This window comes from Amaranthus tricolor, chromosome 6 (genome assembly GCF_026212465.1).
Source record: "Amaranthus tricolor cultivar Red isolate AtriRed21 chromosome 6, ASM2621246v1, whole genome shotgun sequence".
NCBI lineage: Eukaryota > Viridiplantae > Streptophyta > Magnoliopsida > Caryophyllales > Amaranthaceae > Amaranthus > Amaranthus tricolor.
In genome coordinates this window covers 19,980,805-20,124,983 of record NC_080052.1, presented here as the reverse complement: position 1 = coordinate 20,124,983, position 144,179 = coordinate 19,980,805, and the positions used below count along the sequence as shown (strand labels likewise).

General features: G+C 33.6%; 9 protein-coding genes and 1 long non-coding RNA gene across 21 annotated transcripts in view; 5 read left to right on the top strand and 5 right to left on the bottom strand.

Annotated features, from left to right (window-relative positions):
- Positions 1–16,386, bottom strand: part of LOC130814842 (putative glucose-6-phosphate 1-epimerase) — a 17,057-nt gene extending 671 nt beyond the window's left edge. The window contains exons 1-8 of one of the 2 annotated variants that reach the window (XM_057681073.1): positions 15,966–16,386; positions 7,719–7,793; positions 5,074–5,130; positions 4,840–4,994; positions 4,540–4,674; positions 2,560–2,662; positions 2,392–2,491; positions 1–470 (exon numbers count right to left, since the gene is read on the bottom strand). The exon at positions 1–470 is cut by the window's left edge and continues 671 nt beyond it. In XM_057681073.1, the coding sequence (XP_057537056.1) occupies positions 256–470; positions 2,392–2,491; positions 2,560–2,662; positions 4,540–4,674; positions 4,840–4,994; positions 5,074–5,130; positions 7,719–7,793; positions 15,966–16,079 (954 nt within the window). In that variant the 5' untranslated portion in view covers positions 16,080–16,386 and the 3' untranslated portion in view covers positions 1–255. The remainder of the gene's footprint in view (positions 471–2,391; positions 2,492–2,559; positions 2,663–4,539; positions 4,675–4,839; positions 4,995–5,073; positions 5,131–7,718; positions 7,794–15,965) is intronic. The other variant, XM_057681071.1, reaches the window with a different exon arrangement.
- An 8,108-nt stretch (positions 16,387–24,494) lies between these two features.
- Positions 24,495–38,292, top strand: LOC130815323 (probable plastidic glucose transporter 1). 4 transcript variants are annotated; one of them, XM_057681749.1, is made up of 12 exons: positions 24,496–24,882; positions 25,152–25,281; positions 26,652–26,852; positions 26,962–27,061; positions 27,575–27,687; positions 32,646–32,739; positions 32,911–33,067; positions 33,329–33,475; positions 33,757–33,830; positions 34,027–34,112; positions 36,808–36,922; positions 37,549–38,292. In XM_057681749.1, exons 1-12 carry the CDS (start codon positions 24,699–24,701, stop codon positions 37,744–37,746), a joined length of 1,599 nt encoding a protein of 532 aa, XP_057537732.1. In that variant the 5' UTR covers positions 24,496–24,698; the 3' UTR covers positions 37,747–38,292. The 4 variants fall into 4 exon arrangements, with proteins under 4 accessions (XP_057537733.1, XP_057537732.1, XP_057537734.1 ...); XM_057681751.1 differs by having other exon boundaries at positions 37,497–38,292; XM_057681750.1 differs by lacking the exon at positions 33,329–33,475 and having other exon boundaries at positions 24,495–24,882.
- Positions 38,293–43,844: 5,552 nt separating this feature from the next.
- Positions 43,845–56,909, bottom strand: LOC130815324 (uncharacterized). Of its 2 annotated transcripts, XM_057681753.1 has the most exons (13): positions 56,708–56,908; positions 56,534–56,621; positions 53,435–53,534; positions 53,270–53,343; positions 53,078–53,149; positions 52,848–52,925; positions 50,401–50,525; positions 49,766–49,838; positions 49,209–49,270; positions 48,740–49,117; positions 47,701–47,803; positions 46,303–46,568; positions 43,845–44,074 (listed from the first exon to the last, which is right to left on the bottom strand). In XM_057681753.1, the coding sequence occupies exons 1-12, from the start codon at positions 56,791–56,793 to the stop codon at positions 46,371–46,373; spliced, it is 1,437 nt and encodes a 478-aa protein (XP_057537736.1). In that variant the 5' UTR covers positions 56,794–56,908; the 3' UTR covers positions 43,845–44,074; positions 46,303–46,370. The 2 variants fall into 2 exon arrangements, with proteins under 2 accessions (XP_057537736.1, XP_057537737.1); XM_057681754.1 differs by lacking the exon at positions 52,848–52,925 and having other exon boundaries at positions 56,708–56,909.
- Positions 56,910–58,133: 1,224 nt separating this feature from the next.
- Positions 58,134–69,154, top strand: LOC130814439 (uncharacterized). Of its 3 annotated transcripts, none has more exons than XM_057680494.1 (5): positions 58,134–58,335; positions 59,482–59,699; positions 61,649–61,903; positions 62,404–62,552; positions 68,609–69,154. In XM_057680494.1, the coding sequence occupies exons 1-5, from the start codon at positions 58,255–58,257 to the stop codon at positions 68,800–68,802; spliced, it is 897 nt and encodes a 298-aa protein (XP_057536477.1). In that variant the 5' UTR covers positions 58,134–58,254; the 3' UTR covers positions 68,803–69,154. The 3 variants fall into 3 exon arrangements, with proteins under 3 accessions (XP_057536477.1, XP_057536476.1, XP_057536478.1); XM_057680493.1 differs by having other exon boundaries at positions 61,643–61,903; XM_057680495.1 differs by lacking the exon at positions 68,609–69,154 and adding an exon at positions 62,819–64,573 and having other exon boundaries at positions 61,643–61,903.
- Positions 69,155–70,183: 1,029 nt separating this feature from the next.
- LOC130814438 (60S ribosomal protein L5) lies at positions 70,184–73,509 on the bottom strand. The gene is made up of 9 exons (XM_057680492.1): positions 73,375–73,509; positions 72,245–72,314; positions 72,040–72,131; positions 71,658–71,784; positions 71,477–71,556; positions 71,289–71,405; positions 70,895–71,029; positions 70,634–70,803; positions 70,184–70,516 (listed from the first exon to the last, which is right to left on the bottom strand). Exons 1-9 carry the CDS (start codon positions 73,375–73,377, stop codon positions 70,399–70,401), a joined length of 912 nt encoding a protein of 303 aa, XP_057536475.1. The 5' UTR covers positions 73,378–73,509; the 3' UTR covers positions 70,184–70,398.
- Positions 73,510–74,842: 1,333 nt separating this feature from the next.
- LOC130815420 (uncharacterized) lies at positions 74,843–78,384 on the bottom strand. The gene is made up of 3 exons (XR_009042596.1): positions 78,153–78,384; positions 77,077–77,167; positions 74,843–75,602 (listed from the first exon to the last, which is right to left on the bottom strand). It is a non-coding gene; the product is annotated as an uncharacterized LOC130815420 (long non-coding RNA).
- Positions 78,385–79,989: 1,605 nt separating this feature from the next.
- Positions 79,990–81,108, bottom strand: LOC130815659 (uncharacterized). Its single transcript, XM_057682149.1, has one exon. It carries the CDS (start codon positions 81,106–81,108, stop codon positions 79,990–79,992), a length of 1,119 nt encoding a protein of 372 aa, XP_057538132.1.
- Positions 81,109–86,004: 4,896 nt separating this feature from the next.
- Positions 86,005–105,428, top strand: LOC130814433 (subtilisin-like protease SBT2.5). 3 transcript variants are annotated; one of them, XR_009042417.1, is made up of 12 exons: positions 86,210–86,563; positions 86,739–86,952; positions 87,702–87,846; positions 87,958–88,352; positions 89,370–89,465; positions 89,550–89,622; positions 90,254–90,539; positions 90,620–90,945; positions 91,712–91,979; positions 92,686–92,970; positions 101,576–101,834; positions 104,642–104,778. XR_009042417.1 is itself a non-coding variant. In XM_057680486.1 (11 exons), the coding sequence occupies exons 2-11, from the start codon at positions 86,762–86,764 to the stop codon at positions 105,046–105,048; spliced, it is 2,472 nt and encodes an 823-aa protein (XP_057536469.1). In that variant the 5' UTR covers positions 86,005–86,145; positions 86,739–86,761; the 3' UTR covers positions 105,049–105,428. The 3 variants fall into 3 exon arrangements, 2 of the variants coding, with proteins under 2 accessions (XP_057536469.1, XP_057536468.1); XM_057680486.1 differs by lacking the exons at positions 86,210–86,563; positions 101,576–101,834 and adding an exon at positions 86,005–86,145 and having other exon boundaries at positions 104,642–105,428; XM_057680485.1 differs by lacking the exon at positions 101,576–101,834 and having other exon boundaries at positions 86,214–86,563; positions 104,642–105,428.
- A 2,166-nt stretch (positions 105,429–107,594) lies between these two features.
- Positions 107,595–127,113, top strand: LOC130814827 (oxysterol-binding protein-related protein 4C-like). Of its 2 annotated transcripts, XM_057681051.1 has the most exons (7): positions 107,599–107,953; positions 117,472–117,633; positions 121,685–121,930; positions 122,011–122,107; positions 123,742–124,036; positions 125,686–125,788; positions 126,724–127,113. In XM_057681051.1, exons 1-7 carry the CDS (start codon positions 107,951–107,953, stop codon positions 126,976–126,978), a joined length of 1,161 nt encoding a protein of 386 aa, XP_057537034.1. In that variant the 5' UTR covers positions 107,599–107,950; the 3' UTR covers positions 126,979–127,113. The 2 variants fall into 2 exon arrangements, with proteins under 2 accessions (XP_057537035.1, XP_057537034.1); XM_057681052.1 differs by lacking the exon at positions 117,472–117,633 and having other exon boundaries at positions 107,595–107,953.
- Positions 127,114–136,487: 9,374 nt separating this feature from the next.
- The window catches only part of LOC130814806 (oxysterol-binding protein-related protein 4B-like), a 988,965-nt gene continuing 981,273 nt past the window's right edge, over positions 136,488–144,179 (top strand). Inside the window, exons 1-9 of one of the 2 annotated variants that reach the window (XM_057681023.1) lie at positions 136,488–136,607; positions 136,697–136,762; positions 138,008–138,121; positions 139,174–139,335; positions 139,764–140,009; positions 140,351–140,447; positions 141,985–142,279; positions 143,132–143,234; positions 143,663–144,179. The exon at positions 143,663–144,179 is cut by the window's right edge and continues 340 nt beyond it. In XM_057681023.1, coding sequence (XP_057537006.1) covers positions 138,119–138,121; positions 139,174–139,335; positions 139,764–140,009; positions 140,351–140,447; positions 141,985–142,279; positions 143,132–143,234; positions 143,663–143,917 — 1,161 coding nt within the window. In that variant the 5' untranslated portion in view covers positions 136,488–136,607; positions 136,697–136,762; positions 138,008–138,118 and the 3' untranslated portion in view covers positions 143,918–144,179. Of the gene's footprint in view, positions 136,763–138,007; positions 138,122–139,173; positions 139,336–139,763; positions 140,010–140,350; positions 140,448–141,984; positions 142,280–143,131; positions 143,235–143,662 lie in introns of both variants that reach the window. The other variant, XM_057681024.1, reaches the window with a different exon arrangement.

The window sequence follows — 144,179 nt, the reverse complement described above, 5'->3', positions numbered from 1 at the left end:
TGTATTAAGATCTAAGTTTTAATATTCATTCCAAAAACTGAAATAACTAAGCAAAACAGTCAACAGAAAGCAAACACCACATAACGTTTCAACAAGAGCAAACTAAAGAGAATTACCTCGTAATAATGGCCAAGTACAGTAATGATTTATGGCCTCTCTTGTAAGAAAAGTAAAGTGGTCAACCAATCTGCAAAATCAAAGAGAATAGATTTTGGAAGGTACCTGTACATGGTATTGACGACAGCAGTGAAAACTTTAGCTGCTCATCAGAACCTTCTTTGGATCAAGCTGCCCACTACAATAGCTAGATGGAACAGCAAATAGTTCCATCCTGCCTTTCCACTCCTCATTTGGCTTGAGTGTGATAGGCTTTTCAATTGCAGCAGGTTCAACACACACCATATGCTTATACTCATCGTCTCCCAAATCAACCATTGCCTTAGCCTTTTTGTCCCAGGGATTCCAAACCACTGCAATACATAATCAATATTACTCAACTCGAGGTTGACAGGATTGAGAATTGAGATCTTAAATGATGTAGGATCAAAGAGAGGCTAGAATTGAATCTGTGGAATCTAATAATATAATCATAAGAGCAAGCTTAATAGCAAATTTTTTATTCTTCACCAACCCATGATAAATTGTTTCTTGCTCTTAATAGCAACTAGAATTGTTGACGGCGAGGGAAATAGCTGAAATGAGCCTAACATACAACTTATTATGAAGAAATAGAGTATAAACCAACCCCATTGAAAATGCCCCAATACAGCTAATTATTTTCAAGAACACTCACATTCAAAACACGCTAAAAACTAATGAAATAAACTAAGATAAAAAAGATGAAATCCCTCAAACCTTGCTGCAGAAGAGTAAAAATTCCTTTTACATGTATTTGCCAAATCGTAAATAAATTTAAATACAATGTTTTTAAAAAATTACACCAAATTTCAAGAATTTTTTCTCTCTATAAATAGGCACCAATTTTTCTATATTTTACAACAAAAAAATCATCTTTTTTGAGCAATTTTCATGTTCTTAGCAAAAAAAATTCAAGATTTATCTTAAACATCTAAAACTTATTTCGAACCATTTCTTTTATCAAAAAGACATAAAAGATATTGTAGTAATAAAGTGGTTGAAACTCAGAATAAAGAAAAAATGAGGTGGGGTGGGGAAAATGTAGGAGACAGAAGATGGTGAGATTTATTTGTTTGTTTGGTATTAAGAAGGGTTTTTAAATTTGTTTGTTTGAATGATCTGGAGCAAAGAGTAAGAAGGGGAGAGAACGGTGAGATTTTTTGATTAATGATAATCTTGCTCTAAGATCCTGGAAATAAGCTTAAATATACATAAACGTTTGATAAAAGTTCATAATTGTTCATTTTAAAAGTTCAAAATTGTAAAAAAAATAAAAAAAATAAAAAAAAAAAGAAAAGAAAGAAAAAAAAAAAAGAAAATATCTTTTAAGTTTCATCTTTCAAATTATAAAAAGAAAATACTTGCAATTATCAATTTAGATTTTGAATCAAAAGCTACTTGAAGGTTTTAGTTGTACGGATGGAATATTTTCAACCATACATGAGTATGTGAAAGAAATCAGTGAACGAGAAAGTATAAGAAAAATCTATTGTGATCAAAACTAGTTTTATAAACCTGAATCGTAGAAACGTAAATTTGTGTCTTTATCTCACTATTCAAAAATTTGATTCAAATAGAGTTGTAAAATCCTATCAACATTGAGATCCTTCTTATGATCCAAATCGATCAAGTGTTTTTTTTATTGTAGAATCATAGAATTTTATGGTTTTGATCAAGACTTTAATAAAAATGACTCAAATGAAGTCTGCAAGAACAGAAACCACAGTCAAAGATTTGATGAAATTCCTCACAAGTGAAAAGGTTTACATCTTAAAAGGAACTTTAATCAGGCAATCAAAACTAAAGAGGCATTGAAATAACTCTCTCAGTTTAGAAAATCTTCTAATACCATAGCTCGCACACAAGGGAACTTCACCATCCAGCCAACCTCAATAAATCAATCTCTTGAGACATAAAACCACAATAGAGTAGATGTGTTCACAAGCACCATAACTTAAAATTAAGAGCAAAAAAGGTTTTTTTTTTCATAGATGGGAATGCAAGTATCCTGTCCATAAAAGAATGACAATATGTTCACCTCACCATCATACAAATGTTATGAATACTCTCTGAAGCAATGAAATGACATGGTATACGAATATTGAATTTGTCAGACGTAAGAGAAGTGATGGAGTCCTATAAACTAAGTGTTATTGCTAGTTTGCTAACTGTCCATTCAAAATAACTTTACCACAGCTACATACTAGGAATAATATAACAAAAATGATTTGTGCTAATGGAAAAGAACCTTACCAGCATCTGGCAAACCTTCTTTATTAATCACAAATGTCCTTTTCCTTTCATGATCCAGAATACAAACCTTATTGGGCGTGGTGAGATATATCTTGTCAACCTATAAAATACAAACATGTTAGATATCTTTCAACTTGTATAAGAAGCACAGAGAAGAAGATGTCTCACTTCTCCTTCAAATACGATGGCATCTCCTTGTTCGGTGAAACGCTCCCTGTTCTTCGTGTTGTCAAAGAAATCCAAAGTCTCCAATCCTTCTACCCTTACTTCACTGAAAAAACAAACTCATATGGTAACCTCTCAATCCGAAAGATTGTGAAAAAAGAACATCCATATATGACCTACAACTACTGCCTGTGCATGCAAAATAATTATGTTTCAGATTGCCACTTATAAAAATATTCAGAGTGTGAACCATTCTACACAACCACATATACTAATTACATAGATCACGTTCTATAATTGATTATGACCTAAAACCTCACTCCTCCCTACTCAAGGAACACATAGAACGCAAATACAATAACTCTACTAAACCTAGTAAATGGGCTGGGCAGATGTGGGGCAAGGCGGATGCAGGCCAACAAAAAGTGTTTGCGGGTGCGAGGTGGGTCGCAGCCTCGCAGGTCATGCAGGTTGTAGGTCGGGTTGCGGGTCAAATATTTCAAAGTGGATCATTAGAGATTCTTTTATGATACTGGAGTTTGACAGTCAACCAAACCCAAATTTACAGTTTCCATTATTTGTATCTTTCATTGCTTCTTAGGAAAAAGGAAAAGAAGAAAGATTCAACCTACTAATGATGAGACCATTTGAAAACCTCTAAACTGACCGATGGGAGAATCAAATAGTCTACTCATACATCAAGGTCTTTTACTACAAATTAATACTTGTACAAAACACACATCTACATCATCATCATCATAGCCAATGCATCCCGCTCATATTAACATACATCTATATACAAATAAAAAAACCAAATAGCTAATTAGGAGTATTGATTTTGTGTAGCATGACTCAAGCTAAGATTTTCTTGCTTATCATTGTCATCATGAATGTGGCAAAAAATGGTGTATGGCACAGTTCCCAGATAGCCCCCACTTTCAAGCATCATGGCCAACGAAGGTCGACATTGTGAAGCATCTTTTGGGATTTCAAATTGTTTATATCTTTTGTTTCCGAAAGAAAAAAGCGAAAGCCAGGTTTGATGGGAAAAGTGAAGAGTGGTAGGAGAATGGTGAGCTTATGGGAACAATATTTTGCCCCGCAAGTGACCCGATAGTGACTTATTTTAAATAAAATCTATTATCGACCAGTCTCATTAATGCCTCACCCTGCAATTGACCTGCTACACATAACCATGCATGTAAATCAATAGGCTGACCCGTCCTATCAACCGGCTCTAACCGCAACTATATCAAGCCAATTTTTATTCTTTTTCAAACTATGTGCCAAAGTTAAATCTTTGCTTAAAAGTGTTCTGAATTGAGTATCACACTATCAATTAGTATTTCTTAACAATTTTTGTCTCAAGTTTCATGTCAGATGCTTCCTTAATTAATGATCTAGGTACAACAACCTCTATATACCAAAAAAAAAAAAAAAAAAAAAAAAAACACAACAAAGAAGATAGAATAGAAAAATAAAAAATGAAGGTACTAGTGGTGGTGGAATGAAGGAGAAGTAAATTAGAAATGTAAGCAAATTCTTTTTTTTTTTTTTTGTTTTTCTCTTGTGTTCATTTTTCATCTTTCTTTTTCTTCAAAGAAAACAAGTTTTTCTTCCAATTTTTCAATAACTTACAAAAAATGCTTTTCCAAGAACAAATTAAAAGCGTATAAAGCGCAAAAGGCACGAGGTGCAAAAAGCACACAAAAGCACACGCCTTCTAGTCATAAACTCAACCATAACTTCATCCAAGCAATTTTCGTTGTTGAGAGAACACAAAATCCCAAACTACATGCGCACTAGATTACTTTCTAGTCATGCTGCTCCTCACCAGTTACCATATCAAATTTTTAACATGGACAATATAATAAGCCATAGGATTCCTAACTAATTTATTAGGATTGGGAGGAGAATGCATTAGATGTAAAAACTATTATGACAAATTGCAGTGAAAAAAAAATATGCACAGTTTTGCAATACCTGATGTCTGAAACAGAGAAATAGGTGTGATAAGCAAATGTAAAGGTGAAAGGCTTTGCATCGATATTTCTAACACGTGATGTTAGAACCAAATTTCCATCAAGACCCAATGCCACTCTGAGACGAAACTCAAAACTACAAAAGAAAAGATTTGTTTCATCTCAATGAGTACAAAGCCATAATAAATCAACAAAAAAATGAAATGCCATACAATTCACATTGTGTCTAGAACATGCAAATATTAAGCAAACATCAATAGTTGCATCAATCAGATTGACATTAACTAAAGCGAATATGTACCTGTAAGACCAAAGCTTCATGTCTTCTTCGGAGGGTGTCAAAACCAAATCAACATAAGCATTGCTAGATGTTGGAGCAAGAGATGGGTTAGTATCAACCTTCCAAAATCTATTCCTGGCAAAACCATGAGCCTCTAACGTCCCAAGATTGCTAAACTGTATCACATGGCATCGATCATAGTGTAAGGAATGTGAAAAATGGATACAAAAAGAAAAGGGATAAAAGAACGCAAACCTGAGGGAAGCATATTGGTATTCCTCCACGAATTGGCTTAGGGGGTTTAAAGATAGCCTGAACAACATAACGAAAATCATTAAGGCCATATGGGTGCTAGCAATCCAAAAATATTTTCTACAAGATAGCTTAAAAGGCTAGCACACAAAGATATGAAAATTGAAGAGTAAAAAAAAGTAACAATACCAAAATTTAAGTGTTTATCTCATATGTGCAATAACAAGGCCGCATCGCATCAGTTGCGACGTAAAAGGTTTTTAAAAAATAAACCGACCTTTCCGGCATTGTAAAGGTGCAAAAACCTGAATTTTTAGCTATAGCAAGGGTTATCTCATGCTTTCGATCGAGTTAGGCATTACGATAATCGCATCATTACCGCTATTGTATCATTGTTCCATGATTACGATCGCAGCCGCTACTACAATTTTTCACTATGCCTACCAGCTCTGGGCAGAAGCAAACTTCATAAAATTTAAATAAGAGGAACGCATTACCTCATTGATAGGAGAAATTGGCTAACAAAATACCAACATTGGAAAGGAACATTATCACAAGGTCAAATCATTGCGATTATTTAGGAGTATTATCAAAAGAACAAGTTATATACTAGCTTTGTTTCATAATACTTCTATACCTTCCTTTTTCATTTCACAATACTTGCTACATTACTATATATGTCATAAAATAACTTATAAATTGTCTTATTTATCCCTACATTATTTTTAATTTATACCTCATTAGCTCTTACACTTTTGTCATTAGTTAAACAATGGTATTTTGATATCAACCAATCATTTTCTTAATGCTAGTGCCAAGTCGAAATGGTGCAAGTATTATGGAAAGGAGGTAGTAGTTCCATTAATATTGATGTTCTACACTTTGTTTGGATTAAAGGAATTGAAAGGAAGGGGAGGAAACAGATTTGAAGGGATATAACTTCCTTTATTTGGATAACAAATATGGAGGGAGTAGAAATGAAAGGAAAGGATTTGAATAGATTAGTTCCCACAATACAATTGATGATCAAATATCACTAAAAGTGGAAAGAATCAAATACAAAATGATTTTTCTAGTAGTTTCCCTTTCTCTCTTAAACAAATAAGAAATTTCTTATCATTCTCTCCCTTCCCCTTCCCTTTCTTTCCTTTCCCTCCTTAAATCTTATCCAAACATAGTGTTAGCGAAAAATATCAACCCACAGCCTAAAGGGATGAAATAGAATGCTAGTAAACTAGTGTTACCAGAATCGATGATCGAAATGGTTGAGGAACAAGGACACCGCGCATCTACTTATTATTACTACTCTACTCTATCAAATCAAGTCATTTCTAATTCTTTCTCTTTCCCTCATCTTCATCTTCAAGAATGATGGAGATTCAATGGCACTATCATCTTCTTCCCTCCTCATCTTGATTTCAAAAAATAAACTAGTTTAGTTTTAATGGTGCTTCCCCTTCTCTCCTTGTCGTCTTTATCTTTAACAATAATGACAAACTAGTAGTATTTTACGATCGACTAGTTTCCAAATCCTAACTCAGGTTGACCAAGGTTGCCATTGACTCGTAATTGAGGTCGCACGACTCAAATCGGGGTCGTAAGGCTATCCATCAATTTAAGTGTAAAGCAACCCTTAGGAAAATCGAAAGAGAAAGGAAACCCTAAGACTCTCATAAGTATAAGACAAAGGTAAAGCATTAAAGAAAAACAAAAGTCTAAATTTTTGACCTTTCTCCAACATAGAAGCTACTTAAATATATTTTCAAGTAAAGTTTTATCACTACAAGATGTAGAAGGTGGGCCCATTATAAGCCTTGGGCCTTTAGCAGTGTGAGCCTTAAGCATGTTGAGAATTCAATATATAGGATTTGGATCATGTGAAAATCAATTAAAGTGATGAAAACTAAAAACAAGTGTATATAAAAGCTTGAATGGTGTACATATTCAGATGGCAATTTTGTAAATAATTGAACATTTGCTAAAAGGTGAACATAATACATGCTTAAAAGACATAAATGTTCGGGTGACATTGCAAATAACTTGAACTTTTTCCTTAATAAAGATATGTACACCTATTAAGACAGTATGTAATCTTACACCTTTTGCCACAACATGTATACCTAAGTCTGGTCTTTAGTATCACCATTTTAGTTGTTTTAATATATATATATATATAGAGGAGGGATCTATTGAGAAGGGGCTGAAAATGAGAAGGGTAAGAAGGATTCTACACCCTTGATTTCACTAAAATAAAAAAAAAATGTATGGTCACGATTGAGCCAAAAACTCATAATTGTAAAAGTAATTATGTTACACAGAAAGGTAACTATGAAATAATTTTTAAAATGTTCTTAATTTATAGCATAGTATCCTTTTTTGTATATATAGTAACCAAACAAAATCAAACAAAAATCCTTCTCACCCTTCTCATTTTAAAACCATTTAAAGTGGTGAAAGCTGAAAATATGTGTACATAAAAGCTCAATTGGTATACATATTTTGGTGGCAATTTTGGTAAATAATTGAACATTTGCTAAAAGGTATACATACCTACTTTTAAAGGTATATATACATGCTTTAAAGGTGTACATATATATACCATCAAGATGTCAAATTTCTTTAGCAGTACCAAATAAAAAAAATCTCACCTTGTTGCTTAGAAATAGTAACTCATCTCCATGATCATTCTTCCATGAAGTTACATGACCCCCGAATAGGTAAATCTTCAAGAAAGGAAGGGAACATTAGAAACTATTTAAATTACTAACACTACAAATAGGGAAGAAAACATCGCAAATGTTATAAACAAAATCTAGCTCAACAACGAATCTTGTAGATAATCAATTGGAAGAAACTTATGGACCCATCAAATGGAAGTTTAGTAACATATATGGTGCAACAAACTGAAAGAGTGAAAGTGATAATTTACATGGAATGTAATAGACTGACAAGGAGAAAACAAGGAATTGTTAGTTTTGCATGATACTATCATAAGAAAACAGCGTAACATTGAAATAACACAATGCATTCCATAAGCAAAATATTCTCCATTACTTTGATTTCATATTTTCAAAAGACATCATAAAACTCATAAGATGTAATGTTACAAACAAAAACAAAGAATAATGCATCTTCCTTAAAACATGTACTCTTAGAAATTTCTTTATACAAGTCAAATGCGTCAAGAAGAAAGATAAAATCAATACATCAATGCCAAAGAACCAGTAGTTGCGGTACTACTAACTATTCTACACAAATGCATTCATTTAAAAACATCAAAAATGGGAAAAGGCAATAAACCTCTTTGCTAAAATAGTCCTCAATTATGCCCACCACATAAAACACTAGATTTTAGTAACATAATAACTATCAATGCACATATAAAACCTTTAAAAGGAGGCAAAACACTTGAACCATAATGAGTTATTATTTCAGATATATCATTTCATATACAATTAAATTTTTCATGCTAGGAGGGAACGGGTTTCTAGTAGTTCCATGTCAATTGTCAAACTAGAAGTGATTGTATTACTCTATCTGGCTAAAGAGATAAATCAAGATAAATCCTCATGTAGGCTCCTTCAACTTATGTACAATTAACGAATATCATTATTCTGAGTCATTACGTAGAAAAAATTAGTGCATGGAAAAAATTTATACAATGTACATTCACAATTCCACCATTAACCCCACAACCTATGCCAAAAAGACAAAACATGCAATTATCAACATCATAAATTATTAATGCATTTACACACCTTAAAGAAATCCACATAAGCCGAAAGATGATTAATTCTTCACAAACAGCACGCATTTAGTGTGGAATGATCCATATATGAGGAATTAAACTCATGAGCTATACTATGAAATTATAAGAAAGACTGATAGAACTACATGACTTGAGATGTACCAATGAACCAATCCGAGACTATGCTTGAAAGATCTACAATGGAAGCAATTCATCTCTCAAGACAAATGATGAAAACTATAAAGCTAGAAAAATAAACTTGTACTTGGAAAAGGCACAAGAAAAGGTACCAAGATAAGTACTTTGGTAGACGATGACAAAGAATGGTACTCCCAGAAAATACATTAATATAGTACAAGATATGTATCGAGAAGTGAAGACAAACGTTAGAACATGTGGAAGGGCAATACAGGATTTTCCAATGACAATTGTCCTTCACCAAGTTTCTTCCCTAAGCCATTTTCTTTTTGTAGCAGTCCTCAATGAGATAGCTCGATCATTTCAAGGAGGTATGCCTTGGTGTATTTTGTTTGTTAAAAGACAATATTTTGGTAAATAAGAGGGCGGTAAATACTAAGTTTTAAACGATGTAGAAAAGATTGGAGTCATGAGGGATCAAATTAAGTCAAATTAAGACAAATTAAAGACTACCTTAGCACAAATGAGAAAAGTAAAGACACTATAAAGTTGGAACATAAAGAAATTGTTCCAAGTGGATGCTTCAAGTACCTTGGGTCTAAATTTCAGAATTATGGGGATATCTAACAGGTGTGGGTGGCAAAAAAAAAAAGCATAGATGTTATGTGATCGAGGTGTGCCAAAAGTTAAAGAGAAAGTTTTATTGAACAACCACTACTATTTAGATTAAATTGTTGGGCTTTTAAAAAGGATCATAGTAAGAAGATAAGAGTAGTGTAGAAACAAATGCTTCACCTGAGGGGTAGAATTTAAAATGAATATATAAGAAAGTGTTTAAGAGTTGCAAATATTGGGGAAAAGATGAAAGAGAATCATTTGAGATGAACCGGGCATATACAAAGACATGATATTAGCAAACTAGTGAGAAATATAAAAAGTTAAATCTCGGGATACTTAAAATGAGCCTAGAGAGCAGGAGTTGAAAGGGATATGAAGAATTTAGACTTACAGAATGAGATGGTTGAAATCAAAATGAATAGAGAAGAATCTGAGTGGATGGCCACTAGATATGATCTATTGGTTCTTGTAGCCAATCCAATCCTTTGAAACTAAGACTTTGGCATTGTTGTTGTAACAACAAGCACTCACTTTAACAACGTGGTAGAGACAAAAACGTATGATGGGTAGGTGACAATCATTGTGGGTTAATGTGCTAGCTAGTTTTCAAGTAGATAATCATTGTGGGTGAGTGACAAACAATCCTTTAAATATCTCTTTTTGCCTGTTCAAGTTTCAAGTAATCTTATTTCTACAATTCAAGGAAGTAATCTAGAAACTTTATCTTTAATTAAAGCCTTTGTTTTAGTTTCAAATTCTTAAAAGTTCATGCATCTTAATGCATCTTATTTTGCTTTATAGACCTTCAATTTTAATCAACTTTTTGTGTTCAAGTTCATCTTTCAGTTTGTTTTTATAACCAATTCATGGCTAGTGAGTAGTTCCATAGCTAGGGGGTGAGTGAAACCTCATCCAAGTATGCTTGTGTTGAGATATGGTTGATATTATGGACTTGATACAGTTTATGCCATAGAGTAAAACCAGGCCACATCGCATCGACCACATTGTAAAGGTTTTCAAAATAAACGAACCGATATTTCCCGCGTTGTAAAGGTGTAAAACGAAAGCGTTTTGTGTCGTATCAAGGGATATCTTATGATTTCAACCGATATTTAGGTTCTATGATAACCATATTACTCTCGTTACCGCATCAGTGTTACGTTACCACGATCGCGACAGTTACCGCATTTTTACACTATGGTTTATGCGTCTTACTCGCTACTTCAAGTGTGTTTGCTTATTGATTTCAAGTTAACAATTAAAAGATTAAGATAGATAAACATTATTTATGTTTAAAACTCACTGTTACCAATTAAAATGATTATCAAATTTGACGCTCTATGCTTACATCGGTCAAAGAAATTTAGAGTGCCGGAATTTTAGGTTTTTAATACTTTAAAAGAGAATACCAAAGTAGAATTCTAGTTCACTCATCTACATTAAATTTGCATTTGTTGATGATATGTTTTTGGGAGCAAATTTAGCTTGGTTGTTTCATGAGTGTTCAAAAACAAGTTAGATTGCCACTTAAATGAACCTCATTAATCATCTAGATTTATTTCATATTTAATGTATGTATCTAGGGGTGTTCAACGAGCCACGCCCCTATTTCGAGCCCTTATTCGATCCGTTTTTGAAGGAAAAGTCGGGTTGAAAATGGGTCACGCCGAAAACAGGCTCTACTACAATTAAAATAAAGCGGACTATAAAAAGAATTAATAAGGGCCGAAAAAGAATCTTTATAAATATAGTTTTAGTACTAAGAATACATAATTAATGTTTCATGTCTTTTTTATTAGCAAATAATATCTCTTATTTGTCCATTTTCAAAATTCAGGGACATAGTTTCAAAGTTGCATTTAAGAGAAAACGGACTAAACAAGTCCATATTGTCCATCTATATTCAAAATGAAGAGGTCAACCTGAATAATGATCATATTACAGATCATACATGATGGTATATGAAAACAGGACGGTCCATATTTGCTTAAGCCTGAGTGCCTGATACATGTAAAGTACATAATAAGTTTAAAGAGTCGTAATCCAGTTGGTCCATATTTGCTTAAGCCGACCCAACCTATATCCGACCCATTGAACACCCCTAAATGTTGCTAACAAAACCAAATAAAGTCAACCTAAATTGTGAACAAGATAATTTGTCTCCCTAGTCTCGTAAATACCAACTATAATAAGAATAAGGATTAGAGTCTTAGACCCTTTTGCTTACCACTACTACTAGTTTTTAGATGTTGGTTGGATAAAGAAAAGTGTTTGGTTTAGGGAGTAGTGAACACACAACTTGCTATAGCCCAATACAATCAAATATAAAAGCACACCCTCCATCCACAATTTATTGTCATATTGTAACATTTCCTATATTAAAGAATCATATTTTTTTTCAATAGCTTTTGTTCTTACTAATAAATAGGTGATATTAGTTTGAGCTTAAATTAGATATTACACTTGTTGAGACTATAAATAAGAAAAAGTACATGCATCACAAATAAGTGAAATAATAGGGCATAGCAAGAGAAGTCAACAATGCAGCATTCCTATTTTCCTATTATTGTTCTTTTCTAAGCAAACTGATGGTTTAGAACTAAATTTTAAAATACTATGGCTATAAAAGTTTCCCTTTTATTATTAAAATATTTGTATGCAGTATTCATTATTGTTTTTCTTTTTTCTTTTCAAATATCTTTCACGTGCCTTTTAGATCTTAGATAACACTTTTTAACATATATGTGTCGTTTTACAGAACCATTTTGCTATAAACTAAATATAATTGTTTGTATTTTTCTCAGTCTTAAACTCCTTAAACTTTTGGTGCACATGTGAAACTCAAGACAAGCTTCATTACTTCACTAGCTAAGGTTGGGCCCACACCATTGTTACCCAAAATGCAATTTGTTCAATATGTAAGACGAGAAGGGGGAACATGAAACGCAACCTAGAATGACTTGGGAACAACTAGGTTCATGAAACATTATCTATAAAATGTAAAGCTAATATCCAAAGAAAATGAAAATAATTATTGTACTTTAAAATATTGTTTTTAAACACTTTTCCAGCTTTAAGGATTTGCCTTTTGATTTTCTTCCCTTTTTCTACTTGAATCTATAAATAGAGGCCAAAAATCTTGCACAATATTGGTTGCAAGTCTAGGATGACACCTTGAGTAAATAGGGACGTGTGTCGCTGTAATCTGGGATCGGCATTTCGAGTCGCAGATCAGAGTAACGTTCTTCGTTTTAGGTTTATATGGCTTACACTATTACACACCTTGTTAGCACACTCTAAGAGCTAGGAAAACTGTGTTTCAGAAAAGAACAAATCTGCTTAGCCCTAAAGTTTACATCGTGCACCACGCTTCAAGACTCACAGTTGCTAGATTTCTCACGTTCATGCTAGCCTAAGAATGTGAGTGAGAAAGTTTGAGTAAACAAGAGAATTTAAAGGTTTTCAAAATTCCCTCTTGCATTACCTCAATTTATTGGCGTGGATTTATTAATAACCAAACTAAGTGCCCTAAGATTCTAATCAATTATATTCTCTCAAAATGTTATCCTTATGGTGCCATTTGTCCGTAGTCCAAAATATTCTATACACAATGCACACCCTACACTTGGGTACAAACTTATAGACTAATTAAAGAGACACCTTCCCTAGAATATTCTAATTCTTCCACCTTTACAAGCTATTACAAGAATGTTCTCAGCCCAACTAGAACCACCTAACCCCTTACATGATTAACAAGATAAATCTAGAGTATTCTAACCCCTGTTGTTGAACATTCTAGGCCAAAACCTTCTAAAAAAGTCCATATTCACATATGGATGCTCGGTGAGCTTAGAGATGACTCGCACACAAGCCTAAAAAATTCATCAATGAATCAAAAAATTTAGCTATTTTGGCAAAGCATAAGTTCAAAGTTCAAATCAAAATTTCAATAGCCATTGTACTTTTACCAAAATTTCTTTACCACTATAAAACAGAGACCAAGTGAATAAACACAAATGACAAAACAACAGTAAGCTTTGATTAAGATGAAATAATCAAAAAGGAATATAGAACGAGACACGTGTATATTCAACACTAAAGACATTACATCTTCGTACGCCAAGAATTCAAGAGAAATTCATTTTTACAAGTACGATTAACACAAACTATCGCTAAGCCGAGAAAAATGTTGTATTCCTAAGCTAGGACTAATGACAGCAACAAATTTTAACGAATGTGAAGTTAGAAAAAAAAACTAGAAGAAAGAAGAATAATGTTGATCACAAGAAGGATAAAGAAGAGAGATAGAGAAAATAACGGAATATAGGAAGAAGAAGAATTTTTAGTACTTCTATTATTTATTATATGAATTGAACCTTCACATAAATGAGAATTTATAGAATTCTTATAGTACAATTTAAGAGATTCTTACTAAGTGAATGCCAAGTTAGTACCTTCTAACAAAAAGCTAATCAACTTGACAACTCAGCATGTCTAAGTAACTATTTTCTTAATAAACTAATCTTTACTTTGGAATATCATTGTACACCCCCTCTAAAGAGTTGTCCTGAAGTCTAGACTATTCGATCAAGAAACTAAGGTATTTATTTTCAAAGGTCACAACATCGTTCCATAGACCAATGTACTATCTATTTATTTTGAATGTCTTTCAGCTGACGATAAAAAATCTTAAAATGCTTAGGCTTGAGGTTGATGTGAGTTGCATCAATATATTTGTACACTATCAATCATTTTCTTTAATTTTACGTTTAAGATTGTTTTGAAGAAATCTTGAACCAAGGGCTTAATCGAGCAATTATAAAACTCTTCAACATACTCAGATGAGCAAATGCTATGGGCTTGCCAAATTTGATACAGGTAGCACTCAAAACAAAGATTTCATAAGCTCCCAGATCTAAGCGCCCACAAAACACAACAGAGGTAGTTCAAACTTAAGAACTTGCATACTGTACACAAGCCAACCCATTTAGTAAACAAACAATAGGTACCTAATTCTAAAGTTCTTTATAATCTAGATATGCACTCATTGATCCTTCAACTACATTTACATAAGAAATTTAGCAAGTCCAAAAACATTTTTTGTGGTATTCAAGGTTTCTAATAATATTTCAATATCAAAACGAAAATTTTTTGTGTAATCAACTTTACCATCAGACTCTCAATGATATTGCTCTAGGGAATCAAGCCTACAATGAGTTTATCAAGAACTTCACTACTAAACAGAAAATCTCAATGGTGGTATTCCCAAAAAAAAACTTCAGTAACGTCATCAAGAATCTCAATTTTTTGAAATAGTTTAGCTAAATTCTTTGAAGGTATTTGATTCATACATTTTATTGAACATCTCCAATGCAACCACATAACTATTTTCTTCATCACATACCACAATAAAGCCTCAATTGTCATCACTTCACTTGTATTCTTGTTCAAAAATAACTCATTACACCAAATGATTTGATTACCACTTTCTGTTATAAATTAACAAATCATTGTTTCAAATTGGAGGTTGTAGTAAAAATCAGCAATCTTTATTGCGCAACACGCTAAAAGCTAGGTAGCACGAACCATAACTATGACAGTCTGACACAATGTTGCATTCCCTAGCTCAGGCTAATGAGTAATGACAATGGAAAATTTACAAATTTTACAAAATATAGAAGGAACTAAGAAGAAATCATGAGTGCGCATGTGGGATGAGCTAAATCTTCATTGAGTTGATCTCTACATAGCAAAAGTTGCACAATTTACATGCTTTATCTTGTTGAGCGCTAGAATGAGAATTTATAGAATTGGTAGGGATGACAATCTAACACTTTCTTACTAAATGAGTGTCAATTGTTAATCAACTTGACAACTCAGCATATATAATCAAGTAATTTTCATAACAAATCAATTTTTACATTGGACTAAGAAAAAGATAAGTTTTCCAAGAAATCAAACGAAAACTAACATATAGTAACTTAACAGAACCAAAAATTCCAGCACAAAACAGATTTAAGCCATCTCTCATAAATTTAGTTTTACAACAGACAGTACAACTCAAGAAGCCAAAGCTAGACCAAACAATCAACGATGCAAAAAACAGGCAAGAGCATCAACCAACAGAAAGCCTAAACTCCGATCATACATACGCAAAGTAGATCTGACTATTATTCAAATGTCGCTAAAAAATTAACGCAGCATCAAGAAACCTTAAGAACTAAGCAGATCAATCGCAATTACCAAATTTTTAAAAAATGTAAGAGTAACACAATCACGGGAAAAAAAAAAAGAAAACAGATCAGAAGAATGATAAGAACCTCAAGAACGCTAAAATCAATATCAATGCAGCAAACTCGTGTGAAGAAGTGCAAAAAAGAGAGAAATAAACCTCAGCAGAGAATCCACGAGGAACGCGAAGAGTGACTTTTTCGAGGCCATTGACGCCTTTAGTGTGCTCGACAGAAAGCGGAGGAGTCCGTAATTCGCTTGACGAAGACGCCATGCTTACCTTGCTGTAAAAACCTCACTGAACCCTCTCACTCTCTTTTTTGTCTCCTCTTTGTCAGTTGCTAACAAAATCTGTGAAGTTTTCGTACAGGATACCCTTTTTGCCATTTTGTACACCTTATTATATAGGCGTATGACGGTATGACTAATTTTGCGTCTGTCTTCCATTACGCACTATACGTCCATAATTTCTCGCCTCACAAATTCCAATGCTGTGTTAGGATAGAACAAAATTGATTGCTGAGGAATACTTTAATTCTTCCCCTAAAATTTGTCTCATTTGATCAAAATAATTTTGGGCTGCAAACTATGTAGTGGCCTTTTCTTTTTGGTAAAATTAACCGCATTTTTCAATTCTTTTTGTTGCAGAAGGACGGGTATTAGGTTGATGATGATGATAAAGAATTTCGGGCTGCAAACTCTTAGAAACAAGTAATGTCATCACTTGTATGTGTATAGATAGGTTTTAGAAAGGAAATGAAAGAAAAATGAAATAATAAAGACGGAGATTATTGAATTTTGTTTTCAAATCTTTTAAATATAATAGAGTAAGTCAGAAGAATTGATATAGTACAAAATAAAAGAAACTTTCTTTAATTTTCTCGCTTTTATATTTTTTTCCCTTCCTTTTGGTATCCAAATGAGAAAAATGTGATCTTTTATTTCTCTTTCCTTTCTTAGTGACTTCCTTACGTCCAACATAATGTTAGTTTATTTGGATGGTATAAGGAAATAATAAAATAAAGAAATGGTATTTTATTAGTAATTTTATAAAAAAATATCTTTCTATTATTTATTAACTTGAAATGAAAACACCATTCTTCCGTTTTTTCTATTCCCTTTTCTATAATTCTTTTCCTTTCTTTCACTTTCTTAATCAAAAAGTGTGATGATCTAATTAATTTAATTAAATAATATATTTATTTTTATAGTTATGTCAATCTTGAAAAAACTAAAACTTTGAACAAAAAAAAACTAGCTCTTTCCTAAAGGTAGTAGTTATTCTCGTTCTCGATTTCATTCCCTAGAATTAGTAATTGGAATGTGATTATCATTATTAAATTAAATGTCAAATTAGATAAATTGTCTTGTATGATATTACCTTATGTGCACAAATTGATTTTCAACTCGACTCTATACTATCTTCGGTAATTGATTTCAATTTAATTATTTTACAGGATGGTGTTGAAATCACTCAATTTTCTTAATTTGAGAGTTTTCTCTCTAGTTTTCTTGCATTCTTACTGTTTTGCAAGTTTATGACTGTTTGGGATCGCGAAATGAAGAAAACAATTATTATATTGGATTAGATCTAATCTAAATTATTTCTGTGTAGTTGTTTAGATATTTTAAGGATTAAATTAGAGTTTGAGATTCACTAAGTTATTCTTCTAATAGATATTTGTTTACTTTTGTTTAATTTTAAAGTTTGTTTAGCATTTTATTTATTAAAAATATATGTGGCGATAACAATTTTAGAAATAGGGCTTCGTTTAAGTTTTCTCTTTAAAGTGCTTTGGAAAATTAAACTAATCATGGGGTGTCACACCACTAGTAAACTTTGCTCATAAGGTTTGTTGATAGATAAGAAAAAAAAAATTCTGCATGTAAAATTGTTTGCTAGATTAGCACACTCTAATTCCAGCTTTGAGAAGGTAGATCGGTTTGTAACAGATGGCATAAGCAAAAAGGTGACACTAATTTTGTCTAAGTTCAAGCTCATTACATTATCCTCTTGAGCCTTATTAACCACTTGAGCCCACTTAGCTTGCTCCTGAACATCCCAAGTTGCATCTGCTAATGCTTTAGGCTCAAACTATAAGAAGTTGACCAAGTTATACATTGTTTCGACTTTTTTTCCTTAACTAACTTCGTAAGCTTCTCAAAGTTAACTCCTAGTTTCGTGCAAGCCAAAGAAAAAGCCTCAGCCTCAATCACGGACCCACTAGTGATCATCTCACTAGAGAGTTGGCTCTTGAAGTCTACGGCCTCTTTAGAATTTATCCAGTCTTGAACAAAATACGATTTCTTCGCTCAAACCATGGCTTATAGATCTTGGCAACATCTATGATCCACTTTATTGTTATGGCTCATTAACTTTTCATCCTCATTTCAAATACCTGAAAAAATCATGGGGATTATTGATTGCTTGGCCATGAGCATGATTATGTTTTGCTCAGCCTTATCCAAAGTTTTTTTCATCTGAGCCCTCTATTTTTTGGTCAATCGCTTAAATAGTTTCTTGCTTTTGGCACATGTGTTTTCAGCTTGTCTACCTCTTTTGTCTGTTGCTAGGAGCCTTGGACTCATTATAACAAGTCCTTGTTTTACTTATCTATCCTAACAGTCAATTTCCTCACTATTTCAACAGTGGTCGTCTTTTGATCCATCAAGGATATCTCGAAAGTCATCTACAACAAAGCCTACGACAAACAAGGTGTTAATCAAAACAAAATATAAGTTAATTATATGCCAAAGAAAGAGTATGTGGAGAGACAAAACTCAACAACACTAGGACGTGCTTATTGTCACCTCTTCTCCGGGTCTTTCCTCTTATGAACATCCATGTTCACCTCACATAGTATATTTCTAGTAGATCGCTTGTACTAGGCCAACATGTCCATCTTTGCCTTGCCCTTCTCACAGACCAACAATTAGGGTGGAGATTGATGATATTATTGTGATAATCGTTGCTAAGAAGCAACTTGTGCCTCCCAAATCACCACGCATGCCCTATGCTCGACCAAAGGTATATAAGTGTAGACTGTCTTGGTGGACTCAACCTTCACCCTACCTTGACTAGCTGACTTTTTTCAGTCGTAAATTCAACTAACTCTTTTTTAGCCCGAGACTTCTGTGTCTTTTTCATTTTGGGCTCATCCAACACCAACTCCTCAAGTAGATCAATCTTTTTCCTCTTCTCAAGCAGCTCTTTATCTTTCTCATTGGTTGGATCCTCGGCCAATCCAAATTCTGCAAAAACAAAAAAAAGTAAAAACACAAGTATAAACAACCCAGATAAATTTGTATAAATCTAAAAAACTACCTAATCAATTAGCAGGCAAAGCGGGCAACAGGCTTCTTTAAATCCACCTTCTTCATTATCTCCTTCTATCACTTGTTCAATTCTTTTAGAAAATTCCTAAAATACAACAGTAAATAAGATTTATTTAGGAGCAAAAACTTAGAAGAATTTAGGAAGAAAATTTACTATTATTGATCTTCAAGCTCTAGCTGAAAAAATTCTTCGAAGAACTCATTCTTGAGATGCTACTTCTTTAAAATCCAAGTGAATAAAACGTGAACTGGTTCTCAAACCAGTTGAATGTCCATCCTAGCATGCTCAACTAAGATGGCTTTATCATAGTCATATTGTGGAACCGAGTTATTAAATATCTTCTACCGAGGTTGTATATCATATGTAGTCATGAAGTTCCAACCCCTACTACAATAATGGTAGGCAAAACTAGTCTTATATCCTTTTTGACAATCAAGGAGGCCCGCTACTATCTTAAATCTGTGCCTATGAGCGAATGTTATCTATCCTACGCCATGATTCTGCAAGTTACAAAACATTGCTCTAAATATGTAACAAAAAGTCGTTCAAGTTGGTTTTATTCCTAACACTCCACATATCTTGATGAAGCCTGTCATACAACCCTAAGCTTAGGGGTAAATCTCAATAAATATGACGTTAAAAAAATCCAACACTTTTCTCATAAAAAGGATGAAACAGAAGTCTCAGCCTTACAACAAAGGTCGCGTATTAAATTATAGTGCAATTATTAGGGGGGGAACTTCACTACGTCATATATCTCGGGCTTTATTAGTTCATACTCATCTATCAAGCCCCACCTTTGGTTAATGAAGCTTTATCTTTTCCTAGAATATGCATCATCACATTGTTAATGAAATAATTGAGTGTAGTTCTGGTTCTACAATGTGTCTGCGTGATGAACTTGCTTATCCTTCCATCTTCTTGGTATCTACATTAAGTATTTCTAAGAGCTTATGATTTACTCTCAAATAATCAAGTTCAAAAGCCATGGTTGGTTCTTAAGGAAACATATAATGTTTCTCCGAAGGGTATATGGGAGAAGACAAAGATTCATCCCCACTAATTATTGGTTCGTAATGTAGAATTACTTGATATTAAAGACCATCATCATCTGATTCATGAGAGGCTTATAGATTGTCACTCTTAGTGGCTCCCACATCCTCATCACCTATTCATCGATTTATTTTGACAAACAGTTGCAACACTTCTAACCCTAAGTCATCTATGATGCGATCCTTATAGTCCATTTTGTCTATGTCACATCTTTCGAATGTAATATAATCAATTATTAAAGAAAATACAAAAGAATAAATATAAATATAAATAATATATAAAAATAACCAAATTCAACTTTAACCAATCAAAAATGCCCACATCATCATCACCCATCTCCATTATTTTTTTTGGGATCCCTATATAATTATCCACCTTGAAGTGAGATTTCACCAACCTAATATTACCCAATTCTACTCTCTTTACTCTCTACTCCTCACTCTTTCTAAATGTCCTTTGCCAAATATCAAGATCCAAACCTTGAATTATAGTCTTCTCATCTGAAAATCATCTCATCTTTCTTCATTCCATATTTCAGACTCTCTGACTAACTTAAACATTAGAAGAGTTTTCCGAGGGACCATCCCCAATCAGTTTTTCCTTATGGTTGCAGGCCCAATGTAATCTTCGAACATCTGAATCTTAGATATCGAGACTCGAAAATGTAGATTATTCATTTCTTTTAATTTGAACTTTATTAATATCTTAACACTTATATTTAGAGATGATAACGGGTCAGATTTGGACCGGGTCAAAGTTAACTCAAATTTAGATCCATATTATGAAGATCCAGATTCGAGGCTGGATCCCCGGATCCAATTTGTCAGGACCCATATCCAAATCCGCGAGTATCACGGATACAGTATCGGGTTTGGGTCTAAAACGATTCAAGCTCACTTTTGCGTTTTTAATTGAATTTTACTTCGTACTGCGATAGCAATTGAGTTATAAACTTTAATTAATAATTATACATAAAACTATTAATTAAAATATAAAATACATCCAATATTATTATACATACTATAAATCTCTTCAAAACATCAACCTAGTTATAGAGATTAATCAATCATTTTTTTCTAGGTTGATTCTAAGATTTTTATTAAGTGGTGATTTTGTGATTACAACTTTAATTTGGTGTTAATTGAAAAATTATCTTAGTGGGATTTTTTGTATGTGAAATTGTACTAATTGAGGAATTTAGTATAGTAATGCATTCTGAAGCTTTGAACCTGGTGCTTTAATTTGCTTTTGCATACAAATCTTGCAGTTTAATTATTGGTTAGTTCTACATAATTTTACACATGGTTTAAATTCATTTCTACGTTAAGCTTTGAATTTGAAAATGGAGTTGGAAAAAGAAAATGGATCCATTGAATCCACATATCCGGATCCAGATAGTTATTCAAGATCTGAATTTGGATCTGTCAATTTTATATGGATTCGGATCCGACTGGTCCAAAAAATAAGACTTAGATCCGTCAAAACGATTCTGGATCCACGAATCAGAGTCGGATCCAAGATTCATTGCCATCTCTACTTATAGTCAAGTATACTTTTGTGCATTTTACTTTTGTTTTGAGTTTCAATACCTAAACACTAAGGATCCAAGGTCCTTCAAATATTTTCACATTTATTGAGATTATAACCGTAAGGGAAATTCGATGTGGTAACCCTGGGGTATTGGGTTTTACATGTGGTAACCAAAGCTTTTTAATAATCCACGCGGTAACCCTAAGGTTTACCAAATTCTTTCTACTTGACCTTTACACAGAAAACGTTGGAAAACGTTAATTACAAATCTTAAACCTTGATGTACGTCTATTTATTCGTTTCACCGGATCAAATTACATGAGTTTCATAAGCTTCCCACAAAATATGAATCCTAAATCTACCATCTTTCCTCCAAATCGCATTTTTCCCCCATATCAAACCCTAGTTTTTTTCACTTCTCTCCTACTATCAAATTATGAAACTGGTGCAATTTGATCAGGTGAAACAAATAAATAGGCGTACAGCAAGTTTTAAGTTTTATAATTAATGTTTCCAAACGTTTTCTGTGTAAAAAAGTCACGAAGAAAGAATTTGATAAAACTCAGGATTACCGCATAGATTTTTAGAAAGTTTTTGCTATCACGTGAAAAACCCAATACCACGTGAAATTTCCCTAATCGTAATAAAATTATCCATGTTTTCTCCAATTCCTTCTTCCCTAAATCTTTTCCCTCTCTTTTTGTCATCTAAATAAGACATTCTTGATCCCTTCAAATTTCTCTCATTTGTTTCCCTTCATTTCCATTTAGTAAAACATACCCTTAATTTATATATATTTTTTTCTTAATTTATAAGTTAAAACATTATGAAAAAAAAAAATAATGTCAATGTGAGCACCATCGTAGTTTAAACGTACAAGACCACCCCTTTCCCTACCACCCTCACTTATGCACTTGAAACCACCACACGACCCTTATCCACATTCAAAACACTGACTCACTATTCAATCGACCCTCTAAACTCCTATCTTCACGTCTAGCTGACCACCTTTCTCAAAACCCACTACATGTAGTCAACCACATTTGAATTCACCCTTATTTTACAATTCATTCTCTTAACCCCTCCCTCTATCTCCAACCCACACGTACCATTGAAATCCTTCCACTGTTTAATTTCTGTCACAGCACAACCTCTATTCCTCGCATAGTCGCATTTGTCTTTACTTCCGTCTCCTTCACCAATTATAAAAACCATTTTCTATTTTCATCTAAAATACTCCTTCATCAACTATGATTATGAAAACATGGGGGTGAAGAATGAATTATGACAGTTAGAGGTGTTCCTTGGGCTAGTTGAAATACAAGTTTGAGGGTTTGAAATTAATAAAACTGAGCCTTTTTCCTTTAACTTTTTTTTATTAATAAAATAACTTGTAATTGTAACAAAATGTCATCAAAATAATTAAGTCAAATAATTGTTGATTGTTGATTTTTTTAGTTAGCTTATTTAGTCAGTTGAAAGTGTTGTTTGTTTTTGCGAGCTTTCTAAGCTAGTCAACTAAGTCAATTGTTAGTAAGATATTTGTTAAAATTAATTCCTTACTATTGGTTGTTTCTTAAGAATTGTAGAACTACAAGCCAAAAGCTTTAAAAAAGCCAATAAAGTTAGTTTTTCATTTTGGGTTAATAATGAGACTTATCCGAGTCTATTCCCATTATATTGCTCAAAAAAAAAATAATTCCCACTTTGCTTGATATGGGAAAATATTTCCCACATTACCGTCCACGTCAGAATTTTTTTTTTTTTTTTTAATAAAACCGCTACCTGAAATGGCGGTTTTGTTAAGAGATCTGAACTAAACCGCTACTTGAAATGGCGTTTTATGGATTTTAATTTAAAAAAAAAAAAAAAAAAAAAATAGTAAACCGCCACTTTAAGTGGCGGTTTTGTAGCAGTAAAAAACATTATTAATTTTTTTTTTAAAAAAAAAAGTAAGATAACCGCCACTTCAAGTGGCGGTTTTGTAGTAGTACAAAACATTATTAAATTTTTTTTTTTTAAAAAAAAAAAGTAAGCAAACCGCCACTTCAAGTGGCGGTTTTATAGCAGTACAAAACAGCATGTCATTTTAATTTTTTTTTTTAAAAAGAAAAAAATTAATAAGCAAACCGCTACTTCATGTGGCGGTTTTGTCTGAAAAAAAAAAAAAAAAATCTCTGACGTGGACGGTAATGTGGGAAATATTTTCCCATTTCAAGCAAAGTGGGAATTTTTTTTTTTTGAGCAATATAATGGGAATAGACTCGACTTATCCTCCCCTTTTTTTTTTTTTGTCTTTTCACCAACTAATAAACATAAAATAGGAAAGTTTATCCTTTATTATCATCATACCTTATATATCCCGCTTATGAAAACTATGGTTAGAGTCAACAAAAAATAGGAAAAGTTTATTCTTCATCATCATCATATCCAATATACCCCGCTCATGAAAACTATTGTTAGGGCTCGAGGAGGGATGAAAGACGAAAAATCATACCTATAAAAAAAGATGCAACTAAAGAATCTCTCGACTTGTGAATGACTTACAGAGGAAAATAAAATTTGACATGATAAGACAAAAAATATAACAAGACAACGCATGATAAAATTTAAAAATAATAAAATGACCAAAAACATATAATAGCAATTATAAAAACCTAAATAACTACAAATTATCAAATAAGATGGTCTAGCACAATTTTGATTATTCATTTATTTCACACATGTTCAATGATTTAAAAATTTTGTTGTCAACTAAGAAATCACAAAATTCTTATAATAAATGATTCACTATGCGACTGTCCGATACTCTGATACAAGTTAAAGAATCTTAGTACACGTTAACAAACTTCGTCTCCCTCAAAAAATGGAGCGATGATCTAGATTCTTGCACGATCAACTATCAATTACTGGAAAGTATTCATATATTTCCTGAATATTCATAGCTCTCAAGTCTCTATAGTCTGCACTAAAATGGAGGCAGTACATACTGCTACAGCTTTTTATCGCCCCTTCGTTTCATTACCCTCATTTCCCACTTCTGTCTCCACCAAACTCATGTATGTTTCTTTCCATCATTCTAAGCATTTCCCTCATTTCAAACCCCACAAACAGTTTTCTGTTCAAGCCTCTAAAAACAAGCATCACGAATACTCAGGTTGGAGATTATTGACTATAATATTTTTATTTTTATTTTTGCAAATTTTTGCCATTTTTGTGTGTTTCAATTAACTACAGTAATCATCAATTATGCTTGATGGGTATTGTTTATTCTTGCTGTGGTTTCTAAAGTTCGCTGATTTTTTAAATGAAAGATGGATTTATGTAAAGGGTTTAAGCCCCAGTAGTTGCCAGAGAAAATGAAAAGAAGATAAATGGAGGGTTTAAACTTTCATTTGCTAATTTTTGATTGTGAAATGCATGTAGATAATAAAACAGAAGAGTTGTTGAAAGATAGAGATGATAATCCAGAAGGGATTGATTTAGGATGGTTGCCTGTTTTTCCTCATGTATTGACAGCATCCATGGCTAATTTTCTTTTTGGTTATCACATTGGGTAAGTTTTCGAATATGTGTTTCTTATTGATGCTAAGTGATTAAGTGTTGTTTGACTGTGGGCCCTCTCCCCCTAAATGGACTGAGACATTCTTTGTATCTACTACAATTTGATTTCATTAGATCTTTATTTGATAATAATTTTTTTTGAAAGAATTATTTGATAATATCAATCAGTAGTATAGAAATTTGGGGTTTTTTGGTTCCTTGACATTTTGCTAAAAGGTATAATCAGATTTGCCCATCGCAAGTTTGAAATTAGCGGGGGTTGTCCAATGTTATGTACATTGCACGATGAATGCTAATTATTGCATTTGTTGGTTGCGGATTAGAAATAAAACGCTTGAGGTATGGTTGATACTTGATTTGTTGCATGGAAGCACTACTCTTGGCATATTGTCACATAATTTTTCAGGAAAGGTTAAAGTTGTGGCATGATATTGAACCTTGGAGTCCCTAGAGAATGATTTGGTCCCATTCTCTAGCTGTAGGAAGCCGCTGTAAATGTTTGGGGGCTGAATGTTGAGGGGGGCATGGAATTTTTACTCCTGATTCTTCTACTAGTCATAATACTAATTCGAGCCAAAGGTGGTTTTCCCTACATACTAAAGTATCATCGTGTTTCACATGTCACGTGCTTGACAAACTCAACAATGCCTATTTGTTCATGACTAACAGTAGTTAAACATATGATTGAACTATCTTCAACAACAAAAACAATGCCAAAGTATTAATTCCAAAAGATTGTAAGTTATATTAATCAATAGATCAGTTCCGGTGATCGTCTACATGAATTCTTGTCCAATCATTTCGGTTTTCTACCATTTCAACCCGTAAGTACAAATCATATCCTTTTCACTCCTTGTAGTTCATCTTCGGTCTTCCTCTCCCTTTTTTTATGTTTTAATAACTATCTTATATACTTTTTTTTCTTCTTATTTGATTTTTGACAAGAAGCTTAGTACATGGAGCTTTTTAATACTCGATTTGACTCCAAAACTATTTTTACATCAAATCTTACCTGATTGATATGTTGATTAATCACACACATAACCTAAAAACTACTTGACTTGATACATCATGACCGAAAACGAAACGACATGTCTACTTATACATGCTTACCAACAAGCAAAAACGAGTAACATGTATCTATAGAAATTTAAGAAGTAGAAGTAAAGAGAGAAGCTTATTTCCTTGCTTTTGGCAGACCATTGGCTTTCAATATATGCTTTTCTTAATAATAACATTTTCCTTCAGTTGTAGCAAATATTTCTTTTGTCAATGGAGTTTCACATATATGTTCACTTTCTTTATGCCACAATTTTGATTGTCATAATGAGTGGGGAGTGATTATATTATGCCTTTTTGCAGAGTCATGAATGGTCCTATTGTGTCAGTGGCACGAGAACTTGGTTTTGAGGGAAACTCTATTATAGAAGGTCTAGTAGTGAGTATATTTATTGCTGGTGCCTTCATTGGAAGTCTTGCTTCTGGCTTTTTGGTTGACAAATTTGGCTGTCGACGCACACTTCAGATTGACACAGTGCCATTGATTATTGGTGCAATTTTGAGGTAATTTCTTGATGAACAGATGTTGAAGATATAGGAAATTTGAAGTAGATTTCTGGTGCTTCTTTGGATAATTGTTTACTTCTAAGCTGTCTCTTTTCTTACTGGACAGCGCAGAAGCACACTCTGTTGATCAAGTACTTTGGGGAAGATTCCTCGTTGGTCTTGGTATTGGGGTGAACACAGTTCTTGTTCCAATTTACATATCAGAGGTACAAAATAATTCCTTAATCCATCAGTTTTAAGGCCAAATAATCATCACTGCCTCTTTTTTCATGTGAACTTTGCTCTTTTCCTTTATTGTAAGTTTTCGATTTTTCATTCCTTACGTTTACAGTGTAATCTCTCTGTTTTCTAACGATTTTAAATGTTACAGCAGCTTTTGAATCCGTTGGTAGTATCACTAAAACTAGAATCTTTGTAATTTGTTGTTGTTTCTAAATTATTTTATCTAGTGTTGGTTCCAATGCTCGAGCAGTAATAGGTACTTACTAAATTTTCTTGATTTTATAGCTATTTATTTCATGACATAAGTTTTCTGAAATATGTTTGAGTGATCATATGCAATTACTTTTTTTTTGCACAAAAGTTTCAAATATAAAACAATTTGAGTTTGAACATTAGTTGAATTTCAAATAGCGGAAATTTCTGACATCAAACTTTTTTGACACAACCAAGTCTAGTCAACCTATTAAATTACTACTTATTAGTTTTCTGGTTTCTAGGTTGCTCCGACGAAATATAGGGGATCTCTGGGATCTTTGTGTCAAATTGGAACTTGTCTTGGGATTATAGCTTCTTTATTTATAGCGATTCCAGCAGAAAATGATCCACATTGGTAAGGTTTCTCGAAAAGTAACAGTTTTAGCGTATGAATCTCACTGAAGAATGTTTGGTTTTAAGTTGATTTTCTCACCTTTGCTTGTCATTTCATTTTTATATTACTCCATTATGGATTTTTTGCTTTACAATCCTACCAGATGTAGAATCTTGCTCGAGTCTCATGCAATGTCATGCATGATGGAATTGTGTGGAATTGTAAATTAGAGATTGTTCCTCTTGCTTTCTATTTAGTTCTTTTATTTCTCTTTCTGAGATGTAACACTATCATTTTGATTCCGTTATCATGTAAATTACTAGAATATTTTGATAAAATTGTTTTTGATATACTCCTCTAAAGTAAGTTTCAAATTGATGTATCCTTTTTCCTTTTTCCTTTTTCCATATATAGACCCGTAATATCTTCAAATCTCTCTTCCCTTGTCCTCACATGTTCTTTGTATCTTGTCTCTTCATTTCCCCATTATCTTCTTGCTATAGTGAAGCTGCAAATGAATTTGGAATGCAAGGAGTAGGATATTTAATGTTATGGTAATAGTGAGAAAGATAATGTTGACTTGATTGAGAAACCCATCTTCTTTTTGCTCTCTTATTAGGGTATGTAGATTGTAATAGAGGGGAGATAACTGGGTGCATAGTTTGCAAAACCACACTAAAGATTTCTTCATTTTCTTTTTCCTACGATCCTGTCCATTTTCGTCAGGAGCCAAAAAATTATAATTTTTGGCTTGTATTATAATGGATTATAGTAAAATAGTTTTATATCATTTGTAGTTCTTATTTATGTGAAGTTGCAAATGACTTCCGCAATATTTGGTCAATCGAAAATAATCTCTTTGTTATACAAGGGTAAGCTTGCATACATCCAACATCTCTAAATTTCGCCTATGCAACAACTGCTTGGCATCGGGATTTATGGAATGATGTTGTTGATTCATTTTCTTAAAATGACTTGACCTATTCACCTAGAAAAGTTATTTTGAAAAGGGTTTAAAGTTTCCACTAATGTGAGCTGAAGATGTTGCTTTTAAAAGAACATATAGTGATGAAAAGTACTGACTGTGGTGGGAGAGTCAAAGACATTGAAAGTGTTCATGAAATTATGGGAGTTGAGTTAATTAGATTAACCTTAATATAATTTAGCTATCGAATGATCTCATTGATTGAGTGAGGATAATGTTCGTTTATTTTTTATAAACTGCAAAAAAGCTACAAAATGAAGGTTGTTAATCATTTGTCACACTTACGTGGGAGCCATTTCAAGGTGTTGGGGTGATGGAATGTTGTTGTATAGTTTCCTTTGGTTTTAATATCATTGTGTCTTCTTTATTCCTTTTTTGTACTCTTTTTTTGTTATAATTGTTTACTTTTGTTAGAATTAAACACCTTTGTCTTAGTATAATCCATGGTCCATTGTGAAAAGTGAGAAAAAACAATCTATTTTTTGGGGACAAGTATACACATATGATGCTCATACGAATATATTTACAAAGACATTTGTATATATGTTTATATGAATGTCTGCATGTATGCACATGATGTTTAAAAGAGTTGTATATCTAAAGAACTAAATCAAAAGTTCTTTTAAGTTATAATTTTGAAGAGCATATAATTTTTGGTTAAGATGCTTTGTTTGTTGAGTTTCACTTTTCCATTTTGAGAATATATAGATGATACTATTTTCTTTTTAATGATCAATTGTGGATTGGATTGGTGTTCAAAGGGTAGTAAATAGGTTTAACTTTATGAGGAGATTGAATATTGCAAAAAATAAGTTAGAGTAGTCAATTTGGTTATTTTCAAGGCTTGTAGGTCAAGATGGAGAATGGAGCGCAAATAAGAAGATAAAAAGAGTTTTCACTTTTTATGGAAGGAGATATGTGTCCCTTTCAGTTTCAAATAAAGGATGGTTCTAAAGGCTTGATTTGAAGATTTGGATTTGAAAAAGAGTAAATTCTTAGATGACCATGAGAGGGTATGTTTTGGAGATATTTCTTTGACTAATTTAATGTGTTATTTAAGATGGGCATGTGAGACTGTGAGAGTAAGAGATGGATAACATGTAGGCTATGTGGTTTTAACACTCTACTATTCAATTTTGAGAACCTATGGATAACATGTAGGCTACGTAGGATATGAATATTTGTGACTTAAGATCCTTTTCATGTCTTCATCTTGAAACCTATCCTTTAATATATGTCCACTCATCCATCTCAACATACGCATATGACCTTCATTTTTCTACGATGATTTCTTCATAATGTTTTACATTCAGACCGATATAGTAATGCCGATATAGTTTAAAAGAATTTTTCTTTAACCTTAATGGCAAACGCTAACGAATGAGTATTTTTTGTGGTGGTCATAGGGTTATGTCATAGTGTTTAAGGGGGTTGGGGTAGGTTTTTCATATGAATTATACAATAAGAATATTGATGTAAAGTAGTACAAATGTTGTATTACGTTAGATAGTTAGATAGTATATCGAGCGTATGCCTAGAACTCATAGAATTATCTTCAAAGCTTAGTACACCTATTCCTTTCCCCATCCTCTACTTATATATACTACTTAGCATAACCATAAAGATTTGTTCCTATTAACTATTGGAATAAGAACTGAAGCATTAAATTACAAATAAGATATTATCAGTCATTCTTTTCTAGAAGTTGTTGCATAATGTCAATCCCCCCTTTGCTTCTCCCCACTATACGTGAGAAAACCATGCATAGCACACACCTTCTTCGCATAATATTTTGACTATAACTCTCCATTTGAGCCAACCACACAATGAAGTCATATGCTTAACATCTTGATCAATATCTTCTTTCTTTTGGGAAATTGAGCCAATGTATTTGTGGAAACTCTTTTAAAACTAACTCTATAATACCTCTACTATGATCCTTCGTGCCAAAACAACATTTCATGTGCTCTAGCTTACGTGGACTGAGTTTAAACCCTTTTGATTCTAATATCAGCCTCTACATCTGTAGTTAGCATTGACCCTATCCCTAGTTTCATCCACTAATATGACATCATTGGTGAACAATTCACACCATAAAGCTTCTTGGCTCTTGGTCTTGTCATATGTGACACCGATGAAAACAGTGAAATGCAATTCAGGATACATGGTAACCCTCAACTTTTGAATTTTCGACATGGTAAACAATTTTTTTTAATTCACATAGTAAACTTAAGCTATAGTAATAGATGAAGTGACCTTATTTGACCATATATATTAGTTGATTGTTAAAACTATTTAATTTGAGCATTGTTAATCCCCAGTTGACAGAACTTAACATTGCTTAGCGTAAAAGATGACTTGAAGTGATGCTTCAATCCCCAATATCTATCAAAGTAAAGAGGTTATTTTTCATAGTTTCACCATTTTCAACAACCCAAAGTTTTTTGGCATAAAAGGTCTCATGGATTTAAAATTGTAGAAAAGTCGAGAGTTGAGGGTAACCGTATAGAATTTTTCATGTGTTTTTATGTTAGAGAAGTGATGGAAGGTGGTTCTAAACTTCGAAGGTATGTATTCGGGCTTATACCATAGAATAAAATAATGTTATTTCAATTTTCTATGAGGCCAGTGACACGAAACCATGGAAAAAAAAAACATTGTTGCGTAATATATCAGGCACTTTAAAACGAATTTTTAACTAATCGAACCGCAAAACCCTGTTACGTACCTGTGTTTTAAAATCACAGAGCAACAACCATTATATGGTGTTATTCCAACACATTATCCAAAACTATCTTTTTAAAAAGTGTAATAAGTTTTAAAAGGCCTTTTAATTTAAATATAAGTTCAAGAAAACTTGAATTACTATGATAAAATGATTTTCTTAGTCAAAAATTCACATAGTGATGTTCGCAAAACGTGTCGTAATTAGCGTAAGGTTTCGCGTTCGTGATATCACAACCGTTAACGCCATCACAATGACAAACATAATCAATTACTTTAGCCAACATGACTGTGAGGGGATAGACTGTCGAAGGTGTATGAATATGCCACTACGGACCTATAGCACTGTTTCTTATATCAAGCTAGCTGATGATCAATTTTGAGGCATTTTTACTATAAATCATTCAGTTGCAGTGTTAGATTTGCATATTTTGCTAAGTTGATGGAGTAGACATTCTGACTGTGAAGGGATAGATTGTCGAAGGTGTATGGATATGCCCACTACGGACCTAGAGCACTATTTCTTACATCAAGCTAGCTGATGATCAATTTTTGGGCATTTACACTATAAGTCATTCAGTTGCAGTCTTAGTGTGTTACCTCATTCCCTGTTTCAAAATAGGTCAGGTTTGCAATTCACTTCTAAGTGTACCACTTGCTCTTGTCAATTCACGTGCTTCGGTTGGAGTTCTTAGGCTGACAGCTGACTATCCAATTCAGGTGTACCATATGCACTTCTTATTTATGGGAAGCAGCAAATGGGTGCTTGGAATCAGGCGTCAATTAAATGCAGCCTCTTTGCTGTCTCAAGAGTAAGGTTGCATACATCTCAACTCTCCCTTACCTTCTAAGTATGAGCCACTATAGTGTCATTGGGGCAGTGTAGTATTGTGGTAGTTTTCGATTGTACATGTTTTTTGAGTGATGATCCTATGTTGATGTTACCAAGTGATTTGTAGCTACAATGAGATGTCTTGACTCTGTAGTTTATATCTAGTGATGGAGCCAATAATAATAAATCTCACACCTTTCTGGAATTTCGATGTTTGTATCATTACCCTTTCTTGATATGATGAACTGTAGATAGATTACCAATGACTTGATCAACTTTTTCAAGCTTTACCTTATATCTTTTTTTATATTTGTGTATCCGGGTATGAAGGAAAATACCTTTGCCTCTGTGAACTTCGATATGGAATCAAAAACTTAGTCTATAAGCCCTCTGATTGCTAAAGCTCTTATTTCATTAACCCTGCAAATGTCTTTTTAGGTGGAGGACAATGCTATATGTTGCGAGTGTCCCTGGGTTTATTCTTACAATTGGAATGCAGTTTGCAGCAGAGAGCCCTCGTTGGTTATGTAAAGTATGTCGTTCATTTGAAAATACTTCTCTTGTTGCTTGATTGTTGGTAAAAAGAGAATTTTACTCAGTAGAAAGGTTATATATGATCAGAGACACAACAACAATGCCAAAGCCTTAATCAGAGACACTACATGTTTTAGATTATATATGATCCTGTGACTGTTGAATGCAGATGGGGAGACTTGATGATGCTAAATCCATCATTCGTAGCCTTTGGGGCCCCACAGAAGTTGATAGTGCTATAGAAGAGTTCCTGTCAGTATTCAATAAAGATGAGGGAAATATCAACACGACTTGGTCGGAACTTTTTGAGGAGTCTAACTATAAAGGTCGTATTAGTGTTTATTTAAAAGTTGGTATAATTGTTAGCATTACCGTTCTTGTATTTTTGGTGTATTATAAGATGTACTTTGGTAACCCTTGTTAGAAAGTTTCGTCGGGGCTATTTCTTGGGTTCTAGCATGTGGTTTTGCTAATGTGAAACAAATATCTCCGCAACTATGAAATGATTTTGCTGTAGCTGTACTACATTCATGTTTTTCAAAGTTAAAGAAAGGAGTTTACTGATGCACCATTGTTAATTGCTGCAGTTGCACTTATAGGAGGGGCACTTTTCCTACTGCAACAATTTGCAGGGATTAATGGGGTTCTTTACTTTTCATCTTTGACCTTCCAAGATTTTGGGCTTTCAAGTGCTGCTTTAGCAAGCCTATATGTTGGGCTCACCAACTTTGCAGGTTCAGAAGCGTATATTATCTGCTCTTTTGCTTCAATGTATTTGCAGCTGAGTGGACGCATTCTGTAATGATGCAAAATTGTTTTATTTTCTTAAAATAAATTACCATTCATACGCAAACTGATCCTCGACGCTAATCTAATCTCTTTTTAGCTGAAAAAGAAATTCGTTGTCCTTTGTTTTAACAAAAGTACACAACTAAATAATCTCCTATGATTTGCTTCCAATCAACTTTTTCCTTTTTTTCTTGTCGCTGAATGGCATTATTTATGTGAACTGCAGGTGCTCTTTCTGCATTGTACTTGATTGATAAGCAAGGAAGGAGAAAACTTCTCATTGGAAGTTATATTGGAATGGTAAGGACTAAGGACTACCGAAACAAATGATTTTAATAAGAAGTTGATAAGCTTTCCCAAGGATAAAAGGATGCTTGAATAGGGAGAATACTGAAAATCATCCTGTCTCCAATTCTTATATCCTTGAAGGTTTTGATATCGTCTTGTCATCCATGGGTTTCAAAAATAATGCATTTGAGTCTTGAATGCTTCACAGGCTGTTTCAATGTTTCTTATTGTGTCTGCTATCAGCTTCCCAGATGAGGATGTCAGTCACAACTTGTCTATACTGGGTACATTGGGGTATGCTTCTGGTTCCCTCGAATTTGAAACCTTATTATGTTTAGAGTTTTTTTGTCAAACAATACTTTACAAGTAGCTGAGTACTACTACCTTGAAAAAGGCGGTCAAAAACTACCTTAGAAGAGCAAAAGACCATTTGGGTTGTTGACAACCACCCTAAAAAGTAACAACTATCTTAAAAGAAAAAATAGTTGGCAAAAACTACCATAACAGCAAAAATGAGTTAAAAAAAACCAATTCCGCCTTTCTTTTTCTTTTAAGGAGGTTAAGGACAACATAAGTAGTGTATAAACTTCAAAAAGGTTAAAATGAACTTATTCAGATAATTTTTGAAAACCTTTTTTTTTCAAGATAGTTAGACAACTTTTTTTTTTTTTTTTTTTTTTTTCAAGGCACATTTTGACTACTTTTTCTTTTAGGAGCTCATTGAATACATAAGGGCTCTTTTTAGGTAGTTTTTGGCTTCTTTTTTTTTTTTCTTTTAAGGTAGTTGTTGACAACCCAAGCTAATTTTACGGTAGCTTAGTACTAAAACTCTTATATTTAAGATGGCTTTTGTTAAGCTGTTATTCTTTATTCTTTAACTATTAGCTTGACTTTGGATAACCTCTAATTACCTGTTTGGTACAAGGTAATAAATTTAATCGATGGTAATTCGAGTGTATATGTATTATACTGTTATATCTCATCTGAATATTGCTGGCAACATCACCCCGAGCAAGTGTATTTCTTTATTTATTTCATCATCTTATCTCAAAGTAGCGGCGGCGGTTGGCCAAGTCAGTTGAGTCACAGTGGATATGGCATGGTTTGGTGCCTTGAATAGAGTCCAGAACAGGCCAGCACCTGGGCTGAGCTAGAAACCTATAACTGGATTGGTTTTGAGCCTGTGTAACCCGACATAAATTGCACATTGGGTTAGACGTTGGCTGAGCGGGTTAGGATGGTTGCCGTTGAGTCGATCCACTGTACCGACTACTAAATATGTACCTACTCCAGTCTTAATTACCGTTAATAGATGTTCTCGTTTATTTGCAACACCTTGTGAAAATGGTTAAGTTTATATTAGTAAATGATCACATTAACCTTATTAATGACACCTTGAATATATAGAATAATAAAGACATGATACCACGTTACAAGGATAAGTTTGGTAATGTTTATCGAAAATTTACCCTCTTTGGCTTTTGTGCTACTCCCCATGTTGCATTTAATTATGACCCGAGGAAGAATATTGAAAATATCAGTGGAAAAAGAACCTACTTGAAGGTGGAGATACATTAGCATTCACTTATAAGTTACAAATTGATTTCCCCGTATGACCTGGGACCTCTATTTTGATTCCATCTGTTATTGGTCCGGAACAAGAGCAAAAATAAGTGGTTATTAGCCAAAAATTCTGAATAGTAACTTGAAAATGACCGACCTAAAAAACCTCAAAAAATTGGGTCAAGCACAACTGTAACCCGAATTCGTTCATTTTGACACATTTTTCCCATTTTTCCAATTTTCAGTTCCATTACATCCTTTTTTGTTTGGTACTTGGGTACCCACTATATTTCTCGTCAATTTTCGTATTTTGAGTTTATATTTTTTTGTTAAAGTAGTATATTGGTCATTTTTATGAGAATTTTTTATAAAACAAAAAAGTGATTAGAATTTTTTTAAACCCTTGAGCTGTTGAGTCGACCCAAATTGATCAAAGTAATAAACGAACCAACCTGAAAATGACTTGACCTAAAGTTGATCTGACCATTTTGACTGGCCTACCTAATGCCAACAAGATTAGTAAGTATCGTGGGATACATATGAATGTCTACTTGTAATCTTGTATAGCTTTATCTATGCACTTTGGCTGGTATTTTCTCATATTATGAGAGATTATCTGCCTGCTCCTAACATGATATGCATCCTCTTACATTAAACAAGAGGATGCAAAAAGAACATTGCTAAATATATTGAAGATAGGCTGAGGTATGTAATTTGCATAGGGACTCTTGAGTTTGAGGTGCTGGATTTATTTTCAAGTATATTTCTCTTAAACGGTTATTTTTGTTGCTCACCTTGTCCCGCTAGCCTACTAATAATGCAAGATTTTTCAATTAAACCCTATTGGTTATTTTTTTGATTTGGGGGTAAGGCTAGAGAATTGCTACAGTTAGGTAATTATCCTTCCTGTAAGTGGTAAAAGTCGAACCACTATCAATAAGGATGGGAGGGAAAGCGTATCACCAATATATTATGTCAATGTGCTAGCCAGTCTTGTGGATTTTGAATAACACAATTTTCCCTCTTGCAAGCGTTCAACCAATATTATCCTGTTCTCCAGTACAAGTGTAGAACATCAATGACCTATCCTGTTATCTTGATCATGACCGGACCATAGATGACCTGTCTGTGACGAGCATTGTCCGCAAGTTCTCAAATTTTCATGCAAATGTTCTAAGGTATCATTTTAATCATGAAAGGACCATGCATGACCTTGCTGATCCCTGTCATGAGCTTTAGCTAATATTCATTGCCTCATATTTTGGACTAATGAATTTTGTCAGGTGCTATATTGAATTAATGTGGAAATCAATACCATTTTGTGCATAACCTGATTTGATTGTATTTATCGTATATTTCTCCTTCAATTTGATATACGTATGTTTCAGAAAGAAATCCACTGAATTCACTCTTCTCCATGTTTTAGGTACATATACTCGTTTGCAGTTGGAGCTGGCCCAGTAACTGGCATTATTATTCCAGAACTCAGCAGCAGTAGGATGCGAGGAAAAATTATGAGTTTCAGTTTCTCTGTGCATTGGGTATGTCGGACAATTTAAGTAAAAAAAAATTGTTAGAGCAATAAAAAGTAGTGCATTTTATGTGACCCCAATCTTCTTAATCAAGATTGATTTCTCTGAATAATTCTAAGACCGATATTAGAGACTTAAAACGTAATATTTTTAATCGCGATTGAATTCGCTTTTAAAATCAGAACAAGATGCCTTTGTTTAGCATCAAAGAATCAAATACTGATAAATTATTGATTTCCGTTTTCTGTTTGTTTTTGCAAAGATCTTGTTATCGTCGCCTATTCATCAATCCGGACATGGTCACAACTTACATCCCCTCATAACGGAAAAAATACTGTTGTATCGAAAGCCCGTTTTGGATTAATTGGTGGAAATATGAATTCAAGCGTAATTTGATAACTTCTGTCTGTGTATTAACTGTACTTGTTTTAGGAAGTCTTAGTAAATAACGGTGATTTGTGAACTTGACAAATCACCCTTAGATGGTAGGATTTGATAGGGTGAGAGTTTTGTGTTTTAATTTATCTTTTTTGGTTTGTTTATTTTAATATTATTTTTTTTGTCTTTTTACGGTTATTTACAGATCACGGTGATTGTCTAGAAATTATTGAACTTGCTTATGTGATGCTTCTCAGGTCTGCAACTTCCTTGTGGGTCTGTTTTTCCTCGAGTTAGTAAGAAACTTCGGTGTTGGTCCAATCTATATGGGTTTTGGTGGAGTGTCGTTGCTATCAGCAATATTTTGCTATTCCTTCATAATCGAAACTAAGGGACGGTCACTTGAGGAGATTGAATTGTCATTACGGTCTGAGCTCCCTGGACGCGGCAACTGATATTACTGAATACTGATTATGCGTGAAAAGCTTGGTTACAACTCGTAAAGTCGTTATCAGATGGAAAAAATGCACGATCATTATTTTCTTCTCCAAAACGGGTTATATGATTGTATATTTGTACATTCCTCCGCTGCACAGTTATATGATTGTATATCTACGGAATGTGTCTCTTGTTTAATATTCTCCGACCGGGAACAAACTCCTTGCTAATTGGAGCTGGAAGCTGGATTATGGTGCCTAGTTGTGCTCTTTTCCGACCTACTTGAAGACGATCACAGTAAGTCCAAATCTGCTGAAGTTTATCAACAGCATAGCAATGGAAATTATTTTATGTACCGTGGAACAGTGATCCAGCAAGGTATATGGGGTGTTTTTAAAGCACACAAGTGTAATATACTCAAATATATTCAAATTATTTTATGTAATATATTCAAAGTATGTTTTGTGATTACGTAGTACGCAGATGGAAATGTAAGGCCAAGTAATAATTGAATTTAAAATATTACAAAAAGTGGTATTTAATCCAACTGAGTTAAAACTCAATTTTGTTTATAACCATGCATATTATACTTAAAATAACAAAATTTATGCGTACTTAATTTAACTAAACGACGTATATATTAGAACATAAAGCTAAAACTCACTAAGTTATATATTGATCATCCTCTCTCTTATTCGCAAATGTAAGATCACATGAAAATTAATTTTTCTTTAACATGTCTTAACAAAAAAAAATGACAATTTTACATAAATTTATAAAATGTGGTCGAGTGAATTTTGTTAGATTGAAATTTTAATCATTCTTTACCTCAATTAGGTACTTTGACAATTGACGTAAATTTATAAAATTGGTCAAGTAATTTGTGTGAAAATTTGAATCAATTAAGCAAAATAATATAAATTCTTAAATTAGTTATGGAATAAATTTATTTCTCAAAATAAGCACGAAAATTCCTAAGCTGAGATTTAAAATTGTTTGCTGTTAGTATTAACGAACAAAAAAAATTGATAAAAAAAGGTCAAACTCTTTGTTCTCTATTGGATTTTACCTGGTTAAACAGGAACAAACTTTTATCCGTTATTATTAACCACGAACAAAGAATCAAAATATTAAATATCACTTGTATTGGCTGTTATAAATAGCAGAACAAAATTTTTTGCCATTTTGTCTTTCTTTCATTTTCACATTCCACATCAATGGGGAGCAAGAGAGAAGCACGATGACAGTTATTGACAGCCAATTCAAATAAAAGTTCATTGCAAACAAATTTACAATTTAGACAAATTTACAATTACTTTCCCATAACAAAAAGAATGAAAGCCCTAAAATTCTACAATTATTTTCTGGTAACAATATGAAGATACAAACTAATCTCCGATTCATCACCAGGCCTTTGGCTTGGAAAAGTTTATTCAAGGTGCTTGAATATGGCCATATCCGAATCAACAAGCTTCCTAATGTTGGGGAAGTTGTATTTCTAGGCAACAAAAACACAAAAAATCGTTCCCACCATGAATGAGAAGCTCGATTTGATTATACCCACCACATTGATGATGAAATTTGAGTTGACTTTTGAGTCAGGGTTAAAAGATAAAATTTGGGAACAAAGATTGAATGTTGTAAATAAAATTAGATTTTTGGTTTTATATGAAGAAAAGATAAATGAATTTTCCATCTCCCAAGAAAGAAGAAAATGAATTGAAGAAAATAAATTGCTTACCACTAAACAAGAATACAGAAGTTTTCATGAATTGATTGAAACTTGGGAGGCTTCTTTTGAGTCTTTCATTTCCAAAGAAGAGAGAGAAAATGGTATGTAGGAAATGAAAGAAGACAAAGCGGTCAAAAATTTGAAGGATATCACTTGTTTGTTCGCTGTTATTGCTTCCTCGTTTCCTTTTATTATTTTTTTATATTTTATTTCGTAGTTGGTTCTACTTATTTTTTTATTTATAGGCATTTAATTTATCTTTTTCAGGGAACTACTTTGGTCGCGCTCTCCTTTATGATATGAGTTGCTGTCGTTCTTTACTCTCTAGACCCTGTCCATAATTTTTCTATGAGCGGAATACACTGGATAGGATAATGATGATATAAACAACGAACAAGTGATATTTAATATTTTGACTTTGTCTCTTTTGTTCGTTGTTAGAGTAACAACGAACAACTCCAAATCTCAGCCCAGGGATTTTCGTGCTTATTTTGGAAAATAAGTTTATTCATGTCTAGTTTAAGAATTTTTTATATTATTTTGCTTATTTGATTCAAATTTTCCAATTCACTAATGTCTTTTTATCTCTGGACTTTAAAATATTATATTCTCTGTGATCACAGTAACTTTCAATTTCAGAATGGTACATAACCCAAATTGCAAATCTATAATTTTTGCTAAAAAACAATAATTTAAAAAAGAATTCTAATAACAAATTTCTTAATTGTAACTTTGTCAAACAATGGATCATTCTAACGAAGTATGAATTTACTCAATAATTGCATATTGTGATTAGTGAGTACTCGAAATACACCTACCTGACAGAATAAAGCTTTCAATTATAAGCATGTATTTGTGATATAGCTTCCAATGATAAAAAAAAATACGGATATTTTATGATATACCACTGAGTTTCTTCAAAATTCACCATATACCACACGAAATTGTCTAATTCACCATATACCATTGAGTTTACGTCCGTTAGCACAGGATACCATTAATGACAACTGCCGTCAGTGTGTCGTTTGTGGTAAATTACCAGTATGCCCTTATGCATTCACCTGGCGCCATTGTTAGGCTTGACTTCCCCAAACACAGCGTATTTGTTCAAAAAACTGATCCTCCATCTTTCTTCTTCTCCATTCAAGAAACTTTGTATTCGTCTACATTGATCTAAAACCCTTAAAATCCATCAAAAATCCTTAAATTCCTTAAAATCGATTTGTGTAAAGTGAATTGCAAGTTTGTGAAGTGATTTAGAACCCAAACACAGGTGGTCGTGACTGAATTTCGCACAAAGTTCGCTAATTCAGTGGATTAAGCATACGCAAGGTACCTATCCTTATCCATTTGCATTTCGAGTTCTGATTTTGTATTTTTTTTGCAAAATTGAGTTAGGGTTAGGGTTAAGTGTGATAAGTTGCATGCGAATTTGAATTATGCTAAAGTGATGTGTTTTTGTTTTTGATGCAATTTATAATTTGGATTGTAATGTAATGTTTTGCTGGTAAATGTTGTTGTTAGGATGAGTTCATTGTGGTTGTTAGTTCGTGCTCCAGGGGTACTTTTGATGTGAGGGTGGATGATACTGATAAGACGAATTTGATGGAGTTAATTGAGTATATGTTTGAGGATTCAGTGAAACAGAATGTATATCTCCCTAAATACTTCACCTTGTTTGTCACTAAACCTAGAACAAATCGTAAGTTAGAGTTAGTTGATGATGGGGCAATGTTAAAAATGTGGGAGTGGAATGAAGGGAATAGTGAAATTGAAGTGTTTATAGAAGAGACAGAAACACCATCCCTTGTGTTTCAGTCTGCAGAAGCTAGTTGGGCAAAAACCTTGAAGCAGGACTGAAAATATTAGGCTAATGGAGGAAGAGAACAGAAGGATGGCAGAGGAAGCAGAAGCTGAGGAGCAACTTTTGACCCAGCAGGCATATACTGTGGCTGTAGAGGTCCCTGTTCTGAATGTTGATGATGATGGGATTGAATATGTAAGAGTGTTTGCTATCCCAGCAGCAGATGAGGTTTTCCCAGGAGATTCACAACCTCAATCCTCACAACCTCAATCCCCACAGCCTCAACCCTCACAACCTCAACCCTCACAACCTCAATCCCCACAGCCTCAACCCTCACAACCTCAATCCTCACAACGTCAACCATCTCAACCAAGTAACCCTCCAAGAAGGAAAAAGCTTAATCCAAAGAAGAAGAAAATACCCCCTGCACAGTCAACCCAACAGCAGCCTAGCCAAGCAACCCAGCCCAAAGAACAAACCAGGCTTAAACCCAAAGAGTGGAGGGTGCCTAGAAGCACTGCTGTTAAGTTTAGCCTTGATGTTGGCAAGAAAACTGCAGCAGGGAGACATATCAACACTAGGGGAAAGAAAACCCAAAGAGAGGTTGAAGAAATTGATGTTGAGTCTGATGCATGGCCTTCTGATGATAGTGAAGATGGTGATTATGAAGCTTCTGATGTTGAGGCTGATTCTGATATGGAGTTGGACAGTGAGGATGAGTACATTGTGAGAGAAGAAGATGATCGTGATAATATACATGAGAAGACCTTTGAGGATTACTTAGATGGGTCTCATGTGTTAGACAAAATGTACAAAAATGGTAAAATCTGGTCTCCATTACCATTTGGATCCATTGTGCTTGAGGAGTGGTTGATATTTGAAACCAAAGCCCAGTTTCTAGATGTATTCAGAGATTACTGCATACAAGAGGGCTTCTCTGTTACAGTTGACCATGTTGACAGTAAGAGGTACATAGCAAGGTGTTTGATGAGGGATTGCACTTGGAGGATTCATGCTTCATTTTTAAGGGACAAAGTCAGTTGGGCCATAAAGAAGCTAGATGGAGAGCACGCAACTTCTGGGAGGCTGGAAGAGAATCCTATGGTCTCTTCAGCATGGCTTTGCAGACATTTGATACAAGACTTAAAGGCAAACCTAGATGTCCCAGTTGATTCATTGCAGAGGCTGTGCATGGAAAGGTACAAGATCCATGTGAAGTTGAGATTGTTATACAAAGTGAAGAGTTTAGCGAGGGAGCAATTACATGGTGGGTTTGCTGAGTCCTATCTAGCTCTTCCAAAGTATGCTGAAATGATAAAGTCCACAAATCCTAGGTCTTATGCTCTGGTTACATGGACTGACAGTTTGCAATTTAAGGCATGTTTCATATCTTTTGCAGCTCAAGTGAAAGGATTCTTAGGTGGTTGTAGACCTATCATAGGAATAGATGGTGCACATTTAAGTGGGTATTACAAAGGGGTTATGCTCATTGCAGTTGCAATAGATGGGAATAATGAGATCTTTGTGTTAGCCTATGGGATTGTTGACACAGAGAGCATAGATTCCTGGACTTATTTTTTCAGAAACTTGAGGTGCTTGTTTGCTCAGTATGAATCTCAGAAGGATGACTGGACTTTTATCAGTGACAGGATGAGGGTAAATTTTTTATTTGTCTTTCATTTGAGATTATGTTGCTGTTTATTAACTTAGTCTTGTTTTTTAGGGGGTTGAATCAGCATTGTTTGAGGTGTTCCCAAGAGCTACAAGGAGAATATGCTGCCAGCATTTGTACTCAAATTGCAAGGCTGCAGGATGGAGTGGGGCAGCATTTCATAAGATGTTTTGGATTGCGGCAAATGCCTACAATGAGTACGTTTTTGAAAAAGCTATGTCCAAGATAAAAGATTTTGATGCAGCAGCATATGACTATCTCAAAAATGTAGAAGAGCAGTAGAGTGTGCACATGTTTGACAGGACAGTTTGTTGTGATCATAACACAACAAACTTCGTGGAGTCATTCAATGCAATAACAAAGGCCAACAGGGATATGCCTGTGTTGACATTGCTGGAAGGAAAAGAAATGCTGGCAGACCACCTAAGCAAAAGAGAAGAGCTGCTCATGAGGCAAAAAAAGGAAAGAGGCATAAGAATAACAAATGCAGCCTATGCAAAGAACTAGGCCACAATGCAGTGACATGCAAGGCACAAAAGACATCATCAAAGAAGACAACACATGCAGCTTCCTCTTCACAGCAAGGCAACACTAGGGGGAAGAGAAAGGCTGCTACTTAGCATTGTTTAGTGTCATTTTTTTGGTGAACATTGTTTATTGTCAAGTTGTATTTGAACAACATGTTAACTACTTGGTTTGTATGACACTTCTTTTGTTTATCATAATTCCTACGGGTATATTTTTAAAAAATATGGTATTTGATGAAAATAAAAAAAGTAAATGGTATATGGTGAATTATTAATTTACCACAAACGGCACACTAACGGCAGTTGTCATTAATGGTATTCTGTGCTAACGGACGTAAACTCAATGGTATATGGTGAATTAGAAAATTTCGTGTGGTATATGGTGAATTTCGAAGAAACTCAGTGGTATATCATGAAATATCCGAAAAAAATATGAATAAACAAAAATAAATAATTTGGATAGTCTAAAGTAAACCGGAAAATGCATATTTACAGTAAATATATTTCAGCATTTACATGGGCTAGATGAACCGGAAATGCATATTTACCGTCAATAACGGGGTGAAATCAAATCCATTCAAATGCCACTACTTGAACCCATCATATTTACCTGCAGGTCAAACACAACATCTGCCAAATTTAGTTCTGTAACTTCTATAGAGAACTTGTTTGTGAGAAAAAAAATATATAAATAAGAACTAAATATCGTCCAAAAAGAACCAACAGATATTCATGAAAATTGGAACCTCAAAAGTTAGTCCAAAAGGTTAAAGTGATCCTGCGTCGATCAGTAAAAACGCTGCTGATAGATATCTGAAATATTGTCTTGCTCCACACCAGCATGCGGCATAGGCATTGTTTAGAGACTACGCTCTTTTACATTCGTAGCCTATTTTGTGTTGGAATAAGAGGATTCATAGGAAAGCAATGAGAGGATAATCACTGAATGGTGGAATGAAAGGAAAGCGAAGGAAGAAATGCTAATGGAGTATCTTAACGGTATCATCCCACATTAGGATGCCTACATTCCAAAATTCTGAGGTACTCGAGCTATCGGATTGTTCATATACTAAAACAAAAAAGAAAAAATTCTCAAACTAGTGAGCAAATCATGGTCTTATACCCAAAAGCACAAGGGACAATTATCCCCGTAGTGAAGTGTTTGCCTCTATATCACCTTCACAAGCCACCAGTTGCTGCAAATATCACCTTCCTACACTCTCATAACAGGTAAACCTCAACATAAGAAACTATTTCATCCTTAAAATCAATGTTCGGAAGGTTTTCTTCCAGTGAAATTCCAAAAACATAAGGAGATTTTCGGCCTAGCCCAGCACTGTCCAACTGATATCTCAAATATAGAAGTCTAAAGGCCTCTATCCAAACATTAATTCAAGAAAAACTTCCTTCTGATTCGTATTTCATTTTTAAAAATGAAAGTAACCAGGAAAACACAAGATAAAGCGTAGATGTGCTACTATAAAACAGAGAGCCAAATTATTGAGTGCTTCAATTGTAGTTGAAGCACTGAGAAACATGCGGTTGTAATTTACACACCACAACCACATATGATAGATTGAAAACACAAAAGATCTCTAACCTTTATAGTAAAGTAGAGTTTCACAATTTTGTATGACAATTATCCAAGGTAATTAGCATAATCATTTGATTATAACAATTGAAGTTACAATATGCAACTTAAATACCTAATTTGTCATGGCGAAGACTGTAGGATATACAGTGTTAACGGAGAAGGACTTCCCAAGTTTACAAACAAGGAGAATTTGGCATGAGTGGTACAGAAGGGAAAGCTAGAATCTAAGCTGTGCTAGAAGATTACAGAAAAGAAAGGTGATAAAAAGGAGCTACCCAACTATTATTCACTTCATGTAAAAACAAAAAATTTGTCACATAACCACTAACCACCCAACGGTTGTGACGATGTCCAGATGAAATGAAGGTCAGGTTGCATAGAAATAAACAAGCAGTATTGGCATGAATAGTACACAAAAGGGATAATTAGAATGTAAGTTGTGGTAGAAGATTCGAGAAAATAAAGGTGAGAAAAAAGGAGCTACCCCAATCATTATTCACTTCATGTAAAAACAAAAATTTAGTCAGGTAAACACTAACCACCCAATGGTTGTAACGATGTCCAGATAAAATGAAGGTCAGGTTGCATAGAAAAGTTTACAGACAAGCAGTATTTGGCATGAATGGGTAGTATGGTACAAAAGGGAAAACAAGAATGTAAGTTGTGCTAGAAGATTACAGAAAAGAAAGGTGAGAAAAAAGGATCCACCCCAACTATTATTCACTTAATGTAAAAACAAAAATTTTGTCAGGTAACCACTAACCACCCAATGGTTGTGACGATGTCCAGATGACATGAAGGTCAGGTTGTATCGAGATAAAAATTTATGCATCATGTTTTTATTTGAATGGAACCTAAGCTTTAGATAACCAGCCACAGGAACTAAAACTCTTCAGGAAATTAGAAGAGTAATTTTGTATGGTAGGCATGGAAGCAGATCAAATCAGAAATGCTGGAAATGTATTATCAGAAAATTTCATTACCAGAACGGAACAAAATCCATAAACTGGCATAAGATTCTAATGAAATGTGTAATGGTCATAAATGAAAAGTCAATACCAAAACTTCTTTCATATAGAGGCTTGCTTACTCAGTATTCTGGAGTCAAAATGGGATTCAGAACAAAGTAACAATAAGACACTTTAAGATAAAATGGATATTAGAAACTATCTCAAGGAATACTCGGGAGATAATACAACTTAATTTTGATTTTTTTGAAAAAAAGGAGCAAGACAACAGCTTACCATTTACAAACTTGAGCATCATCTGAGATCCTGTTGTTATAGAGAAACTTGCTGGAAGATAGCATCAATTACTTTTTTGTGGCATCCGTAAACATGGCTCGAGTCCAGTGTTCAATATCTTCAGTTTCAGATGGTGGCGGCAATTTTGGATGCTCAACCAAGTCCCATCCATCAAAGAGGTTCTCATTCTTCCTAGCATCAGCTTTGCTAGTGGTATATAAAAAACTGGGAGCAGAACTTGGGAGATTTCTATCATACATACTTAGCTACATGAAGGAAAAGTAGCACAAGTAAAAACATAAATATCTAATACCATAGTATACTATCACTTGAATTTACAAAGAACAAGCCAATATCTAATGTAAATCAAATATTCAGAACTTCAACAATGAGCAATACTGCAAATGTCAGCATGAGTAAGACAGACATGCTAGGGCTTAAGGGGCCAGTTTGACCATTTCCAACCATTTTCTACCAGGAAACCAAGTGTTCTACTTTTTACCGCATCCTCACCACCATACTAAATATATATGCTTATTAAGGGAGTATTTGGCAAATGGTTGTTGGCTTGTTTAACCAGCTGCAAGTGTTGGTTTTTGTTGGTTTTTAAGCTAACTGTCTTTAAGGGGATATTTGATAAAATCATGTGTTGATTGTTTGTAGTATATATTAGAGAAAAAGTAAGCCAACAAACCAAAAGCGAATGAAAAAAAGTCAATACAGTTAGCTTTTTCATTTTGGCAGAAAAGCTAGTTGGCTAAAAAGCCATTTAACAAACAAGTTTTTTGGCTTTTTAATCAACCTTATAGCCAAAATCCAACAGAATAGCCAGCCTAAAAGCCATTTACCAAATACCCCCTAGGAGAAAAAAAGTTCACCCAATCCACCCGAAAGGGAAAAAAATTGAGCCCATATCCTCATCATGTAACATGGAACTATGAGGGAGCCACTCTGAATGTACTTTGCATGTAGCACTTCAAGATCTCATAAAAAGATTAAAAAAAAAAAATTAATGGCAAGTTTATGTGTCTGATTAAAAATGGCGTTAACAGTAGGATTTCGTACCTAACTTTGAAGGAAAGCTTCATGCCAATGACCAAGGTAATCAACAATTCCAAACATGCGTTTTACTTCACAAATTTTTGTTACCTCTTAAGCATGAAATAATGCAAGAGAAATCTCATTTCAACGACCATGATAATCGTCAAATCAAATGTTTTCTTCAAAAAATTAAATACCCACCCACTCGTAACCTTCTATTGTAATGAAAATAAGAGAAAAAAAAAAGAAAAGAAAAAGATTGCATTCAGTGTTAATAACCATCACCATTAATATTGCCATGCTTACTAGTCAAAAAATGAAATACAACAAAACACAAATTTTAGCTGGAACATGTACCATTAAAGGTTGAGCATGTGCACTTTCCAACATTGTGCTTGAATCAATCATTGAATTCACATTCCAAACAGATTTGTTGAGTTGCTGAACTTGTTTACAGGATCTACAGAAACAAGGGTATCAAATAATATAGTAAGAAAAATACTCTAAACAAGCTTAAATTTATTTTAATTTTCATATGATGTCAAAGCAAAAACTTAAATAGAAAAAGGCGAAAAAGAAAATCAGGAAAGCTGAGCTATATCATTTACTGCAGAATCCCCTCATATATGGCATCTGTCATCGCCCCCTGGTGTGAACCAGAATGATTTTTAATCTAGATTACAAAAGTCTCACAGTACACAAATAGCAAGGAAAAAGTAGAATTAAAATATTTATTACTTGGTTTTGCTGCAGAGAAGGGAGGTAGCAGGAAGACGTACTTATTTCCAATTGTCTATATTTTACTTTAGAACAACAAGAACATTTCATTACTCAACGCAATAAGTGGTTCCCACTTAAGCGGGATTTGGGGACCGTGAGCACAAACATAAAAATCATTGTTGTAACAAAGAGGTTGTTTGACTGACCCTTGACTAGCAACTCTACGTAAATAAGTACATAATATTTCCTCTAGAACGAGGAACATATAAATCACGAGCAATGGCATTTATAGTTTTGATTTTTAGCAGCGCATATCAAGTGTTACTATGCATGTACCATATTTAGAAATCAAAAAACCATTAGAAAAAGACATCAAGGACTCCGTAGAACTAGCCTAACCAATTTTTCCACTAATATTTCTAACGAGCACAAAGCAGATTACAAGAACAAGTTCTGTGGTGCAGGATCAATGGAAAAGGGAATTTCAGAAGCAATGGTCACTGCTTCTCAACACACAGAAACTACATCAAGATCGACTAACTCCCTTTAAGGGACATCACCAAATTAGTCTCTGACAACAATCATTAAATAACCGAAGGTTGTATTCCGAAAAGAAAATAATTTATATCATGATTCGTAATCAAATGTAAATAGAAGACAAGCACTTTGAGACAACCTAGAACAAGCCATTTTCAAGGACAGAACAGATCGAACTTCCTTGGACGAAGAAAGAGTAGCAAGCAATTTTGCAAATGCTTCAAAAGTAGAAGAATCTGAGGGCACATCCAGGCACAGAGAGTTGTAACAATACGCCGTTGCACAAGCCACACTTTTCTTAAGAAGAGCAATCCCTTTCTGCAAGTCATTGTGGGTTTCCATTGAATGCGGTAATGCACAAGAATAATTAAAACTAATACTTCCGGAAGACTGCAGTTTTGGTTTCCTATCAGATTCTACTGATGCAACTCCAAAATGGCCAGATTTCTCAGACCATGAGTTTTCTCCGCCAACAGAGCAACAGTTCTGTCTGGGAATGAAAAGGGGATACTCATTGCTGCAAATAACATAAATAAGCACTAGTAAGTCGGCGTGATAACCAGCTTTGAAGAGTTTATAAAAAAAAATCTCGATTTGAACAAAAATACCTTCGAGAGGATGGACGAGCATTCCAATAAGAATCCCGTTGCCATATTCGAGAACAAGAGCCCTGAAGGAAAAAATCAGATGATGAAAAGAAGAAAAAGCAATAGAAAAGGAGCAGCTAAAATATAAAGGACTTAAATATAGCCTAAAAAGCTAAAATATAAAGCACTTAAATATAGCCTAAAAAAGAAGGGCGAAGGAAGGTTGGCTTTCTGAGTAGTGGAAAGATTGTGCCATCAGTATTTAGCTGTTTGATGCTGATCTTAAAAAGAATGAAATAAATGGATTTTGGGATTTCAGTCTCTCTTCCCGACATTACAAGTTCAATATTTGTGTAGCCTTGGTACAGTTGGAGCCGTTTTTTGTCTTTGTTCAATGACATTCCTCGCTTTTGAAGATGATTACATCATGATAGCGCAAGGGCTTCAGTTTTTTTGTTCTTGACACTTTTTCAGACTGTCAACACTCAACAGGTGTCTTTCTAGTATAATTTTTATTACATTTCTAAAAAAGGTTTAATCTTAGAATTCAAATATTTTAAAATTGCAAGAAAACTTACAGCAAAACCAGAGTTATGAAGAACTGGAAGACATAGGCTCTGAACCACCAGATTCAGCAGTTGAACCATATACCTGTTGGATCAATAGATTTACAATAAAAGCTTCAAAGAAATTTTGATGAAATCACATATTTGTAGTAAGTTGAAGAATTGTGGAAGTTCCTCCAGCTAAACTACTAACTGACAAGACAAAACAGGAACATCAATATTTCAGGAAAAGAAATGAAGAATTACATCATTTGAGCTTCTAATTTAAATATTAGTTAATTATCTACAAATATAACTCTATTGTTCACACATTCAGAAGATGCTTACAGAAGATAGAAAATAAAGTATTTGTCTCAAGCACAAAATAAAAAAGGATACTAATTGTTGAACTGCATTTGCAAAAAAGAAATCTAGTAATCATACCATGAGATAAAGAATATCTAGTATGTGACACCTGAAACATTAGCGTCATCACTTTCAGCATGAAAGTATAACGGAGTCATCTTATTTTACAGTAAAATTTTCATATTCAGCAAAAAAATTAAGTGGTAACAAGAAAAATCAACAAAGTTCATCAAAGGAACAAAAGGTGTAAAAATCTCCTGAAAAAATACACAAAGTAAAAAATAGAAAACAAGAAGTGATACCCCAAAGACGCTGCCAGCTCCTCTGCTGGAACAGAATGAGGATTTAAACCTCGTGGTAACCGAGCGTTACAGATTACATCATATTGACCATTGAATCCATCCTTCTTTTCATTATCCATCTTCACCTGAGTGAAGAAGGAAATTCAGCAAAAGTGACAATGCAAAATAGCAACTCAAGTATCAAAAAAATGTTCTGTAACAATATCTACAAGAAATTCAAATTTCTAATTTACAACTGAAACAAGATTGTTCAGAAACATAGCAGATAATCAGAAAATAACAGCTTGAAAGATGATAGATAGTATGATAGATTGTTCAGAAACATAGCAGATAATCAGAAAATAACAGCTTGAAAGATGATAGATAGTATGATCATAATACTGGATGGTCACGACCATTAATGTGATAGTAGAGTCTGTTTGAAATCTTGTGACCTATAACTTGGTTCCTTCTAAATCAATAAAGTATGTTTAACGCAGAGTTTAGCCAGTGCCAGCAAGGAAGCAAGTCTCAAGTAATTTTTAAGGCTTGAAATCAATGGTTGATTTAATAAGTCAATTAAAATACACAGAATTTAAGTTCTTTATTCTGCAAAGTGATGACATGACAGTTTTTACATGTTATTAGTACAAAAATTAAAAGACTTCCAAAATGACAACTTCTCCCCTTTAATTTCATTATATACAATTGCACAAACCCTTGAACTAAAAAGGGAAACTTTTTGCTTCTTCCCCTGTTGCCCAAACCTCTCCCCTTTTACCTTAACCTTGTTAAGTTAACACACCATAAAACCCAACCCCTCTCCAATCTAAGAGTAATTGTTTTGTGGGAGAGTTTAGTATTACACAATGCACAGTCATAATCAATCTTTTGGCTGTTTTCCCTCGTCATCTCATGAATACCACCCTAATACAAACTAATGAACAAAATCACAGATTCTATCAGCAATCCCAACCTATGTATCCTGGACTTGAATACAGGTAACGAGTAGGGTGTGGATCCTAATTTCCGGCAAGATATTTTTGAATTATACAGGGACATCATCCTAGTAATGGACACAGGTACGAGAATACGGTAGATTATAAAAAAAAAAATAGTTCTAATTTTGTATACCAAAACAAGAATATGGCAAATATTTTTAAAATAAATGTGCCCCAATTTAAAAAGGACAGGAATTTAAGAAATAGAAAAAAAAATTTGCATTGCTTTCCCAAAAAAAAAAAAAAAAAAAGAAGAAAAGTTGCATCAAAGAGTTAAACTGTGAGAAACTGATTTTGCCCAATTAGAACTCTATGGGTAACACCGTAAAAATTTATACTTGATAAAGAAAAAGAAAAAACAAACAACATAGGCATGGCTGATGGCCCACTATAAAGCAAAGGTTGACAATTCAACCAAAAAAGTTAAAATTGTTAAGAAGAAGGAAACGAAAGCTGGTAAAAGTTGGCACTTGGCAGGGAAATTATTAACACCCCAAGCGTCTTTTCATGTCTCCAATGCAAACCCATATTACAAAACACAAAGGAATAAACAAAATACTTTCAACATCATTCCAATATCTGGAATTCCAATACTCAAAAAGTCAAAAATGAAAGATCACAAAAAACATGTCAATACACTCTATTTTCCTTCCATTCAAAAGCCCTAAACTTTCAAAAGAAAATTTCAATAGTTTGACCTTCAAATTGCAGATCTAGGGTATCTTTGACTTTTCTCCTCCATTGTTGTCGTATCCATGTTAATCTCGGTGTACCGAACACGTATTCAGCACCGGTACCCATACCGGACACCGGTGTGCCGGCGAAAATTAATGAGTCAGAGAAACACACATCCCAACCAATCTCCACAATAAGGCTTCCTAGTTAAAGCACTATAAATTTGAAACCTGATAAAAACGACTAAAGGAGTTTCCCTTCTCAATCATTCTTCTGGTTTCATTGGCGGATGTGCTAGAAAAGCTATTAAAGTTCAATAAAATACCTATATACATTGGAGAGAGAAAAAAGAAACAAAAGAATTGGAAAATGGAGAAAATGATAAAATTTCCACTTAAATAAATTATCATATCCTCCCTTATACAATGAAGTCTTATGTTTAATTCAAAGGGGTAAACATTTCATCAACGTTTCTACAATTTCTCTTCCTTTGATATTTTAGCTCCAAAAAAACCACCTTCTTACTCTACAAACTATCGATGACGAAATTTGAAAAAAAGAATGATAAGAAAACTAGAGAAAATAAGTTTTATAGCAAGCAATAATTAAGCCAAACCTCTTTTTGAATTAACATCTAGTATTTACCCATGGATGGCTCAGTAAACTTTATTGTACCCATAGTAGCACCAAGTTACATGAACAAAAGAGCACAAAAACTTTGGACTCGAAAAGTAGTATTTCAATACAATCGAACAGTAGAAAGAAGGCCAATAATATTTAAGTAGAATCTACCAGACGCTGAGGAAACAATTTGCAGATTTGTTTTATAACAACTGATTGTTTATGTAAACGCTCTGAGGTTATCGCCATCTGCAGTCATAGTCAAGATAAAGCATGAGGGACACGTTGAAATTTCTAATTTTCATTGAGCCATATCAAGTCAAGATAAAAAAAAATGAACTAAAATTTCTGCTAAATGACACAGGCAATGCAAACCTGCATAGAAATAACAAATGACTTACATAACCTAAACTCTGAGTGCAGATCCAATTAGGATAAGATTTCTCCAGCTGCTCAACCCGATGTTTCTCTAACTGAACACAAATACAGTCAAATAGAAATGAATATATGTCGCCAAACTGTCTAAAAGATATCAAAATGCAGTGAGACAATCAAAACATAATACTCAGAACATTATAGAAGGAAAAGATTACCATGTTTTGAGAAAACTCGAGCAATCCATATGTCACTTTGAGATCGCTAGAAGCTTTTTCCAATTTTGACTTCCCTGCCATTCGTATGCAACAACTATTATTTGACGCCATCATAAAAAATCAATAACCTCAAAACCACATGAAATAGAAATAAAAACTTCAAACCATGCAGAAGTTGTTCTCTTGCTTTGAGAAGTTTCTCATTCAGCCTTCCAATCTTCTCCATTTGAACGATCTTCCAATTAAGTTGTTCATCAGCCTTTCCCTATCATACAACGACCAATAAACTTAAGTTAAAGTACCTCTTTCTCTCTTTTTTGCCACCTCCCTCCCCCACACACACACACATAGAGACAAATTTTTTTTTTTTTGTTGTTTTCCACCTTCCTTTTGGTAAAACATCACAATATATATATGATTCAACCCAAGCAATTTATTTCCATATAGATCATGAATACACCATAACTCATGATTGATAAATCATAATGCAGCTATATCTTGAAAGGCATAGTACAGATAATCATAGAACAAGACTGAAAATGTAGTAATATACATCAATTCAGAATATTCATACAAACAACCAATAAACCAATAACAATTTGGTGATTTCACTATTCATATTAAATTGTGTAAATATAATACAGTAATATATAGTTGAGTTGTTATTGCACACCCAAATTGACTACTTTTTGACAAGGATGATAGAAAGAGGTAATTGCCTAAATAGTACAGTTATCTCAGGAGAGTGCGTAGACACCTAGCACAAACTCCTTATTCTAAATGTTTGGCTTCAAGCAAAACCAAAGGTAAAGAAAGCCAAAGAAGAACTTAGGATTAAATGGTGGATATTAAATAAGGATAATGCTAAAGTGTTCGCCGAAAAAGTTGTTAAAGAAGTTCGATGGGAGATGACTTCGGAAGCAGAGGATACTTGGACAAAGATGAAAACTTGTATCTTTCGAATAGATATGGATATTTTTGGAGAATTAAGAGGTAGTTTGGTGGTAAAAAAGAATACAACGTGGTGGAATGAGTAGGTCAAGACAAAAGTGACATTTTGCAAGGAGAAATTAAAAGCTTTTAAAGAGGTGTTATATATATATATATATGTATATATATAAATATATATGTATATATGTATATATATATGTATATATGTATATATATATATGTATATATATGTATATATATGTATATATAAATATATATATATATGTATATATATATATATATATATATATATATATATATATATATATGTATATATATATATATATATATATATATATATATATAGTGAGAGAGAGAGAGACAGAATAGCAAAGAAGAGGTTGGCAAAAACTAATGATATAGGTGTAGTAAAGTGTTTTAAGGATAAGGATAAGAATAAGAATATTCTAATTCAAAATGAGAACATTAAGGATCGAATGGATAGTGTTTCTGATGAGCTAATTGAGAGAGAAAAGAAAATATTTTAGGGGACACAACAATCACCCCCTTTGATGAAGATAGAGAATTTATGCGACGAATACAAAAATTAGAGGTAGAGGGGTCTTTGAAGAAACTAAAGCTAAAGAAAGCGATTAGGCCAATGACTGGAGAAGAAGATGACCAATCACAAAAGCAAAAGTATTCTAGTGTCCATTTACAAGAGCAGAGAAGATATCCAAAATTGCTCCAACTATCGAAGAATAAACACATGAGGCATAATATGAAGTTATGAGAAATAGTGAGAGATAAGTATGAGAAGATGTACCTCCGTATCAGAGAACCAAATTGAATTTATGCCAGAGAGATCTATAATGGAATCAATCCATCTTATGACACAAAATAATGGAGTACTATAGAGATAAAAATAGGCTTACACATGACTTTTATTTACTTAGAAAATGCATATAACAAGGTACCAAGAGATGTATTTAGGTAGACAATGACAAAGAAGGGTATTCCTAAGAAATACATTAATATGGTGCAAGATATGCATCGAATAGTAAAGACAAATATTAGAATATGCGGAGGATCAACAGGCCTTCATTGAGGCTCGTCTCTTAGCAGCAGTTGTAGATGATACAACTTGATTAATAGAAGGAGACATGCCTTGGTGCTTGTTGTTTACTGATGACATTATTTTAGAGGAATTAAATGGTAACTTACAACGATGTTGCGAGAGTTGAAGTCACAAGTAACGAGAGGCAATATGAAGCTTGAAAAGAAAGTGATCACTCTAAATGGATGTTTCATATACCTAAGGTCCATATTTCAGAGTAGTAGAGACATTCAACAAAATGTGACCCATAAAAATAATCGTGGGTGAAAAAAAATAGAGAACGGGTGCTGGAATTTATGTGATTGAAGTATAAAGTATGACCTTTAAGCTATAGTTCATCAAACGACCATGACAAGCATTATTGTATGAATCAGAATGTTGGACTTTTAGAAAAGATCATAGTAGAAAGATAGGTAGCATGAATGCAAATGTTTTTGATCGATGAATGGGCATACCTTAGGAGATAGAATTCTAGATGAAGAAAAAAAAAGGATTTGAGAGTTGCAAATATTGAAAAAAGGATGAAAAGAATCATTTAAGGTGGTTTGGAACTTTAGACATGTGCAAAGACGAGTTAGCGAATTGCTAAGTAGAAAGTTGAAGCTCAGAAGACTTAAAAAGAGGACAAGAAAGATCGAAGATGACTTGGAGACATGAGTGGAAGGATATGAAAGATCTAGACTTATAAATTGAGGTGCTAGAAAATTGAACATGAGTTGAGAAGAAGAATCCATGTGGGCGACCATTAGAACTGATATATTGGTTCATGTAGCCGACCTCAATGGGCTTAAAGTTCCGGCATTGTTGTTGTTATAGCACACATGTAGAGGCGAGTCTTACTAAGGTCTTGATCAACTAAAAAATTCAACATTTTTATGGCTACTCTTATGAGAGACCGTCTCAGGGATCTCTCCGCTTATATTCAAGTGCATATCATAATTCTGCCTCATAGAATGATTCATACTATTTTCATTGTTATTTTCCATTTTTTTGGGCCTAGCTTATACTATTATCTTGAATCACTATTTGTTATCCACTTCAAATTTTCCCTTTTTTAGTCCATAAATGTAACTGCAGCTACTGCAAATGCAACGAAGTCTCACATACTATTATCTTGAATCACTATTTGTTATCCACTTCAAATTCGTTTGCCTTTTGAAACAATTAATTAATTTACAACCAAAACCAAAAAGTTGGAAGTGTAGTAAAGATCAAACCTTGGCAACCAATTTGTGGGTTAGCCTCGAGTAAAGATGATCACGCCGACATCGTAAAGATTTCAGCAAGGTATAATACTCAGTCAATCTGAACCCAATTCAACCAATTTATAGTAAATAAAGACGTAATTTTGCAACTTAAAACCCTAATAGAAAATTCAACATCAATTATACCTGTAATTAACACAAACAGTGCAAATTGAAGCGAGATTTGACGTCTCGCAAATCCCGCAGCAACTGGATTTACGATTAGTCATCATAAACCGTTTATCCTACAAAGAGGAAGGTAAAAGAGGTGATCACAATTGTAAAGGGGTTTTGAAGTTCGAATTAATGGAGGATCATTATGAGAGCCCTCGTTAGACTCTCCAGCCTTCTTTTATTTTGATTTTCAGCCGGTCCAGGGACGCGGCCCGACTCATTAAAATTTAATTTAAAAAACAAAAGCAGCTATCGTCTCACGGAGAAACGACCTCAAAACAAGAAGCGAATAAACTAAAAAAATTTATTATGGAAAAATTATTGTGAATAATACAACTTTTTGTTAATTTTTCTACAATAATACTAACTATTAATTAATCATGAATAAATACCAATTTAGAGTATTTTCCTAAAATAATACCAATTTTAATTATTACTAAATTACCAATTTTTTGTCTTATAATTACCTATAGTTTGATTTTTAACATGTTAAAGAATTTTATGGGAAACACTCCATTAAGTTGGTATTATTCATGGCTAATCAATAGTTGGTATTATTATAAGGAAATTAACAAAAAGTTACTTTCTCCGTTCTTTTTTGATCTTCCACATTACTATAACGGGTAGTTTCAAAAGTTCTTCCACTTTAAAATACTTTCTATTTTTAGAAAGTTTTTATTCCACTTTTAACCCTTAAAACCCCGCTTTTCTTTTTAATGTATCTCTTTTCTTTTATTTATAATTATTTTCTCTCTCATATTTTCAATACAATCATTACTTCACACTACTATTTAATTAAAATAATACCCACTATAACCTCATACTTCCAATACAATCATTACTTCACACTACTATTTAATTAAAACAATATCCACTACAACCCAAAGATTCTATCTTCCTTAATATATGTGAAAACCCAAAGTGAAAGTTCAAAAAAGAACAGAGGGAGTATATTATTCACGGTAATTTTTCTTTTATTATTGGGCTATTCAACACAAGTATGAGACATGTCTCACGCTGATAAGACACTAATTCTTAAATGAGGCGGTCTCATGGTGAGACAATGGCTGATCCGATATACACATTATGTCTTAGAGTGTTTGCTTAAAATTAAAACGTTACGATTTAAAGTAATCAATTAAAGAAATGCGCTAATTTTATGGTCCGTCTTATGGCGAGACAGTCTCATACAAGACGAGCTGGATGATAGAAATTTTCAGAGTTTAAGTTTATGGGTGTGAGACGGTCTCATACAAAAACGGATTGTTTAACTTTTTGGAAAAAAAAGAATGACGGTTGTCAATAACTCATTGGAGATCACTATGAATTCCACGTACAGTTTTTGTTATTACTCCCCATTTTATTTTATTTTATTTTCCCTATTTAAGAATCAGATTATTTTATTTTTGACCCTCCCCGCCCCGCCTCCCGTCATTCTACTACCAACTCCCCATTTTTTAGCTTCGCGAGCAGAAAATTCATAAGTTAAGTAAGTTGGCGATTGCAGAATAAATTCAACAATGGCGGAAAATTCCGATACTCAATCCACTTCTGATTCTAAAAAATCAATACCATCTGACGATGACCTCAAATTTCCTCAGGTATTGATTTCCGCTTTCTTCTATTTCATTATTTTCGTTTGTTTAATCTCCAAGATTGTTTTAGTATGAGATATCGTAAAAACTGGAAACTATTAAATTTTACATATCATGGAATTGGTAGAATGTTGAAATTAGGGTGTGTTTTAGGGATTTTATTCTTGTTTTATTGGCTAAATGTTTAATTGGGTGTTAATTAGTTTCACTAGAGACCATTGCCTTTTGAGTGTTAGAGTTTGGAAAACTTTTAATTTTCATCGATTAGTGACAAAATATTGTTTCAGTTCTAACGGTTTTAGAAAATCTGAGCTAAACAAGATATCATTTATGAAAAGAATATATTTTATCTATGATTGAGATTGATAAAGAAAAAATATTCGTTTTGCATTGATCTTGAAGATTCAGAACCTTGGTCCTTAACAAATATTTATCCAGAAGTGAGAAAGAAAACAAGATATATTTTCTTTGATTGGAGATTTTTTGCTTTACCTCTCTTTGATTTCTAAGTTTATCACTGTGCTTGGATAGCAAATTAGAAGAGAAGAGAAGAGAAGAGAAGAGAAGAGAAAGGAAGGGAAACTCTTTGATTTCTAAGTTTATCACTGTGCTTGGGTAGCAAATTAGAAGAGAAGAGAAGAGAAGAGAAAGGAAGGGAAAAGGAAGGGAAGGGAAGGAAGGAAGGAAATGGAAAGGGAGGGTAACGTGGGAAAGTGCACCTTGTTTGTTTAGTAGGGTATTTTCCCAACAAATTATTCCATTTTAGGAGACATTGTATGCTTAACAAATTTTGTTCATGTTTTTCCTCCAAAACCTCCCCTCCAAGTCCTTTCCCTTTTTTTTGTTATCCGGTGATCTTTTGTCCTTTCAAATTCCTTTCCTTCATTTCCCTCCATTTTCTCTATCCAAACACACTGTAAAAGTTGTGTGCATTTGACCCCGTACACAACTTAGGTTTGGAGAATTTGTATTCTAACTCGTGTTTCTATCTATTGAGGATGAGCTGGTTAATTTGGATGTTGTATATCCACTGAATAGTGCAAGTTGTTTTAAGAATTTCTTTGTGTGAAGTAAATTTCTATTGGAGCTCGCGATTTGGTATTTTTCTTTGTTGTTTCTCTAGCTTACCTTGTTGTCGATATAATGTTTCAGATACCAAAAATTCCTTATTTTCCAACTTTTCAACATGGAGATGTCAATATGTTACCAATCATGTACCCTGCACTGCTCCCCGGTCTTGGTACGACACAGAATTCAGAGCAGCCTAACCGTGGACCTGGAATTTATGCTGTCCCCATGCTTCCATTCATGGGAACTCTCTCAGGGATTCCTGCCAATACTTTCATTCCTCTTACGTACAACACACCAACGTTAGTATTATATTGGAGATGCTTCAAGCTTTTTACTGTTTGATTAACTAGTATAACTGCTTTATCTTATGGTATTACATTTTTGAGATTCGTATATCAATAGTGACTAGTTGTAATTACTTTATAGACTGTGTATAATTGGAACTTAGTCAAACAGCCCTAGAGAAGCCAGGTAAGAGGCAAGGGAACTTTGTTAATGTTATCAATGGAAATTTTCGGGATAGCAGTATACCAAACAATTCGATGTGAAAATTCTAGTTTCGCATCAAAACCTTTAGAACATATGACAAACAGTTTTTGCTCCTCTTTATGTTTTTCCAGGTATGCGTTTGTGCTATGTACATTTAATCCTTGTGATCTTTTGGGTTTTGATTATTATAATTGCCGGGAGCAATTCTACATTTAGATAGGAGGAGTTTCAAATAAAGATGGATTATACTTGTTCAGTCCAGTATTTTACTTTGGGTTTACACCAGGGAAGTTGGATGTGATCGTCTAAGAGCGAATATCGTTTTGGAGTGATTAATTTAAATGTTGAGCCACCTTTCTCGACACAGGAATTGAGAGTGAGTTGGCTAGTTCAAGCTGGCAATTAAATTTCCCCCAAGAAACATATGTTGATATTACATTAGAGCTAGAGGTATACACAAGCATCCATGAAAGGTTCATCAAATATAATATCAACATTACATTACCCCAATGCTAGTGATAGATAACAAAGAGGTTGTTTCTGATTGACTCGAAACATCCTCTATAGCTTCACATAAACACAAAACTTTGGCCTCATTGAAAATGGACATAATATCTTGAATTTCTTGTATAAATGATGCACCCATATGACTAGGGAGTTGCTCTTGCATGGACTTAGTCCATACTAAAATAATGTGCACCAACCTTAAATTTAAGGAGTGTGAGTTAGAGTGTAATTAAGTGGAGTAGGGAGTGAGGAATGTGGACTTGTGAATAGAAGATTAAGAATTGGTGGACACTAAAATATTGTAGACTTAATCCATTTTAGACTTACACATGACTAGACCTAACAACTTAGTCAATTAGTAATTAGACCCGGTGTATTCCATGAAGTTAATTTATGCTTGTTCCTGAAGTTTTTGTGTACGTGAGATTCAGGAGTCTGCCTTTTCCACGTCACCTCCCTAAGATAGTTGGAGTTTTCTCGAGTAATATTAAAATATTAAATGTGTATCACTGGTTTACCAAATTTATAGAATCAATTCTGGATAATGCAACTCAAATATGAGATACTTTTCATGCGTGTGTATTTGGCTACTAGATAAATGGTTGACTTATGACTAGCGATACATGGGGGGTTGAGATCATGGAAAAAAAACGTGGTCTCGAATGCACTAGCAAAAACGGTCGCGGTGTCGCGGAAAACAGCTATAATGGAATAATAACAAGAATCACGGCTGATGCATTGTGATTTTTGAAAACAAATCACATAAGGGGAGTTTGAACTTATAATTGCATTTTTGTTGTTGAAAACTATTATTATGCAATAATATGCTTATAACTATTATAATTGCAATATATATGTTCTTATAGTGTATTATTAATTAACTTATTAGTTATTAGTTAATGCTTTTGTTTATCAACTAATATTATGAGTAACTATAATTTAAATGATCGTAAATTAAAGTTAACGGGTATTAATAAAATTTTAAGTGGGAGACAAATCACGTTGTAATGGTCAAATATCGTTATAACGGTAAAATAACGAGCGTTACACGTTACTTAACGGTAAACACGGCGTTTTGATCGTGAAATTCATGCATCGTTATATAACGGGATGTAATGTCATGGCAAATCTCAAACAGGTAACATAACAGGCGTTATGTAATGTAACGGGGGAGTTTTTATTCCATGGTTGGGATTGTAAATAACCAAGATAGATAATTTGACATGATCTATTCATTTCTTACTAGTAACAGGAGATCAATATCTTCAGAGGCTACAAGTGCCAGTGGGGAACAAAGCCAAAGCCAGATGGGCGCACAGCAGCAACAGCAACAGCAAGCTCTGCAGCATGGACCTCAAAGACAGATTGTTGGACGGAGATTTCCGTTCCCATTCCAGCTTGACTTCCCTCTCTTGTTAAAGTTGGCGGCTATGATTTTTATATTTAGTCAAGATGGTTCGAGACACAGGCTTGCTGTGCTTGTGTTCTTTGCATCTATCATCTATTTGTAAGTATAATAGATGCTTCTAGAAATAAAATATCTGCTTGAAGATGTATGAAATGGTACAAACATATCTGCCAAGGAAGGAAAAACATTGATACAAACTTTGTCCTGCATTTATCATCTATATGGGTCCTTACATAATGTGTCTTCTGTTTCTTGTGTGCATGTATAGTCTTTAAAACCTAGTATGGCCCTCCTCTCGAATCTCTACTTGGTATCACTTGACTGAATTTTTCTGTACTAGTGTGCAACTAAACAAGTTTATGGGTCTTCATCGAAAAACTTTGTCCTGCAATTTCATTTTCATGGTAATGTGCCAAGAGAATGAAAAGCTTTGTTGTACTGTATTTTGCATGTGTTAGTTTGTTTGTCCATATGTGCTTGTTATCCTTAGGCATATTTGGTCCACCACCTCTGACTCTTCACCTGTTTCTTTTATCATGAATCCTTTACACGATCTTAAAACTTTGCAAGTACTCAACTTCTATGATGACGTGATGCAGATACCAGACTGGAGCTTTAACTCCCCTTGTGCGTTGGATTTCACAAGCAATGCACAGGGCTGCAGCTCCTCCTCGTCCACCCAGGCCTGCTGCTATGGTTGAGCCAATTGTAAGACAAGGAGATGATAATGGTGCTGCAGCAGCTGCCGGTAATTTACTTAGATATCGTTTAGATGCTATAAATTTGGGGTGATAATTGATGAAGTTTAATGTTATCCTTGATAAATTACTTTACTATCTGATGAGAGTGATGATGTCTAAAAACCAACAGTGTCGAAACTTGAGTGAAATAGTGAGGGGGCAAGGACATAAACATGGCTTAAAAATTGAAGGGTATAAAGGTCTGAACTCTTAATCTTTTATTTATATAAATATTAACTTTACCATTACAACAACCATTTTGTGATTTTTGAAGGTGTCATATATAAATATTATATTAGGGAAAAAAGTTGGGGGAGCGACACTCCTGCCGTAATGATGGGCCGCTTCTGAAAACCAATGCTCTGGACTGGCAACCATTTGACAAGTAATGAAATCAAGAATTGATGTACTTGACTGATCACTGTACCAAAAACAATTGCCCGAGCTCCTACTGTTTTACAACAAAATACTCAATCATCATTCATCATCCATGGAATCTGTAAACAAATCATTCATTAGCCTTTTCTGTGTTTTTTCTTAGTATGTATTGAGATAGAGAAAGGATTTTTACATAGGCACATGCACTTTACAGATCATAGGCACTTAGCAAGGTTTCAAAGAGTTGGAAATGGGAGGTATTGGATCAGATTTGTAGGAATAATGAACTTAGCAAGGCACATGCACTTTATATATTTGAAAGTGGGTTCAAGATTTGTAGGAATAATGAACTTAGTTTAATTGCCACGACATAGTATTGTTACAGTGGAGGACTAGAGATTTGATCATTTGAATGCATAAATGAGTGTAAAGATGAGTTGACTGACAAAATTGCACGTCAGTAGAATGAATATGAAGGGGCTAGAAACTCTGTTTTGTAGGTTTCAATAACCAGTGCGGCAGTGCTGGAGTCCAGTGGTTTGGTAGTGTATGTTATTAGTGATTTTTTCGTAGTTAAGAAAATTGAGATCTGGTATCAAGTATCCGGTGGATACTTAGTGTTCTTATTTTGTGTGGCAACACGTACCTGACAGATTATTGTTGAATTGAGTTTCATTGATTGTTGAGTGATCATGGATGTTCTTGTCATAAGCAACCCAGCTCTTCATCTTCAGTTGTCCTGATTTGTCATGTTAGTAAAATGAGATTTGTCTTTTACTATGCACCTGATGCGTAACCGGGGCTGATTAAGGCCTTGGTTATGCAAGGATGAATGTTGCGCGGAAGCTTTAATGATTACTACAAACAATACTACGAAATGATCATGAAAAGAACACGAAACAACCACAAACAGAACCAAGAACTCCGTTCTTGATTTTCTGATGTTGATCACCTGTGACCCTCCTCTATGATCGACACGAAAACGATATGTACAAAGCCTTCCAGACCTTGCACTCGAGGTTTCCTTAAAGTATCAAGGCTGCTCCGCAACTCTTAACACTCCAAGGATCAAAGGATACTCCGTAGCCTTTGATGAAGTTGCCTCCAACTTTAGAGAAGAAAACAGAAAAAACACTTTTTCTGAAATGCCTCTATGTATTGAATTATCAAAATGAACGTGAATTCTTCCTTATTACATGGGTGAGGCCCTCCTTATATAGAGTCCTCAACTACTTTAACAACTATAAATGACACGAGCCTTATTTAAAATACACGTGCTAATTACAAGACACTTAAAACAGAAACTGAAAACAAAAAACACTTGGAACAAATTCTGATCTGCAAATCAGTCGAGCAGCCCTCCTTCAACTCAGCTTATAGGACTCCACGTGGATTGTTAGAATGGTTTTAGGACCTTGATAGCAAGTTCCTAGTGTAGAGATTCCATTTCTACCCTTGGTGGCACAAGATACCATGAAACATGATCTGGACAAAGCGTGCTAGGTCAGCTGGTCAGAACAAGCTTGCAACTGAGTTCTGTTCTGATCTGTACTACCTGCTGAGTGGCTGACCTTCACGGCTAATTTCAGTGGGTTTCCCATGATGAATAATGATGTTCTTGGGCTAAGGCATGAAGTTCCATGTACCAAGATTCCATCTCCACTTTAGCCTAGGTCCTAGATGCATAGGTTTGGTCTCCACGTGTCGTGCAAGGTGGCTTGTTCGCTAGTTTGCTGCTGTGCTGTTGTGAAACCATGAGTTGTTCCCATTTCCATGCTGTCCCCATTTCCATGTGCGTGATGCTATTCCTTGGTGCTTTTGCAAGGTCTTGATCACTTGATGCATTTGCATCAATTCCTCCCTCTTGGGAAAAGAATTGTCCTCAATTCTATATACTCCATGGTTTGCTGAACTAACGTCCAATACACCTAATGCTTGTTGGTTGCTATTGACTTTGTTGGCTTGCACAATGCTTCATCTGCTGCTGCTGTATTCTGCCTAACAATCTCAATCACACCCTAAATCTTCTACTGCATTTAACTGTACTGGTCAGCACATTTTATAACCAGCTACACCTACTAATCTGAACATGACTGAACAGCCACTTGCAATTGAAGAATAACCACCCAAAGCTGCTGTTGCACTCTTACTCTTCTGATTTAGAAGCCTTGTCATCTACTGTGTCCTCTTGAATCTGCAAGTGTCTTGGAATAAAACTTGATTCAGCACATTCTAAACACATTCAGCCCATTCACTAAGCTAGAAACCATGTTCCCCATGATCATCACACATGTATGGATGAAAGCTCTTGCCCTCACTTGCATAATGAACCATATCCATATGTTAAACAAGCTTACCAAGAAGATTAGCTTGCTTGTATTACCTAGACCATAATTAACTTGTATCATTCCTCCCTTCTGAGAAAAAATTCGACCTCGAATTTTTGTAGGGTTAAACTCCACAAACGTACTAACATGAACATATTCAACAAAATCATCAACCCTTACATACTCATGCTTCTTTGCTGGCTCTATTTGTAAGCCAAGCTCCAATCTCGAATGAAAGTCCACTATTTCAAAGCATTCCATTGTGGAATCAACATTCTCCATGCAAATTGTCTCAACAACCTTCTCAAGATCTTTAAAGCTCTCAATACAAGGTGTTTCAACCACTTCTTCAAGAGTCTCAACAATCTCTTCAAGATCTCCAATGCTTTCAACAGACGGTGTTTCAACCATGCTTTCAAGATCATGAACAACCTCTACACAAGATGTTTCAACCACTTCTTCAAGAGCTTCAACAAACTCTTCACAATCTGATTCTGGATATTCATCATAGATAGGAATCACATTTGCATACAAGTCAAGTTCCTCTTGTTTAGAAGCAATATCATCACCTTTAAGATCATTACTCATTTCTGCATGAATTTCTTTAATCACCTTGTCAAGTTCATTGATATTCTTAAAACGAGGTGCAGGGCGCGCAACTGTATCAATATACTTTGAAGTGATGTTAAATATAAGCCTACCCGACTTAGCATCAGGGTCATACTTAAGAACAGTCACCACTTTAGAATCCCCACATCTCTGTTGCAATTTCTGTTGAAATCTCAACTTTTCTTGTTGAAGATGAAGCTTTCTCTTCATGCTTTGCATTTGAATCCTAGCATCCACCAGTTTCTGAAAATGATCAACTTGCTCCCAAAATCCAAGTCGTTCAGAAATCTCCTTTAACATTTCAAGGTTGGATTTCTTATCCTCCAATGATTGTAGCTTATCCTTTAATGCATGTTCATGTTCTGGTTTATCAAATGCTCGATATTTTTTCACGTTTAACTTTGATAATGTCATCTTCTAGACTCAATGAAGGGTGAAAAGAAGAAAAAGGAAAGAAAAAAGACACGAGGTTTTGGAATTTTTGTGCACAAAACAGAAAGCAACAGAACTGATTCAGCACAACTTCAGAATCTGTGTGCTCCACTTTCACTACTGTGAACCCAATCAAAACAACTCCAATACTGATGAAAATTGGTGACAACACAACTCAAGATGACTAAAAACACTCAGAATTGAAATTACTCAAAAATATTGTGTGGTTTGATCATAAATCAAATTTTACTACACACATACAGTCTGAATTGATTCTGTGACCTTTGGTCAAAAACACTTGCGCATCTTTTTTTCCACAACCCCACTGACTACACCAAAAGACTCACCAAAACTAGACTCAAAATGAATCAATGTGAAAAAAAGAAACAATGAAAAAGACTCAAAATTGAAGGATGAAAAGATAAAATTCAGAAGACACAAAAAAAATGAACCCCCCTGTACTTTTTCAAAGCAACACTGAAATGGGTCAATCAAGAAGCCTATGAAACGTAAGGAAAAGTGCACACACGATGTGGTTTGATGAATATAGGATGTTAATTGATAATGTGATGGAAAATGAAGGCTAAAGAAAGAAATCTTGATAGGTTTTCGAAGACAACTTACCACACTGTACAGAACTGGTCAATTGTGCGCAGTCTGTAAAGAATAATGCAAATCTCCTTCATTACTCCACCAAATCAATTAATTCCAACGCCAAAAGTTCACCAACTCAATGAAGAATATGGTGCAAAAACATTTTTGAAAAATAACCTCAAATGGTCCTCCAAATCGATCACGTTTCAAACCCCAAAAACTGACAGAATCTGAAAAACGGTTCTTCTGTGCGTACCTTGTCCCCTTCGTGAACCGTGCTCTGATACCAATTTGATGCGTAACCGGGTCTGATTAAGGCCTTGGTTATGCAAGGATGAATGTTGCGCGGAAGCTTTAATGATTACTACAAACAATACTACGAAATGATCATGAAAAGAACACGAAACAACCACAAACAGAACCAAGAACTCCGTTCTTGATTTTCTGATGTTGATCACCTGTGACCCTCCTCTATGATCGACACGAAAACGATATGTACAAAGCCTTTCAGACCTTGCACTCGAGGTTTCCTTAAAGTATCAAGGCTGCTCCGCAACTCTTAACACTCCAAGGATCAAAGGATACTCCGTAGCCTTTGATGAAGTTGCCTCCAACTTCAGAGAATTAAACAGAAAAAACACTTTTTCTGAAATGCCTCTATGTATTGAATTATCAAAATGAACGTGAATTCTTCCTTATTACATGGGTGAGGCCCTCCTTATATAGAGTCCTCAACTACTTTAACAGCTATAAATGACACGAGCCTTATTTAAAATACACGTGCTAATTACAAGACACTTAAAACAGAAACTGAAAACAAAAAACACTTGGAACAAATTCTGATCTGCAAATCAGTCGAGCAGCCCTCCTTCAACTCAGCTTATAGGACTCCACGTGGATTGTTAGAATGGTTTTAGGACCTTGATAGCAAGTTCCTAGTGTATAGATTCCATTTCTACCCTTGGTGGCACAAGATACCATGAAACATGATCTGGACAAAGCGTGCTAGGTCAGCTGGTCAGAACAAGCTTGCAACTGAGTTCTGTTCTGATCTGTACTACCTACTGAGTGGCTGACCTTCACGGCTAATTTCAGTGGGTTTCCCATGATGAATAATGATGTTCTTAGGCTAAGGCATGAAGTTCCATGTACCAAGATTCCATCTCCACTTTAGCCTAGGTCCTAGATGCATAGGTTTGGTCTCCACGTGTCGTGCAAGGTGGCTTGGTCACTAGTTTGCTGCTGTGCTGTTGTGAAACCATGAGTTGTTCCCATTTCCATGTGTGTGATGCTATTCCTTGGTGCTTTTTCAAGGTCTTGATCACTTGATGCATTTGCAGCAGCACCTAAATAAGTCTTTAACTAATGGCAGCTCGAATCCAAATGACAACAGAAACCTGTAGTAGGCTAAAATTGTCTATTTCAAACTTGGTAGGAAAATTAGGCTGTGGTGTGCTAAATATTTTCCTGTGTGTAGAAAATTAAGTTCATCACATTTCGAGGCAGATCTTTTTAAGCATGATGTTTACACGAGAAAATTTTGTCTTGCCATTTTTAACATGTAGCTTGTCATCTATCGGTTTTGCATATGAGGAGATTAGTAGTGATCAATCATATATGTGCTTTTTTACTTGCTTTTCATCTTGTATTCTATTTTGACAGAACTTTCGATGTCCTTCTAAGGCTACTTTACCGATGTGTGTTGTATTGTTTTAAACGTACAGAGGCGCAACCAGGAGCAGAGAATGAGAGTCCACGAGCAGATGGTGCAGAACATCTAGTTGAAAATGAAGCTGCTCCGGAGGCAGGAGTTGAGGGTGGCAACCATTGGTGGGGTATAGTTAAAGAAATTCAGATGATAGTTTTTGGATTCATTACCTCCCTCCTCCCGGGATTTCACAATATGGACCATGCTTAAAGGGACAATGGATTAACTAGTTATCGCCACTCTGCCAAGTACGATGCAAACAACTTGTATATTTGATGAATATTATGAGAAACTTTTAGTTTCATAGGATTGTTATAGTAATTGAAATACGTGTCCGACCGAGATGGAGTCTGTAACTTGCCATCTTATGACCCGGAAGACAAAGATTTTACCTCTGTGGAAAGGATGATCCATTCCATTCGGATCGACATGAGAGTTCAAATGGTGTAGATTAACCTTGTACCTGTGGAATCATTTTACTTTCTTAACTTTTGAAGCGTATCTGCATTAAATTCTGAAGATCAATGGTATATGCAATTGAAAGTGATGAATATTGCGAAAATTCTAGATAGATTTGATCAATCTTAACCTCTAGCTTTGCTTGATTGTTGGAGAAGCGAGGTTTTCTTTTTGGGATCCAAAGGCAAAAACAGCATTGAATGAAAATAAATACACTGACTCTTGATTTTTAAATATCAAATTCTGTAAAGTGAATACAAATATTGTTTTCTCTTTTTGGATCAATGGAATTTATTATTAAAGTAAAAAAGAAATAGAGATTTTGGGAACAGAGAATAAAGAAAAATTGAATTTTCATCCAATTTTAAAAGGAAATGTTTACATATGGTAAATACTCCTTTTCATCCTTATTTTTGATTCTAAATTCCTCGGCAAACTTGACTATAATTGAAGAGAAACACAATTTTCAAAAAACATTTTCCTACAAACCAAACATACATCAATAGTTTGATGAAGTACAATACAAGATACAACACACTGTAATCAAATGCATAAAAAATACACCCTCCGTCCTTGCAGAATTGTATTTATTAATTTTTAAATTTATCTCCATTTTTCATCCACCCACGAAAAGAAAAAAATCATGTGGAAAATACAACACATGCAAGACGCAAAGTTTACAACTCAGATAACAGAGATTTAGCATGTTAGCTCAGTTAAAACTTTCCCCTCGAGCTCTCGTTGAAGCACCGACAGATCCATCAAAATTCAACACCCAAGGGAAGCAGTAGGCTGGGAATTTTACACAGGAAATCCAAATTGCAACACATTTTCAACTACTAATATATTGCAACAAAAAAAGGCAAGAAATTCTAATGATTTATTCGGATTATCGAATTAATTTTAGGTTCGTCCAAAATCTATTGTTGTGTCCATTTTTTTTTTACATAATGATAAACACATTATAAAAGTCAAGTCAAATCGAATTCGATTATAAAATCAAATAAAAATTAAATCATCAAATCTGTTTTGAACAGACTCTAGGCAACCAGAAGAGTCCTAATACTCCTAATGCAGTAAAAATCTTCAACAAACACAAAACTTGCTCAAAAGCTACGGTGCGACACAAACATTGATTGGCACATCAAATTATGTGCAGATTCAAATCGAAACCATGGCAAATACTTTAAAGTTCAATTGTGTCATATATCTTAAATTACTCAAAGCAGTACATGCGCACCACTGCAAAAATGCCCATATTGCAATCAAACTCGACAAAACTTGATGTTCCTAAGTTGAACAGCAGAAAATAAAAACACATTACTTCCTAAGTTGGTAACGAGGTTTTCATTCATCATCTTCCTCGTCGTCGTCATCTTCAGCGTCTGCAGCATTGTTTAGGTTATTCAACCGTTCAATCAATTGGTTCTTCCTCTCCTCATAGGTCAGCTTCTTTTTGTTGTACCTGTATATTCACAACAAAAATTAATACAAGTATTACAACTTTCAGACAAGTTCTGTCATCAACAATAGAACTTTCAGCCAAAGTCTCAAGATTACTAAAACTCCAAATAGCACTCACCTTTTGTGCTCCTTCGGTGGCTGTTTCTCAGACTTTTTGGCACTTGGATCAGCTCGAATGGCAGCATGAACCTTCTTGTACAATGCCTCCATGTTATCAGGGTCAATACCTCTTTTGATGTATTCACAGAAATGTGTCTGGTATTTCTCGGGCTCATCCTCCATGAGAGTCTAAACAAGTTACAGAAAACAGTGAGTTAGGTAAGAGATTCAGAGATGCATACTGTCCTGATAAGAGAAAATCAAGAATGCCCATCCTCACCCTCATGTATCCAGCAACATGCCCACCATAGATGTACTTGCGGTGGACATCAGCGTCAAGTTGCTTCCCATCCTTTGCAAAGCCAGCAAATCTCTTCTCACTATGAGGGATATCCAAGCCACCATCCAGTGCTCCCTAAAATATAAAAAGAAACGTTAAGTTGCAAAACTTTCTACAACACAGAATCCATCAACCTTTAACAGTATGAGCACAATCGCTCAAAATAACAAGATTTAATTGTGATTACTGGGTTTAGGAGTCACAAAAACGAAAACTAAAAGAGCATAATATAGTGTCTCAACTCGCAGAAAATGACATGAACATATATACTTGCAAACAACTTTATTGGAACTATGTCCAAATTTGCTAAAGTGATATCAATGATATGAATTACCTTAAGAGCACCAAAAACACGATTTCCAGTAGTTGTCCTAACAAGACCAACATCCAGAAGTGCACGGAAAGGCCTCCTTGTGTCGCCTGGTTCAACAGAGTAATCTTCTCCTGAGGCCTGATAAACAAAACCATCAGAAACTAAAAACATCCAAATATTCAAACCAAAAAAAAGGACCCTTTAGCTACCTCAACATTGCCTTCATATTCTTGGTCCATATCAAGCTTCTTCAAAACCCTTCTTGCTAGAAGAAGACCAGTACAGTAAGCTGCAAAGCCAATCCACATCAGCATAAGCAGTAACAAAGTAACAACGATTTCACAATAAAAAATAAGTTCAGGTTCCTGCACAAGGACACAATGTATATACCAGCAGCATAGTTGGTAAGCCCGACTTCAAGACCATAGCGAGGCAACTCATGTGCGTATGCTGAAGCAAGCACAAGATCACCAGCAATGCTCGCAGAAATGATTTGTGCAATTACATCCTTGTTGGTCTATATATAGAATTAAGGCTGAACTTTGGAAAAAGAAGACTAAAATCCTCAAACAAACGAATAACAGAGAATGGTACAATCGCTGCAGCAACAATAAAAATAAGAACAAAGCAGATGCATAACAATGCATCTTGATGTACAGCTAAAGTGCTTAATCAACAAGAGTTTGGCAAGCTATGTGCAATTAAAAATTTTGTAATGTTATAAATACAGTATAATGCAGTGTAAGAATTTCCGCACAGCAGCAAAGGATACAAATCGCACAACAAGGCGGTACTTGGGAGTGTTATACTTGTTCTTATCCTGATTAATCAACCGATTCCTGGCACGGTAGTCGGTCTTCCCATCTGTTGATACAGAATTAAATACACTTAGAAGGGACACAAGTTACCATCATAAAGCAGTAAACTTGAATTGAAACACCTGCACAAAGGTACGACAAAATCATGACATCTCTCACCTCTTCTTCTCTTGAACTTAACTTGGTAACGCTTGAAATAAGCTCTTGTTTTTTGTGCCTTCACAAAGGCCTGAGACACAGAAATATTTTTAGCAAAATCAACCAATAGAATCATAATACACCACCACAAGCTAACTCAACAGAAGCAGATATGGAGCAAAGAACACAATTCGTCCACTGTATAACATGGTGTTCTATATAAATATGCGAATGTAACAATAACCTATTCCCCAATGCCACAAAATGGCAGCAAAAAGGTACAATTACATCATTAACAAATGTTTCCATGGAAAGATAGAACAATATCACAACATTTAACCAGGATTGGACTACAAAACCCTAACATCTTAATATTTTTTTGATTTGCTAACATTTCATAAATTAATCATTCACACAAAACTGTCCGAAGATATGCTTCTGAACAACAGATAAATGGTCTGGAAGATTAGATTTAGCATAGCATGATGATTGAACCACCAAAAAACGCATTCTGTATCATTGATCTGACAATCCTTATATGACAACATCACCCACTTCAGTTTTACAGACAAAAACAAAACTTTTCAATGGTCGTAACAGGAAGAGAATCATGTGTTAGAGTTAGACTAGTGGTTGAGTTATAAATTCGATTCTCAAAACTTACATGACGGCTTAATTCATTCTCCCCATTGTCAGATTCTCCAGACTAGCCGCGAATAAAAACATGGTTTTATCAGGAAAAAAAATCTAGGAAATATACCCATCTGGCAATTATAAAGTGTTGTATATAATATATACGAAATCTACCAAATTAAATCTCATCCCAGTAAACGTTCATGCACAAAAAAGACACACAAATTGAAAATTACAAATTTGTACAATAATTTCCATTGATCTCAATTTAGTTGCAGAGAAAAAGAGCGAATCGTGCAGGAAAATATGAACAATTTAAATAATCAAAAACCAAGCAATCAGCTTCAACAACAAACCAAAAATGAATCTACATTCTAAACATAGCGGTATAAAAGAAGAACTGAACCCAATATACAAAAAAATCATTTCAAATAGAATCGCAACGAAGCTCACAAAAGAAAACCTTCAAAAATCTGGGAGAAATAGTGGGTGAACAAGATTGAAAGAGTAAAGCTCACCATGGCTGAGTACAGAGGACGAGAGAGAATGGTCAGGGAGAAGGCCGAAACTACACCAGAAGAAATAGGATGCGGCTTTATGACAGGATAAATGAATAAGTATCATAAAACCCTAGGGTTTCATTTTGTGGATCAACAGATCGACGGCTACGATCTCTTTTAGGGTTTTTTTTTTTTATGTACAAGTTCTTTTAGTTTTAATTAACTTTTTTTTTTAATAATTTGTTTTAATTAACTTCATTTTTCATGAAATCAAGTAAAATAAAAATTAACTAAAATAGAAACACGTGAAATGCATATACTTTGTTAGTTTGAAAGTATATATGTAAATAAAAAATATAATTGCATATTATCCTTATCAAATTATAATAGTTCTAATGCAATGGCATAATTAATATAAACAATTTAATAAAATATATGAAGTTGAAATTCTTTAGATTGGATAAAAATGGGCTATTATAAAAGATTTGCATTTCTACATGAATTAGTTTATGTTTTTTGTTTGAATATAATCATATAATCAATTAATTTTGATGTATAATAATAGGTGACATATTTAAGATGGTTGTACCATTTGTCATTTTTAATTGGATTGAAAATGTTTACTTTGTAATTCTATAACTAAGGAAATAATTAATAATTATATCAATCAAATATTTATACAGTTTAATCATATCAGTTTATAATTTTAAAGCTCAAAGTAAAAATAGAAGCTAATAAACTGATATTTAAAATAAAATTAATCAATCACAATGTGTCAAGTATCAACTACCATAATTATAACAAACTAAGATAGAAATCCCTGCATTGCACGAATTTTTAAATACGTTAATATTTTAATAAAATTTTAGACTAATAAAAAAGTATTTAATTTAAAATTATTTATATTGTAATTTCTGTCATTAAAGTGTTAATATATTTTTTAAAAATGAATAATTACATTACCAAAAATCAGACAATATTTAAGTTGATTGATTTTTATTGCACTACATTTGGTAGCTAAGATAGTATAATTGCATACAGATTCATTATAATTGGCTACTTTTTGCATTAATTTATTTGTTGTCAAAATTGCCATTTGGTTCAATATTTCTTCACATTTTTCCTAAAATTCAAAATTGGTAGTCTAACAATGTAAGTAATTGATTTTAATAATCTATTAATAAGTTTTATGTCATTTCAGGTTTAAAAAATAATTACTGGAAAAAAAGCAATTATGTACTTCCAATAATTTTCTAAATTGCATTAAAATTGGATTATATGTAATTTATTATGCAGTATAATTTTCTATGTAGTACATCATACATTAGTACATCATATATATTACACTGCAATTCCGATAATTTATCAAACAATATTTAGTTTTCTTTTCAGTACAATATATATTTTCTAGTATAATTTTTTAAACAGTACATTTATATATAATAGTGTAATTGGAATAATCGTAATTTATGGCATCCATCAATGTATAAATTTTTCTTGCAATACAAATTTATAAATATGGTAAATTCAAAAAGAAATGTCAATTTGTCAAATTCCATTAGTAGCGTCCAAAGAAAAAAAGACAAATGTCATACTCACAATCAAACTGCTTTGTGCTATTATACAATAAAATTAATAGATTGTATGATAGTGTAATTGGAATAATTGTTATTTATGGTATCTATCAATGTATAAATTTTTCCAACAATGCAAATTTACAAATATGGTAAATCCAAAAAGAAATGTCAATTAGTCAAATTCCATTAATAGCGTCCAATGAAAAAAAGACAAATGTCATGCTCACAATCAAACTACCTTATACTATTATACAATAAAATTAGTAGATTGCATGATATATACCAATACCGAATCCCTTTTCAATTACAATCATGCATTTAATGAAAAAAATAATAATTATTATAATTAATCTGCATTTAATAAGGAAAAAATTTACGTATTTATACAGTTATTTAATTAAATAAGAATGTTAAAGAGTTTGATTGTTTCAAAAAAAATATTTTATATGTAAGTAAGAAATTGTTTTTAAAATATACATTAAAATACAACGGAGGACACAATGCCTCATACCAAAAGCATATACAACCTAAAGTTTACAAAAGACATAAAAGAGCTACGAAGTCAAAAGACCAATGCATAACTCGTGTTATGCTTCGCACTCATCACTTTCCCCCAATGTAATGCAGAAAAAGCTCCAATACCTATTACTCCTATCTAGGATGATCCTGCTGCTCAACATCAGACCATAAGCCAAATGTATCATAGCAGAAACATCATAGAAAGTGATAATAAATCAAACATAAACACAAACAGATACACGTCAGTAACTAACACCAAATATAATAAGGTCAATAGAGCTAACATTATGTTATACAACTGTATAAAAATGATTTCGTAAAACACAAAGCATGACTAGTAACTATTTATCATCCATCTATATTTCTTAATCTCAATTCTTCTTTTCCATCCTGAACCATGTGTTCATGGGTGGAATGTATATCTTAACACTCCTCTTCTCAAAATCATAACATCTCCATAAGACGTATGATATCAACTTATCTAAGGGCGTTAATAAACTACCTGACGCCTAATGATAAAGCACTGCCTTGCGGCGCTTGTATACCTAAAAGTAAGTGTGATTATAGTATATCTTTGGGATTCTTAACTCCCATTAGGTTACTCAACTTAGACACAATCTTTCTTCGAAGGAAAACCCTTGGGGTTCGCAAGAGTCATGGGGCACTTCTCACTAGCATACTATTTTATCAATGAAGACCTTGTGCTTTGCTAGACCCACGACTATCTCAACTATAACCTTCTATCAATGAATAAAATTTCTATCAATGAGATCCTTTGGGTTTTCAAGACCCAGCGGTAACTCAAATATACTCTTGCTATCAATGAGAACCATGGGGTTTGCAAGACCCAGCGGTAACTCAAATATACTCTTGCTATCAATGAGAACCATGGGGTTTGCAAGACCCAGCGGTAACTCAAATATACTCTTGCTATCAATGAGAACCATGGGGTTTGCAAGACCCAGCGGTAACTCAAATATACTCTTGCTATCAATGAGAACCATGGGGTTTGCAAGACCCATCGGTAACTCAAATATACTCTTGCTATCAATGAGAACCATAGGGTTTGCAAGACCCACCGCTAACTCAAACATACTTTTGCTTTCAATGAGAACCATGGGGTTTGCAAGACGCACCGGTAACTCAAACATACTTTTGCATTCAATGAGAACCATGGGGTTTGCAAGACCCACCGATATTTCAAACATACTTTTGCATTTAATGAGAACCATAGGGTTTGCAAGACCCACCGGTAACTTAAACATACTTTTGCTTTCAAGAAGAACCATAGGGTTTGCAAGACCCACCGGTAACTCAAACATACTTTTGCTTTCAATGAGAACAATGGGGTTTGCAAGACCCACTAGTAACTCAAACTCATATATAAAGGAATCATTCCGACTCCAAGTAAACATAATAAAATTCTGTCAATAAGGGAATTGTGGTTAACATCTAATAATACCTTAGTTATTCTCTGCGTCTATACCATTCTAAGTTCAAGAGATACGCAATCAATACCTATTCATGTTTAAGGCTTACTCTAGTACTTCATATTTATAATACAATGCCTAAAGTCGCAAATATTACTAATACTTTGAAACATAAGCATATAAGAGTTTGTTACCGCGTGTGCGTATTTGCAATTGTAACTGCAAGACAAAAAGCTACCACCCGCCAAATATGAGATTCTCAAGCTTCTCTTATGAATTGGGCACCTATGCACGTTTAAAGTATGACTAATAAGTCTACTAATAAGAGTCACTTACTCTAAAAGAAAGTATTCTACTACCATTAGAGCGAGTTCTATTTCACGCTATTTAGCAAATTAGCCAAATGCAATAGCTTCAATTCTAGATTCGCTTACTACTATACCAATAATTCTAATCTAATCACAACATACACTTTTCACACTATATTTACGACAAGGTATGTTCTAAGGAACAAAACTTAACTATATATATTGCATTGTCATATTACTATGAATTAGTAGACATAAGATTGAATAAAATAATGTATTACATCCAATAGAGACAAAACCCAAGGTAGTAAGCTAGTAATGACATGGAATCTATTTCACCACATTATTCAAGGTTCATAGAGACTAGAAGAAATTACTTATATCGCTCACAACATCAAGAATCCCTTTTATTTTGTACCAAGACTATACAACTTACAACAACGATTAGTTTAAGTAATAATGACAATTAGTTTAATTCTAAAGTGCAATGAAAATAATATCCACTTATAACAAGAACCGCAAAAGCCCATTATCAACTCTTAATAATCAAACAAAATTAATTAACAATCAATATTAACTAACACCTCTTAATGGTATTAAGAATATAAACCACCATTAACAAAAATAATAATGACAATTAACAATCACTTTTATTTTATTTTATTTTTGGTGACCAAGAATCTAACCATTACCACCATTCATCTACAATGGCACATACACAAAGCTTATACAAGGTTGTTAAATTAATAAATCACCATCAAAACCAAAAAGAGTAGTACATACTACTTTTATTTTCATACTAATATAAACTCTAACTTCTCTATTTTAAAATCACCTTAATCACTCAAACTCATAACAAAAATTCAAGAAACCATACTCAAATTTAACAAGTATAAACTCTAAATAACAAGAAGTTAATTATCAAGAACATACAAAATCAAACTGGGTTAGATATTGCTTACCAAAGAGTTGAGAGGATGATGGAAAAGGCAAAGAACTTCAATTAACTTCAGAGGGGGACCACTGGCGGTGGCGGCTTCTGGTGGCCGGCGGTGGAAGCTGGTGGCGGCGGCTGCCGGCAGCTAGTGGTTGATGATTTTTGGTGTTGAGAAAGGGAAAGTGAAGAAGAAAGAAAGAAAGAGATGGGAAATGAGAGGTAAAGGTTTATGGGTTATTATTATTATTATTATTATTATTATTATTTCTCTTTTTTTTAAATTCTAAATCCTAACTCATCTATATAATCACATATTTATTTACAAGCCTAAATTAAGACAACTTTTAATATTCTAGAAAAATTTTGAATTACAAGTATAAATTTAATTTGAACATCTTTATTCGAGTAATTATAAATTTACACATATACAAATAATTGATATAAACCAACTCAAAATAATTATTAAAATAAAAAAATCTCTAAAAATCATTATTTCAAATAAATAATACTCCCTCCGTTCCTTTTTTTTTTCCACATTACTAAAATGGGTAGTTCCATAAGTTTTTCCACTTTAGAATACTTTCCATTTTTGGAAAGTTTTTTTTCCCATTTATACCCCTCAAATACCCTCTTTTACCCTATATATTTTTATTTTAAATGTTGGATTCAATTGCGGTATGTGTGCAGCCTCCTTCATTTAACACCATCATCATTTTCTGCTTCCTCTCCCCACGTTGCTTTTTCTCTCTTCCTTGAGTTTCCTCCATGGCTTTCTTAGCTTTTATCCCCTGTTCATTCCTCTTTTTTACTCCATTTTTACTGCATTAAAATGTAGATCGGAATTTGGTCTTCATTTTGATGTTCGTTTTGTGAATTTTGGTTGAGTTTTTTTTTTCAAGCCCTCTGTTTTGCTTTCTTCTTCGACTTCCATTGTTACTGTTTGAAGCCTTTGTTTGTCCATGACAACCGTCGAATCTAAGAATGATTCGACCATGCCATCATACCTTTATGACGGTTTGTGTGATCGTGGAGAATTTTGTTCTTGTTCCATTAATGGGAGGTCACACTCTTATTCAAATGAAATTCTTAAATGGACTAAAAAAGATCTTGAGGCATATCAAAAGGCGATGGAGGATGATGCTACATCTAGGTTTCGTGATTCTACCCCTTCTCCTAATGTCGAAGAAGAAGAAGATCTTGATGCATATCAAAAGTCTCCATCTCATGTTAATCCTTCAACTCCATCAAAGATTCATGAAGACCAAGTTAATTTGGTTGTCCCTGACACTCCTGAGGAAGTTATTGCTGCAAGGGGTAAAAAAAACCCTAAAAAACGCACGTGAATTATGTAATTTTTTCTTGAATTTCCTTTTCATTGTACACTCATGATAAGTGCTGGTGATGTTTGCTGTTGGATTTGTTTGATTTTGTGATGTTTGATGTTGGATTTTTTCTGAACCTTTTTGATTTCGTCTTATTTTTTTTGAAGTCTGTTCTTGAAATTTTTTTAAAAACCCCTGTGATGTGTTTATGCAATTACTTGACTTAAAATCTGAAAAATTATCTATAATTACTTGGTTGAGTAGCAATTGTGTACAATCGGCACATCATATGATATTTTTTTTCATGTACAGTAATTTGCGTCATTTCTTGTTGAAATTTTAAAAAGCTGAAAGGTTCAAAGACCTCAATGATGAATCAGGGGGCAAAAAAACTGAAATGATCATTATATAATGACGTAAATACATATACATGATCTTAAATTTCCATTTTGATGTTGATTTCATAATTAGTTGCTCCTAAGTTTTATAGAAATAATTTTGATGATGAAAAAAAATAAACTGAGGGGCTGTAATTTATAATCATCTTTGAGATTCTTCCACTGCTTCATCATATGCTTCAAGTATTTGTTGATTAAGTTGTGCAGCATCTTCATTTTCTGTTTGTGTGCCTTGCTGATTTGTGCTTGGGTTAAGGAAACGTACACATTCCCTAACCAATTGTGATGGTACTCGCACTTGTATTCGTAACCTTCCATTGTCTTCTTGAACTTTCTTCCCTAGGTGTGGCTGAACATAGTCATTAGACCCTTTAACCTTTAGGATTTCATTTAAGTTGTGTTGTAATGAAATCCAAACATTGGTTAAAGTCTTTGGATGTAACTCTTCGAATGCATCTTCCACTGCTTTTATTAACTCATTCATGTTCTTTGGCATTTTCTTATGCATAAGTGATTGTATGCTCCTAAAAAAACCCAAATCTAGAATATTACAATCGGGACTATTTGGTGGTTGTTGAGTTAGAATGAATGTAAAACCCCCTTGCCTGTTGTTTCGTTGCCAAATTGGATCATCATTTGTTATGTGAACCCTTGCATTATCTTGTTGGATGAAAATTATCGATGGACCATCACTTGGCCATTTTCTTAGAATTGCTGGAATTAATTGTTCAATGAGCATGCTCCTATAAACTTCCTGAGTAACCGAATCAGTTGGTTTAATTTCTATAGACCCCCTTGGACGGTTAATTGAATTTCTTTGTGCTGCAACCCTACTTACGAAAGGGAAAATTCCGATTTTCCCATCAAATGTGCATTGGCCATATCGATTCCATCTAGGCCTTGCAACCGCCCCTAAAAACATAGCTTTTGGAATGAATTTTGATGACTTTCCCGCCCTATATGGAATTTTTTCTTTGTGTGCTATATAAACTCTTTGTGTCCTCTTGGTTAAGTAAAACCATTTTTCATCAATATGTATGAAGTCATACATACCTTTATACATTGGATGAAGATGAATTGTATCTTCTTGAATGAGACTTAAAATCCACTCAACCCTTCTTGCCTTGTTTGCATCCGTTAAATAAGGGTGTAATGGATTTGAATGTGCCTTAATCTCCCCCCTTCGTATCAATCGCCAAACCGTTGTTGGTGCCAAGTCTAAGCATGTTGCAACATCTCTTATGCATGTACGTTCACCCATTGGTTTTGATTCAAGTACGTTTGGTGGCACTTGAACTCTTTTTCTTCCACAATTCTTGTACTTTGAATTGACAACATAAGGCTTGTTTTATTCTTTGGTTTCAATTGCACGTTTCCATATGTTTCGAATTGTTCTTGGTGTGTAACCGTATTTGTTTGCTATTCGTACGAATGTACCATGTGGGAGTGAGTCACTTACTTTAAGTGACAACATTTCATGTAAAATGAGATGTCTCATGTCGTTTGTAAGCCTTGTTTTACGTTGATGTTGCTGTTCTATTTGTTGTGCATCATTTTCTTGTGGTTCCTCGTCGGAACTGGAGCTTGACTCTGGATCGTATGCATTTGATCCAAAATACCAAGCCCCCTCTACCTCATCTTCATCGTTTGAAGCCATTACAAGGCTAATGATGTTGCTGGACAGTTGTTTTTGGTGGGAGTGAGGCTGCTGTTTGGGTTTAATATAGTTGCTGTGAGGCTGTTTGCTGGACTTTTGATACTGTTTGCTGGACTTTTGATACTGTTTGCTGGACAAGTACTGTGAGGCTGCTGTTTTATGCTAAAATAAGATAATTAGGAATTTGTAAGGTCATTTTTTTGGAGATTGTACTTGTAATTCTTCATTATATTAATCCATGTATTTCTAATTTGGCCAACGCAAGGCCAAATTATGCTGTTTTGGATGGCTGGAAATTTTGTATTTGGTCCGTGTACTTCTAATTTTTGCCTCCTTTTTTTTAGAACCAAAAATGTAAACTTTCCCAATTTGGAAAGTGGTTACTTTCCCTCCATGTAAATTCTCTCTCTACAATAAAATCACATTTTTTTTTATTATTTAATTATATCTACAATTAATTTCTCTCTTATTATTCCAATACAATCATTACTTCCCACTATTATATATTAAAATAATACCCACTATCACCAAAGATTCTATTTTTCTTAATCTTTATGAAATACCCAAAGTGGAAAAACATATAGGAACGGAGGGAGTTACATAATAAAATAACGAGGTGTTATATTAAGTCTACGCAATATTGTGCCTTTGTCAACCATACTCTATGCATGTGAGTGCCCATGTGCATGAAAAAATTCAATCACAATATTTACTTTATTTTTATAGGAATTTTTATTTATTTTTTTGACTTAAACACAACATTATAGTGATGTTAATCTTAACATTTTCCAAAAATTCTCATGAAAGCAAAGTTATATGAATCTACCAATAGTCTATTTAATACCAATTATATTAATAATTATTTTCCAAAAAAAGGGCGACTATTATTTGCTTTTCCTTCCTAGCAAATTATGATTATCATAAAAAAAGGTGAAACATTTTTGACTTTTCATAGATTTTCTTAAGTATTTCACAACGTATTTACCATTTGCTTCTTGGATTATGACGATACTTCAGTGTGTTCAGATTTTGCATGATAGAATTTTAAGAAAATGAATTGAGTGAATTTGTTAGTTTATTCTCTTGTAAGTTGAGAGAAAATAAAGCAAAAGATATGTTACAATGATAACTCATGTTCCAAATTAGTTTTGAAGCAAATTTATTCTAACCAACTAAAATAGAAGGTGAAGATTATTTTGCTACAATTTCTTTTACGGAAATGCTTTTATTACTGTTTTTTTTATCTCATTTACTCATATCAACTATCTTTAATCTTTGTATAAAGTTTTTTTGTTGCAATCTGAAAAGGAGTGAAGGAGTATTTTTCAAGTCTCTTTCATGCATATAAAAAGGAGTAAAGCTATAAAATGAATAATGAATCATGTTTTATTTCAGTTGGAGTAAGTATTGTCTTTCTCAGATAAGGTCTTGGGATCAAAAGATATACTCCCTCCATCCCATTGAATTAACATTATTTTCCATTTTGGTGCGTCATACTTAATTTGCATTATTTTTATTTTTGGACAATGACCTACCACTTTCTTTTAATCTCATCTACACATTTTAACTCTCTTTTAATTTCATCCAAACAAGTGATTCTCTCTCCTCTTTTATTACACACCATTCTTTGATGCAATTAAAAGAGGACGGAGTAGTATATCCTAACTCAATAAAAATAGCATAACTAATAAATATTAGTTATCACACATAATTTAGGAAAAAACTAATTATTAACATTCAATTTCTATTTTGTTCTATTTTGGAATACTTCTTTTTGAGTTGTGCTATGAGAATTTCAAAACCCCCAATTTGCATAAAGTATTTTCAAATGCCCAGACTCCAACCGCTTTAGTTTGGATATCTGCTATTGGTTTTTTGATCATACAAACTAGTAGTAAGGATGGTCTTTATGAAATGCTTGGTATGACGTGTGAACGTTCCTTGTTTTGAACTCCCTAAGGTCATAACTTTTATTTTTATTTTGATTAATTGAGTGGAACGCCATCTTTTCGAACCCACCAAATATCAATATTTTGATTAATGTATCAATAAGTTTTCTTTTAATTGAACCTAAATGCCATTTTTTTCAAACCTGCCAAACATTTCAACTTAAATGAGAATGCCATTTTTTTAAACTCACAAAGTCTTAAATCTTTCTTGTATTCTTTTTGAACTCGCTAAACATCAATTTTTATACTTAAATGCAAACTCTTTTAACTGTTATAGTTATTTAAAATTTTTTTGATTGAACAGAAATATCATTCTTTTTGAACCCCGCTTCTCAAACATTAGGGTTTTAAAAAATTAGTTGTATGCTTCTTTTCTTGCACTTCTCTTGTCTTATCTTTTGTTCTCTCACATGGATTCTAACTAGACTTCCCAAAAACAAACTCGATCGTTCTCTAAATTTTGTAACTGACAAAGGCGCTCCATGAATAAAGAAAATTTTTTTGATGTATTGACTTTTTAGAAAAATTTATTTACTATCTATCTTAATTTTTAGAAAAATTTGTTTACTATCTATGTATTGACTTTTGATGTATTGATGGTATATTGCAGTGAAGATCTAAATCAAAACATTCGATCAAGCAGGGTCAAAGTTCCTTTATTGCTTTGCTCTTTTGCTCGTTCCAATAAATGATGCTCGTCCGAGCCCGGCCCGTAGCTTCTTCATACATGAAGTCTACTTCTAAGTCGAACCCATTGCCTTTTCTAATGCGACCTCTACCTTTTAAATCGAGCACATTGCTTCTTCGAAACGAACTTTACTTTTGAATCGAGCCCGTTTACCAGTGCACTCATGAAACAAGTATAGCATAGTCTGATTCATTTCACTTGACCCACATAGAGAATCCAAAATACTTGATTATTTTTTCCTAGAGAAATCTAGTCTTTAAGAACAAGGAAAACATATTTTATTACAAGATAAGCTCAAGAAAAGGGATGACTTGGTGAGAACCGAATCATAAACCTTACCTGAAAAGGCAATACTTGCTCTTCAATTGAGATAAAACTTGAGTCTGGGCAAGGTAGACTATTAGTATAGTACTAACAATATACGTTAATGATACCACTCTCTGTCTCTAAGAGATTACAACACTTTTCTTTTTAGCCCGTCTCGTTTACTTTGTTATAATTTTTTTGGAAAAGTTTTCACTTTCTTTTATTTTTATCAACATATTTCAACTTCGCTTCAATATCATCCTCATTGTTGTGAATGGGCTATGATATTTGGTGAAGAACAAACAAGAACAAAATGCACAAAGAAAATAACCAAAACAGAGCACAACAACAATGGAGATAAAACACAAGATTTATGAGGTATCTATGGATACTTCCCCCTCAAATAAGGATTACTTTCATTAATATACTTAACAATACATTAATGACAACCCACACAAGCTTTAAGAACAACCTCTCAAAGCAAAGACCTCATCTTTAATGGTGGACTCTCACAAACTCACTAATACAATGAAGAACTCTCTTGCTCTCTTACTCCTAATGATGCTCTAAGACTTCTTATATAGCCATACAACATATTAGAAAATCGTAGGACAAAAGGCTAAAAGCCCACAAACTTTCCCGCACAAAACAGAAACTGACGTATTTTGCAAGCTGGGGTTTGCTCGACCAGGTCGAGCGCCTCTTTAGAACATTCTATTTTGCTCCTGGTTAACAGCTCGACCGAGTCACTATGCTCGGCCCACTTAAGCAAGCCTCCTTTGGCATTCCCTTGCAATCATCAAAGCATACCCAGTCTTCCACCTTGATCATTTCATCAAGTGATTCAAACTTCAATCCTTTATAAGTCATGATACTCACATCTTTACTCTCAAAAGTGCAAGATAGTGCATGAGGTATGAGGTGATCAAACTCTTCACCAATAGCTTGAGATTTGAGACTTGACACAACACTCACAATTCAATAATCCCATCCTTTTTAAGACTTTGTGACATATATTACCATTATAATTTATTGAGAACGAAGGAAGTTCGTTGCTTTAAAACAAAAAAGTTATGGAAAGTATTATCTTTTCTAAACAAAAGTCATGAGATCAAATCATATGCAATATTTTTTCTCAACCTACTATATACTCCTTTGGTCTTTTTTTCTTTCCATTTTTTGCGCAGTTATTAATGTAAATTTTAAACCTCAATATCTCTAAATACAATTAATAAAAAATTCTAAAAAATACACGATAAAAAGTATACGTTAAGACGAATCTAACGAAATCTCATATGGATATATTTTATCTTCTAAATATATGTAAAAACATTAATTAAATTTCTTTCTTCTTAAAATAAAATATTTTAAATGGGAAAAACATTAGAGAACGGAGAGAATACTTAAATAAAATAAAAAATAATAAAATCAAAGATAAAGTAATCACACAAAGACAAGAACTACAGGAGACCCTCCACGTTGGCTTTCTTTGTCTGGCGCCTTTTTGTTATACTCCCACTTAATTATTATCTCAATTAAAACCCTATCTACCTTTCTCTATTCCTCTCTCAGTCCCACTCTCACTCTCACTCTCACTCTCACAGTCTCACTAAATCATTCTTCTTTCTTTCACTTTAGTACCATCAGTTCATCATCTCATTTCTGGGATTTCATTAACCCACCATATAATCCAACTGGGTACAATTTCATTTTATTCTATCTTACCCTACAATTTTTTGGCCTGATTCCTTGCTTTGGATTAATGTGACTTAAAGATCTTTACTTTTCATTTTTCTTCAATTTTTTCTTGTGACTTTTCATTTTAGTACACAAGTACCAGTAGTGTGAATAATATATTGGGTCTTTTAATTCCTTTCTTGTGTGTGTAATGTGTATGTTAGATTATTTTTTTTTTTTGTGTGGTGTATGTTAGATTATTCAGCATTATATAATTTCAATTTGAGAAAAATTTTGAAAGATGAAGAAAAAAGCAGACAACCTTCCCTTTCTGTATACCCACCTTTTTTTTTTCTAAAATTAAAACTATGAGTGTATATTTTACAGGTTTAATTATCTAGATCTTGTGCTGAATCTGACTGTCAGAATCACTATAAATGTATGATTGATGTGATCATATCTTGCTTATTCTTTACTAAGTTTATATTCTGTTAGTAAATGATTCTTTTTGCTTGCTATGTAAGGAGTTCTCATTGTGGGGTAACTATAGTACTATACTAGTGTTCTGTTTTGGCTTACTTTAGCACTAAATACGAGTTATTTCTGATATACAGAAGTAATGTGCTGCTGAAGTTTGATGGCCTTGGTGAAAATGAAGGCTATTTCAATTGGGGTTTTGATGGTAGTGTTGTTTGCCCATTTGGGTCTCATTGAAGCAGAGATTTACATAGTGACTCTTGAGGAAGATCCTGTAGTGAGTTACCAGGGAGGTGTGCACGGTTTCGAAGCTACTGCTTCTGAGACTGATGAGAAGATTGATGTTACTAGGTAATTTTGCTCCAACTCTGGTGAATGTCTCATTTGCTTTGATGTAGTTTTATTCCGTCCCCTGAGGTTACAGTTTACTTCTTGGAGATTGTCACAAACATTAAGAGTAATTTAGTTGTTTGGAGGGTAAGACGAAAAATTTAAAAGTGTGGAAGATATTAAAAGATGAAAGAGATGTGTGGATGAGAATCAAATAAAGTGCTGGGACTAACTTTGTAGAAGGACAATGTAGCAAATTAAGTGGAACGAACAGACAGAAATTGTAGCAAACTCATGGCGACAAAGGAGTAGTATATTGTTTATGTGTCAAGGAACCAACTGAACCAAAATCTTAAGATTGTGGTTCAGGCCCCAAGATGTTATATACTCTAACATTATGTTGATACCCATGGTTGACTATTACTTATATTATGGAATTTTTGATTTGTAGTATTGCATCGGCATTTGAAGTGACTGCTGATATGTGTATTGTTTTGGTATTGAATGATATAGGTCCATGTAAAGAGAATGCCATGAAACATTTGACTTTTAGTGGTTCATTCTTTCCAACAACTTATTTGCTTTGTCAATTAAAATCTCTGAAACAATGTCTTCTGATTGGCTTGCTATCTTGATTATTGACTGTGACTGTCTTGCCGCCAACAATGGATGTTTTATGTTGTCCTTATGTTTGTAGTGATAGTTTTGTTCAATTCATGTTTTTGTAAAATATAAGTTACAGCATTGAAGGTTTATTTGATTATTTTCAGTGAAGCTGTCATATCATATGCGCGCCACCTAGAAAAGAAACATGATATGCTACTTGGGTTGTTGTTCAAAGGTGGTACTTATAGCAAATTATACAGCTATAGGCACCTTATAAATGGCTTTTCGGTTCATGCTACACCTGAGCAGGTAAACTTTTTCCATGTCCTGTTGATTATGTTGGCTGTCTTATTTTGATGTTTAATTTGAGTTCATGTTGTTTTGACATTTAATTACTTATACAACCACAATTTATAGTAGGCAGAAACCCTTAGAAGAGCTCCTGGTGTGAAATCGGTGGAAAGAGATTGGAAAGTGAGGAGACTTACAACACATACACCCGAGTTTCTTGGGCTCCCAACTGAAGTATGGCCGACGGGAGGTGGTTTTGATAAGGCAGGAGAGGATATAGTAATAGGGTTTGTGGACTCAGGAATATACCCCTTGCATCCGAGCTTTGCAGCTCATGAAGCAGAACGATATGGACCAGTTTCGAAATTTAGAGGGAAATGTGAAGTTGATCCTGACACAAAGAGGAGTTTCTGCAATGGAAAGATTGTCGGTGCTCAGCATTTCGCCAAAGCTGCAATAGCAGCTGGAGCATTCAATCCTGCAGTAGATTATGCTTCTCCCTTAGATGGTGATGGACATGGAAGGTTAGAACTGTTTAATTTGATGGGCATTTTCACTGCTTGTATAATTGGAATAATTAGGAAGGAAAAACGTAAAGGTTCTTGTTACTTTGAGACAGGTCTAGTGTTAAACATGGATATATTTCAGGTGTTAGATTTGGGTATTTTATAACAAATTTGATCATTTTTCAAAAATAATGATGATTGTCCCTTAGCATGTCAGATAATGAACATCCAATATGGGTTTTTTTAGGTATGATGAAGGGTCCGTGTAACATAGAAAGGAACATAAAGGAAATGAAATGTATAAGTTCCTAGCGTTTGGCCTCATTGATCATACATGAATTGGTAGGGAGGGATGGAGGTAACAACACATTACATTACACGACTTCAATATGGAATTCCTATTTCTCTTTCCTTCCACAATGTAGTGGGATTTTGGGGAAAGGAAGTGGATATCATAGAAAAAAATTGCAGATGTCGGTACGATTGCGGTAAAGGTCGCGATGTCGCCGAAGCGGCCCCTTGCGGCGTTGCAACTCTTTTTCGGACATCGGAATGTGAATGTCAACTTGGCAAAAAATCACTTTGTCATAGTAATTCAAGTTTTTTAGAGCATATTATAAATAAAAGCTTCTAATAGACCATTTAGAACCCAATACACGTTAATGAAGATAATAATGGCTTATATTTTAGAATAACAACTTAAAGTGGCCATTACTCCATGATATTAATCACAAGTTACATAATGAGGTTTTGCGGTTCGGTAAACTCTTTCCCTTTTCTTACAATTCTTCTAATTAGCATCTCAAAGAGAGGAATTCTTTTAGTTTTTTACCATTAAAATCAAACAGATGCCATAGAAACTAAGCTATGTTCTGAATTTCTACTAAGGTTTCCATTTCACTAATAGTTAATTTTAACTGCAAATTTAATATAATAGAGGGTTTTCAGCTTTACAATAAATCCAACTCCTTTTTCCGTAATTTCACTTAGAAAAAGATTGATGGATTAGTTTCTGTGAATTCAATATTCCTGCAGTCATACGGCTGCAATTGCTGCTGGCAACAATGGTATTCCTGTGAGGTTGCATAGATTTCAGTTTGGTAAAGCAAGTGGCATGGCCCCTCGGGCAAGGTGAGGATTACAAACCTCCCTAATCTTGACTGTCTTAGCTCTTACTGCATTTGAGGTGACAACATATTTTTATTTATGCTGCAGAATCGCTGTTTATAAAGCGCTTTACAAACTTTTCGGAGGATTTGTTTCAGATGTCATAGCTGCCATTGACCAGGTATTGCTCCAATATATTAGCAATCTTTTCTGTAAAATTGGTTTTACATATTCAATATCCATTCAATATTTTGACTTGTTTGCTATAAGTGTATCATCCTTTATCGATCAAGTGCGCAAAAGGTGGCGATTGGAACTTGGAAGTGTCTTTGAGTTTGAGTTGCATTTTTCTCCCTGGGAATCGGATGGTGTTTGGTTAGAATTCTGTTGTTTTGGTGATTGGTATTTTTTGGTTGTCTCAAGTTTTATGTATGGTATCATGTCATGATGCTCCACATGCTCACACTCAAGTATTCAACCATTAGAGTCTTTTTATGTGCATTTTGTGGGTCCTGAACAAAAGAAAATTTCGATTGTACGATTTTAAATTCATTGACACCTCTGTAGATTTCCTTTGTATATTGCGTGGCTTCGTTTTACTGGGGTATTGATGTCCTCTCTTCGTTTTCTTTTACTCCATGGATTTTTCAACTTTTATAATAAATGCTTTGGCATTGCTTTTATCAAAATTCCTAAAATATCTGTTTATAATTGAGCGATTTAGGAATTGATGCTATCAAAATCGTGAATTTATTCAAGTTACATCATTGATTGCAGCTTAAGCATCTGAACTCGCAAATATTATTTCACAGGCTGTTCATGATGGTGTTGATATCATAAATCTTTCAGTTGGGCCAAACAGTCCACCTGCTGCAACGAAAACTACCTTTCTAAATCCCTTTGATGCGGTGCTTCTATCAGCGGTTAAAGCAGGCATTTTTGTTGCACAGGCAGCTGGAAACGGCGGTCCATTTCCTAAAACTATATTATCTTACAGTCCATGGATAACATCTGTTGCTGCTGCAATTGATGATCGTAGATATAAAAATCATTTTTTCTTAGGAAACGGGAAAGTTCTTGCTGGAATGGGATTGTCACGTGAGTTCTATTACGAGATTCATTCTTTTTCAAGATCTTTTCATTTTATAAGCTAATGCAAATCCCGTTCCCCCTTGCAGCTGCGTCTCATTTAAACAAAACTTACACTCTTGTTGCGGCAAAGGATGCAATGCTCGATACGTCTGTTACAAGATTCAGCCCTTCAGATTGTCAGAGACCTGAAGTTCTTAACAGAAAATTGGTGGAGGGAAAAATTCTTCTTTGTGGCTACTCATTCAATTTTGTTGTGGGTTCTGCATCTATCAAGAAAGTGTCTGAGACAGCTCGGAGCCTTGGCGCTGCTGGATTTGTCCTTGCTGTGGAAAATGTTACTCCTGGGACAAAATTTGATCCAGTCCCTAGCAGTATTCCAGGCATCGTTGTGACTGATGTCCGCAATTCCCTGGTAAACCTTCCTGAGATATTTCTTTCATTCATTATTATGGGTTGGGTTTTAATGCAGAAATTACACCCTAATGGAAGATCATTTGGTTTAGAGGTAGCACATGGTCATCTAAATCAAGTTTGATTTAGGTCATACATCAACGTATCTTATTCAGTCTCAATATCATAAAAATAAATCATTTTCATCGGTAATGGGTTATGCGTTTTGGGATTCTATCAGTTGTGCTTGGTCTAATTTTGGTTGTTGATAAAGAATCGTAGACATTTTCTGTTCAGTATTAGGAGTTTTTCCTTTTTCCTTTGTTATGATTGAAAAAGGAAAAAGTAGTCTTATTGTTACAAAAAAGCATAATGTCAACATCTTGTTAAGGTTTCCTAATTCCTATAATTGTTGTAAACATACTCATATTTCTTACTGCTTTGTTCCTTTGAATTTGCGTTATTTGCAAATGGGGTTGTGTTTAAGGGAATGTGATAATTTGGTTACAAATGAGAAGAGAGATTGAATTGTGTGGATAATACTAAAAGAGAATTAAATGTATAGATGAGATTAAAAGAAAAAAATGGGGTTCATCTCCAAATAAGGAAATAAGGCAACATAAGAGGGACAACCCAAAATTGATAATGAAGCAAATCCATCGGGACGGAGGTACTACATTGTAATACTATTATTTGCTGTTGTGCGTGAAGCTTTTGTGAAGTCTGACCTTCATGTTCTGCAAAATGTCAATACGACGCATTCTAATTTGCTGATTCCCAACTTTCAGGAGCTCATAAACTATTATAATGGCTCTACTCCACGAGATTGGACTGGGCGAGTTAAGAGCTTTGAAGCAAACGGGCGTATTGGTAATGGATTAAGGGCTACTCTTCATAAGTCGGCCCCGCAAGTTGCATTATTTTCTGCAAGGGGTCCCAACATAAAAGACTACAACTTCCGAGATGCTGATCTTCTGAAGCCTGACATTTTGGCTCCTGGAGCTCTCATATGGGCAGCTTGGGCACCAAATGGTATTGATGAACCCAACTACGCAGGTAGGCCTACTCGTCGCTTGTGAAAGTCTATGACACGTTCCATGACGGCTATGTTTCTCTATTAAACAAATGAACAATGATGTCGGAAACCTTAAACTTATTATTTTTTTTAATTTTTAATTGAAGTTTTATAAAATTTATTTTCTTTATTTTCAGGGATAGGGTAAAAACTGCACAATAATATTTGAGTTCCTGTTTATTTTATATTTTTTCAAAAGTGTGGGGTCTAGAAAAATCGTGTTGGTTCTGTAGTGTTACTTATTCTGATGTTTCTATCTAGTGAGTTTAGAAGAGTCCGTCCTAGATGATTTTTCCTTCTTCCCTAGGCTTGGGTTGTAATTTGGTTGAATAATGGTTAATTCTTTTATTTACCAAAAAATATATTTAAGGACCCTTCATTTTTGGGGCCTTGTGTAGTTGGACTTCTTACATGTGGCCTAAACCACCCCTATTTATTCAGTTTATCATTTGGATAAAAACTAGAATAATTTGCGAATTACAGCCTTAAAGTTTAACACTTTTATGAATTACAGCCTCGATGTTTAATTTTGCGAGTTAAAACCACAAAAGTATCAAAGTTTGCATGTTCAGGCCAAAACACAAAATTCCGACCATTTTGGGTTGTTGGGTTGTGTGATGAAATTATTTATAAATGGAAGAATGGATTATGAGTTGAGAATTGTTTACAGACATTTACTCTGTGTAGGGGAAGCATTTGCCATGATATCTGGAACAAGTATGGCTGCTCCGCATATTGCTGGGATAGCTGCTCTCATAAAGCAAAAGCATCCAAGCTGGAGTCCGGCCGCTATTAAATCAGCTTTGATGACAACAACGACAACAATCAACCGAGCTGGGAGACCACTGCAAGCACAGCAATACACCGGATCATCTGAAGAGATAACTTTAGTTACTGCTACACCATTTGACTATGGGAGTGGGCATGTTAATCCTCAAGCTGCTCTTGATCCAGGCCTCATATTTGATGCAGGTTTGTGCTAATTTTTTTTTATGACACTTGCTTTATGGGAAGCATTAGCTGGAATCATTGAGCTTAACTACATAATTGATTGCTTGCATGCTCAAAAACTAGCCTCAACATTAAATTTAATGTAATTCTTACTCTTTGTTCATCTAAACTTTATCTCTTCATCCTGGACACAAATGTTCTGTTATGCTTTGTATGCTTCATATCCTTTAACAACTTGTCTCCTTTTCGCCATCCTATAAACATATTTATCCCACTTCGCTTGATTCCGGTTTTCTGTATACTTCTTACACTTTTAATTGTGCGGCATGTACTGCAAAAGGCATATTGACTGAAACCCGTAAAATTAATGGACATATAGTAGGTTCTAACACAAAAATATTGACGTAGAACTTAAAATTTATCAAATATAAGAAAAACAGGTTGGGCTGACCGAGTCTTGTTTGGGTTGAGTTCTGTCAGGTTTTATGTCGGGTGAAAATTCAGTAAGTCTCCATTTTGCAACTGTTGGAATATGAAGAGATGATCTAATGCAACAAGAGGGGGGTGAATTGTTGTGTATTGAATTGTACTACGTTTTTGTTCTAACTTGCGGAATTTTAACAAACAAAATAAAACTTAAACTTAAGAAGCAAGAAATAAAAAGAGACAAAGATTTTACGTGGAAACCTTCTTGGCCTAATAAGAAGGAAAAACCACGACCCCTCGGGATTTCAAAATTCTCACTATGTTTAGGCAATCAATTATAATTACACAAAACAATGTTTGCTTCACTTGAAGCTTCTCTACGCTAGGCCTAATTCTCTTTCTCTATTCTCCTTCTCTTTCTCTTCTCACGTTTCTCTTCTCTATTCCCTTAGACTTCCCACAAGTCTAATTACAACAAAACACTCATTAACCCTTACAAGGCCAATTCTCAAGAGATTAAAAATTAAAATAATTACTTAAGAAAAATATAATAAATTAATTGGCATTGGAAAACTGAAAATATTTTTCTTAAGATGATCTCCCTTTAATGGACACTCTTTTTTTTCTCTTGGATTCTCTTAGATTGATTTTGGTTCGAGCAAAGTCCATTCTATTTATAGAGGGAACAGCCAGCAGTTACCATAAGCATAACGTCCACTATCTCACACATACCTCCACTTCCCCACGTTCTCAAAACAAAAGGTGGTGGAATTAAGAAAGTGTCCGGCTGTTATTTGCTCAAAGAAAAATCAGTTTCCTTAATGCTAAAAATAGCATAGGAGTTTAAAACATAAGATCCTAAAAAATAGGAGATCTAAATCTAATCAAGAAAAAGTCTTGGGCTATTTTTAGAAAACCTAAAAATAGATTTGTCAATTAACTTACTAATTAATTTAAGCAATTAAATTAATTCTAACCCATTACATCAACTTAAAAACATAAAATAATTAATTCGCAATTTTCCAGTCGATGTTATTCTCCAGACCTGCTACATAGGAACAGTGTACTGTCTCCATCTACAACTTCTGTCAGATTATCAACTTTGGGAACAGTAGACCGTCTGTCTACTTTTAACATCCTAAGCATTTATCTAACTTCTTGGATATTCTAAGACACGTACAACTTCCACGAACCAAGTCATAGGCTTCATCAACGATTCAACAAAATCGGATATATACCTACAAAACAATCTCTAAAAATATGTTTGTTTATTTAAAAGTGAAGTCATCATCAAAACCTTGAGAGGCCAACAAATTCCCCCTTTTTGATGATGGCAAACTTTATAAACAAACTTAAGTAAAATAGAGTAAAAAAAATTCTTAGAGCATACTAGAGATTAAAGCAAATCTAAATAACTTAGCAAATCAACTCGTTAAAATATAATTTACCAAGCATTCACAATAAAACAATTTACTCCATAATATCAAATATGTTTAAAAATTTTCAAAATTAATTAATCTAAAACTTAAATGAAATAAACTAAAATTAATTAAACTGACATAATTAAACTAACACAATAAAACTTAACACAAATTATTAAGTATTTTCAACAAAAACAACTTGAAAACAAATTCACAAAAACAAATAAATATCCATCAACTTGAAAACACAGATGATCATTAAGCTAGCATAAACTCAGCACATTATCATCAATAAGAAATAATATAAATCAACCAAGATATGTTACTGTGTATTCACTGCTTTTCTTAAGTTTGTGCATAATCTTCCCCCTTTTGTCATCAATCAAAAAGAAGTAGGGATTATCAAACCTCAGCACAAACCATATAGATTTGTCAGTGATGAAAACAAGAAACAATAATAAAAGGAAGTGCCATGAATAAAAATCAAACCTGCATATAATTAGTTGTCACAGACCATTAATAAAAGCAAAGAAAGAAAAGTAGCAATTGTTCAACAATACAACTTTGTACCTCAGATGGTACAAAGACTAAAAAGTGAAGTTGTTTGATTAATATTACAGCCAACAAATCATAAAAGCATATAGGAAGAGGGATCAGGGAGCAGTCTCTTCTTCATCAACGAACTCAGTCTGTACTTCTACTGTGTCCAACTTGGCACCAAGACGGCTCTCCATCTGGTTAAGCTGATCAACAATTGAAGCAAGGGAGACACGAGTTTCGTCTTGAAATGCAAGGAAGTGAGACTGGAGGTCATTTAGCTTAGAGAGGACAGAGTCTAAAGAAGCTGCAGGAACAGAATCATAGTTAGTACAACCTACATTAGGTGAAGTGTGTGACTGAAAAGGTGGTGGTGTAGACTGTATTGGTGATGGAGGTGGTGATGGATTGTGATGTGGTGATGATGTGGTTGGCTTGGGAGAGGGAGGTTCACTTGATATAGGTTCAGGCATGGTGTCAAATGTAGCATCATCAACCATTGTAGCCTTGCGTTTTGAAGCTAACCTCCTACTCTTCCTCTTAATGAATTTAGCCTTTTTCCTCAGAGCTATCACAATCTCTTCATCACTTGTATCATCACAGAGATTGTGATGAGCCTCTTCTCCTAAGGCTCCCTCCTGTTCTGCTTCCCCCTTACTAGCTTCTCCATCCTGTTCCCCTTTTTCTTCTGTTTCAATATGGTCAGTGGGAACGGCTCTTGCTCCTTTTCCTCTTTTTCTTCTTGATCTCTCTCCCTCAATTTTGCTTCTTCTTTTTCAATCTCTTCCTCATCAGATTCTACTTCAACAACCTCCTCTGATTCATGTATTAACATTCCTTCATCATTTAATTTGAGGTGCAAATTTTGCAAACATTTCACACCTATTTTCATGTTGGGACCCATTGGGAACTCTAGCCCATCCAATGGTACACCAAACTTTCTGAAAATCCAAGTCAACAGCCTCCCATAACCAACAAAATTTTTCTTCTCAATACAATCAGACAAATGCGATATCATTAATGACGGAAAATTTATCTTTATGTGGTTATCCATGCAATAAATTAAGGTTGCATCACGTAAACTTACTTCACTCCTTTTAGAGTTTCGGGGCAAAATAAATCTACGTGCAACATTATACAGTAATTTATGCAATGGAGAAAGAATATTATGACTGATCTTCCCTTTCTTTTGTTCAACCCCCAAAAATTTAAAAATTGTCTTTTCATTAATTCCAGAGAAAACTATTTTTGTACCAACGCAATATGTATCAAAACCAACATTAAGAACACTAAACCATTCCCCCAACAATGCACTGCTAAATTCTATTTTGATGTTCTTGACACTACTAGAACACGTCCCACAATCATTTGAAAAATTTGAAATGAATTCTCGCATAAGATTTGGAAAAATGGAATTGAAACTAAAATTTGTCATCAAAATCTCCCATTCTTGATTTTGTAAAATGTCATGCAATTTAGGAAAATAAGTAGAATCATACCAATACTTGTCTAACCCAAATCCTACAGACATTTCTTTTGCAACTTCTTCAGCACTATTAGGATGAGCAAGCTTCGAACGTTTGACTACTTTGGAAGATGATCCACCTTTTGGTGATGAGATCTTGCGTTTTGTACCAGTAGGTTCAGTAGATTGTTTGGGTGATGTATTTGTGGTTTCTTTGGTGGTGAGTGGTGCAGCATCCAGTAATGGTGGAGGATGAACCACTCTCAGAGGTTTTGGCTGTGATTGTTTACGGGATTTAGGGGTTTTCTTTGAGGAACTTGGGGTTTTCATTTTGAAGTGTTGAATAGATTGAGAGATAGGGAGAAGGACGGTTTCTTGAAGAGGAATAGAGAAGGCGTGTGAAGTGTGAAGTAAGAGAAGGGTTTAATAATGTGATGAAATGACGGTTTCCTTAAGTCCAATCCCTTTAATGCTCTAATCATAGCGTTTGATATGGAAAGATTTTGAAGAGATGGGATTGAAAACCGTTTCCTATTGTTTTTAATTTTAGTTGGCCGTACATTTTTAAGAAAAAAATGAAATATGAATAAATTATGAATATTAAAGTAAAATATGAAAACAAAATAAAAAAAATGATGAATTATGATATATAAAAAAAATTATAAAGAAAATAACGAACATATTGCTATGGTCTGATCAAACTAACAACATGCAAACAAGAAAATATTCATAGTACAAACTTCATTACGTGTTTACCTGATCCATGCAATAATTGATTTTCAATCAAAATTTTGAGGTTGATTCCTGACCCTTTTTTTTTCATGATGCTTCATTGGAAATTTTATGCAACCAACTTTAGTGGAGCTTGATCATACTAAGTTTCAATCTCATCTTTTCATATTGTTCCCTTGGAAGCGGTTTAGTCAGAATGTCTGCAACTTGTTCATTAGTATTGACATGCTTTAATACAATATTTTTGTGTTCTACGTTATCCTTAAGGAAATGATGTCTAATATGTATATGTTTAGCTCGTGAATGATGCACTGGATCTTTAGATATACATATGGCACTGGTATTATCACAATAAATAGGAACACATTCAAATTTAATACCAAAATATCTTTGTTGCTGTTTTATCCAAAGCATTTGGGAACAGCAAGCTGCTGCTGCCACGTATTCAGCTTCGGCTGTGGATAATGCAACCGTGTTTTGTTTCTTGGAACTCCATGAAACTAAACAAGAGCCAAGAAATTGTACCATACCTGACGTGCTTTTTCTATTAACTAGATCACCTGCATAATCTGCATCACTAAAACCTTTTAAATCATAAACATCACTTTTAGGATAAAATAGGGACAAGTCGTCTGTTCCCTTCAAATATCTTAAAATTCGTTTGACTGCCGTGAGATGTGATTCTTTAGGATTTGATTGAAATCTAGCACATAAACCAACACTAAATGAAATATCGGGTCTACTTGCAGTTAGATATAATAAGGAACCTATCATGCCTCGATACATTGTTTGATCTACGTTAGTTCCTTTTAGGTCTTCATCTAATCTAACATTTGTAGCCATGGGTGTATGGTTGATTTTAGCATTGTTTAGCCCATACTTCTTAAGAAGTTCTTTTATGTATTTTTGTTGATGAATAAAAATACCATTTTCAGTTTGTTTAATTTGCAAACCAAGAAAGAAATTTAATTCTCCCATCATGCTCATTTCAAATTCTGTGCCCATTAGGTTAGCAAATTCCTTACATAATAAATCATTAGTAGCACCAAAAATAATATCATCAACATAAATTTGAACAACCAAAATATGAGAACCTTTATTCTTAAAGAACAAGGTTTTGTCGATTTTTCCTCTAACAAAGTTATTTTGAATCAAAAACTTTGATAGTCTTTCATACCATTGCCTAGGAGCTTGCTTCAAGCCATATAAAGCTTTGTCAAGCTTGTAGACATGATCAAGACAAGAGGTGTTCTCAAAACCTGGAGGTTGTTCAACAAAAACTTCTTCATCAAGAAAACCATTTAAGAAAACACATTTCACATCCATTTGATATAACTTAAAGTTCATAAATGCAGTAAAAGAAATTAAAATTCTAATAGCCTCTAACCTTGCTACCAGAGCAAATGTCTCAGTATAATCAATACCTTCTTGTTGATTGTACCCTTTGACCACGAGTCTTGCTTTGTTTCTTACAATTATTCCATGCTCATCTAGCTTATTCCGAAATACCCATTTCAAACCAATTACCTTCTTGCCTTTTGGTTTGGGTTCTAAGTGCCACACTTTATTTCTTTCAAATTCATTTAATTCATCTTGCATGGCTACTATCCATTCGGAATCCTTTAGAGCTTCTTCGTGATTTTTGGGTTCAAGTGATGATAGGAACGCAAAGTGTGCACAAAAGTTTCTCAGTTGAGATCTGGTTTGTGTTCCCTTATTCATATCACTTATAATCAGATCAAGAGGATGATAACTTTGGTATTTCCAAGGTTTAGGCACAAATTCTCTGGAGGGAACAGTAGCATGTTCTGATTCAACATCTTGATTTGCATTTTGTTCAGCTACTGGATCATCTTGGTCATCTGCGGGAACAGCTGGATTGGGAACAGTCTGCTGGTCCTGTTGAGCTGGCAGTTCCTGGATTTGGTCAGTTTCCTCTGCCTCTTCTTGTATTGACTGTTCACCTGCTGTTCCTGGATCTTGCATTTTAACTCCTTCATCATCTTCTTCTAAATTTGCAAGACCTATTTTAATATTATTTGTTTCCTGTTCACTTGTTGAAAAGTTAGTTTCATCAAAAATTATGTGAATAGATTCCTCTACACACATTGTTCTCTTATTATAAACTCTGTAAGCTTTGCTATGTGATGAATAACCGAGGAATACTGCTTCATCACTTCTTTCATCAAACTTACCTATATTTCGTTTACCATTCACATGTACAAAACATTTGCATCCAAACACACGAAAATAGGAAATATTTGGTTTAACACCTTTGAGTAATTCATAGGGTGTCTTAGAAGTAATTGGTCTTATTAATACACGATTAAGAATATAACATGCAGTATTGACGGCTTCTGCCCAAAAATTTCTAGGTAGACCACTGGCAATCAACATGGTCCTAGCCATTTCTTCTAGGGTTCTATTCTTCCTTTCTACCACTCCATTTTGTTGTGGTGTTCTAGGAGCGGAAAAATTATGATTTATACCATGTTCATCACAATAATTCATGAAGTTTGAGTTTTCAAATTCTTTGCCATGATCCGATCTAATGTGAACAATTGAATTATTGGTAGATTTTTGTATTTTATTTGCAAAAGATACAAACTCATCAAAAGCTTCATCTTTGCTTGCTAAAAATAAGGTCCAAGTAAATCTACTAAAATCATCAACTATAACAAACACATATCTTTTGCCACTACGACTTTGTGTTCTCATAGGTCCACATAGATCCATATGAATTAATTCTAATGGTCTAGAGGTAGTCACCAGAAACTTTGATTTAAAGGATGACCGCACTTGTTTTCCTTTAGCACAAGGATCACAAATTTCATTTTGAGGAATTTTATTGCTGGTAATCCTCTTACTAGGTCTTTTGATCTTAAGGTGTTAATCAATGAATAGCTAGCATGACCTAGACGCTTGTGCCAAAGAAGTGGGTCTTCTTCTATAACGCTTAAACACGTTAGACTGTTTCTGGGAACAGTGTCCAGGTCCACCACATAGGTGTTCCCTTTTCTGATTCCTTCTAGTACAGGGTCTCCTGTGTTGTTCCTAGAAATTATACATCGTTCAGAAGTAAACTTAACAGAGTTACCTTTGTCACAAAATTGAGAAATACTTAAAAGATTGTGTTTTAGATTCTCGACTAAAAATACATTATCAATGGCATGGGAGCTTGATCTTCCAACTTTTCCTTTGGCGATTATTTCACCCTTCATATTATCACCGAAGGTTACAGTTCCCCCATCATACGCTTCAAGTGAGAGAAATCTTGATTTATCACCCGTCATGTGCTTGGAACACCCACTGTCGAGATACCATGAGTTGTTCCCCCTCACTTGAGCCTGTAAAGCAAACTAATGGTTAGTTTTAGGAACCCAGTCAGCCTTGGGTTCCCTGTCGATTAAATTTGAATCATGTTTCTCAATCCATATGCATTCGACATAAGTTTCATTTGCTTTAGTGTGCTGTTCCCTTTTTACACATTGATATTTTAGGTGTTCAATTTTACCACAAAAGGAACAGATTTTATTACTAGGGAGATCTACATATACCTTTTTCCTTTTTTCATTCTTAACATAACCTAGACCTTCTTTACTCTTGGTTTTAGCATTTAGAATCCATTTGGGAATTTCATTGATTTTCCCTTTTCCTCTTAAGTTAATTTGATCTTTTAGAAACTTATTTTCTTTTTCATATGATTCTAATTTTAATTTTATTTCTTGAAATTCCGTGCTAAACACATGAGTGGTTTTATCATTTTTAACCAATTTTAATCCTAGCAATTTGTTTTGATTTAATTCAATGTTAAGAATAATGAAATCCTGCTTTAATTTTTCCAATTGTTCTTTTAAAATGATATTCTTATCTAACAAATCAAAAAATCTACTTTGCACATCGATCCTAAAGGAATTTAGGTATGAGATATGATCTTTACTTAAGTTAAGTTCCTTCTCAATTTGGAGACACTTAGCTGTTTTTTCATTCAACTTTTCTTGTGTCTCTAACAGCAATTTGATTAATTCATTCTTACTTAAATTAGACAGTTGTTTAGGAGATGGACTAGAAGACATTACCTCTTTTTCCTTAGACTCTTCATGAGATGCCATGAGACACAGATTTGCGGTTTCTTCCTCTATTGGCGCTTCAGTTTCAGCTTCGCTTTCACTATTACCCCAAGCTGCGATCATAGCTTTTCGAAAATCAGTTCTGAAGTTTCCTTGTTTAGGCATCCTTCCAGCTTCTCTTGCCTTTCCCTTGCCCTTCTCATTCTTCCATAGAGGGCAATCTTTGATGAAGTGGTCAGTACTTTTACATTTGTGGCATTCAAAATTTTTCTTCATGTTAGCAGTTTCTTTTTCTTTATTATTCCTTTGATTTCCATATCTGCTGTTCCTGAAGAATTTTTTGAATTTACGTGCCAACATAGCAGCTTCCTCTTCCCCAGCTTCTGATTCTTCACTATCATCCGCTGCCAGAGCCAGTCCTTTATTACGGGAACTGTCAGCTGTTCCTAAATGCAATTCATGAGTCATGAGGGAACCAACCAACTCTTCCAAATTAAACTTGGTGAAATCTTTCGATTCCTGAATGGCTGTGACCTTAGCTCTCCAGCGTTCGTCTTGAGGAAGACTCCTAAGTATTTTTCTAACTTGTTCATCAACGGGAATGATCTTACCAAGAGAGACCAATTCATTCGTGATATTTGTGAACCTGGTGAACATCTCTTGAATGTTCTCTCTAGGTTTCATAACAAACCTTTCATATTTGGACATTAGGAGGTTAATCTTGGACCGCTTCATTTCGCTGGTACCTTCATGGGTAACTTCTAGCAGGTCCCAAATCTGCTTGGCAGTTTTGCAACCCATAATACGATTGTGTTCATTGGGTCCAAGACCACAGTGAAGCAATTTGATAGCAAGAGCGTTCATCTCCATCTTTTGAAAATCTTCTTTTTCATATTCAGTGATTGGTTTTGGAATAGCTTCGTTATTGGAGTTGATGGTCGTCACCTCAAAGTCTCCAACTTCAATAACTCTCCAAACTTGATAGTTTTCGACCTTTATGAAGATTTCCATTCTATTTTTCCAGTAAGTATAGAATTTCCCATCAAACATGGGTGACCTTTGTGTGGAGTACCCCTCTTCCATGCGCTCGTTCATCTTCAACATCTCTGTGGGAACAGGATACTGCTCTTAGGGTTTCCTGATTAAATGAGGAACAGGGCTCTGATACCAATTGTTGGAATATGAAGAGATGATCAAATGCAACAAGAGGGGGGGTGAATTGTTGTGTATTGAATTGTACTACGTTTTTGCTCTAACTTGCGGAATTTTAACAAACAAAATAAAACTTAAACTTAAGAAGCAAGAAATAAAAAGAGACAAAGATTTTACGTGGAAACCTTCTTGGCCTAATAAGAAGGAAAAACCACGACCCCCCGGGATTTCAAAATTCTCACTATGTTTAGGCAATCAATTATAATTACACAAAACAATGTTTGCTTCACTTGAAGCTTCTCTACTCTAGGCCTAATTCTCTTTCTCTATTCTCCTTCTCTTTCTCTTCTCACATTTCTCTTCTCTATTCCCTTAAACTTCCCACAAGTCTAATTACAACAAAACAGTCATTAACCCTTACAAGGCCAATTCTCAAGAGATTAAAAATTAAAATAATTACTTAAGAAAAATATAATAAATTAATTGGCATTGGAAAACTGAAAATATTTTTCTTAAGATGATCTCCCTTTAATGGACACTCTTTTTTTTCTCTTGGATTCTCTTAGATTGATTTTGGTTCGAGCAAAGTCCATTCTATTTATAGAGGGAACAGCCAGCAGTTACCATAAGCATAACGTCCACTATCTCACACATACCTCCACTTCCCCACGTTCTCAAAACAAAAGGTGGTGGAATTAAGAAAGTGTCCGGCTGTTATTTGCTCAAAGAAAAATCAGTTTCCTTAATGCTAAAAATAGCATAGGAGTTTAAAACATAAGATCCTAAAAAATAGAAGATCTAAATCTTATCAAGAAAAAGTCTTGGGCTATTTTTAGAAAACCTAAAAATAGATTTGTCAATTAACTTACTAATTAATTTAAGCAATTAAATTAATTCTAACCCATTACATCAACTTAAAAACAGAAAATAATTAATTCGCAATTTTCCAGTCGATGTTATTCTCCAGACCTGCTACGTAGGAACTGTGTACTGTCTCCATCTACAACTTCTGTTAGATTATCAACTTTGGGAACAGTAGACCGTTTGTCTACTTTTAACATCCTAAGCATTTATCTAACTTCTTGGATATTCTAAGACACGTACAACTTCCACGAACCAAGTCATAGGCTTCATCAACGATTCAACAAAATCGGATATATACCTACAAAACAATCTCTAAAAATATGTTTGTTTATTTAAAAGTGAAGTCATCATCAAAACCTTGAGAGGCCAACAGCAACTATGAGCCCTATGTAGTCACCTGCTTTCTCTCTGACTTGGGATGTCTCGTATCGTGAAGTTGAGTATTTTAAGAATCTTCCTAATGCTAGAATTTGTTCAATTCAGTGTTACATCATTCGCTGGCTAATTCGCTTTCCAAATTCGCGATTCACTCAAAATGACCAAAAGATAGCCTAAAACCGACTATAATTCGCTTTTTCGATTCACGAGGAAATTAGCGAATCATGTGTTGCTGGTTCAATTATTTTGTGTACTTTTATGTGGTTATTCTAATTCCCGCTTTAGCTTTTCCTCAAATTTCTAACTAGTAGTTATATGTTTGTTTCTCATTTCCATCTCTTATAGTGGTCCCAACAGTTCTTCCTTCACTCACTTCAATCTCGTTCTATTTGTTCTTGCATGCCTATTTTCATCGTATGATATTTGATTATCCCAATCAAAGTCATAATTGGGCGTTTATCCTTCCTCAATTTCTTTCAAAATCCTCATATTCCCTACTATCTGCTTTTTCGCAACTGCTTAACCTTTTATCTTCAATATCTTGAACTACAACCTTTGTTCGTATATCTTTGTTTTGAAGTCTATCTTTATTAATTTACTGGCTAATACAGCATTTTCGTGACATATTGCTTCACATGATATCGCAGGTTATTCAGATTACTTGGGGTTCTTGTGCACCACACCTGGAATCAATCCTCACGAGATAAGGAACCACACAAGATCACCTTGTAATTTTACAATGGGCCATCCATCGAACCTCAACACACCGTCAATAGCAATCTCACACCTTGTTGGTACTAAAACTGTCACTAGAACTGTTACTAATGTCGCGGAGGAAGAAACATACACAATCACAGCAAGAATGGCACCATCCATTGCCATTGAGGTAAACCCTCCTGCTATGACATTACTTCCAGGGGCATCTCGAAAATTTTCTGTGACCTTGACTGTACGTTCAGTAACTGGGTCCTACACCTTTGGCCAAGTTACGTTAAAAGGAATCCGAGGGCACAAAGTAAGAATCCCCGTAGTAGCTATGGGTTACAAGCGATAGGTCAGGGATGTTTGTCGATAAAGCACGAGTTTAAGACATCCTACACCAAAAAGCCGGTGTGTTGAGAAGGCATGATATAAATATCGAATAGGGTTGTGAAGAAAGATCGTGTATAGGTGGGAAAGTCGCTCGCTTCCTTCCTAGGTAGTAATTTTTTCGTTTTTTGGCGGATAATTATTGTTGTAATATGGTTTAATCATGTTGTATTTTTCTCTAGAACAAGTATATTATAGATTTAGTTTGATCTCTTCCGCTGGTGATTTCCATGTAAAGAAGCTAGCGATCGACTTTGGTAACCAAAAAAGCCTACGGAAGAGGAAATTGTATTGTAAGTTACTTGATCAGGTGTAATATCATAATAATAATTTTGATTATCGAAACGTACTTTTATTCTCCCAGAACTTCGTAAGAACTTCGTAATATCATATTCGGAGCATATTTCATATTGCGCTATTCGAGATTCAATGTAACATTAAGTTTGAGCATCGGGAGCACAAGAGACAGTCTATCAACCAAGCTGCAGAGAAGCAGTATTGGATTGCATTCTGCTAGGACCTGCAAGAACCCTTGTGCACAATGTTTGTAAGAGTCAGAAAAGATGCGCAGCGACCAGTGGCCTTGTAAGGTGGTTAACCGTTGACCATGGTGGCGCATATTGAGCATGAAGTTGGCAGACCTGTGGGTGGTTAGCGACTGGCGAGTGCACGAGTTACGATTGCTTCTTGGAGTTTGTAAATATTAAGTTGTCATCGTTCATCACTTAATCATCATATTAGTAAACATTGATTTTAAGCAAAGTCTAAATTTATTTCAAGCAAAGTCTAATTGCTTTCATAAATTTTATTTATTAGATATTAAAACTATAATATGGTATCAATTGTATAGGTAAAATATTAGTCATAAGTAATTATGGTAGGAAACTATCTGAGAGGATTAAATTAATGTTAATATGAGAGAAATTAATAAAATTAGAAGGAGATTTGGTAGCATTTGTCCGGGAAGATTGAAGAAACTTTAAACGTGCATTAAGAGTATTAGTGCATGGGAAGGTCACGTGCGAGTGCAAGACACTTGTCCATTGTTGAAGATTATTACAAGCTAGTGGGACACGTGTTAATAGAAGAGGCAAAGAGCGTCATTTAAACTAGAGGAAAAACCACCAAAACAGGGGAGAAATCAACACGTCAAAAGGCAGCAACAATAACATGCACGAGAATTTTGGGGATCGATGAAATAACAGAAGGAATGCTCTAGATGCACAATGATAGGCTGTAAATACACTTCATGGGGCACATAAATGAGGTAACTAAATTCTACCATTAAGAGAGAGATACAAAGAACTTTAAGTAATTTATTGTTAAGGAGTTATTACAATTAAATTTCAAGAACCTACATTGATTTTCAGAAGAACATTAATAACACAATCATAAATATAAGAGAGTAATTGCAATTGTGATAATTAAATCTTCAAAAGAACATTTGTCAGATAATCATAAAGACCTCACATATAAATAAGTTCTAAGTAGTTATCCACCTTGTAGTCACTATGCTCCTGGAAGGACCTAATAAGCAATTTGTCTCAGATTGATACTGACTTGGGCGTTGGAGTGGGTTCCTGGAAAAACATTTCGGCCCTGCTAACCCCTTGTTGCATTTTACAGGCACAATCATCTTCTCAGGTGATCTTACTGCATAGCTTGACAAGATATCCAAAACAGGCTTCCACCAGCAAATTACTCTTGATTAATCATATAGCAGAATATTAACTTCTTAATTAATTATTCTACAAAACCACACAGGAACATCAATTAATCATATTAATTTCATATAATAACTCATTAAATTATAAATTTGAATATAGTAGTATTAAACACTTTCAACAAAACCACTCAAATATTTCAATAAGGAATCTTTTAAATATATGTACACACGACATTTAATATCTTCTTGTTTTAAACAAACTCAAATCTCAAAAGAGGAGTTGGTATGAACAGGCAACAAGCACTAAAAAAGTAGCAGAGTTGTACATATATATATATATATATATATTATTTTCACACGAATTCTTGTGAGATACGGTCTTTTTAAGAGATTATCTTTAATTGGGCCGATCGAAAAAGAAAAATATAGAGTAAATTTTTCGATAGTCATTAAGAATATTATAAGTAGACATTTAGAATAATGTAAGTACTACTTACTTGGTGGGCATTAAGTATATTGTAAATAGGCATTAAAGATATTGTAAGTAGACATTAAGGATAAGGTAAGTAGGCTAGTAAGCTAAATTCTAGGTAGACATTAAGAATATTGTAAGTAGGCATTATAAGTACCTTTTAGGTGGACATTAAGTATATTGTAAATAAGCATTAAGAATATAATAAGTGAACATTAAGTGAATATAATAGGCATTAAGTATATTGTAAGTTTAATACGTGACATCTCTCAAGAAACTGACTTTTTAAAATTTGATTCATAGGTTGAGTAGAGAATCAGAAAGAGTGGAAAAAAAAAGAAAAAGAAAATTAATCATTCATTTAAACAAAGAGAATTAATCGTTTAATATATGTGAAAAGAAAAGTCATAACCATTACACAAATGAATAATTCCGAAGAAGAAATTATAAGTTATAAGAGTAGGGAGAATAAACACATAAAAAAATAGAGCCTAGAAAAGGGCTGATAGACGATATAAAAAGAGCATCAGGTCTCCAAATGAAAGCTTCTCAGATCCTTTTAAAGAATCCCACAACTACAAGTCTACAACTACTCCGCCCATCTCCATTGTTCTAATAAAATTAAATCGTCATGTTTTAATCACACTTCTAATCATTATCATCATCAACCTTTGGGGCTTCAACGAACAACATCAAAAACTGCTCAAATTCTCTAATTTCTCAAATGCCATGGTATGTCTATCTTAATCCTCTCTTTAATTCTTTTAAAATTTTCGTATTCTTAAATCTGCGCAAATTTAAAGTAAAGAGATTGAGAGATTATATCATTCAAAAATCATCAAACTAATTGCATAATTACGTACTAATCAATAAGCAGATTAGTTTGATGATTTGAATTAATTTGATGATCAGTACGTAATTATGCAATTAGTTTGATGATTTGAATTGGTTCAGTTTTCTATGGTTTCTTGCGTTGAATATTTAATGATTTATAACGCCGCATCCAATGTTATGTTCTGTTTGAAGAAAATAATTTATTAGAAAAATTGATATTATTAATTCAATCTTTTATTTATTCGTTGTAAATAATTTTATTTTTAAATTACTTTAATAATTAACTTTTATCTTTAGTTCATTAGCAACATAAATCTTTTATTTTATAATAATTCAATCTTTGCTTTTAGTTTGCTATCAACGTATTTTTAAAGTATGCTGACAACAAATTAAGAGAAAAATTAAATTATTAAAAAATAATTTAAAAATGAAATTATTCATGTTGTAAGGATGAATTATTAATATTAATTTTTTCTTATTCTATTGATTATTAATCAACTAAATTGTTAGGCCGTTTGACTAGAATATGTCCCTTTTTTTTAATTTTTCTTTGCTGTCTTGTTTTAGTTGAACATTTTTTATTCGGAATAAGTCGAACTTTTATATAATTTAATAACTTACAGTTTTCACTTGAATGTGATCGCCTTTATATGATGATTAATGGAATTACATTAATGAATGAACTTTTATTTTTAATTAATAATCAGTTAATTATAACAATGTTATTACGACAATATAATTGCATTAATCTCAAAAGATTAAGCCCGATCATTATATGTAGAAAATTATCAAACTCATCCCTCACTTAGAGGGAGCACAGGTATGATTTACCCACTACTCTTCTCCTTCTCAGACTCTAACTTATGCAATACAAGATAGAGTTGCTAACTCTAACTCTATGTATATATATTAAATAATAAAATTATTTTAAATTACATAAAATTTAATTATATAGATCGGCGTATAATTTTGTCATGAATTCACACCTTAATACTATTTTTCACCTTCATTAAATATTTTTAAACAAATTATTGTGAGAGATGGTCTCTTTAAGAGATACATTAGATATATGTGCTAAATAGTCCGATTAATACAAATAAAAGAAAAAAATAAAAATATTGACTTCTTATTTTAAGGTCGTCTCTTTGAGAGACGGTATCTCACAAGAATAGCTGATATTTTTAAGTAGCCCTTGGCTTTTAACTTTATGATACAATACCAAATCTATAATTCAATTATAATATACTACTCCCTCCGTTCCTTTTTATTTGTCCACTTTAAGTTTTTCCACTTTATGAGAAAGGAATTTAAATTTTATTGTTAAAGTATATATTCTAGAAAAAATATATTCATATAGGATCTAGATTAGTCTTGATGCTTAAAATTTTAATATATAATTTTTATAATTTTTTATTATGTGTACTATTAAATATCGAGATTTAAAATTTACATTGAAATATGTGAAAAAGTAGAGTGGACAAACAAAAAGAAAGAGAGGGAGTAACAAAGAGTATATTTTAATCGTTCACATATATTATTATAATAATCCTATAAATAAATTGTGCAACTTAAATTAGATATTGCTTACATTCCTTTACTTGTTACTGATTTGCAAAATAAGAAAGGATTTTGATTCCGTCCCCTTAATATTCCCATTCCTTACCTCCTAAGTATCATCAAATCTTTAGTAATTATTTAATGAGAAATTTTAGTAACTTTTTATTTTTCATATTATTCTAAAAAGATTAGTAGTTGACAACAGTAGTGCCTTATAAGTTACGATCTAAAAGTGCAAGTGGAATCTAATTCATTCAAGTGCAATATATATAAGTACAACCTAGAAGATCTATGGAATGAAATATTATAGAGCATCCCTTGGAATATTTGATTTAGCCTAGAAATATGAAAACTACCCAAAATATAGCTACAAACTAGGAAACTAAATGTCATTAAAGAATAAGATGATATTATTGCTAACACCCCTCTCAAGTTGGAGTAGGAAGATTGAAAATGCCCAACTTATGAAGTAAATAATCAAATTGAGTTTTTCCGAGAGCTTTGGTGAATATATTAGCTAACTGCGCAGTGGTAGGAACGTAAGACGGAGCAATCAAGTTAGTCTGGATAGCATCTCGAACAAAGTGACAATCTACTTCAATATGTTTTGTTCTTTCATGAAATATGGAATTTTTGGTAATGTGCAAGGCAGATTGACTATCACAAAACAAAGGAATAACCTTGCGGTGATGGACACCTAAACTTAATAAAAGACCTTTTAACCACTTTAATTCACAAGTGATAGCAGCCATGGATCGATATTCGGCCTCTACAGAGCATCTGGAAATCGTGTTTTGTTTCTTAGTCTCCCAAGAGATAGTGGAATGACCAAGAAAGACCAAGCATCCAGTGAGAGAGCGCCGAGTGATAGGACATGCATCCCAATCAGAGTCACACTAACCTTGCAAGGTTAGATCATTGTCAGAACGAAGTAAAATTCCTTGACCGGGAGTACCTTTCAAATATCGGACAACACGGAGAGCAACATCCCAATGTGCAACAAGAGGCTCGTGCATGAACTGGGACAAAATATGAACTGAGTAGGCCAGATCTGGTCTAGTGACAACAAGATAAATTAATCGGCCAACAAGACGACGATAAGATTCAGGATCAGAAAGAACATCCGACAGGTTTGGAACCTAATAATCCAGTTTCAGAAATAATGTCAAGTGTGTACTTGCGCTGGCAAAGAAATAAGCTAGAAGAACTTCAAGCAACTTTGATTCCCAAATTTTTTTTTAAGGAGCCAAGGGCTTTCAAATGAAAGCAATCACTGAGATATGATTTGAAGGTCTTTAAAGCAGCAGAATCATTTCCTGAGATAATTAGATTGTTGACATATACAAGAACATTGATTTGAATGGTACCTCAAGTGTAAGTAAAAAAAGAATAATCAAAGTATGATTTTAAAAAACCATAAAATTTCAGAGCAGACACAAGGTTAGCAAACCAACATCGAAAAGTTTGTTTGAGACCATATAGAGATTTGCGAAGATGACAAACCATATTGGGATAAGAAGTTGCAAAACCAGGAGGAAGTTTCATGTAGACTTCCTCGTTAAGATCACCATATAAGAAGGCGTTATGAACATCCATTTGGTGAAGTTCCCAATTTTTAGAAGCAGCAATGGCAAGAAAAACTCGAACAGTAACCATTTTAGCTACAGGGGAAAAAGTTTCGGTTTAGTCGATGCTCTCTTTTTTATGGCTTCCCAAAACAACCAAACGTGATCTGAGACATTCGATGCTTCCATCTGAATTATACTTGATACGGTAGACCCATTGACATCCTAGAGCACGTTTACCAGGAGGAAGAGTTTCCATGGTCCATGTGGAATTATTTTCAAGAGCCTAAATTTCATGTTGCATTGAGTTTCTCCATCCCTCATGTTTAACAACTTCTTTGAAAGATTTGGATTCTCTGCCAGATGTAATAGTAGAAACAAAAGTATGATACGAAAAAGAAAAACTGTCATAATTAATATATTGTGCTAGAGGATAAGGAGTACCCGAGGAAGGCGACGGAAGCGAGGTGTTAGGATCTGAGGACAAGGATGGACTGGGAGTAAGAACTGAAGGGGAAGATAATTGCCCAGTGGTAATCTCAGCAGGAACTAGCGAAGAAGAGTTAGAAGATTTAGTAGCATTGTCTAAAGAACCATTTGGAGCTAAAACATGATCTACAGGAGCAGCATGATCGTCCTCCAGTTCATAAAAATCATAATCCATGGCTGTAGGTGATGGTAAGGTAGGAGATGGAGGATGATCGTAAAAGCCTGGTTGAATGTAGAGAAAAGTTTCTTCAAAAAACTTAATGTTGCGATATACAAAAAATTCCTGTGAATCAAGATCAAATAATGTCCATCCTTTTTACTAAAAGGATAACTCACAAAGATGCATTTTCGACTCCTACTAGCAAACTTATCATGTTTGGCTTTTTGATTGTGAGCAAAATAAAGACAACCGAAAGTTTGTATAGTGTTGTACAGAGTGGTACCAAACAATATCTCGTGAGGAGTTTTGTTTTAGAGCAAAGGAGTAGGAGTGCGATTGATTAAATGAACTGTTGTAAGTACACTCTCTCCCCAAAAACGAATGGGAAAATTGGCTTGAAAATGCAAAGCCCGTCCAACATTCAAAATATGTTTATGTTTGCGTTCAACCCTCCCAATTTGTTGAGGAGTGCCTACGCAAGAAGTTTGGAAGACATTGCTAGTTGCATTAAAAAAAATCTAGTAGACAATTAAATTCAGTGCAATTATCACTTTGGGCAACCTTAATAGTTTGAGAAAATTGACGATCAACCATAGTCACAAAGGACATAAATATAGGAAACACTTCAATTTTAGCAACAAGTACGTAAATCCAAACAGCACGAGGAAAATCATCTACTATAGTTAAGAAATAATGCGCCCTACAAGAAGAGGCATGAGTGTAAGGTCCCCACAAATCACAATGAATCTTTTCAAAAATACGAGAAGCAATTGTATCACTTATCGAAAACATACTTCGCAGGCTTTATTTAAACTACCCTTATAATTGTGCACAGGAGGAAGGAGTTTAACCATAGATTCCGAAGGATGACCCATCCGTTTGTGTGCCACAGCTTCAAGGAAGTGGATGCATTAGACACAAAAACTTTATTAACCGACGTGTTCCCTTCAAAATAGAATAGTCTATCCCCCCTAACACTCGTTCCAATTAGCCCCCTCGACTGGTCCTGTATAGTACACGTTTGAGACTTAAAGTGGACAGTGTAATTGTTATCATCAATCAAGCGAGATATGGAAATTAAGTTGCAACATAAGTCAGGAACATAAAGCACATTGTGAAGAACAAGATTAGAAGAGAGACGAATGGAGCCCTCATGTGATGTTTGGGCAGTATGTCCGTTGGGCAAACCAACATAATAGGGAGAAATTGTGGTAATGTCAAAGAGCCATGAATCAATACAAGTAATATGGCGATTTTCACCTGAATCAATGATCCACAAATTATAGTCAAACTTACCAGATTGGCGATCAGCTGAAATTTTAGTCTTACCAATTATACTAGCCAAAGCCTTCCATTGCTCAGCCGTGAAGCCAGTGGAAGAGGAGTCAAGAGCAGTAGAAGGAGATGAAGCAGGAGTATTTTGACCACGTCCACTAGTTATAGCAGCACTGGCTCGCGTGGATTCGCATCCTTGACCACCAGAAAACGATGATTTTCCACGACCAGTACCATGAATTTTGGATTGGTTGGGCCACCAATCTGGGTAGCCAATGATCTCAAAACAAGTCTTGGCTAAATGACCTGATTTCTTGCAATGAGTGTAGTACAAGGTAGATTTGTCAATTTTTTCCCCTTTGTCATCGAAGTTGTCAAATGAAGCTCTAGTACGAGCAACAAAACCAACAATAGCAGAGGAGGGTGCTTCAGAGGTAGGTTTGGCAAGTCGTACACGTTCATCTTGGATCACAAGTTGATAGGCTCTGTCGAGAGATGGCAGCGGGTCATTGGAGAGTATATTTGACCAAGTCTAAGCATAATACTCAGAGAATAATCCCATAAGAAACTCATGAAGTCTGGTTGTGGCACGACGACTTTCATGTTTGAGGCCTACGGTACATTGGGCACAACAAGCACAAGTAATCAATGGTTCAAGAGTGTTTAGTTCCTCCTATAAAGAGGTCATTTTACCAAAATAAGAACTAACAGACATGTTTCTGGTCTGTTCACATTTTGTAATAGATGCTTTAATTTGTTGAATTCGGGGATCATTCACAGTGGCAAAGCGAGTGCGAAGTGTGTCCCATAGACGTTTAGCATCTTTGTACTTGGACAAAGTGCTATTTATTTCTGAATCATTGGTGTTCATTAACCATGAATTAACATAGCATGAATAGTTTGCCAATCTGTTACAGTACATGGAGAAGAATAGGTTTGAATGGAGCCATCAAGAAACACGAACTTACGACGAGCTTCCAAAGCCTTTTGGATGTCGCTTGCCCATTCATCATAATTGTTCCCTCGAAGACGAGTAGGAGTAATGAAATCACCAAGACGATCATGAGGACAAAGATAATAAGGGGATGTAATATCGATACGAGTCGGTGGTGGTGGTGGTGGTGATGGTGATGGTGGAGAAGACGAGTTAGAATCTCCAACTATTATTATAGTTCTGTGGCGACTGATACCATGTAGAAATGCAAAGTAGAAATATGGGTTTTGAGTTTTCAGTGCTGTGTATATGAGTACAACCTAGAAGAAACTGTGGAATGAAATATTACAGAGCATCCATTGGAATATTTGATTAGCTTAGAAATATGAAAACTACCCAAAATATAGCTACTAACCAGGAAAATAAATATCATTTAAGAATAATATGATATTATTTCTAGCATATATATTTAGTGTGTTAGCATGATTACATATAATTTAAAATGATCAATTAAAGAAATGAACTGATTATATAGGTTCGTCTCATGATGAGATAATCTCATACAAGATAAACTGCATATTTAAAATACAATTACAATATTGAGCATAATAGCAAAATAGGCACAATTACAATAATTATATACAAAACATAATGAATACTCAATCTTTGATCTTCTACTTGAACTACACAATACGTATGATGATAATGAATTTGAACTTTTAAGAAGGTAAATATGCATGAACTACACATAAAAGATACATTATAGTCGCATTTTTTTTAGCAAGTGAAAAGTAGATGAGGGGTTCGTGGTGTTATGAACAATGTTTAAAGTCACTTAGAAAATGTAGTTTCCTTCCCTTTTATTATCATTTGACATCCCATCATGAACATTCAATGTGTAACCACCCATTAAATCACCCCTCAAAGAGCATCAACTGTGTAATTCCCTATTGAATGTAATCCTTAACTAAACTTCTCATATTGTACAACAATTAAGCATACACGTCCAAGGCATTATCGAAATTATTGCAAAAAACATGCATAAAATAATAAACAAAAACAATCAACAAAAACAATCATATTGTGGCCTTCAAGCTTTGTTCGATCATATTGAACAAGATATTCAGAAATCCTAATAATAGCCTTCTTCAAGCATCTATTGATGTTTGGTAAACCATCTTTTTTATGATTCTCTTTGAAAAAAAAGTTTTTAATGTCAATTTTTGAGAAATTACATTATGCTAGTGTCTATAAGAGTTTTCTAATGTTTAATATGCACACATATTATATTAACTTAGATATCCTTGTTTTATATTGCATGACCTAATTTCAACATGTAAGTTCACAAAACATCTTAGTTTATAGCTAATTTTATAAGCTCGTTATCAATTAAATTAGAAATTTTGTAAGCTTTTAAGTTATCAGTTATTAGCTACTTACCAAAAAGATTAATAACTTATATTTACATTTCTAACAATTCAAAAGTCTTTCAAAAGTCTACATAACAATAACTAACTTCCTTAAAGCGGCCAAACTTCAAACTTATAAAAGTTGATTTTTCATAAACTTTTGCGTGCCATGATAAACACAAGCAAGATATAGAGCCTTAGTTGTTTAGTTTTTAGTACTTAGATCTTGATTCTTGCATAATAGTGTAGAAAATCATAATGCAGAATTTGATTAAGCTTTAGTCTGGTGAATACTGAATTTATATTGATTAATAATGAGAGGTAACACTTCTTTTTATACAAGAGACTAGGACTAAAATAAGGAAACAAAATATTAACCCAAGCTTAAATAATAGGAAATAAAATAATCTTAATATTCCAAATATTAAAAAAGATCTTAACTTCCTAAAACATAATATTATAAGTATGAAATTAGAGAAAGGACTAGACCCTTAAGGTGTTTTTGGATGGAATGAAATGTAGGAAAAGGAAAAAAAAAAAGAAGGAAAAGGGTAGAGATTTGGAGGAACTAGATGAATAATTTTTGTTAAGGTTTTATCCCTCTAAAGTAGAAAGATTTGAAGAGAGAACTCTAATCTCCCTTCTTTTTCTTTCCCTTTCCTTCAAACAAATAAGAGTTTATTTCCTTTTTATTTTTCTTCTCTTCGTGTTCCTTCTCCCTTGCCATTTCCTTTCTTTCTTTTCTCTCCATAATTATTATCCAAACATATTAAGAAAAACTCTAAGATACGATAAACGGATTGATAATCGTCAATCTCATCCGTTTTTGATCTCTCTATTAGGTACTATCTCTATGTATGTAATCTCTTTGCCTTTTAGGTTAGTAGGGTCTTTTAAGATTATGTTTGTATTGGAAGTAAATATTTATGGTGGAAATAAAAGTCAAACTAAGAAAACACAATTATTGGGTAGAAAATTAAAGAGTATTATTGTTCTCAGAGATAATAATAGTTCTAAAATGATGGAGAGGAAGAACGTGAAAAATTAGTTCTCTTATTTTGAGGGTAATTATTTAACCTAGTGGGATGAAGGAGAAATATTTCCCTCATTCTCCTCCCAAATAAGCTTAAGCATCTTCCTTAATCTTCATTTTCCTGATTTATACCGTTATATTCTTTATTTTCATCTCACCTTTCGAAGTCATTTCTACTAGAATTTATTTGTATAGTTTGAGTGTTTGACTTTTATTTTCCCCTTAAATATTTGTACTTAATACAAGCATGCCCAAAAAAGGTTTTCCACCCCATAGGAAGTTCAGATTTGTTAATTGATGCTCTAGACCAAATGCAATATTTCATTGTGTAATGCAGTGGATTTGAGGTCATTACAAGGTTATAGAACTTTGTCTCACATTGGTTCTATGAGCAACTAATATGAGGTTTATAGAAAAGGCTCTCTCACCCACTAGGCTAATCTTTTGGGTGAATTCTCTTATTTATACTATAACAATGGTATCATAGCTAACTCAGAGTAATGGCCTAAGTGGTGGCTTGGGTTAAGCCAATTGTGACCAACGTAGCCGTGATCAATGAGGATCCAACTCGGAGTGGTGGCCTGGGTTAAGCCAGTCGTGACCAATGAGGACGTTGAAACTTACTGGGGTGCAAAATGTAATGGAATAAATTTGAGTTCAATACAAGGTTGTGGGACTTTGTCACACATCGGTTGTATGGCAACTGATGTAGGGTTTGTAAAGTAAATAGACTCTCTCACCTACTAAGCAAAGGGTGAGTTCTGTTGTTTATTCTATATAACATTATTAACTATGATATTTCTCGTCGATCTAACTGATTTATGTAGCCGATCATGTATATTTAAGATTAAGACTATGTCACTATTATATTGGGTGAACCAGTTTGGTTAAAGTTGGACTTAATAAATTTAATTTTGTCTTTATTAGACCTAATAAATTTGAGAAAATATGCAATTGATATTGTAAATGATTTATAAATTATTATTATGTATAGGTGAAAGATGATAAGATTGAAAGAAAGAGGGAAGTGATTTTAACATCTCCACTTTCTATAGATGAGGATTCAAATAATGAATACAAACCTCCTAACATTATTCAGATGATCTTTGGTCTCCTTAACAATGTTCGACCTGGAGCTGATCTTACTCGTTTTCAGGTATGCATGTCCTACAAAATCCAATTGTGTCAAGTCTTGCAATTTCGCTCCAATTTCATACACATTCTTTTTGTTGATCAAATTAACTTTTACTTTGTTGATATATCATCATCATCATCATCATCATCATCATCATTGTATCTCGCCATAGAAATCTATGGCCAGGGTCTGAGGAGGGATAGACGACGGCAACTCATACCCATAAAGGAGAGTGCGGCCATAGAGTCCCCCGACTCGAGAAAGAATAAGATAAGATTCTGCAACTGATGGGACCGAGTGCGACTGAAGCGAACTCCGCAAGTCTGCATCTTATCACACCCAAGCGTGACCCTTAGACATACGATAAATATAAATAGAAAGCATATGGTTATAATAATAAAAAAAATAATAGTAATAGCAACGAATAAAAGCCAGAGAACAAGAACACCGACAAGTAAGCGAAGGGAGAATCAGTAGTCTACAACATGGATAAGACGTCTCCACCTACCCTTGTCCCTGGTTAGGTCCTTAGAGAGGTTTAATTCATGCAAGTCAGCTTTTATTTGCTCATTCTAATTTCTCCTAGGTCTTCCTCGACTCCTTTTACCCTCTACTATTGCTCTTTATCCTCCTTACAGGGGCGTAAAGTCTTTCTCTACACATGTTAAACCACCTTAATCAATTTTTGCGCTTTTTTACAGAAATAGGGGCAACTCCTAGTTTGTCTCTAAACTCTTGGTTCCTAATTCGATCCATCAATGTGTGCCCGCACATCCATCTCAGCATACGTATTTCTGTAACTTTCATCTTATGTTCAAAAATCTTCTTTACGGGCCAACATTATGTGCCGTATAGCAAAGCAGGTCTGATTGCTACCCGGTAAAATTTGCCTTTAAACTTATTGGGGAACTTTCAATCACATAGCACCACGGTTGCTGCTCACCACTTGAGCCAACCAACATATATTCAATGATTGACATCTCCGTCAATCTCCCCGCCCCTCTGAATGATTGATCCCAAATACCTGTATTTCGTCGTACTAGTAACCACTTCTTCACCAATAGACATCTCTGGCTCACCAATCGATGATGTCCCACTAAAGTCATAACGCAAATATTCAGTCTTCGTACGGCTAATGCGCAACCCTTTACCTTTTAAAGCTTTCCTCCACTCATCCAATTTATTACTGACTTCCTCTTTAGTTTCCCCTACCAACACGATATCGTCAGCGAATAACATGCAACACGGTACTGTCTCCCAGATTGATTTGGAAATCTCTTCCATAATGAACGTAAAAATGAAAGAACTTTGTGTCGATCCCTGATGTAGTCCTACTTTAACCGGGAAAGAATCTGTTATCCCCACTGGTGTTTGAATTCTAGTCAAAACTCAGCCATACATATCCCGTATAGCCTCAATGTATATCGATGAAATACCTCTAGCCTTTAGGCTATTCCAGATGATGCGTCGTGGTATGCTATCATATGCTTTCTCTAAGTCGATGAACACCATATGCAAATCTTTCTTTCGCTCTCTATATTTTTCCATCAGTCTCCTCAAAACATTAATAGCCTCCATGTTTGACCTTCCTGGCATGAAACCGAATCAGTTCCCTCGAATTACTGTCTCTTTTCCGATTCTCCTCTCTATCACTCTTTCCCACAATTACATTGTTTGGCTAAGAAGTTTAATTCCTCTATAGTTCCCACATACTTGCGCATCACCTTTATTTTTAAACAGAGGTATTAGTGTGCTGTTACTCCACTCTTCTGGCAAGTTATGTGTTCTCAAAATAACATTAAAAATGTTAGTCAATCAATGAATGCCCTCTTCTCCTAAACCCCTCCACACCTCAATCGGTATGTTATCTGGCCCAACCGCCTTTGTTCTCCACATTTTTTGAGAGCTTCTCCTGCTTCCTATGTGGTAATATTACTCGTTGACCCATATTCCCATGGTCTTTGGACGTCAGAAGCTTGACTATTCTCCTCCTTTAGCTTCCTAATCTCGTTGAGCAATTAAGAAAAATATTGATGCCATCTTATTTTGATGTCCTCTTGTCTCATGAGAACTCGTCCCCCCTCATTCTTGATGTATCTTTTTATTATATATGGGCTAAAATTTATTTTTGTTAGATAGCTTTCATTTTCACTCATTAAGGTTTTGTTTTATTTATTTTAATTTAAGAATAATTAGTTTATGTAAGAGTTAATAAGTTTCATTAAGTTCATATGATGGTCAATGATCTGAATTTTAGATTTTATAGCTATTTTGAATACTAAAAGGAAGAAAACAGGTTTGTCCCTCATAAAACTGTGTAATGGATCAGATAAGGGTCGGATCGAGCTCAAATAAAAATAAACCGGATAATTGGGTTAGACTCAAATATAAAATAAAACGGGTTCAAATGTGTTGAGCCTTCTCGGCCCACTCCAATCTAGCCTTAACCGTTAACAAATTTGTTTATTTAGATTTCCATTGAAATAAGAATGCTAAAATTAATGTCTTTTAATTCTATTACTTGGTTTTGTAAAATTGTAATAAGACTATTGACTATTATAAAATTATAATAATACACCATAATTCAAGCCCTCATGACTAATATACAATTTTTCCCGTAAAAATAAAGAAAATGTTCATTTTCAACCCTTCATGACAACATCATTTTCAACCTCACACGTTGTTAGTACTGTTTCTGAGATTTTTTGGGCCCTAGGCGAAATAGAAAAATTGAGCCTCTTTTGTAGTACTTCCTATGTTTTTTGTCGTCACTTTCACTTTCATGGTCAAACGATTTCAACTTTGTCTATAAATGTGACATTGTATATGTTAAAGCAAGTGCCAATAATTTTAATGATGACGTTAACTTTAAACATAAAATCGAACATGCTTTGTCTTGTACTTTGGAGAGGGTAGATAAAGATGTGTCGAATATGGGTGGTTTTAGGTTTGGAACGGTTGATGAAAGTTGCTTAATCAAAGCAACAAGGAAAGAAGCAGACTATGAGTGGCTCGATCAGGCGCTCGATCGAGCAATGCTTAGCTCGACCGGTCGAGCGGTGTTGGCTCGGTCGAGCCGAATGTCCAGAACAAGTCAGTAGCTTCACTGGAAGCTCGCTCGACAGAGCAAGGTAGTGGCCTGGTCAAGCGGTAGTCGAGCAGACTACATTGGATTCTGTTTTTGGTCAGAATTTGTAGTGACTATGCAATAATGTGGTGCATTACTCTATTGTTTATTGTCATAGTTTATTAGGATGTTAATTGGGAAATTACATGTGAGTTTATGATGATTTATGAGGGAATATTAAGAGTGATGAATACCTTACCTATAAATAGGATTCATCATTCATAGTAACATTCACCACAAAAAACACATATATTGTTGAGAGGGCTATTGCATTGTTAGAAACTTAGAGTTTTTTAAATTTGCTTTAGTATTTGTGATCTTGAGAAATTGTTCTCAAGAAAAGGAGAGGTTTATTATACTTGGAATTGTTGAATTCAATATAATAAACTACATTTGAGGAGGAGGTATCCAAGATACCTCATATACACTTGTGTTCATCTTTGCATTATATTTTTCATTTGTTTTTCATTGTTAAACCTCTTCGAGGCTTTCATTTCAGCATATAAGAGATGCGTATAAATTTAAGAGTCATTTTATTATGCACAATTATAATTTAAAAACCAAAGACTATGGGTGTTTGACAATATAGCTTATTGGACAATTTTGGCTTATTTTGGATAAATAGATGGTTGAGTGACTAAATGATCTATAACTACTGTTTAATGAATTAGCTAGTTGAAATAACTTATATTGTTATGAATAACAAAATGTTTATAGCAGTGATTCAAAATCAACTGGTCAAACCAGCTGATAAAATCAACTGATTAAATATGTCACTCCAATCAATTACTAACTATTAGATATTCGCCGTTAATAAATTTATTTATTTCAATACATACATAGATTACAACAACAACAAAACTGAAATCTTGATCCAAAAGAACAGTTCCAATTGGGTTTAAATGAAATCTCTAATTTTAATTTCTATCATCTATACTTGTATAGCTACCTCCGTTGTTTAACTTGCCAAAATCACACCTACAATGCTATGGAGAATCAGTGTATTGTGTAAAGAAAGACATGCTAAGCAAATGTGTCAACGGAGAAACCGCTGTCGATCGGATGATCGCAGTCGTGGCTTGGAGCATCTCGAGTCTCCGTCCACTTATGTTTGGTGTCGCTCCATATAATCCCATTCTTGGTGAGACTCATCATGTATCAAGAGGAACCCTTAATGTACTACTTGAACAAGTATGTAATTACTTAATCATCTTCTTTTGTTCTTGATTTGGTGCATTTTGTTACCTTATGTTATTGAGGTTACGTTGTAGGTTTCCCATCACCCGCCAGTTTCGGCATTGCACGCGACTGATAAGTCTAATGGTGTTGAACTCATTTGGTGCCAACATGCTCTTCCCAAGTTTCAGGGTATATAATTTTTTTTTAAAAAATTACTTGGGATATTTAATATTTTCATAATTTTTGTACAATAATGTAACTTTTGACAAAAAATTCAAACCCAGGTAACCCACAACCTCTTTTCCAGGTCATGTTTTTTCAAAAAAAATAATTTTGACAAAAACACTAAAAATTAGAAAAAAAAATATAAATAAGGGAAATTATCAATAGTACCTATAAGTTGTGACACTTTATCAATGATACCTCTAAGTTTTTTTTATTATCAATAGTACTCTCGTATTATTAAGCGTTTTACAACTGTAATCTTTTTAAACTTTTTCTGTTTAAAATCGTGCAAAGCTGTTAACTTTTTTTCTTTTTCTTTTATTTTTTAATTTAAAACGGTTGTAAAATGCTCAATAATATGAGAATATTATTGATAATAAAAAAAATTAAAAGTACAATTAATAAAGTATCAAAACTTAGGGATAGCATTGATAAACAACCACCCTTCCACCTCCACCTCCACCACCACCACCAAACATTACCGATCACTTGTGGATACGACATCCCCAAGTCCCCAACCTCTTCCCCTTCTCTTATGCGGCTTGAGCCCATCCCCTCCTTTCCATCTTATCTAGCCTTGAAAATCACCTTCACATAACCCTTCGCCAACCACAACGCCCCCCCTACCACTTTTCTTAAGCCCTAACGATCACTCTCCTCCTTTTCCCTAGACTTGACCACTGCCAAATCTGAAATCCCCTTCCCCATGCGTCCATGGCGGCCACAAAATGCAATACCCCGGTAAACCCCAACCCCGATGTGCCCTCAGCCTTTCAGCCCCAACGTCAACCACATATATACCCCACCTTGCACCACCTCCAACCCTTTTTATCTCTTCCACCGTCAATTCACTTTAACATTACGTTTAGATAGAGAGAAAGGAAAAGGATGGAGAACTCTTTATTTGGATAACAAAATAGCCATAAGTAAAATGTCTAACAAACCTCATAACATGGATGATTATGATTTTAAACACAGTAATCTCACAAATTAGTTATTGATTGTTGACCGTCTATTATAGAAAAAATGATCCAACAAACTAAAAGTCAATGAAAAAGCTATTTAGAACTTTTTGTTTTACTTGAAATCAAGTTTTTCGGCCAATTTAAAATTAATTGACTTAAAAGTCATTTAATAAAAAATATTTTTTGGCTGTTTAACCAATAAAAAGACTACACAATCATCTATAAAATAAAAAATTGAAAAACTCATAAATAATACGGTGTTTGGTAATTGATTGTTACAATTGGTAGTGTTGTTTTTTTGTTAACCGCTAATCCATGTTTATAAGCCAAATAAATGTTAAATAAAATTAATTGTTGTTGGCTTCTTAGAGAAAAAGTGGGCAAATCAAAAGAGCCAAAAGCTATCGAGTAACTTATTGGTTTTGACTTATAATAAACTTATTAAGCTAGTTTAAAAACATTTACTAAACACGTTTTTTAATTGTTTGGACGAATCAATATGAAAACCCAAAATTAAAAAAAAGTTGATTTGTCAAAAAAACACAATAACATGGATGATTATGATTTAAACATAATAAATTCTCAAATTCATGATCATCTTCCTAAAATCTTTTTGTCCTCAAATTGATGAAGGAACTACCATAGAAACAATAGTGCATGGAAAAAGGAAGATGAAACTTGTAGAAAAGGGAGAAAGTTATGAGATGAACTCTCCAAAATTGTTGATAAGATTATTGCCAAAGCTTGGTGTTGATTGGGTTGGGAATGTGAGAATCAAATGCCAAGAAACAGGGCTTCAAGCTGAATTATCCTTTAAAACTGCTTCTTTTATGGGTTTTGGAGGTGGCTTTAGATCTGTTAAAGGAAAAATCATTTATTCATCTGATTCTTCCAAGACATTATATGAAATCTTTGGCCAATGGGACAGGTATTTCATTCTTTCAATCTTTTCTTTTAATTAATTAAAATATTGATAAAACTTAAAAGTACTACCTTGATGTACATATATTTATACCATTGTGACAAATGTTGCATTTCAAAAATTACTACTCTATTCGTTTCTATAATTTTTTCAATATATACGTGAAAATTAGATAAAATTTGGTAGATGAAACTTATGTTATAGGGAGAATTTTTAATCGTAGAAAGTCTAAATTTAATTAATGATGGATTTCTAATTTTTTTTTCCATTTGTCATTTTTAAACTACGACAGTTTTTTTTATGCGACAAATTGAGTTTTATAGTAATGACAAAAGTATAATATTAAGAATATCAAGAAATTAGAGATGTTTGATGATAGGAAAAAAAATAATAAGATGATAACAATGATAGAAACGTTGAAAAAAGAGGGAGGAAAAAAAATTTTGAAAACTTTTTTGAAAGGAAAGAGAGCATATAGTAACCCCAAAATAAAGCAAGGAATGCTGGATGGGAGTGTAATAATAGCTTGATTAGAGTCTAAATATAAAATTTAACCTCTAATGTTACCAAGATCGCAAGGTATGAAGTAACTTGATAAACCGATATAAGTTTCAATGATTTGACAATGTTTAAAGGAAATAAAAACAATGCAAAAGAACACAAAGATTTAAGAAGGTTTACCCAATGATGGCTATGTCCTCCGTGGTGTGTAGTGTTTTGTTTATATTATAACAATCAAGAAATAGAACTCTTACAATGAAGTATTATGAATGATGTAAGAGAATGCAAAGGCTATGAGTTTAGGTTTAGGGGTTTGTGTTTGATGTGTTTGGATGAACAAATGAGCTTCCTATTTATAGAGGAGATCACACTAAGTAACATTCAATACATTAAAGCTATGAATTAATAACAATGAAACAGCTCCAAGGACTTGAAGAGTCAAAAACAACATCTTAAGAACGTTAGAAGGTTCGCTCGACCAAAGCAGGGGCTCGCTCGATCGAGCGGCCTGGTCGAGTGGACTACAGGAATCTACTGTATACATTATGTTGCTCGCTCGACCCACCCTAGAGCTCGCTCGGTCGAGCGATTTGGTCGAGCGGCTTTCAGAAAGCATTCTAGCAGCTTTGCTCGACCTAGCATAGTAAAGCATCTTTTCAATTTCTTCATTAAGCCTCATAACTCTATGATTAAGTCCTACTTCATTACCTTTATAACTCATGAATTAATTCACACTTTAACCAACATCATAAATCACAAACATTAAGTCACAACTTAATACACCCATTCAAGTCATCTATAGGATTCTATCCCATGAGTCACTCATAAATGTACACATCAATTATGCACTTAAATTACACCAATATTCTCAACAGGAGGGACAAAAAGAGTATATATTGCATACTACTTTACTACAAATGGACGTCATTTGACGTCGTTAGTTAATTGATAAATGAATAGGGCGACAGACTGACGATGGGATATGATTAGTTGCTCCATCCGTACTATCATGCGACTCCGATCCCAGGTGGGATTTAGGGATCAGATGTTTTAATTTTTTTTTTCGATGATAACAATAAAGATAGTAATTAAAATAATCCCTTTCGACTTGCGGCAGCACTATAGAGTATTAACTCCAAATTATTCATCGGCAGGACCGTTAAAATTAAGGACACGATCGACGGAAAAACTAAAGTAGTGTACAATGCTAAAGAGGTTATTTCTGCACTTTCGACCCCAACACTACGGGATCCAGAGGTACTCTTTTATTTTTAAATGCTATTTTCCTCTTTGACCTACTTTTTAATTTTATTTTAAAGAAAAAGTTCAAATTCATTCTTTGATCAAGAATGTTGATTGCTTCAGTGGAAAAATGTTATGATAGCAAAAAAATGATTGAATCACGTTCATTTTAATTCATGTTTTTGGTATTTCTACTTTAAATTAATAGTAAATGATTAGGGATGTTCATTTGGGTTAAATTGTTAATTTATTTTTTATGCCGGTCAAATCAGATTTGATTATAAAGTTAGGCAAATATTAGGTTATCGAATTTGTTTTGAACACCTGTATGATAGATATTAGTATTATCTAAACTTATTAGCTATTAGAGCACTTTATGTTTCTTTTTTTAAGCCGTATAGAACAAGCTAAGATAAAAAAATTTCAGCTACTCTTGTGAGAGATTGTCTCTCAAAGAGACGACCTCAAAACAAGAAGCTCACATTCTTATTTTTACTTTAATTTGTATTGATTAAGCTACTTAGCCCGTATATCTAATGCGTCTTTTGGAGAGACTGTCTCTCATAACAATTTGTGTTATTAGGGAAATTCCACGTGGTAACCTTGAGTTATCGGCTTTTCCATGTGGTAGACAAAATTTTTTTAATCCATATGATGACCTTAAATTTCTAACATTTCCACATGGTAGACAAAAGGGAAGTGTTTTTATTAACTTTACGCTATTCATCCTGAACATAATGACTTTTGTTCAAAATAGACATCGCGATCACCTTAATTGGCCACATATTTCGTAATTCAGTCAACATGAATAAATAATTTAACCAAAAATTAATACTTTGTCTACTATATGGAAAAGCAAAAACTTATGGTCACCATATGAAATTTCCAATTTAACCTCTTTTTATATTATTATTGGCCACATGTTGTGTTTGTTGAACATTGATGTATAGGGAGTGTTGCAAAGTGAATCAGCAATAGTATGGGGAGAGGTAAGCAAAGGGATACTAAGCAAAGATTGGGATAAAGCAAGAGATGCAAAGAGAGCACTTGAAGAGAAAGAAAGAGAGCTTTTGAGGTTGAGGAAATCCAAAGGAGAACAATGGAATCCTAAGTTTTTTAATTTGTCTTACGATATTGAAACTGGTTGGGATTGTTCACCTAAACAAGATACTGTTTCTCCAGCTCCAATTATTTTTCCAATTTAACCTCTTTTTATATTATTATTATTATTGTTATTATTAGATTGTTAATTTTAGTTGCATTAATATAGTATTATTTCGTGATGATTTTGCAAATTCAAGCAAAAATCTTAGTAAAAATACAAATCCTCAAATGAAATGTTGTCACCAATTTTTGAAATACTTAAGCAAAAAAAAAAAAAAAAAAAATTAAATAAACTAAGTTTTAAACTTATCTAAAAGTAAGCGTGAAAATTTTAAACCTGTAGTTTGAGTCTGTTCCCAGTTACTAACTGCGAACAGGTCAAAAAAGACAAAAATAGCTGTTCCCACTTAGTAACTGGGAACAACTATTTTGTCCTGTTGCTGTTCGCAGTTACTAACTACGAACAGATCAAAACAGGTCAAATAGCTGTTCGCAGTTAGTAAGTGCGAACAACTATTTTGTCTTTTTTGACCTGTTCGCAGTTAGCAATTGCGAACAGCCCCAAACCTCAGATTTGAGAATTTCACGCTTACTTTTGAAATAAGTTTTATTCTTAATTTATTTTGATAATTTTTTTTTTATTTTTTCTCTTATGTTTTTCAAATTTTCTATTGTCACAAGGTCCAAACTAGAGGAGACTCATTCATGTAAATGGGCCTAATTGGCATCCGCAAAAAGTACCCAACTCAACTAGTAAAATAAACTCTAAAAAGATCATCCTCATTTTTGTTCATATGGATTTAAGTTTCAAACTTAATTAGATTTTCTGAATTAAATATACTTTCTTATAAAATAAATTAATCAAATAACATTCATCATCATCATAACAAATATATGTCTCGTATAAATTATAGTCAACCAAGATTGTCTTTTTGTTTATATTCAGTGTGAGTAAATAATTTGACTTAACCATTAGAATTACGGTGCTCTTACATATAAGTATATAAGTAAATATTTATTTATAAAAATGTTTTTAGTATTTTTCTCTTGATAGTTGATACAATGTGAATGATAGTGTTACTTACCCTTCAAAGTGTTAAAGCTTTCATAGACTTTATATATGCAGATCTTCCTTTATCCTATTTAATTTGGTATAATTTTTTTTTTCTCAATATCATACTTAATTTGTTATAATTTTCTTTTACCAATATCCAACAAAATTTTTTTATATTTTTATTTTTTTGATCCTCTATTACACACTTTTTATTTCCTATTTTTTTGGTCGTATTTGAGACTAACGAGTAACATCCAAATGGACAAATACACGTAGAAAAATCAGTGGAGCGTACAAGTATACAATTAAGAAAATATTTTGAATTCTTTCCTTCTTATTTCTAGTCAGAATTCTTTCTTAACAATCTTTACAGCTTACATCATTAAATTTGTGCATTTATTTGTGATAAGAACAAGATTAGTTCCAAAAAAAAAAAAACTGACCTGTTATATGTATCCAAACTTGCTCACTCCTACAAGTTTGTAAAAGTATTTATCAATTATAATATCAATTATTATTATTCCTTATATAGAACTATGATCATGCTATGAAGACAGATGAAAGATGTCAATCCTTACACATAAAATAGGATTTGACCAAAAAAGTCTCTCGACTTGAGAAAAAGGTCTAGATAGAGAGATTCCTATAATAACAGGGAACGTGTGAAACTGAACCCGTAAGCCTGCATTTTACAACACAAGCTGAGTCATTAGTATAAAAATTTTAAACGTAAATTTCATATGGTGACTCTAAGCTTTTGACTTTTCCACAAATGTTTTTATAAATTTTGCGTGTTGACCTTGAGCTTTCAATTTTTCCATGTGATAGACAAGATGTTAAGTTTTTGATTTAACTAAGTACTTATTCCCATTGGATTCAAAATATGTGGTTAATAATGGTGATCACGACGTGTTTTTTTGAAAAAATGTCATTACGTTAGGTAAAAATAGCGTAAAATAAAAAGACTTTCCTTTTGTCTACCACGTGGATAAATTGGAATGTTAAGTTCACCAAGTTGATTGAAAAAATGTTTGTCTATCACGTGGAAAAATCAAAACTTCAGGATTACAACATAAAATTTTTCAAATATTAATATAGAAGATAAAATTTTTTTGTAGAAGTATATATATTATATCTTATAAATATTTTTGGACTGGAAGAACAATTTGAATCCTTGGACCAAATTTTGAATAATGAAGCCTAAGAAATAAAATGTCTTAGCTAGCAACTGGCAATGCAAGAACGTACAATTGAATTCTACGACTCATTAGATAATGCTTTTGAGGGTATTAAATTGGTCCCAATAATTTTAAGCAAGACAAAAAAGGCAAACACTCGATCTAAAGTTTCATGGTCGATGAAATTAAACAAGGGTTCATGAATTTAAAGATAAGAAGTCCCTTTCTTTGATGACTGTTCATCTCCAATTCATTTTTTTTTTTACAAGTTTGCACCAATCAACCTTCATTTTTCATATGGAAGTTCAAGGAAGATGGCAATGGTCACATGCCTCCATTTATTACACCACGTACTTGTCACTATCACAACTCACTCCTCCATGCTATGCCTTTAATTATTTTACAGGGTAGGTTCGGATAAGTCAGAGGAGAGGCTAATGAGAATTGAACCCAGGTTGTTTCTAAGGAAATTGATATATATTTCAATTGAGATTAAATCCAATCATCCATCTTATTGAAATTTTTGATATATGAATAATATTTTTGAAAATTTTACTCTTATATAAAATTCTTAGGTTTAGAGCAGTTCAAAGGCAAAAGATATAGATTAGACACGGCATACAACTGACTTTATAATCTTGAACTTAAAACTGATTTAACTTGTTTTCTAAAAAACTTTTCTAGAATAAAAAAGATTGTCATACAACAAAGAAGCATATATGCTTGTTTAGGTCCCCTGATTGGAGATGCCAACCCCTCAAGGACGAATTTTATAACCCTGATTGAACTTAAAACTGACTACATTTCTGTATATAAGAAGATACACAAATACTTTTTGTTTTCATTATCAGAAGGCTATTGATTGCTGCTGCACGCTGCCTTGTTCAAGGCACTCAATGCCTTGTTCAATGCGCCATGTTGCAACCTCTCTTTTGCTTCTTTGCAGTACCAATTTCATGCCATTTCTTCCCTCTTACACTCCCATCACTCTCATCAATGATGTATACACGGAATGATAACGATATGATTAAAATCATCTCCAACATCGGGTGATTTGGCATTAACACCGGTGCCCTGACTTCAAATTTGACTGCATAATAATACAAGATTTTTTGTAAACATAAGACGACCCTTGATATTTTCCAACTCAAATCATTTCGAACAAAAGCTTCTGGTTTTGATATAATTTTCCTATAATATTAATTGATTAAGTTAATGTTGTTATCTTAGATTATTAGTATCTTATAGTGACGTATCAATTATATTTATACGACTTTTGATATTTTATTTTTGATTTTGATATCCACAATGTATTTTATATATTAAAACAGAAAGAAACCATGTTGCAATGAGCGAAAAAGACTAAAATCAAAACAATGAGGAAAATTCATTGCTTGGAATACGTCAATTATAAACCCATACCGTGTATGAAGTTATTTGATTGAGACATTGCAATTTGCATCCTGTTCTATCAATTCCTTAATTGGTTTATTTAATGTGTTATGTGTAACTTCTATTTTGGAGGGTTTCTAAATTTGGTTAGTTGTGTTTGTGCCATCTAATTTTGAAGCTTTTTTAGATTGAAATGTAGCACAAGTGGGCAACTACATGTGTAACTAGTCCACTATAGGCTATAACCAAAATTCCATTAAAAGAAATTTGGATAGAGTATTTTTCTTTTTTGAAAAGGAATTAAAATTTATAATTTTTTCGTTCTTTTGAGCTTGCACCTTATATAATTAATTATATAGTGCAAAACAAAATTAAAAGGAGATATGGAGTAGTTGAAAATGATAGGACTTACTCCTTAAACTTATACACTAATATACTTTTTATTCTTTTTACGATATGAAACAAATCTATATTAGAATCAATGGACGCTTTATCAACACCATTAAAAAGACCAGTCTATCTTACTAGGAGTATTTGATTAAGAAAATTTTCTTTATAATTATAACTAGAGCTCACAAACACTATAACTTGAGCTCAACTTTTAGTGTATTGGAATTAATTCCCTTGAGCATTTATCATTAGATGAATGGTAATAAATACAAGTGAAATCTCTAGTTTTAGAAAACACTATAATTACAAGATATTTACCAAACACAAAATCACAATAAATTATTCTAGTAAGATATTATTCTATCACACCCTCAAAGTCGAATTGGGAGGTTTGCGGACGCTGAGACTGGACCGAAACTCATCAAAAAGAAGCTGAGAAAGGCCCTTGGTAAAGATATCAACAATGAGAAACTAGAGGGAACATGAAGAACCCGAACATCACCACATTTGACCTTTTCACGAACAAAATGAATATCCAAATCTATATGTTTGGTCCGTTGATGATGAACCAGGTTGCCGGATAAATACACGACACTAACATTGTCACAATAAACAAGAGTGGCGGTGGAAATGGGAAACTGGAGCTCAAGAAGTAAGTTACGAAGCCAACAAGTCTCTGACACGACATTGGCAACGCTACGATATTCGGCCTCAGTACTGGACTTAGAAACTGTAGGTTGGCATTTAGCAGAGCAAGATACCAAGTTGTCACTCAGAAAAACACAATAGCCAGAGGTAGAGCGACGGGTGTCAAGACAACCACCCCAATCAGCATTTGTATAGGACAATAAGGAAGAAATGGGGGATTTATACAATTGCAAACCATAATCAAGAGTACCTTGAAGATACCGAAGAATGCGATGAAGAGCAGCCATATGGGCAATGCGAGGATCATGCATAAAGAGACGTACTTGCTGAACAACATAGGAAATATCCGGACGAGTGAAGGTAAGATACTGCAATGCTCCAGCTAGACAACGGTATAAAGTAGGATCAGCATAAGGAGAACTGACATTAGCACAAAGTTTACCAGATGTAGTGACAGGAGTAGGAGTAGGTTTGCATTGAGACATGCCGGCTTTGGTAAGGATTTCAACAGCATATTTTTGTAAAGACAAAAAGAGACCTGCAGAATTACGAGAGACAACAATACCCAAGACATAACTGAGAGGACCCAAGTCCTTCATAGCAAATTCGGAGCTTAACTAAGACATAATATACTAACGAAGAGAATCAGAAGAAGTAGTAAGAACAATATCATCAACATATAAAAGAAGATAAGCAATGTCGGACTCATGACAATAAACAAACAGAGAATTATTAGAATTACTATTACGTAAACCAATGGTGGTCAAAAAATCCACAAATCTTTGATACTATGCTCGAGGGGCCTGTTTAAGACCATAAAGAGATTTTCGGAGAAGACAAACATAATCAGGATGAATAGGATTACGGAAAGCAAGAGGTTGATGCATGTTACTATTTCATTTAAGTAACCATGAAGAAAAGCGTTCTTAATGTCAAGCTGATGAATGGTCCATGATTTAAAAAGAGGAATACTCAAAACAATACGAATAGTAGCAGGCTTAACTACTAAGCTAAAAGTCTCATCACAGTCAATGCCCTCCCTTTGTGACTTCCCATCACCAACAAGTCGCGCCTTATATCGCTCAAAAGAACCATCAGATTTAGTTTTTAACCGAAAAATCCACAAGGAACGATTAACATTAGCATTGGACGATCGAGGTACAAGATCCCAAGCGTGATTTCCAATTAAAGCATCAAATTCTTCTTTCATGGCCTGTTTCCAATTCAGGTCACGGAGAGTATGTATGGGATTTTTGGGAATAGGGGAAAAAGAGGATAGGGCCTGAAAAATGTATTTGGAATTGAGTTTAAAGATACCATGATGACTACGCGTAGTCATGCCATTACGAGGTAGGTTGGGAGGTGAGGATGGAAGAGAGGATGTAGTAGTTGGAGTAGTAGTAGTAGGTGGGTTGTGGGAAATATGTGGGTTGGGGAAAAGACTGGGCTATTAGAATGAGGCCCAGATGACACCGTAGAAGGTCTAGAAAGAAAGGGGGAAGGTGGAGCTAGGCTGCTGAAAGCACGCCCAGAAGGAGATAGGGCAATAGGTCTAAGAGGGAGAGAAAAAGAAATAGGCGGCGGGTTGTTGGGCCAAAGACAGCAGGCCCAGTGGTAATGAGGGATGGGTTGTTTTGTGGAATTCTAAATAAGATTGAGGGAAGAGGCTCATCAAGAAAGTCGTAATCGTGAGGAGTAAACTTTGGAGGTCAAGAATGTGAAAAATTATTTTCGTCAAAAAGTACATGACAAGAAATAATAATTTGGTGAGATGAGAGGTCATAGCACTTGTAACCATGATGCGAAGAGGGATAACCCAAGAAGACACATGGAGAGGAACGAGGTTGTAATTTGTGGATTTTAGTAGAAGAAATCAAAGGAAAACATAAGCACCCAAATACCCGAAGATGGTTATAAGAAGGAGATCTATGATAAAGAAGATGAGTGGGAGTAAGAATATTAAGTAAATTTAGAAGAGAGAATATTATGGAGATAAATAGCGGTATTTAAGGCGTGAGGCCAAAAATGAGGAGGAAGAGAAGCATGGCATAATAAAGTCCGTACAATATTATTATTGGAACGTATTTTTCTTTCGGACTTGCCATTTTGAGAAGAAGTTTGTGGAAATGAAAATCAAAAAATTATATCCCGGGTAGAAAAAAATTGATGAAAAAGTTTATTGTTGAATTCACCCCCCAGGATCACATTGAAAGGATTTGATATGAAGACCAAATTGAATGTTGATAAAATTATTAAAGTTCACAAAAATATCATACACTTGAGATTTACGATACAAAGGAAATGTCCACAAGAAATTAGTAAAATGATCGAGAAAAAGAACATAATATTTAGACCCAGAAGGACTAGAAACATGAGATGTTCATATATCACTATGAATAATCTCAAAAGGTCGAGTACTAATATTTATAGGATTAACAAAAGGAAGTCTAACATGTTTCCCCGAAGGACAAGAATGACAAACAAAAGAAGGATTTTTATTACATTGAATAGAACTATAGGAATACAATGAATTTAAAACGGCATTTCCCGGATGACCTAAACGAGAATGCCAAATAATAGATGATAAAGCAGAAAAAGCTGAAGATGTGGACGATGAAAGGGTAGCTCCATGAGTCGAATGGAATGGATAAAGATCATCAGTGCTATTAGACCTCAGAAGGACGTTTCCTGTGGCTAGGTCCTTCACAGAAAAGCCAAAAAGATCAAATTCAACTGAAACCATATTATCATGAGTAAATTTTCTAACAGAGATGAGATTTTTAATCAGTTTAGGAGCATGTAACACATTAGTGAGGGTGAGAGATTTGGTAGATGTAGGAAATAAAAGTTGTCCGTGACCGTGAACCGAAATCATATGGTCATTACCAACAATTATTGCATTATTCAAACGAAGCTTTTAAGGAAAATAATTAATTAAGTTACCTTGAGATCGAGTCATATGAGAGGTGGCACCGGTGTCCATGTAATATTGCTCATTCGGGGAAGATAAAGAAAGAGTATGCATGGCTTGATCAATATCCGTAGGAAAATAACTCGGAGAAGAACTTCACTCGGTGCAAAAATTGTGGGCTAGACGTGGACCAAGTAGCCCAGCTGCTAAATTAGAGGAGGAGTGCTTCTGAGGAGCCCAATAATGCCATGGTGGGTAATTCCAATGAGAGGAATTTGGGCCAGAGGAACGGCCGGGCCGTGTATGAAGAGGCTGCTGGGACCGTTTGTGCCTATGATCGGGCTGCTGGGATCGGCTGCCAGAGACGCAGTGGTTGTCGCGGCCAATCCGGCCACCAAGGTGAGGATTGCCACCACATTGGTTAGACAAACCATGAGAATCAAAATTTTCATTATTGTCCATGGAAGAAAGCTGTGGAGTAGTGACAAGGGCCGAGTCTTGAGAAGGAGAAAGATCTTTCTAATTGGAGTGTTCTTCTAATCCAAGCATACACCGAAGAGAGTCAAAAGAGGGGACCAGATCCATGTGTTGCACCAAAGAACGAAAGGTGTGATGGTCGGATGTTAAACCATGAAGAACTTGAAGTGCGAACCGATTGTCGGAAATGGATGTACCAAGATTATTAACAGTAGCAATATTTTTGAGTTCATTGCAATAACTTTTCACATTAGAGAATTGAGCTAGAGAAAGCTCATTAATTGAGATTCAAGATGAAGAATACAGGAAGTTTTATTGTTTTGAAAGTTATTTTCGATGCAATTCCGAGCATCAAGAGCACAATCCTTGGGTTGAACAATAGATCCATGTACGAACTATATCATCAAGACGTTGCCATTCGGAATCCCGTGGTTCCGATGCTTTGGAAGAATCATCGGGAATAATATGATCAACCACAAGATATGCATGACAATGGAGTTGAAAAACAGTCGACCATGTGCTATAATTAACATCTTCTTCATCAAGTTGGATAGAAACACAATTTTTAATGTTCGTACCTAAAATAGCCGGGTGAATTTTAGTAGAAGTCGTGAAAAGAGGAGAAAGAGAAAAGAAGAGGGAGGATGAAAAAGGGGCCGGCAGCCACCAAGAATGGTGGTGGACGGCTAAAGAATAGGGCGGAAGATAAAGGTCTTGAGAGGATCAAAAATCTAAGTAACTGATCCCATATTAGAATTAATTCCCTTGAGCATTTCTCATTAGATGAATGATAATAAGTACAAGTGAAATCTCTAAATTTAGGAAACACTATAATTACAAGATATTTACCAAAATATAAATATACACAAAATTACAATGTATTATTCTAGCAAGATATTATTATATCATAGTGAACATGAAAAATCCAAATCTAGTCTTAGTAAAACCTAAATTCGAGCATTGACCAAGAGAATTTTCTTTATTAATTATAGATATTTAAACTATTATATAATGATTTTCAACATAACAATGTGTATAGTGTTTAATATAGTATGTTACAATTTAGAAACCTTATATTCAAACCTATGTAAAATGGATCAAACTAATTAGATTTGTGGGTTTGGTTCTAAGTTGATAATCAATAAAAAAAAAAAAAAAAAAAAAAAAAAAACATACATCGAATTAAAATAGACCTAAAATTTAGCCGACCTAAATATCAACTGAATGTAATTGCGATATTAACCCAAAAAATTAGTGCACATTTCTATTTTTGGGTTACTAACTTATGCTATCCGTGTTTTGACCGTATAAAGTTCAAAGACTTAGAGTAAGTACTCAATTGTGGTGGGGTTCAATATGTTTACATCCCCGTTAGAGATGTTCATTTAAGTTATTGGGTTTATTTCGGGTCATATATGTTTCGGATTGATTTAAAGTCGGGTCTAGTGTTCCCATTAATTTTTATATAATTTTAAATTTATTTTGAAGTCGGGTTAAACCGAATTCGAGTATAAAATCGGTTAAATATCGAATCATTAAATCTATTTTTAATAGCTCTGCATCTATTATAACTACCAACAACCAATTTGCAACATCTGCTTATATATTCCTTCAGTCAACACTTCTAAAATTATCATTTCTTCCTTCCTTTCTCACACTTCTCCTGCACACTAGACACTGGTACGCCTTATTCTTTCTCCCTCGCTTTAAACTACGCAATCTAAACAAGAAGTTTTTATAATTAATTTCTTACAATGTAATTTATTTAGGGGTTGTTTTGGCAAATGACTTGGCTATAGCTATAGGCTGAAGTCTCTAGTTAGCTGAAAAGTCAGGTATTATATACTCTTTCTTTTTTTTTTCTTCTCATTTATTTTTTATATAGTTTTTAATGCAAATTTTAAACATTAATATCCCTAAATACATATAATAAACAATTTAAAAAAATACAAAATAAAAAAATATACATTAAGATGAATCTAACGAGATCTCACATAGATATATTTTATCTTCTAAATATGTGTCGAAAACTTTAATTAAATTTTGCTCTCCTTAAGATAGAATATTCCAAATAAAAAGAACATTATAGAACGAAGGAAGTATAGAGTTGTTTGATAAAAATTAGGCTAATTATTGTTTTTTTTAAGAAAAAATAGGTCATAAAGCTAAACTTTTTTAAAAAGGTACTATGAGTTCTTTTAATTTTGACTTAAAAATTAACTTTTTAGTTATCTTAAAAGTCATTTACCAATAATACTATTTTCTACTATTTGACTAACCAAAAAAAAACTAATAGCTAGACAACTTTTAATCAATTTCTATTGTACTTTTTTTATTTTTAAGCATTGATCAATAATAGTAATTGTGTCAATAGCTATTTTCTATTATTCATTGGTATGGTATATAATTATAAGTTGTTAAAACAATTCTATGAAAAAAAGTGATATTTTTTTCACAATATATTATCAACATTATTAATTGGAAAGGAACATAGCGGTAATTAATTAAAGTAAGAGATTACCATCTCTCCACTAACTATTATTATATATTTATATTATATAGAAAACATATAATAATTTCACTTCTGAAACAAATCACTTCTAACACTAATACATCACTTATACCATTACCAAAACACTTATTTTTTTTACCAAGTCAGATTACTAATTGTTATCGTATTATTATTGATTGTGCCATAACGAAAAAATATATTAGAATATATCATTTTATATGCTTGAAAAATAACTTTAACTATTAATTATTAATTTTACAGTAAACCTCCTTAAATTTGGACTTATAGTGAATTAGTTCTTACTTGAACTGTTTCGGTCTATTTTTTAAATTTATTAATTACGAGCTAAAAGACAATATACTATGTCAAGTGGGTTTTTAGTTTGCCAACAAGTCTTGTATAAAACCGTCTCATCGTGTAACGGATTTCTATAAAAGACATATTAGTAAAAAAATCATTTAAAAAAAAAATCTAAATTCACACTTATATAGAATGCAATGCAATGAGACAACTTTAATAATGAATCCGTGCTAGTTTTAATAGATTGTAATTATTTGTTATATAGCAGGAAACGTCATCGGTTCATTTGCAAAATCTAGAAGATTGGAATCTACGCTGGTTAATTATTTTTCTTTTCCATTTTTGGTGACTAGAAGCATATAAAAAGATCGTTACAAAAATGGTAATCTTCTGACCAGTTTTATTGATATATATATATATATATATATATATATATATATATATATATATATATATATATATATATATATATATATATATATATATATATATATATATATATATATATATATATATATATATATATTTTAAAATAGTAAATTGGCAAACATTTTAGAATTCTAATTGTATAAATATTAATTATCTAAGGAATTTTCTGATATTACCTCAAAGCATATTATATTTTATCATTCTATATTTGCCTTCATTATTTACTCCATAGCCATAGGCCAAATTATAGGAAATTAATTTTTGTGGGTAATTTTCATTTACATAAATTAATTAATTTTCGTTTTGCAAAATTTTCATTTACAATGCTCTACCCACCAATTACATTCCATATATTTTCTTTTCTTCTTTTTTATGCTCTACAATCATGATGATTAATGGAATTTAAAAGCTAACGGCCGGCCGTTACAATGGGAAGCATGACAGCGGTGGATGGAGGTGGATGGCATTGAACGTAGGTTGACCGCGGTTGACGGAGGTGTGTGGATGGCTTTATACGGAGCATTAGCAATTGTATAGGATCGAGGGTCATAACTCAAGAACATATTTTTAAAAAAAAGTAACCCATATTTTTAAGGTGGAAATTTAATAGTACACAAATATTGTTTTGGTCACGGTTGCGGTAACGGTCACGCAACGTATATTGCAATCAATACGTATGATTTCGCAGTCAATGTGACCTATATTTCGGTCGCGATAAACTCAAAAATCTTATTTTTAGACATTTAATTTGAGGGTAAAAATTATTCCAGCAAATATTTTTCTATAATCGAGCGCCCATAAAAATAAAAAACTTTTTTTTTCAAACTTTTTGCTACCTTTAAGCATGGCCTTAATATTTGTTCACATATACAATAAATCGAAACCCATATGCATTTGTCTTAATTATATTATATATGCTTGTATAAACAAGTATGTACGTACATGACATAGGTTGTACAGTATATAATTGTAGTACTTCTATGCTTGTATTTAATTTATGTACAGGTTCAAGAAATGGTAAAAGAGAACAAGAGAGAGATCATATTGACAAGCCCACTCTCAATAGAGGAGCAATCAAACAATGGTTACAAGCCTCCCAACATTCTACGTATGGTTTTAAGTCTTTTCAACAACATTAGACCCGGAGCTGATCTTACTCGTTTTCAGGTTACTATTCTATTATATTTATTATATTTGACTATTTATGCATTCGATGCGATATTTTAATCTTTTATATATTGAATTACTCATAATTAAAAATTATAAGAAATTAATATTATAAAAGTATAATGCGATTAGATTATTTAAATAAGATTTTAGTTGACTATATTTTTTCTTATATATTAGCAGCAATATATAAAATAAGCTTTAATGATAAATAGTATTGATAATTGAAATGTAACGAGTATTTCAAAAAGAAAAAAGTGCATAAAATGTACTTTTATCAGTCAGTACAAATAAAAATATACAATTTACTTTGATTTTTAAAATATACACTAATCAAATTTCGACTTAAATTGGTGCTATAAAATAATATTTGTTTACAATTTATTAATTTTTTAAAATGTCACTTTTACAAATGTGTTTTGTGTTAGTTACCTCCCTTGTTCAACTTGCCGAAATCATACCTACAATGTTACGGAGAATCAGTGTATTGTATGAAAAAGGACATGCTAAGCAAATGTGCCCTCGGAGAAACGGCGGTTGATCGGATGATCGCGGTGGTTGCTTGGAATATATCGGCTCTTAGGCCGTTGATGTTTGGTGTTGCTCCATACAACCCTATTCTTGGTGAAACTCATCATGCATCTAGGGGAACCCTCAACGTCTTACTTGAACAGGTTTGTATATAAATTAATAATTTAACTCTATCTTTTATTTAAAAGAAATATTTATTTTTAAATTTTCATTAATTTGTTAAATAATATATACTCCCTCAGTTTTTTTTATTTGTCCACTTTAAGAGAGAGAAATTTCAATTCGATTTTTAAAGCATATATTAAAAATAAAATATATTTATGTGAGATCTTGTTGGATTCGTATTGATGTAAAGTTTTTTAATATAATTTTTATAATTTTTTATATTGCGTACTTAGAGATATTAAAGCTTAAAATTACGTAAAAAGTAAAGTAGACAAATTAAAAGGAAGAGGAGTATAACCTTAGCTTAATTGTTGATTAGGTTTCACATCACCCGCCAGTAACAGCATTGCATGCAACTGATGAGACTACCAACATCGAACTCATTTGGTGCCAACATGCTGTTCCCAAGTTTCAAGGTAACATTAACTTCCATCTACTCAATTATTTACCTCATATTGATGCATCTTCAAGTAGTAATAACTTAAGTGATTTGACATTAATTAAGTTTTAACTATAAATAATTTAATTTTATTAATATTGATAATCATAATAATAATTAACTTAACAAAATTTTAATTGAAGAAGCTATATAGTCAAATTAAAAAAACTCGCACACTATTTTATCCCGTGGTCCATCTTAGATATTTTAGAACCTAAAGTGAAAACTCAAAAGTAAAACATGAGCCCTTATATAATGAATGTGTGTGGTGAGGGATGGATATGGGTCGAATTTGGATTGGGTCTAATTAGACCTAAATTCAGACCCTAATTTTTTTTAATAAACTCAGATTCGAACCCCGATCCATAGGATCTGAAAAATTTGGACTCGGATACAGACCCTTAGGGTCTAACAGGTCTAGGGTCTGGTTATTGGTCCAAAACAATTTTATTTATTTTTCTAAAAACTTTTTAAAAATATATTATACAATTTCGACCATTCATATTAAATTATTTAAACATTTTCGACTATTAAGGATCTTCTAATACTTTATACTAATTGAGCTAATAAATATATAAAGCTTTCCAACATTCAAGTTCTAATAACGAAATGTTTATCAAGTCTTTTAATTTTTAAAGTACAAATACAACGATCATATTTCAAATTACATGAACCAACAAATTTCAAAATGACGTAATGTTCAGAAAAATATAATAATAAAATTTCGAATCAAACAATTAAATATACATGATAGCTAATACTTCATATAATTTTTTAAAAAATTGTAAATGGGTCAATGGGTCGGATTTGGGTCTCAAAAGTGTGGATCCAGATTCAACCTGGATCCATAGGGTCCAAAATAGGTAGATGCAGACTGTTGAATTAGTGTCGAGTTGAGTCTAGACACTTGGGTCCAAGACTCATGCCCTATTGTCGTCCCATACTCCCATCATTTTCACTAACAAACTTATTATACATTCATAAAGATGAGTGGCTAAGATGGAAAAAAAGAATAAGTTTGTGGATGATATTAAAGAAAAAGAGAAATACTATTACTAGAAAAAGGAACTTAGTGTGACAAACTAAAAAGAAAAATGGTGCAAATTAAAAGAATAGTGAGAGTAACACACAAAGATTCAACGTGGTTTACTAAAAACCACAATGTATCAATTACGTCCAAAGGTAAGGCGAACAAATTGTATAGTATGTGGGGAGAGAGAAAAATATAGAATACAATTAGAAGATCAGAAGGGGCTTATTATATATAAAACGACTCATAGAAACGCTAATCGGAATAATCTGATTAAACATAATTAGGTTTAGACTGATTTTAAATTTGGACTCATTCTAGAGTACTCAATGATAAAAATAGTCAAAGACATTTTGAAACCTAATATGTACCAAAGTTTTGGGGTTTGTTCCTGTGCTTTTGAACATCTTGCGAAACGAATACATAAAGGTATAACTCATATTATGACACTTGATTTTTTTTAATAATTTTCTCTATGAATTAGGGGCCAGCATAGAAACCGTGGTGCATGGGAAGAGGATACTAAAAGTAGGACAAAAAGGAGAAAAATATGTGATGAACTCCCCAAAATTGTTGATAAGATTATTGCCAAAGCCAGGTGTTGATTGGGTTGGGAATGTGAAAATAAGTTGCCAAGAATCAGGACTTGAAGCAGAATTATCCTACAAAACTGTTTCCTTTTTGGGATTTGGAGGTGGCAACAGATCTGTTAAAGGAAGAATCATTCATTCATCTGATTCTTCCAAGACATTGTATGAAATCTTTGGTCAATGGGACAGGTGATAATACTTTCATTATTCTATGATCATATTTTTTGATCTTTTCTTATTTATATTCTTTTTAATGATACCTTTAGTCAAAAATAGTTGGACAAGATTTGTGTGAGTAAAATCCAAAGCTATAAAAGGAAATGTAAAATTTAAGTTGTTTCTACAAATTCTTTTTTCACATTAATTAATGTATAATTTTATTTACTAATAGATTTTATTACACATAGGATAAAAAATCTAAAATATTAATATTATAAAAATATACATTAATACAATCAAATACGAATACTTGAATGTATTTTACATTTATATATAAAGACATATTGGCAAAATTAGTTCAATTGATAACTAATATTTGCTACGTATTAAATTGATCTTTTAGTGAGAAAGGACAAATAAGTTTCACTTGAATGTTGATGAACCAAACTCGTTTTTGATTAACAAAATTAACATTTTACAAATCTTATTACTTTTTCTTATTATTTTTATACTAATTTTTACTTAAGGATTTTTCTTGAATATTATTATTTTAATGATGAATTGAATATAATCACACTTCTATTATTTAGGATTGAAAATTGAATAAATATTTTCAATATGATAGGAATCAGCAAGGTCACTAGTATTAGAGTATATAACATATCTTGGGGCCTCAACCATCAGCTTAAGCTTTTGGTTGAATTGGTTCCTTGACATGGTATCAGAAGTCAACGTGAGAGGTCACGGGTTCGAATCTCAACCACCCCTCATTTAAAGTGGAATATTCAGCGCTTGACAACTAGTATTGCTATTTAATTAGTTATTGCAATTTGGAAGTATATTTCTTACAACATTATTAATTCCAAATAATTTTATTTCCAGGATTGTAAGAATAAAAGACATCGTGAATGAAAAAACAAAAGTTTTATATAATGCCAAAGATGTCATTTCCTCACTCCCAACCGCGTCTCTTAAGGATCCTCAGGTACTCATTTTTAAAATGTTATAATCATACAATTATCAATTTCTTCTATTGCATTACTACAAGCGGTAAAACCAAAATATAAAGTGAAACTGAGCTAAAAGATTGGATTATTTTTGTTCTTAAAATGAGAAGGATGAGAAAGGATTTTTGTTTGATTTTGTTTGGTTACTATATATAAAAAAAGGATACTATGTATTAAATTAAGAACATTTTAAAAATTATTTCATAATTACCTTTCTGTGTAACATAGTTACTTTTACAATTATGAGTTTTTGGCTCAATTGTGACCATAGATTTTTTTTATTTTAGTGAAATCAAAGGTGTAGAGTACTTCTTACCCTTCTCATTTTCAACTCCTTCTCAATGGATTCCTTTTCTATATATATATATTCAACATAATTTGCTAAAAAGTTTTTCATACTTTGTAGGGAGTGTGGGAAAGTGAATCAGCATTAGTATGGGCGGAGGTAAGTAAAGGGATTGTAAACAAAGATTGGGATAAAGCAAGAGAAGCCAAAAAAACAGTAGAAGAAAAGGAAAGAGAATTTCGAAAACAAAGGGAATCAAAAGAAGAGAAATGGATTCCCAAACATTTTGACTTAACATATAGTCAAGAAATTGGTTGGGAATGTTCACCGAAACAAAAGGTTGTCCCACCAGCTCCAATCATATTCCCAAGTTAACTTTTTTTTTTTAATATAAAATTTACTTTATTTGTAAATTGTGTATTATTGTGAAGCACCGTCACTATATTAGAGTTACAATCTTAAATTACACAAAATGAAATTAAATTTGCATTCTAGAATATAAAACTAATAAACACATCATTTCTAGTAATAGAAGATTAATAATCTACCGTTGGCTAATTGTAAACCGTGTATTATTGATATATTTGAGGATTTCCTTATTAAAAGAATATTTATATCATTTCGAATGCCAAGTACA

Bases quoted from the DNA above. Each gene is read 5' to 3' on its own strand.
- LOC130815323 (XM_057681749.1), top strand. From the start codon at position 24,699: ATGGAGGCAGTACATACTGCTACAGCTTTTTATCGCCCCTTCGTTTCA. The intron at 25,282-26,651 runs GTAAGTTTTCGA...GCCTTTTTGCAG, and splicing joins CTTTTTGGTTATCACATTGG to AGTCATGAATGGTCCTATTG. The intron at 33,068-33,328 runs GTCGTATTAGTG...TAATTGCTGCAG, and splicing joins TGAGGAGTCTAACTATAAAG to TTGCACTTATAGGAGGGGCA.
- LOC130815324 (XM_057681753.1), bottom strand. From the start codon at position 56,793: ATGATGACTAATCGTAAATCCAGTTGCTGCGGGATTTGCGAGACGTCA. The intron at 56,622-56,707 runs GTATAATTGATG...AATTGGGTTCAG, and splicing joins ACTGTTTGTGTTAATTACAG to ATTGACTGAGTATTATACCT. The intron at 47,804-48,739 runs GTTGTCTCAAAG...TTGTTTCTGTAG, and splicing joins TTGAAAATGGCTTGTTCTAG to ATCCTGTAAACAAGTTCAGC.
- LOC130814439 (XM_057680493.1), top strand. From the start codon at position 58,255: ATGGCGGAAAATTCCGATACTCAATCCACTTCTGATTCTAAAAAATCA. The intron at 61,904-62,403 runs GTAAGTATAATA...GACGTGATGCAG, and splicing joins TTTGCATCTATCATCTATTT to ATACCAGACTGGAGCTTTAA. The intron at 62,553-68,608 runs GTAATTTACTTA...TTAAACGTACAG, and splicing joins TGGTGCTGCAGCAGCTGCCG to AGGCGCAACCAGGAGCAGAG.
- LOC130814438 (XM_057680492.1), bottom strand. The intron at 71,785-72,039 runs GTATCCTTTGCT...TTCTATATATAG, and splicing joins ACCGCCTTGTTGTGCGATTT to ACCAACAAGGATGTAATTGC. The intron at 71,557-71,657 runs GTATATACATTG...TTGGCTTTGCAG, and splicing joins GCTTACCAACTATGCTGCTG to CTTACTGTACTGGTCTTCTT.
- LOC130815659 (XM_057682149.1), bottom strand. From the start codon at position 81,108: ATGGGTGAACGTACATGCATAAGAGATGTTGCAACATGCTTAGACTTG.
- LOC130814433 (XM_057680486.1), top strand. From the start codon at position 86,762: ATGGCCTTGGTGAAAATGAAGGCTATTTCAATTGGGGTTTTGATGGTA. The intron at 87,847-87,957 runs GTAAACTTTTTC...AATTTATAGTAG, and splicing joins TTCATGCTACACCTGAGCAG to GCAGAAACCCTTAGAAGAGC. The intron at 92,971-104,641 runs GTTTGTGCTAAT...ATGATATCGCAG, and splicing joins AGGCCTCATATTTGATGCAG to GTTATTCAGATTACTTGGGG.
- LOC130814827 (XM_057681051.1), top strand. The intron at 117,634-121,684 runs GTATGCATGTCC...ATACTTGTATAG, and splicing joins CTGATCTTACTCGTTTTCAG to CTACCTCCGTTGTTTAACTT. The intron at 121,931-122,010 runs GTATGTAATTAC...GTTACGTTGTAG, and splicing joins TTAATGTACTACTTGAACAA to GTTTCCCATCACCCGCCAGT.